Below are 144,179 nucleotides of genomic sequence, written 5' to 3'. Positions count from 1 at the left end.
AATGGATGAAGGGAAGATCAAAAATCCATGTGGATAGGACAAAGAACACAAACAGTACAGAGTAATACACAGATTGTTGGCCTACATGCCAGAGCCTAGTAAACTCGCAAGAATGAATTTCCTAGGATATATTACCCAGAAGAAATATTGCTATTTGAATGTTTCCGGAAAAGACACCATTTATACAATAGCCATCATCTAATTCATTCGCCGGCTCGATAGCCGAGGGCGTTGAGTGGTCGACCTTCGATTTCGCCTCCGAAGTTCCCGGTTCAAGTCCCAGCATGGGAATAGGTGTTCTCTGCGAGTCAGGCACGTATCCAGCAATTCCTTTCGTGAGGGGGCTAAACACCATATTTTTAAGGGGTATAGATAGAACCTCACAATTGTATGTTTAAGACCAGTGGTGGCAATTGGGTTCCAAAACGGGGGTGGGGGTGCAAGAAAAGTTCACTTTCTATTGATAGACAAGGCTTAGCATTAAGAGACCATAGTGTGAAGTAAAAAAATGGGGAGCAACTATCCCCAAAATCGTCGCCACTGTTCAAGGCTGACAAATTATTCAGAACGTGAAATCGGAACATTTTTTACCACTCAACTCCTCTGTTTCTATTCATTAACACTGTGTGCTGGAACCATCTCAGTATGTGTGTTTGTCCATTTCTTCTCATCAGGAATCAAAACATCTCTGGCGTCTTTGAGTGTTTTCACGAAGCTGTTACACACGCACGGCATGGACAATCCACTCAACAACGCGAGATTCAAACTGTGGGCTGCGAACTGGACCAAGTATTCTTTTTTTAAAAAAAGGAACGTCAAAGAGAGGAAAAGATGGTAAAATGAGGACTGACCACCAAAAATAGTATGCATAACCTTTCTCTTCTAAAATCCTGGGAAAATTTGGTCCGGGCACAACTATAACTCATCACTAGGGCTAGGATTTTGATGACCTAAAAATTCGTAAAAAATGCCCTTAAAAAGATGCATTTATGACCTAAAAATTGCCAAAAAATGACTTTAAAAATGACCTAAAAACCGTTAAAAATTCCAAAGTAAAATTTTATTTGCACTTCAAATTACAGCAACTCTAGTATGCAACTTTTGACAAATTATGAGAGGTTACTGTTCAGTTTTGAGTTGCAGTGTGTAACGAATATTTTCTGTAAATTTTCAAAAAGAAATGAATGACGATTGTCAGCTAGCACACTTTTATACATAGAAAAGCTCCTTTCAACATCAACAGAGGTAATAGGGGCATATTTAAAACATACAATGTCACTTGGTTCTAATTCGGTTTCAGAGTCTGGCAATGAAAACGTTTTCCCACACAATACGTTACGAATAGAACATATTATTGTGTATCCTGCATTTTTCCCTAGCACTTTCTGCATCTTTTCTCTCACTTGTATTCCAACAGTACCTGGAACTGCTTCCAAATTATCCTGAACTTTGTTAAGGACATTAACTTGATCAACCAATGTAGCTCCAGATGTCTCGAGTGAAGTTATGGCAGAAGGTAGGAAGCCGAAGTTGGACTTTATATAGCATAATTTTCCCTCCATTTCGGGATCAGCCAAGAGTTCCTGTGCTTGTCTTATACACAATGCTTCACTGCTGTCGAACGAGGTTACAACTTCTTTCACAACTTTATAATTTTCACAATAGTAACCACAAGCCTCTAACCATGTACCCCATCTAGTAAGAATAGGAGCTGTGGCAAAGGCACATCAGGTGCATGAGACCTAAAAGCTAACACTCGTGATGGGGACTTGAGGAAAATCTTCTTAATGTTTGCAATCAGTTGGTCTACATCAGGAAAGTGACTTCGCAGTTCTTCAGCAATACGGTGACACGCATGTGCCAGACATGTTACATGTACCATTTTCGAGTACAGACCTTTCAGAGAATTCCCTGCTTTAACCATGTACGGTGCCGCATCTGTTATGAAAAGCAACACCTAGTCATATTGAATGCCGTCGGGTCACAATAACTGCATCGTGTTATTGAAAACTTTGCTGATCGTTGAATAATTCACTTTTTCTAGACATTCACAATTTATTAGAAACACTTGAGTATACTCGGATTCCTGCATCGTACCAATCACTACATTTGCAATGTACCGTCCGAGTGAGTCGGTACTTTCGTCAATTGACACCCATATTTTTTTACCATGAATTTTCTGCCGAATTTGATCCATTGTTTGGTTGTAGCATTTCTTGACATAATTTTTCCTTAGCGTGGAAGAATCTGGTATCGATTTCCCAGTATGTTTTTCCAAAAATGCTCGAAGTTTAGGATTATTTAGTTTACTTAGAGGAATGTCAGCAGAAATAAAAGCGTCGCACAGTTCTTCAGAAATAACAGAGGATTTGGAGGAACACTCACCCATTAACAATTGCACCGTCCTCTTCTGATCTTGAATTTGCTTCTGAGCTGCCTTGTGTTTCTCGCGGTTGACATGTTGCTCCACCGTGAATTTCTTTTCCGCAGCAACTCTTACACCACAAAGCTGACAGAATAATACTGATCCGTCCGTACTGAACGTATTTTCACCATACTGGGACACAAACTGTTTTAATTTGTACTGTGTACTTTGCTTGGTTTTTGGCATCTTGTCCAATGCTTCGAAAACCTGCTCCACTGAACAGTGCACCAAAGTAAATTCTCGCAATAAACAGGAACTTCGACAATGGCCAGATCACATGTTCCATCCATTCACTTTCAAGGAACACAAAAATTGGTCTGAGCAGATTAGAAGATAAGATTAGGCAGGGCAACGACTTTCTTCTCCTGGGGCAAAATTGCGAGCTGTTTTGAACTTCTAACAATTGAATTTCATTGTAAGGAAATCGTTATATTCGTGTTGTTTATTTTCTTCTGAGACGGATGGAAGGTTTCATATATTTTAAATTGTCTAGGGAAGATATGAAAAAATAGGATATTTATTCATCTTAATCCTTTCACGTTAATGCTGCCCATGCACTCGCAGCGTACAAGTGCTCTGAAAAACTAAGAAAATAAAAAAATGACCAAAAAATGACTTAAAATGCCAAAAAATGACTTATACAACCCATAATGGCAAAAAATGCAAAAAAATGCCCCAACAAATAGTGCTTAAAAGTTTCAGCACGACATGAAACATATAAATATTAAAAGATTTGGGTTTCTTATTCACCAGAAAAAAAGATGCAATTTCATCAAAATCCTAGCCCTACTCATCACTCAAAACTTTGATTTTCAGTTGATCTGTGCAGCTTATTTCTTTTTTAATTAACCGCTCCAATACTCTTTGACCCTCGACCCGAATTAGCACTACACTGAGGCTCCGGAAATTCCGCTGTAGTTAATGTCTTCAGCTTTGGACCCGAACTGGAACTAGTAGTAGATTTCGTTACTTTACGGTATTTAGTCCTTTTTATTTTCGAATCATTAGATCTTATAAAGCCACCAATGGACCCTGACTGATCACTAGAGCCCGGAAGTTCAGGCATTTATTTTCGTTAAAATAGGCAGGCAAGAAGGCATTTATAATGTGGTAAATAGGCACTAAAAATGAAAAAAAAGGCAAAATAAACCGAAAAAAGGCACATTTAGAAGTCGCTTTCTTTTATCTATAATTTCTGGCAAAATGTTAAAATCTAAATTGGGAAGAGCATTTCAATTTTCTCCGTCTTGATTGCACATAACTACAAGGTGCTTTTTAAGTTCTAAACATTCATTGATAGTCGTCTGTCAGAGAGAATGTTTTTCATAATAGAAAATGATCTTTCTACTTCGACAGAAGTTATTGGAGCATACATATAACAAGCTAATGTAGCTGAACTCATTTTGGTAACAGCATTTTCACCTTTTAGAATATCACAAATTGTTTTCAATTGTTTCAAGTCCTCATTTGCACTCACTACCCGTTATCACTTTTCCGCAACAGCTCACCCCTTTTCTCCTGGCACTTCCATCATCTGCTGCATAGATTCCTCGAAGATTTTCATGGATGCTATAATTGTAATTGTCTCTGGCAATGCACCATAATGTGCAAAAGTAAACTTGAATAGCACAGGAGTTTTTTCACTTCACGAATTGAAGCCGCTTCATTTTCTGGAAGAGCATCGATCACCTCACTGATTTTTTGAAGGTTGTTAGCATAATATATAGCTGCTGATATCCAGGTTCCCTATCTCGTCAAGACTGGTTGCTGAGGTAAACTAAGCTCAATCGCAACTTCCTGAAATTTTCGGATTCGAGAGGGAGATTTCAGAAATATTTTCTTTGTGTTCGAAATCAACCTGTCCACTTCAGCAGTCAATCATGCACAAGAAATGTTAACCGAAAGGCAATATCCTGACTCAGCATGAAATACTTTTTTCTCGCACTTTTCTCAATCAGCAATGTTGAAACATGCATGAGTTCAATATTACTTAAATAAGGCGAAAATTATTCACATAATAAACGGAAGAAAAATAAATGCCAACAACGTTTTTTGGGAGAAAAATAATATATATACACATTTTTTTAAAAAAAATGTCAAATTTTATTGAAAAAGGCAAAAAAAAGGCATTATAATTAAAAATAGGCAGTGGGGTCCCAAATAGGCAAAATAGGCAAAATGAAAAGGCTGAAACAACATAAGAAACGTATATCCGGAAAAATTTTATCAATATATGCAGTAGATAAAAAGAGGCATTTTGCCAAACTTTCGGGCTCTACTGATCACTAATCGACTGTATGAACTGTGACACTTACCTTTGAATTCTCATTAACCGATTCTGTTGTACAGATCAACCTGGAAATTGAAGCCGCGTATTTTAACCTCATTAGATTCTAGAACGTTCCGCAGATAAACGATTCGTTAATGTTGCCAGTAGTTCGACTCCTCTTATTCAAGAACGTTCCCTCTCGCACTTTCCAGAGATTAAAAAATTACAATGAATCGTCCTACGTGTGGCGCTACGTTTGCAGCTTCCAATGCTGACAAGTCTTTGCATAGTGCTGCGACAACACCGAAAGCGCAAGAAAAGTTTTAATGCAATATTATCAACAACAGGTAAGTGTAAGTATTTCTCTCCTTATATTATCGGCACACCATTCAAGAAAACAAAAACCTAATTTTATGTAGTGTAAACTGAAAAATTTTAAGGGGGGCCCAGCCCCCTGATCCTACCTTGGATACGCGCTATTAACAATAACAGGGTTATAGAACATTCTGTCTTGCCTCGATAATTATTTCTCTCAAATTATCATCACATTATTCAAGAAGCCATGAACCTAATTTTATGTAGCGTAATTTCCTGAAGGAGATGCTGGAGCCCCCTGATTCCCACCTTGGATACGTGCTTGACTCAATAATTATTTCCCTCCTTAAATTATCGTCACATTATTTTATTTCACACCACAAGAAACCAAAAACCTCATTTTATCTCTATAAAACCGAAAAATTTCGGGGGGGGGCTCGAGTCCCCTAAGCCCCCTTGGATACGTGCCTGCTCCGAGTGTCCCTTCATCAATTTAAAGTAATCATTACTCATCCTGTTCTTCGCGATTAGCCAAAAGTGGAAGAAGACGCTAAATAACATAAACAAATTTATCCTCATCGTGGCGATCAACTGGAGAATCTGAAACTTAACGTAAAAGTATTAATGGGAAACTCCAGGACATTCAGTAAAAATTCATATCAGAATATGCCCGGACAAGAACTTTCCTTAGAATTAGACTTTTAAAATAAATGCAATAGGTTAGTTGGAAAGAAAAGCCGGCAGTGGACTACAGCCTACAGGGACAAGATATCACGCATAATAATGTCTCAAAAATAAACTATGCATTGTTTTGGAATAAGTGTATTCTTCTATCGCGTATTTGATCTCTTGTTGTCAAATTAAATTAACAGCTTTGGTGTATAATATCAAAAGATGCATAAAAACACAGCGTTTCATGGGCCATCTGCTATATTCTACGCATAGCTTTCTTCCGCTCGTGTCCTCTTGGTGACGTCACAAGCTCTAGCCAATAACGTGCAAGTCGCGGAGTGGCCCCCTCTGAGCGCGGATACCAAGAATCAACTCCCTTTAGCAATGAAATTTCGACGTATTTATACCCGTTTTCTGTACTCTCGAACCCGTGACTAGCAAGTTAAGAAGACAAAATATTTTTTTTTAAATTACAGAAAAATGTGCAGATTATACATATTGGATTTGATAAATTATCCAAAAGATTTTGATACATCTATTTCAGTTAACAAATACTTGTACAGTCATGGAAAAAAGTTCTTCCCCATAAGGCTTTAATAGGAGCAAGTAATGCAGGAGGGTAGGCAACACATATTGCACCCTTCGATGATCGGGTGATTTTGCCTGTCTTAACACCGAGAAATGTGTTCCACGCGAAGGTCAACATGACAGGAAAGCAAACAGGGTCACGTGACTATTGGCTACGTGGAGTGTTGTGCTTCTCCACGTCCCCAGTTCTTAATCCACATTGCAGAAAAAGTAGAGCTGCATACAATATATGAAAATAGGTTGTTTTCAACTACACGCTTAATTATGATTTTCCCAATTGTAAATCTATCAGACGTGTCTCCCGATTTAGTCGGGACAGTCTTTTACTTTGAATTCCTGTTTGTCATAGGCGTAACTTGACGGGAGCAGAAAGGGCATTTGTAACCCCCCCCCCCAAATCAGGTTTCTTAAAGCTGCTAAAACAGGAATTAAATACTATGATTTGACGCGTCCAAAAAAAGTATTATATTGAAAGATTTTTCCCAAATACGTAGATATCAATTTAATACTTTGAAAGTGTCTCAGATTTGTTTATTGTCACATCTTAGTGTGGCACAGGTCTACTACAAAAGTGGAATTTCGTAACAGAAATATGAACCCACTCCTTTTATTTCGTAGCCGATTTCATCTTGAAACTGAAATTAAGAATATTAGTTAACAATGTCATTGGTAAACAATAAAAAAATGTGTTAGACCCAATTCTTTAATACCTTATCATAATCTTTATCGCAAATTTAAATTTTGTTGTAAGTCCACTTTATGCAAAAAAAAAAAAAATAATAATAAAGTTCTTACCTGTGCTTGGCGCTACGCCATGAAGGCGTATAGGGGGTGTGGGGGTAACGCCCCACACTTTCTTGATTCGTTCGTGAGTGGGGGTGATGTGATCAGCATCACGCCGCCCCACACTTTCTTGATTCGTTCTTGAGTGGGGGTGATGTGATCAGCATCACGCCCCTGACCGCTTTTACCCCCCAGGGTTTCCCCCAGGTACCCATGTCATTCGACGCTGGGTGGGCGCTGGGGCCGCTTCCAACGTTAGAAAAGTTCCCGGGCTTGAACCGGCCGGGAATCGAACCCGGGGCCTATAGCATGGTAGTCAGACGCGTTACCGACTGAGTCACCGGCACAGATAGACTAATCTGAAGTGCATACAGTTTAAAGTGGGATCCGAACCACTATGTGCGATCACCTGGTATCGTACCCCAGACCCCTTGATTACAAGGCCTTACCACTACGCCATCAGTGAGGCGCACACAATCTTTGTATTTCGACCTTTTTAAACCTATATGTATCATATAAGAGGTTGTTTAACGTTGCTATGCCTCTATGGATTATATTTAGCAAGTATTCGAGCACATAGCGTCAGGTTTCATAGAATATAAGCTTCTCTTCCATGTTTATGGTTTCCTGTCTGCAGTAGAAAAACTGGCAGGTTCCCATAGCTTTTCTTTCAATAGTCTTCCAATGGTTGCATATCATATCACTCAAATTTGATTCATTCGTTTCGAACACAATCCCCGATGGCGCAGTGGGATCGTGGGCGCCTTGTAATTTAGGGATCCCGGGTTCGATACTCGGTGGAGGAACATAGTGGTTCGGATCCCCCTTTAAACTGTAGGTCCATTCACGATTAGCTTAACAGGACATAAAGTGGACTTAAGACACCAAATCAAGCAACCAACCCAATCCCGTTATTGTCCAGATTATCGAATCCAGAACCTTCGTCGCGAATAACATAAGGAGGAAGACAACATGAAATAACCGAACAGAAACAGAACCTAAAACCCACATCGGATAGATTGGATTAAGTCGACGATACAGCACGGGTTCTGAAATGAAAAAGAATACGAAAGTTGAAGGACCTCTATACGCACCCACTTTTCCTCCACTCAATGGGGAAGATATCCTTCTAGCTGAGAAGCCTTTACGTAGGAGTGCCCTGAGGGAACTTCAAGGCCACGACGAATAAGTGTTCTGCGTGCAATGACGGGACCAAAACATACGTCAGATAGCTGTGTTCCTCCTTATTTCGTACGCCATTGATAACTGGAACACGTGACCTCGTCTTTGGTAAAGCAGAAGCCTGCTTGCTTGCCACCACCCTTTGGTTCAGTGACCTTCGCCCGTAGTCAGCAAGAGTGAATGACTCACCATATACTTGTTGTCTGTGAGGCTACACAAGAATAGATATTTCGTTAGTGGCTGTAAGTATTGTTTCATCTGCAGTTATATCAGTTAACATTTCAATAGTTTCCTTCCTAATGGTTACGTTAGTGATAAACATGTAAATTAGTTCTCGATAGTGAACGTTTTATCTATTTGAACGGGGGATTTTTATACAGCCTGCATGTATTATTTTTTCCTGAAACAAGAAGAAATTCGAAGACGCAAAAAGAGTTGTATAAGAGTAGTTAACAAAAGGAAAAAAGAAGAAGAAAACGAAAATGTAAATGCTGAAATAAATTATGGTAGAGATCGAGTGAATAACATTTTGTCATGGGTCCTCCTCGATGGCGTAGTGATAACGTCGTCGCCTTGTAATCAGTGGATCCCGGGTTTGATACACGGTGGATGCACATAGTGGTTAGTATCCCACTTTAAACTAAAGGTCGAGTCCAGATTAGCATATCTGTGCACCAAACCAAAACTAAGAAAGAAATTGTCACAGTGCAAGAAAATTTCATGTTCAACCAGATACGAAACAAAAGGGAATAATATATTGCAGGTTGGAGTTCACATCTGTAGCATCTAACCAGCACAACTATGAATCGCAACATATCGTATCAGATCCATTTTTATTATACATGTATGATAATATAAGAGAAGTAGAGGAAAGAGAAAACCAAGCGAAACACGGACGCCTTCTCCAGAATTTCAAATCTCGTTACATAAGGTTCTGGGTTGGAGTCTAGAACAGGCATGACTTTCTTGTTCTTGCCCTTTTATCTGCTTCATTTCATCATAATTCATCGTTATGGTTTACCTGCAGGGGAAGAATAATGACAATAATTGTCAATACAAAGCCAATGACAAACAGAACAACTCGATTACGGAGGTGCCAAGAAGAAACGAGACTTTACAGTTTCTCCGTCTCTCGGTTTGTCGAATTGAAAATTGCTCTCCCGTTCTCGGTCTCGATTAGTTAAATTTAGAAATCGAAAATGTATGTGAATGAATATACATGTATTTTATATATTCCGGTTTTGTAGGAGATTTCGTGAGAGATGAAATAAGTACTCTTCCATCGTATTTATTTTTATAATTTTTATTCCCTGTTCGATGATCGCGACGATAAGGACGAGTGACCATTACATGAAATTGATGACAAAATAATCAAATACCCCCTACAAGGACGGTACTCAAACCCGGGAACTTTTGCGACGATATCGAATGTCAATCACTTAATGAGCTTGACCACCGAGCCTGCTTAATGTTGTTTCTGTCAGGTAATTCGTAATAATATCCCACATTCACTATCATTTGCTTCATAATTTATCTTATTGTTGTGATTAACCTGAATTCAAAGAATTAGTTGAAAGGCAAAAATGCAACATTGAATGTCTCTGATGTTACTTCGTGCCGAATAATATGACGTGGTATTATTATATGAATTTATTAATCATATAATTTGCCTATTCATTCCATTGATTGATCCCAATTGAGCACACAAAATATGCTATAATGTCCACTCCATGGAGGAGTGGTTAGCACAGCGCGCTACGATGCCATGGGTCCCTGGTTAGAATCTCGACTTGGGCGTGGGTGTCCTTGGTAAGTGTCCCTTCATCAATTTCATCATAGCATCACTCATCTTCATCGTCGCTATTTGCCAAAAGTGAAAGAATAGCAAATCTAAATAACAAACATCCAATCAAATCGAACATCTCTACCGATTTAATTCTATACGGTACCGAATTCCCACTTTATTACTGCATCTTAAGTCATTTTACAGCATCTCAATTGTTTTCCGATTCGAAAACATTTGGAATGTTGTTTTGTGCAGTTGATTGTGCATTGTTTCGTTGTTTGGATTGTTTAATTAACGTCGCATTAATTAGTTTTAGACCAATCGTGACGGGGGAAGCAAGAGCACAAAGAAAGCGAAACAAGGAAGAGACCACGGCTTTCTTTAAAGATAGCATCCCGTGAATACAACTCAAGTGACTGCAGAATATTATGAATAAAATTTATTTCGCTTTTTCCTTTTATTTCTGTTTCAGTTATTTTACTTCGCTTTTCTTCTACAACTCGCGTTACTTGTGTCGGTGAGGAAGAATTATAAACTCGTGAAATGGACGATGGTACAAAAAAATATATGCCTCTCCCACGGTTCGAAGCTGTCAGTACAAAATATTGTCTTATTTTTAAAATTTACGGGCAAATATGGTTTGTCACGTAGCAATTTTCGCTTATCTATTTCTCAAGGGGTTCCATTGCCTCTCTGATGTCGTAGTGGTAACGTCTTCGCCATGTAATGAAAGGCTTCCGAATTCAATACCAAATAGAGAGGCATTTGGTTCGGATCCCATTTTAATCTGTAGGTCCAGTGCGTGAACTGGACTTAAACAATTAACGTGTGGCATGTGGTCTGTGGTGAGAACCATCATTTCAGCGAACCTTCTTGACGATGACTCTAATATCACTTGAAAGAATAGTATTTCCTTACGAGTAGCTCTTGTCAAGAAACCAGTTCCTGAAATTTTCTTCTGGAGGCATCGTAGCACCCAGCTGTTTGTTGTGGCTGGGACACGAGTCATGTGACTCATGCTATCAAAGCTCAATCCTTCCCGAAAACTCAGAATCACCAGGCAAACTTAAGCGAATATTTTGTTATTTGGGTTGCATAAACAACAGGCTTTAAGACGTTACGAAATTCTACGTCCCGTGGCCCAGGTATTTTTTTCTAAGACTGTACATCAATAAGTATAAAATTAAAAACTTCCGCCATTAGTTTCTAACATAAAGGTTAGTACAGCAGCGTCTTTTTAAATTTTAATTGGCGTTTAGTCGATTACGTCATAATATTTAGTTTATCGGAACAATCAACTACACTCCTTTTTGTCATAACATATCCTTTAGTTTCCAACTTTTAACTTTGCACCTTATACATTTTTCTTTCTTTCTTTATAAATGATTTAACAAATTTATCAAATTAAGCAAGGCGTAACAAACGGCTCTTTTCGAAAAATTCCAAAACATTTGCCCTCAAGTTGAACAGGGAGCGTTTTAATTCTTCGTAAGAAATACATCGGTGTCGAAACATTCAAGAATGTGCCCTTTCGGTGTGTAAGGACGTTTTTAGATCGAAGCGACACGTGTCATTAGGAAACTAGTTTTCAGATATAAATGCAATCTTTCACACCGAAGCGACACTTTCCGCTTCTTGCTTGCGTTTCGCTCGGACTGTCCCATTTTGTCAATATCGTGCATATGCAAAACTCCTTGTCGCCTGTCACTTATCACTTCGTCGGAAAGCTCCATTGAACATTATTTCCTAGTTTTCGCCTATAACATCTTAGAAAAACCTCCGGAATAATTTTCAGTAAGGATTTGAACCTGAGACCTCTCATATGACTTTTTCTTTTTGCATTCCTCTAACGCATAGAAAAGCAATTTTGTTAAGTAGAGAAAACGGTACGTTCTAGATCACCCCCCCCCCCCAAATCTAACCATTTTATAGTGATCTCTTCAAGTGTAATTTCATCAAAAATAAAAAAATTAGGTGTTTTTCTAAGTGTAAAAAGTGTAAATTTGATTTTTGCAAAAGTACAACATTCACTTTTTATAGAGTAAAATTGCAAGATTTAGATAATTCCCCCTTATTTTTTTAAAAAATTACTTTTTTTCAAATTCTAGGTGTAAATAAATAACTATTTTTTTTAAAAAAATGTTATTTATTTGTTTTGAATAGGGTTGAATTTCAAAATCCAGATGTTTCTAATTTAAGAAAACTTTTTCTTAAGCAGCAACTTCAACCAAATTAAATATTAACACAAATGTTGCAAGAATTCTCATGTAACCTAGTTTTTACTCAGACAAATCAATAGTCTTGCATTCCAAACATTCCCGAGTGTGTGTGCGCGTGCGTGTAGAGATTGATGCACATTGACCTGTTAAGAATGTCATATCAATAATACTGGCTCGGGAATGTCATGACCTTCTCTCTTTTTACAAAGGGAGAGGGTCATGTGACTTGTGCTGTTTGGTTGGTTAAGGGGAATTTCCCGATTAATAGTTTTGTCAAGAGATTTTTTTTTGCATTCCAAACATACCTGAGTGTGTGTGTAGAGATTGATGCACTTACGAGTGTGTGAACATTGTGCCATTGACCTGTTAAGAATGTCACGGTGACCCCTGCTGACTAGTTGCCTATGAGTATAAATAGAAGGTTGCTGTCTATTATTCTCAACTTTGCTGGATTGGCAAGGGAACGCACTTGTGGGCGATAGAACCTGAACAGACTTCACCAGAGCATCGGAGACTTAAAGCAGATGATCTGGTGAATGAATCTAAGTAGGGTCATAGGTGTTTATGCAATGTGTAAAAAATATTTTTTTAATTTTTATGTTAACAGATTTTATTTTCATAATTTTTTTCAGGTTTTTATGTTATAGATATAAAACATGTACATGCTTGAATGTTACAGAGAGAGACAGTCTGGTGTTTCTTGCATGAACTAGCTATGCAAACAATGTTAATCATGCAATGTATTGCAATATTTGTATATCCCTATTGATTCTTTTCCTCGAGAACCAAGTAACATAGAAAGGTGTTCTCTATCATTTGATACCAAACTCGATAATAAAATAACAAGAAGAAAGAAATAATGCCCATGAATGTGTTCGGTTTTAAGAAACATAATCACCAAATAGAGTGAATTCCAGTAAACATGGATATCATTAGGGATGTTCATCGTAAACTAAGAAGTCTGGTTATTATTCATCTAAATAGTATGTGATATCAAGTGGATGAAGATACAGGTAAACAATTACATGTATTCAACAATAATTTATGGTCTCATAAAGTTCCCGTCACAGGGACAATTCAAATAAGTATCTCTCCATCTACTGCAGCAGTTCTACACATAGGTCGAAATTTGTACAGGATTAAACACAATAATATGATTCCTAACACAACATACGAGGTGGAAGCAGGTGATTTCCTCTATGCTGAAATAATTGGGGAGTATGATAAATTATTTCCTCTCTTCATCGAAATAAGAATAATCTATCCTCTCATGAATATATAAAAATACCAAAAACAAAACAACAAAAAAATAAAACAATGGATATATTTGGAAATAGAAGGCGACAAGAGATACCAGATAATTCCAGTGACATTGCCAGATTAGACGAGCTCTTAAGAAACTTAAATCAGATTTATTAATTTTACAAAATTCACTAAATTTAAATATACAAGCTGAGATTACAAATCTCCAAACTGAATTAATTAATCCCATAGTGAAAATTGATGGCGAACTTAAATCCCTACTCCAGAAATATACTAATTTAGCCTCAATAGACAATGTTCAAAATTTAGAAGAGAGCATGGCCAAGTCGAAAAATGAACTTAATAAATTCTCAAAACGCAAGAGCAATACGAATAGGTTAATGCTAGTATTCTCGAATTACGAGAGCAATTTCTATCTTTCGAAATTCCTACACTAGAAAATATTAAAACTGAATTAGAAACAGATAAGTTACACAGGGCCATAACAGAAGTTCAAGCCAAACTACAAACGTTGGAAGATTTTATCAATAATTTACCTTCATCTTCCGAATTAAATGCCATCGCACGCAGTGTTGTCAGTATCAAATTACAGTTGGAGACTTATGAAGATTTCGGGAAGATACAGGGTACCATAGCTCATATTGAAGACACTTTGACAACCATGAGAAATGAATTGACAAATGTACAGGAAACTCTGGAACATAATTCAACGACAGATTACCAAATTAGAAAACCTCAATACCGAATCTGAACTATCCTATTTTCATCATCTCATAGATGATATTCAAAAACAATTACAAATATTACAACAATCTACGCCTACACAAGATGACATACAACAACTTAAAGATGCTTTGAGCAATGTTGCAGATGCTACAGAGTTGGATGCTGTCAAACAAGCTTTGACCACACTTCAAAATACTGTAGCTAATTTACCCACTTCCCAGGAGTTAAGATCTGTAAAAAGAGCAGTAAATCGAATACTCAAGTAAGAGGACATCAAGAACATTCAAGCGGAAATTGCTGTAATTCAAGATACCATCACTACTTTGCCTACCAACCAGATAGTCAACGAACTTCATGCATTGTTTGAAGAAATTAGAAGTCAGGTACACGATCTTGCAAGCCAGAGTACTAAATTGAAACTTGTAGAAAGTTTACAGGAGATTATTTCTAACATTAAGCTACAAATTAGTACCCTCGAAACAAGTCAAGAATATGCTTTATCAAGTTTTACCTCACAACTTCATGATCTCAAAGAACAATTTAAACAATTAAATTTTGATGTGAAAATCAAACCCAGCTATGACCACCATAAACGAATATCAAGAATCAGTATTAACCAGATTAGAGGATCTTGAATTACGTCAATTTTTCACTGTTAAGATAGTTAGACTTGAGAGTGTAGCAAATGTACGAGGGCACTGGACTTATGTTAATGCAGGTAATGTTTACAAATTGTATCCCTAGAGTCAGTCTCATTTTTTCTTGATGATAATATCAGGTTTTTAAAATTTGGCAATGTAAAGAAGGGTAAACATGTGGAAGTACCAAATTACACCATACAGAGAAAATATGGTGTGTACAGAGCACTTCAGATACCTATTGCATATTGGGATGAATCTGCAAAGAAATATAAAATACATGAGGATGAACAATTATCTGGTTTTCATGTGGAAGCTGATGACCAATTATTATTTGAAGTGAAACAATTATAGTCCGAAAATAATCCATCTTATGTCATATTTTGTTATAGCACCCGATGTCAAGACAAGATATAGTTAATGAATTACATAAAGCAGCTCGTCGTAACTACAAACGATTGAGTGTGGTAACAAAAGGTGTAGACGATTTGTTTCAAGCTGATCTGATAGAAATGACCACAGGAACTTTAAAAAATTTACATAATATAAATCATGGTTACAAATATATGCTCACAGTTATTGATACATTCAGTAAATATGCGTGGGCTCTTCCTCTAAAATCCAAGACATGTACTTGTGTTACCGAGGCTTTAAAGTCGATATTCAGTGAGGGTAGGATATCAAAATATTTACAGACAGAGAGAGGAAAGTCCGGATTTTCCCGGACATGTCCTACATTTTAGCCTTATGTCCGGCGTCCGGGAGGAATTTGAAAAATATCACAAATGTCCTACATTTTGAGGTTCACATAATATTAATTAGGAAAATATGTAACAGAAAAAAGTCATGCAAATTACAAGTCTATGAACTCCGCTTCCAAACTCAATAGTGAAATTTATTTTGATTCAGTCATTGCACAAAAATAATGAAGTTTGTCTTGCTATTAAACAAACAGGAAAACGGAAGCAATTAATGAACAAAGTCTTGGGACCACTTTCTGATAACGTCACTGTTCAATGCCTGAGCAGAATTTCTTGCCTTAGGGTTTATACTGATGGAACAAGGTGTTGCTCATTATTCTTATTCAATATTCAATATAATTTGATTGTAAAGCATGGGTATAGAGAACAAAGTTATTCAGGTGTCTGACAGTCAAGAAAAAGTAAAAAATCAACAAGTAGGTCAAGAAGTTACTAAAAAGGCAATAAATTATTCTTGTGGTCAAGAAGTTTTGCTATTGATTGGTTGATTTAGTTTATTTTACTTCACTTTTTCCTATCCCATTGGCTAATCGCGAAGATTAGGATGAATGATGGTAATATAAGATGGATGAATGGATAGTAATAAACATATAGGGACAACCGACACAAACCCCACATAAGATTATACTGGCTGCGAGTCTAGACGCCAAAGCCTCGCTTGTCTGCCAAACACAGTTCAGGATGCATTAACACGAAATAGCAGATATAATTCTCTTCTTAAATTCAGCTTCAGTTTTCATCTTAACTGGCCCTTTGGTAGGGATTTTCATTAAATAAATATTTATTTTTTTAATTACTAATTTCCAACTTTACCTAAGTAGGATGTAGAAAAGTCCAGAAAAAGTCAAGATTTCTGGATGTATTACTTTGGTAGACACCATGTTATTGAACTAAAAACTACCCAAGATGAAACCATTTTAAATTCCAGTAATTATTTTTCATAAACTCTGTAAAATGTTTGGTATTGGTCCCTATAATTTCAACGAGTTTGACTGTCCACTTTAACATCAATATATAGTTTGACTAAACCTGAAATTTTGATAAAAATTGTCTCCTCCTCCTACAAGTAGTAAGAGGTGCATTGATTAGTATCATTGCAAGTTGAAATTTTGTATTTAAACATTCGTTGGGAAATATTTTTTTTTAAAAAAACTGAAAAGTGTTAATTTTCAACTACTTCCTAACGTGTTCTAAGAAATATGTATTATTTATTGAGAATGTGTTGCGTCCTACATTTTGACTTAATGTCCTACATTTTGGGACATGTCCTACATTTCTCTTACAGCGATCTGGTAACCCTAGATAGAAATGAGCACAGGAACTTTAAAAAATTTACATAAGATAAATCATGGTTACAAATATATGCTCACAGTTATTGATACATTCAGTAAATATGTGTGGGCTCTTCCTCTAAAATCCAAGACAGGTACTTGTGTTACCGAGGCTTTAAAGTCGATATTCAGTGAGGGTAGGATAACAAAATATTTACAGACAGACAGAGGAAAATAATTTTACAATTGCACATTTACCAAGTAAATGCAACAATATAATATTAAACATTATTCCACATACAGTAATTTGAAAGCTAGTATAGTGGAACGATTCAACAGAACATTAAAAAAATGCATGTGGAGGCAATTTTTTCTACAGGGTAACTATAAATGGGTACAAATTTTACCCGAGCTAGTTCATAATTATAATAATTCAGTACACAGAACTATTCACATGAAACCTGCTGAGGTAACCAAGTATGATGAGTCTAGGTTGATCTCTACTGTTTATTGTCAAAAATATAAATACACTACCAAGAAACCAAAATACAAAATAGGAGAACAGGTGAGAATTAGTAAATTTAAACATTTATTTGAATAGGGATTCACCAAAAATTGGAGTACAGAGTTATTCACTGTAGTTCAAGTTTTACCAGGGAATAGAAATACATATATCATAAAAGATAATTATAATAAAATATTGAAGCGGAGATTCTATGAAGAGGAACTTAGTAAAACCAAATATCCAGATACATATTTAATTGAGAAAATATTACGTAAGAAAAATAATGAATTGTATGTTAAATGGCTAGGACTGCCAGAAAGAAGTTGGATAGAGGCAAAGCAGGTGATTCTTTGACACCAACATGGAATGTGGCACAGCGTTTACCAGATTTAGTAGAAACTAGTGAAAAAAATGGGAAGTTGTTACCTGATAATATAAGATGCCTCATTGTAGGTTCCTCTGGTTGTGGAAAAACCACTCTGCTGGTAGATAATTTCCTGCTTGCCCCTAATTGGTTAGATTGGGAAAATAGACACCTGTATGTATTCTCTAAAAGTTTAGAACAACCGAAATATCAACAACTCATGAAGCTGTACGAGGGACTAACATAGTTACATTTGCATCAAAAATAAAACCTCTCAATGACTGTTCGAAAAATTCTGTTGTAGTTTTTGATGATGTCATTCTAGAAAATCAAAACGAAATCTGAAATTTTTTTACACAGGGTCGTCACAAAGAAATAGACTGCTTTTATTTAGCTCAAACTTATTCCAAGATTCCCAAACAGTTACTACGAGATAATACAAACCTAATTTGTACATACTAATTTGAAACATGTATGTGATGATTACGGGGGGGGGGACTTAATTATAACCAATTTTCAAAATTCTGTTCATTTTGTTGGAACAGCGATGATTTTGGATTAGTTACCATCGACATGACTAGAAAACCTAACAATGGAAAATTTAGAAATAAAATCAAAGACTTTTTGAACGTTGAAACGATATAAAATAACCTCTAATCAAAAAATAAATATGTCTATGTGATTACCTGACCAAACGATTCAAAGGTTGGAAATCTGAGAATCGAGTATTTTATGAACAACACAAACGTCAAGACCAACCAATTATCGATGCAATGAGTGGTCTTGGTAAAGAGATTAAAGGTGTCACAAAACAAAATAAAAATCTCATAAATGAATTGGTACCTCTTACTGCTAAAAATTATGCAGATTTTCCTCCTACACCATTATCTAGTATTCACACACCTCTGACCCTAACAACCACCTAAAGCAGCCTTAGAAGAACCAGAGAAAATCGAGTTATGTCCCTTGGCAAGGGATTACCTAAGTACTGGAAAATTTGAAAAAGATGAAGTGTTTGGATTGTATCCGACCATGGAGTCAAATGAGGGTGTGGTATGGGAAATTGGGAAATCTAGAGTAACATTCGAAGGGGACAACATAAAAATTAATCGAGCAGTGGGGACAAATACAAGAAACTTATTAAACCTATCTGGAACCAACTCAAAGCTGGTAGTGGTATCAAACAATACAATACTTTACCTAAAGAATTTGTGTGGGTAGATGATGTGAGAAAACTCATAGATAGATTGCTGGTTATAGCAGGGGAGGAAAATGCTCATAACAACTTTTACAACGAGAAAATGGGTATTGTAGACATAATTAGCAATAAACTAGCTCATTTTATTATAATTGATCCCAAAGGTATAGGATACTTAATTAAAATTATCAATACTCTACCCCCTAAATTCTGGAATGTATCAGAGGGTCGAGGTTTGGTAAATTATATTATTAATAAGCTCCCAATTGAGTTACACGTACCTGGTTACCAATACTGTGGTTCTGGGACAAAACTTGAGAAACGATTAAAAAGAGGGGACAGGGGGATCAGGCAGCCAGCCTGCCTGCCTGCCTGCCTTTGCCTGAAAAGATTCTGTGAGCTCTGAACTTTCGAAGTATTTGTTAACTATATGAAGTAAAAAGAATAAAATGTCAAAATAGGAATCTCTGTCCCTTATTTTCTAGATTTTATTCAATTCGATTACTGCGTATATTTATTCCCATTATAGTGCTTAAAGTAAATACTAGGCAGATCGGAAAGTAACGCACAATATTTTTTTTCTCCCCAGAAATTGCAGCTGGAATGCTGAAATTGTACGACGAGAGAGTTTGAAGTTTGCACCACAGAGGGTATTTTTTTCCCCTCTGCAGCTCTAGCGAGAGAAGCCTGAACTACGAAACAAACATGGCGCGCATGTTACTGTCGTCCACGTGTGAAGAGCAGCAAAGTGTGGTTCGATTTTTGTGAGCCAAAGACCATACACCGAGTGAAATTCACAGGGACATGCGTGGGGACGACTGTCTGGACCGTAGCAATGTCTCCAGGTGGTGTGCATTCTTTCAAGAGGGCCATGTGAACCTTAGTGATTCGCCACGCTCCGGGCGGCCGGTTACAGCTTCAACTCCGCAGAATATCCGCGCCATTGAGGCAGCAATTGTGAACGACCGGCGTGTGCACCTGCGAACCTTATCACATACGTTCAACATTTCCTATGGTGCGGTGTACCACATTGTTCATGACACGTTGAAATTTCGTAAAGTTAGTGCTCGCTGGGTGTCTAAGATCCTGACAGACCACCACAAGGGCCAGCGAATGATGACAAGCATGGATCACTTAACGCGTTACGCCGCAGAAGGGCATGACTTTCTGAAAGGAATCGTCACTCGTGATGAGTCGTGGGCGTACCACTACACGCCCGAAACCAAGCAGGCCTCTATGGAGTGGAAACATGCTGGTTCCCCAGTACGAAAAAAATTCAAAGTGACTCAATCTGCTAGGAAAGTGCTTGTGACAGTGTTCTGGGACATGTTTTGTGTGTTATTGGTGGACTTTGCTGAACACGGGACCACTGTGAATGCTGCAGTCTACATTAAAACTTTGGTTAAGTTGCGTCGTGCCCTTCGTGACAAACGCCGCAACATTCATGCTGATGGTGTCAAACTTCTTCATGAAAATGCCCGTCCTCATGTTGCTGCTCCTGTTCGTGAGAAACTCACCGAATTTGGGTGGGAGGTGCTCCAGCATCCACCATTCAGTCCGGACCTGGCACCATCGGACTTTCCTCTGTTTGGTTCCAAGAAGAAATTCCTGGCCGGCCAACACTTTGCGACAGATGCAGAAGTGAAATCAGCAGTCCGCAGATGGCTATACTCCAACCAAACGGACTTCTACGAACAGGGCATATTGAAACTGGTACCACGATGGGAGAAATGTGTTGAGAAACTTGGTGACTATGTAGAAAAGTAGGTCAAAGATGTCAGTTCATTTGTGATTTGTTTGGTTTTTGTTACATATTAAACTTTTTGCGAAAAAAAATATTGTGCGTTACTTTCCGATCTGCCCACGTATGTAGAAACAAAAGCGAAGAGTTTTAATCACAGAATAATTGAACGACGTAACTTGCCTTCATCCTTCGGATCAAACTCATAAACTGGCGTAATTTGTGTGACTATAATAATCTTGACGATTCACTGCTTCGAGCTTTGACTTTCAAAACTGTCTGTCTTGTTTTTTGAAAGGAGCCACTGAAGTAATGCAGTTCCCTGATTTCATAAAGGTCTCTGCCTGAACAACACAAACCCAAATGGCAAGAAAAGGTAAGCTTACAGACTGGCAGGTGAAACCCCCCCCCCCCCCACCCCCCCGCTGTGCTGTGAGGGGCACCTCAAATGCGAGAACCACAGTCTACAGTCTGGAAATCCTCGAACTTTCAGAACGCGAGGAAACCAAATCCTTGTATTTATTGTTATAAAATTATGTAATTTCTGTTGAAAATATTGGGTAAATGCTTGGAATTATCTATGTAAATTCACGACACTAAGATGCACAATATTGAACCTAATTGGTATAATGGTTTAAAACTCTTCAAACGTCCCATTTAAAGCTGCTTTCACATCCAATTAATGCTGCATTTCCAATTTTTTGTACACCAAACTAGAAACCCAAATTGATATTTGATTCATTACATCACTTCGTGTATTCTTCTAGAAAAGCCTTGCAGAGTATCACCGAAATTGGAAGCATATATTGGGAGTTTTTTTTTCAATAGAATAAGAAGCAGTTATCAGCTGTTGAGAGAAACATCCAGCCAAGGCTTAAGTTCCTTGAATGTAGGAACTTACGTACTTTACTGTAATATGCTTATCCTATTGTGCAACATCTTACACCATTTTTCTGAATAGTGGACACTTCTTAATAATGGACATCTATTTTTCCCCCAGGCCTGTCCGTTATTGAGAAGTTTTACTGCATTATTTTCTTTCATTGATTCAGTTTGATTTACGTAAAAGCAACAGAAGATTTCAAGTTGTGGCTTATGTGCTTTTTCCTGAACACCCTGGAATTGACTCATAGGCATTCTTCATTCCAACTGCCTTAAGCCTATAAGAATCGTTTTGTACAAGACAGTAAATCTATGTAGTGGAGCGTTTGGACTACATTGGATTTAAGCCACCAAGAGGCATAATTCAATGAGAGCCTTATGATAAATCAGGTCTCAGTTTCATATGTAATATCGTTTTTAAATATTGTATGAGAGGCATTCAAAATATTTTGCTGGGAAATTCTACTGTACACTGTACAGTCAGATGCATAAACAATAACAGGTAAATCACCTACCGCCATGCTCATTTACTTCGTTTTAAAGTTTCACCAGTACAACCATTCCTTAACCCTTTCTAGACAAGTGACAGGCATAACCCATCATACAATTTCTGTCGAATAAGAAGGTCATAGGTCTTCATTCACTATAAAATCCTATTGTGAATAAATAACTGGCTATAATTGCACTGCGTCTCTTGTGCATGTGCATCTTTCAAATTTCAACAGCTAGATGTTACTTTTCTTTGTTGCTGAATTCTATTGTACTCATGTTGAATTACATTCTGTTTTCTTTTATACTCTTGAGAATAGCATTAAATTATTTATATGCAAATTGTGTCAATGTTTTGCAAGAATTCTGCTTTGGATTTTGCAGTTCTTGACAATTTTGATTCTAATACGAAGATTTTATGTTATTTTCATTAAATAATTCTATCTAGGTATATTACCTATTGAAAATATATTTTTAGTAACTTTTATACAATGTTATATTTTCTTTTACTTTCAAAAAATGTAAAAATTCATAAATGTGAAAGATTTACATAAAATATGACTTATTATATATCTCTTGAAAGAGAATGTGTTGTAGATTTGAGAAAGAAATGTTAAATAATGATACACTTAAACATACTTTCTATGAGATTTTCTGAGAAACAGCAAAAAAAACATCCATCTCCTGGGGAAAACTCAGTATTTAAAGGCTTGTCTGGAAAGGATTAAAAACATTGGATGTAAGATAAAATAAATTAAGTGAGTAACCATTAATTTATCTGTTATAATTTATATAGTATTCCCTATAATATCAATAATATTCTTCTCAACATCAGCAGGACAGATTTTTGTATGAGACATACGTATTATGACACTGTATTATAACCTGTTACCTGAAAAGGGTCACATATAAGCTCCAGCATGGTACTGACTACATCATCACAATGTATAAATATGAAAACTACATTGATCTACTTTCAAATTCTCACAGCTTCCAAGATGAGACCCAGGAAGAAATAACTTTCCTTATTGTCGTAATGTTACAATAAACTAGCAACAAATAAAAACACAAAAACTCGGTAACAAAATTTTATTTCAGCCTTCCACTTGATGATTTTACACACATTAGAATGTGTACCAAGCAATCAAATTTTGTCACAGCAACAATATTCTACTTAATAACTTTGTACAGTTTTGTATGCATATAATTGGAATCAAACTTTGTTGTATTAACAAAATCCTACTCTAATTATTGTTTTGTTTTATTATTTTATGTACAAATAGATTCACAAAAGTGGAAATAACTTTGTACAGGGGATTTCTTGTATCACATTTTATATTAGCCAATGTCACGACTAACATTCAACCACTGGCCGCTAGACAGTGGAAATCTATTTTGGCCCCAACATTTCCTCGGGTTTCACCCATTCATTGAACTGTTCTTCAGTCAGGATACCAAGCTTAATTGCGGTTGCTTTCAGGGTGCTTCCTTCCTTATGGGCAGTCTTTGCAATCTGAGCAGCCTGTGGTAAAAATAGACAAGAGGATCACATTACAAGTTTTGCTTATATCAGGCAGTATTAAAGTTCCCCTACTCTGAAGCCTGTTCGAAGCATTGGTTTGGAGTGAAATTTGGTGTACAGGCTACGGAGACTGTGAGGAAGTAAATACCGATGACAAAAATAGTTCGAATTTTCACCACTAGGTGGAAATGTGGTGCTGAAATAACAATGACCAAAACTAGGACAAACAAAATTTTACTTTTAGCTTATGTCAGTACAAGCAGTGTTTAATATGCATGCCATCAACGTGAATGGCCTTTTGGAAGCATAAGGCTTGATTCACATCTACACTCAAGCAACACTCAGGTCACTGTTCCTCACACTCCACTCACAGTCCACACTAGCGGTCAAGCTTCGCTCCGGTCAAGGTATGATCAACAGGAGTCTGGTTTCTTCAGAGTAGACCGATTTTTCTGTATAAAAAGCCTGCCGATTGTGCTAACTACAATGTTTAAGAGATTTTCAAGGACGGACTTGTCTGTTGACATTAATTTGAAGAAAATAAAGAAGAAAAAGAATTGCGAAAATGGGGACTGATTGATTTGGTTGATTTTTTTAGTTTTTCTCTTCGGCAAACTCAAGCTTCGCCCTCTCACGCTCCACTCAAATATTCCTTCCACCTGATCGTGACCGAAGTGCAAGCTGAGTAAAGCAAACCTTGACCGGACCGCTAGGTGTGAATGCTTTTATTTAAAAATCATTCAACAATATTTGACCGCACCGTGAGTGGAGGGTGATCTGGGTGTTACTTGAGCGTAGATGTGAATTAAGCTTAAGACAGCATGATCAATGGTCCCATGAAGCTTTTCCTAAGATGTTGTTTGCTGCACCCAGATTTCAGTGCGCATTTCCAACTGGTGATGAAAATTTGAATTTTTTTATTTTTTATATCACAATTCGCTTCCCCATCGTCTCCATAGATTCTATACCAAGTTTCAATGCAATCAGATGATTCGAACGGGCAACAGAGGGCTCTGATTAGGGCAACTTTAAATATGGTCAGTGTGGGTGTAGGTGTGGGAAAAGGGGTCATTTTTGTTGACATTAGCAACATGGTATATGTTGTGTTTTCAATATTTTTGGAATGTAGGTCAAGGTTTTAACAGTGACAGATTTCCAGATGTCCACATACATTCAGTAGCAGCTAAACTTATATTAATTTTCAGTTAAAAAGGTAAAGATCTCCACAATATCAAATAATGTAGTGGACATCACAATCAGCTGTGCACTTAACAAATTCATACCCACTGTCTACGGAAAACCAAATGCAGGCAACCAGTACATACAAGCTCTCTCTAGCCATTCCCCCAAACTAAAAGCTAACGTGTGGCTGAACGTTTATCGAAGAGCCTTCTCCTACTGCTGCAGAGAAGAGGATCTACGAGAAGAGATCACTGAAATACTCCTGAAACATGGCTACACAGAAGCACAACTTTCCACTTGGTGCAGTAAAGTGGAAATACAGGTCAGGCACCCTAACCAGCCACAATCAACCTCCAACAACCAATATAAATGGTTTGCCTTCCCCTACCATACCACCACATCCAACCGCATATCCAAAGCCCTTCTCCCATATGGCATCAAAGTAGCGCACAAACCCAATGCCAAAATAGCTGATAAACTAAACAAACACAAACGGTACTTCCTCTTCCCCTTGATAATCAAGGTGTATACGATGCAGAGTGTGAGTGTAAGGCACATTACATTGGCAGATCTGTCAATGAAATAATCCAACAGCACCTATTAGATGCAAAAAAAGCCCAACCCACTACTGGTCTTGCCAAACACATCAAATACCATAGTCATAAAATTCAAAAGGTACAAGTCACACATACTGCCCACACACTCGTAGACACCAAAATCAAGGAAACGCATGCCATAATGCACTTCCCGCACGAACTGAACATCGATAACGGACAGGCACACCACACTTGGATTCCCCTACTACAACAGTTAACACCGGGAAATAGCAGCAGACGACACAGGCGAAGACATACATTTAACAACAGCGCACCTAGTGGCGGCCGGAGAACTACGAACAAAAGACGCACGCGAAGCAACAGTACAGTGAGTTCCAACGAGGATGGTGGCAGTGGTCACTGAAATTAATAGAACAAAGTAGAAAAAACAGTTTCGTGGATAAAGTGAGTACTAGTTTCTCCATATTTATATACTCCGGCGTCTCTTTTCCCAATTATGAATGAAAATGTAGTGTTGATACAATGGAACGTCGATTTTACATTTTTCATCGGATCAATTTGAAAGAACTTAAAATGCATGAAAATGTACAACCTGGGAAAAATTATAGAATTTTGCTCTATTGGGACCACGAATGTTGAATGTATAATATGGGAAAATGTAAAAAATGGGCAACGTAAAATCAGGGTTTCAATATATTTGTCAAAAACTGGAATGTGAAAATAAACCCAAGATTTTACTTTAATGGAGATTTCTAGGGCTCATTAGATATCACTTTGAATGGATACCAGTGTCAAAACTTACAAATTACTTAAATTACTTAAAAACTCATACCAACTTCTTGAAAACTATAACAATTTTATGTTGTTCACAATGTACAACCTGTGTTCAATAAATACGGTGATATTGAATGAATGATTTCATGATTTATTTGCAGGAAATGCAGTACATGTATGCACGAATACAGCTTATTGTCCTTCAAAATAATCGCCTCCAATGGTAATGCACTTCTGAGAACGCGTGTCGAGGTCTTTCATACTTTGGGCGAAGGCAGCCTGTGGGATGCAGTTGAGTTCAGCGTTGACATTGCCTTGGATGTCGGCAATGTCCGAAAACCGTTGTTCTTTTAAGTGTTTCTTCCCTTTATTTCTTCTTCCACTTTCTTTCAGGGATCTCTCTCTCTCTCACTCTCTCTCTCTTTTTCTCTTCTTCCTTCTCTCTTTCTCTTCCCTTCCTCTCTCCTCTTTCTCTCTCTAACTGAAGGAGGAGAGAAGAAGGAAGAGGAATTCCTTCTTTCTTTCTCTCTTCCTTTCTTCGAAGAGGGAGAAAGAGAAAGTGAAGAAGAAAATGAGAAAAAGAAGTTTCCTCTTCTTTTTCTTCAAGGAGAGAAAGAGAGAGAAGAAAAGAGAAACATTTCTCTCTCCCTCTCTTTCTTTCTCTCAAGCGAGGGTAAAGGAAATAATCGGCAGGGGCCAGATCTGGTGAATAAGGGGGCTGATGGAGTAAACAACCTCCTTACGTGCCAGGAACTGCTGCACGGTTATGGTGGTATGGAGGCGTGCGTTATCGTGCAGCAGATACCAGGATCCATTTTCGGTATACTGGGGGCGCACACGTCTGATTATCTTCAGGAGGCGATCCAAAATGTTCACGTATGTGGCCACATTCAATGTCGTGCCTTCTGGCAGGTATTCTTTATGAATGATCCCTCCAGCATGAAAAACGGTAATCAGCATTGTCTTGAGGCGCAACTTTTCGCACCTAACCTTTTTGGATTTCCGTGACCCTGACGGAAGCGCTTGTACCACTTGTAAACACACTTTTTCCATACACCTGGCGCAGCATGTCGTGACATTCCCTTGGCATTTTCCCAAGTTTGAAGCAGAATTTCACGTTCGTACGTTGCTCCATTTCACCCATAAGAGCATCGCTTCACTGCACCTTACTTCCACAACACACACACACAAACTACACATCTGAACAACCACACGGCTTCGCGAACGATGACTGACAGACCTAGGGGTTCACTGTCCTGACCGTCAACCAGTAGTACCAACTACATCGCACGTCAGCAATTCATTCACCATATTTATTGAACAAACAAAGGTTGTATATTCTTTTAGCCATGAATAGGCATCCTTACCCCATCCCTCTTCCTGCTGAAACCACAGTGCATGCCAAGGTTGATAAGTCGAAAGCTTTAGCACATCTTTTTCCTCTGCTCGTCAATTCTGAATTCTGAACGGGACTGGACTGGTTCTTTCGCCACCCACAGTCAAGGGAACAAGGGAAGAACGTCCACCTTCACCACCCTCCGCCGCCTGTCCTGTTTAATGGAGGGAAAGTGGCAAGAGGCTTTGCAACTCATAACTAGCCTTCCTTTGTAGGTGTGTAATACACCCATATATTTATGGTTGTGATTGATTTACGTTACCTTGCATTTCTGCCACTTTTGGCTAATTGCGATGATGAGGACGTATGGTGATAAGATTAAATGGATGAAAGGGCACTTGCAAACAAATGTGGACAACACAACATGAGCCCCAACGGAGGACTAAAATGGCCCTGAGTCCCGAATGCAGAGCCTCATTAGTCTGCAAACTGCAGTCCAGGGTGTACTACGTGCAAGGGAGGTGGCACTTTGACATCTTCAAAAAGGGTCACCCGTGGTTTTTCCTGTTGGGAGAAACAAAGGATCTTTAAAGGAGCCGAGAAGAGTGTAAGTGCTTAACACCAGATTTGAATTGCGCCATTATCTTGTTGTTGGGTTAGCAGCACTGTTCTTACATATGATTGATTGATTTGATGTTTTAAGTCCACTTTATGCACAGTAAGGCTAATCGGGACTGGACCTACAGTTCAAAGTGGGATCCGAACCACTATGTGCCTCCACCGGGTGTTCTTACAAATGCTTGTGGCCTTATTTTAATGATGTGAATACTGAACACTTGCGGTTCCAGCAGGATGCGCTACCTGCCACACGTGCCTTGCTGCACAACAAATTTCCGGGACGAGACCTGTCACACAACAGCAGCCAGAACTGGTCACTGAGGTCATGTGATCTGACACCCTGAGACTTCTTCCTTTGGGGCTATGTGAAATCTCAGGTTTATGAAAATAATCCCTGAATCCTACCAGAAGTCAAGGAGGAAATTCGACGTGCCATTGGCGAAATCAAAGAGTGCGAGTCATCAGTAATTTCATCAATAGAATGACTACATGCAGAGCAAGTTATGGGGCACATATGACAGATATGTATTTTTATACTTGCAACATGTTACCTTTGCAATGATGTAGAAATATATGCCATTTCATGAAAATAAAATAATTTTTTCACGTTATTAAATACAGCATTTTTGTTGGGACACCCTTTATAATGTATATAAGTATTCTATCCCAACTATATCACAGGTTCATATACTAAATAATAATCGTAGTAATACAGAAATTGCAATACTGAGATAGTGATACCACTTGGGACGAGCTGGATTAATACAACTAACAAAAACACATGTTGTTAGATGATACCTTAACGGACAAACTTATTACTACTACAAATTTCATTCTCCCTTACCTTATCGTAACCAATATGAGGATTCAAGGCAGTAACAAGCATAAGAGATTCATGGAGCAACTTGTCTATCCTCTCTTTATTTGGAACTATTCCAACAACGCAGTTGTCTGTAAATGCCTTGCAACTGTCGCCCAGCAACCGGATGGATCTGAAAGGTAAGGACTCTTCTCAGTGCCTACGCTGATGAGCAGGATACACAAAGTTACAGCAACCCTCGTTTAAAAACTTCGGAAAAATGGCACTATATTACTACGAGTTGTAAGTGGTATTACATACTATACCAAAAACAAAAAGTTGAGTCAATACAAATACAACTTTATAGTTATTACAAACTAATTTAAATACTTAAAACAGCTTCGTTTCTCATCAGTGGACTATTGTTAATCACTAAAAATCTGAAAATATTTCAAGCTTGGGCAACAAACTAAGGGGTAAACTGATTTCCCCTTCCTCCCTCTCCCATGTCTAGTCCAAGTCCTATGACTCAGCAGTCTCAGTCTGTAGTAACTGCAAACATTACAAACAGTTCAAATTCCTGTTTTTTATCTTACACTGAAAACGTTAAATTTTAATTGACCATGACTGGAACACAATCATTTTCAGGCAAGAAATATGAAATTATTGTTATTTTATACAATAATTCAATTTTAACCACTTGTAACAAGAATACAACTTAAAACACTGCATTTTTCTATTCCAAATTTAGCTTCAAAACACAATGCATTATCATATATGATCATTTTTGTACACTTGTACACTGTATTTACAAGTGAATACATGCAAAGAGTATTTTAGGTTAAGGACAGCCGATCTAATACTGGATTTGTTATCCGAATTGCTAAAATTTTATCCACTTAAAAATATACTTGTAAGTGACCAAACTTTGTATTTCTATTTATCCTCCCTTGTGACATAGTTACATATGAGTAGAAACAAGTGTGAGAAATGTTTAATGAATACATATGAACAGGCTCAGCATGCTACACAGAATATATATAATTTTCACAGTTTAAATTCATTTTGTTTGTTATTAATTTAATAATGTGAAAAAAGAAGACTCAAGACCTTGGATGCAAACCAAATGCCAACTGAAAAAAAAATCGGATAGTATTTTTGTACATGCATATAATTGATATGTTCAATATCAATACCTTGGCCAAATTTTTTTATTTTCATTTTGGTTATTTTATTGGCTGGTATCGATAAATAAATTCCAACCGATACTTTCCGATACAGATCCCACTGGTATATATACAGGGTGAAGCATTTTTGATTACAAAGTTTGAAAATAATATACTCAGCCTTAGAGACAATGAAACTCCAAAAATGTGATATCACCCTTTTTACTACACTTGCCCATTTGCATACATGCCACATAGACTTTACTACTGCGCTTTGTGTGCATTTGCTGCAGTTATTTGTGAAACACTATGTCTGCCAAATGAAAACTTTTTCGGACATTTTTGAAAATGGAGGGTTGGCTACACTGCGTGGACGTGTTTGCAACCAGAATGGGAAGTGTGGAAAAGCTGTAGGAACGCATCAGGGAGGAAACTGAGCACATAACCCCAGATGTCCTTGACCGTGTGATGCAAAGTGTCCGTAATCGTCTTGTGCAGTGCATTGCTAAACAGGGTGGTCATTTGGCAGACATAGGGTTTCACAAATAACTGTAGCAAATGGACAAGTGTAGTGAAAGGATGATATATTTTTGGAGTTTCATTGTCTCTAGGACTGAGTATATTATTTTCAAACTGGGTAATCAAATATGCCCTGTGCATCGGCATTGGTATCTGCTCAGCTCAAGTTATTTTACACAGCTTTTCTCTCTCTTAGGTTAATCATGATGATGGGGATGAATGGACTGATGAACAACTAAGCTAACAGACGTAGATGGAACGAATAGAATGATACTCCCATTAGGTTCATGGGTTTTGTAGCATGTCACTCTGACCACTTCAGCCATGTAGGGTAAAATCTAAGAGAACTTTTCATACCAAAGATCCAGAATGCGAAAAAAATCAGCAAAAATAGAAATTTTGACTTTTCAGTAAGGGGATAAAACATTACCAATTCTGTAAACAACTAAATGGGGCATGAAAGTGCCATAAAATTTTTTCTCTAAATTTATTATTTGTTCTTGTTTTGGGGCCTCAAAATGTCGGTTCGTGAAAATGGAATTTTCGGACTATATTTTGAATTTATTTTTAAAACTTGTAGTAATTATTTTTTCGCCAGACAATATAATTGTGCTAGGTAGACACAACTTCTCAGTAATGAACAGAAAATGAACACATATTTGAATTACAATAAAATATAATGTTTTTATTTCTAACTTGAAAATACAAAAGTTATCTTGATTGATTTAGTTTATTTTACTTCGCGTGTTGTGCCTCTTGGCTAATTTGCGAAGATGGGGATGAGTGATGAAATGATGAATGGACATTCACAAACAACCAAGCCCGAAAAGGATTCGAACCCGGGACCCTTGGCATCACAGCACAATGTGCTAACCACTCGGCCACAGGGTCTGTTCGTCCCGCGACAATTTATAAAGCAAAGGGTACTTTAAAGTATTGTGAAAATGGTACGGGAGAAAAGTTTTGCTACTTTTTGCTGTTTTTGACAAATTTAGCTTATTTGTGAACGTGTGCTCCATTGTTAATGGGTCAGCTGGCATCCCTGAATCAAGCGTGGTCACGTGTGCGCACGTTAGGGGAATAGGTTGTCTCTGATTTCGCTATCAGCTGATGCTTAATACTACTTAATATAAAAGTAGTGCAGTAAACAGAATTTTATTAAAACGTCCCCAACAACCCCTAACACCTTCCAAAACCTTCATTAACACTTTCCCAAAAATTTTCCCCAAAGACTCGGCTATGTAAAAATTACCCAGAAGCAAAATTACTTCGTAAATCCGAGTTATAATTACATTAGAGCATTTGATTATCAATATCTTTATTGGTTAAACTGATTGTATTCATCTTGAACATCTTTATTGTATTTGACAATTGATAAAAATGAGAGAAAAGATCATGTTTGAATACCAAGCTGAAACGCAGGAGTGCACGTGTGGGTGAAATTTACACAGGCGATGTTTCTACGGCCCTGTGAGGGCAACTAACGAAGCCTCATAGCTGAATCAAGGTCATGACATTAGAAAGTGTTTACAGGAAAGGTAATGAGAAGAGTCGCGTCAGGCACACTCATTGGTAAAGATGAAAGAAATATTTCAAAATCTTTTGGGTCATTTTTACCCATTCACGTGTCCTTGCAGGTTAATGGCGATTGTGTGTCATAGAAATCCACGAAACATTATTCCTTAAAAATCTGATAAAGATAGAAATTATCAGATTAATCATTTGTTTCATTCGTGTTAGATTCTATAAATTTTAAAAATATCGCTTAAGATTGTGTTAAGACCTTTAGTGTTGATGTGTCGTGGTGCTGCAGCAAAGTATTTTAAGGATATGAAACTGTTGCTGAAAAGAAGATAATTTTCTTAAAAACAATTTCAGTAGTCTTTTCAAAAAATGTGGTGTTTGTAGTTGCTTTTTATTCACTCTATGCAATCTCAAAAGCAGATTATTAGTTTTGAAGAAAGTAGCGACAGAAATAATAAGCGATAAACTGAAGAGCTTCGCTGGGAAAATACGTCTGAGGAACTCGCATTCACAACCAAAGTACATTTAAAAGAAGAAGGAAAGATATTGCAACTAGTAAATAAATATTATTTAATGCCTTAAAAGATATTAATTTATCTTGAAAGTGATTTGATAGGAAGTCTGTGTTCCTCGCTTTAAACATTTATTGCACATAAATTCATTTTAACAATACTTCTTGCATTTATTGGGTTGGTGCGAATGAAATGTCCGCTCTGATGTCTAGTGGGAAACTCACCTCAACGAAACAACACATGGATTGACTCAGGTCACGGGTCTAACGTCATAAACTCTGTATATGTCCAGCAAACAGGCTGGAGCACCCAGACAGTCAGGAGGCAGTGTGTTGCTGAACAGGGTCGTCTGAAAGTGCACCATGGAGAACACACAATTGCGAGTGATTTGTCTTTACGAATTCAAACTCGGACATTGTGCTCAGCAAGCCGCTAAAAACACTAACAGTGCATTTGGGCCAGGAATGGTAAATGAACGCGCCATTCGCCGCTGGTTTGTCAAATTTCGTTCCGGTGACACAGCATTGCAAAATGAACCCCGTGGCCATCGACCAACATCATGTTCGGATGAGCTCCTCAGGAACGCCGTGGAAGCAGATCCTCAAAAAAGTGTTCGTGCCATTGTAGACGAGTTAGGCATACACCATACCACTGTCATTCGGCGGCTCCGTGCGATCGGTAAAGTGAAAAAGTTGGACTCATGGGTACCACATGATTGACACCAGTCAACAAGACTCGCCGTCTGGAGGTGTGAAGTTCTCTGAGTGTAAGGAATAACCGGGATGAGTTTCTGCATCGGATTGTCACTTCAGATGAAAAATGGATCTGCTATGACAATCGTAAACGATCAGGACAATGGTTGGATCATGATCAACGTCCAGGGTGGTTTCCGAAACCACCTCTCCACCCACGGAAGGTTTTGTTGCTGGTATGGTGGTCGATGGTGGGTGTGATCCATCATGTCTTTCTCAGGCGAGGTGAAACCATCAATGCAGATCGTTACAGTGCTGAACTCCATGAAATGCACCGCAAACTTCGTCGCAAGCATCCAGCAATGATCCACAGACATGGTGTCCTCATGTTGCACGACAATGCTCACCCACATGTCGCGCAAACAACGGTGCAATCTCCATGAGTTGCAATATGAAACCCTTCCTCATCCAGCGTATTCTTCCGACCTCCCTCCCACTGACTACCACCCCTTGCGGCATTTCTATCACTTCCTGACAGGGAAGACATTCGCTGATGATCGGGCGGTGCAACATGCCGTTGAGGAGTTTTTTGCGTCGCAGACTCCAGACTTCTTTCGCCATGGAATCCAATTGTTGGCTGAGCGATGACAAAAGTATGTGGCTGCAGACGACGACTATTTTGATTAACCAGGTATTGTAGTTTTGATTTTTTTTGGGCCTTTGGCAATGACGCACCTGGGCCGGACATTTCATTCGCACCAACCCAATATTATTACTATTATAATTATTATTGTTATTATTTTATTACTATCATTATAACCCTTATTTTGATTATTTTTGTTATTTAATCTATTTCTGGAAATGTATTGCGGTTTCCAAGTGTATTGTTTAGTTTTACTGTGGTTTCAAGTGTGCACTGAAATAGGTCAAAAATATACTATTTGTATAAAAATCAAAATAATCAATGTCATGTGAATTCTGTGGACCGAAAGTATGAATTATTCCTTAAAATTGATAATCTTACACATTTGTATTGATTTAGGGGTCAAAAAGGGAGCTCCTGATTTCTTTTTTTTTTTCATTCCGGATCACTGTGCAAAGTGACAAGCGACACTTGTATCTTGGGGGAAAAAAAAACAACTTCAGAAATAAATGCAATCTTTCATACCGGAGTGACACGGTAAGTTGTGTAAGTCCCTTGTCACTTGCACATCACTTGGTTTGAGCAGTTTTCTCAATCGTGTGCATCGGGTTGGCTTAGTGCGTTGATCATGCATATGTAGTGAAGACTGCTTTTCTAATTCTGGAGCATGCAGTTTGTGGTCATGTCGCTTGTTACTTTGGTCTGAAAGTCCCTAAGACTTACAACCAGGGACGTGCAGGATCCTGAAAAGTCAGTACCAGGATTGGGAAAAAAATTCCCATCCAAATCCCAACATTGGGAAATGATTTCCCGAATTTTCAGGATCCCGAACAGTAAGCAATTTTGAAATGGTCATATTTAAAAGTAGATAATTCTTGATATTTTTTGCATTGTAAGTGTCTGTCACTTCTTGGAATTGTTAGTTTTCATAATAATAATAAATAAATAAAGGGGGGGGGGGGAATGAAGTGTAGTATTTGAGATTTCCAGTGTAAGGAAATTTTTAACATTTCCCATCCCAATCCCGTGCACACCAAAACTTTTCTGTCCTGCACACCCCTACTTACAACATGTAAGAGGAAGCGAGGAAGACCTAATAAATTAACCCCTAAACAGAAACATTGGTCTGTGAGACCTTTAGTGTTTTGTAGTTCTAGTGTGGCAACACTGATTGAGCTGTCTCTCCCCACTCTACAGTACCTTATTATCAACCACTTGCCTACAGTCTGCACATGTTACTGCTCAGTTTGTGACTGTTTGTTACGAGAGACTTATTATTGTTTGAAAACGTGCAGGTCTAACAGACCGGGTGTTTCACATTATGTATTCAATGCCAAGGTTGGAAGTGATTTACATAATACATTTTCTTAGTTTTGTTCCCATGTAATTTTAGTTTTCAATAAGTTTGAGTTGTTAATCATGATTTTGGTCTTTTATTGTCTAAAAAACTTTAAAAAATGTAATAATAAATATTAAAAAATAAGGTCTCTCAGACCGGATGTTTCTAATTATGAAGTAAAGACCTATGTTTCTGTTTAAGGGTTAAGATGGGTGGATGAAGTAGATGAGGATGTTCGGAAGCTCCAGTATGGAAATTATAAAGGTGTGGCACAAAGTAGAGACAAATGGAGACACATCACGGAGGAGGCCAAGGTTCACCAGTGGACAGTAGCGTCATAAGAAGAAATGACCAAATGTTGTCATGTGTGTTACTATTGTATGTGTATTATATCTTGAAAGCACCAGCCTAACTATTCCACATTACATGATCAAGGAATTATAATGTACCTCAGAACATTAGACACCATCATAGGTTTGAAGACATTCAGTTCAAAGTGACCGTTACTTCCGCCAACGGTCACAGCTACATGATTTCCCATCACCTGTGCAGCAACCATTGTGATGGCCTCGCATTGGGTTGGATTTACTTTTCCTGAAAAAAGAAAAACAAACTACAATTTATCAGTGAAGCACATCATGCACTAAATCATAAAGTTTTTGTTGACAAATATGTATCAATTCTGCATGTCTTTCCTTTGTTATTCTGGGGAGTCTTCTTACCATATGGTACCAACGGCACCTCTGAAACTTATCCCAAGAAACCATCCACTCCGTTAATCAAAAACTATCAATACCATGACACTATATAGTTTCATTTTAATGTTTTAAAAGAAGAAACATATAAGCAATAGAGTACCATTCAGAAGTTCTACGGAAAAGGTACCATTTCTATTCCCGTTTTTCTGATTGGTTAACTGTGAAGTTGTCCCGCACCGTGGCCATGTGGTCTAAGGTGCAAGTTTTGGGCTCCGGCTATGGGATGCGAACAGGTTCAAGTCACTGGGGGGCAGGGGTGCCCCCCCCCCCCAAAGGCTGTGGATGCATCCCCCCAAAGTCAATCATCAAAATACCACAAATGAATAGTTCATCATAACCCCCCTCCCTTTCCACACACAAATATAGTTAGAATAAACATGCTGTAACAGATTTTTGTCTGAATATCAAAAATTCAATTTCATATTTAAAACATTAAATTTTCGAAATACGTAAGCTGACAGTACTCTACAATTATATAGTCAGTCACATAACATGCAAACGAAACAAATCGTTCCTGATATCATCCAACACTAAAACTGAAGTCCGCAAAGAAAACACCAGACATTGTTTACTACTGGCCGAGATGCCAACAATCTAAAGGTGGATGACATTCAAAACCTTTCAATGCAGTAAGAGACTAAAGAAAGAAAAGCATGGCTCATTTTCATGTTTGCTAACATAAAACGTACAGAACTGCTCAGGCACACTGTCCCTGTCATTATTAGTGTACTGAACCTTATTCTTAACACACCCTCCCCTCCACGCACACACCTTTCAAACTGATTCTAAAGGCATAAGAGGTGGTGTCTCATTTCAACCCCATCGCCGCGATCACCCACGGATAGGTAGGAAAACTGCACATAATAACCATAACTAAAAATCAATAACAAGTAAAATGAAACAACCCCCTTCCCCCTAATTTTTGTGTGACGATAGATAGAATTAGTAGCTAAACTATAAATGTTGTCCCCCTGAAAATTACATGACACAGGCACGTCATGAATCTCCCTTGTGGGCACCCCTGTCTCAGGGGGAAGCCCAACAACTTTTCTCCTCAGATTTCAGGTGGCCACCCACCATCATGAGGAAATTGGGGAGATATGAATGAGTAGCGTGGAAGTGAGGCCAGCAGTCAGTAGGTACGCACTGGCTTCACGAGCTGTAACACCACACGTCACTTATTAATTGTGAAGTTACACTGCCTTTATTAACATAGGTTATTAACCACGAACAAGAACAACGATGCAGAAAGACACAAACTTTTCCACCCCATACTTTCAATGTGTTTCCTGCACCACATCTTGAATGCTATTCTGAAGTCTGTCAAGGAATAAAATAAAACAACACAGAACTGACATAAACATGCCAACAAGAAGTTTTTTTTTTTTGCTTTCCTTTATGTGTATCATTGATATGGAGCAACATGAACATTTGCTGATATTGATGAAGTACCAACGTAAAATTTACCAATCCTGATCATGGATATTCTACCAATCCAATATAAAACTGCAAATGTTCCATGAAGATTTGGAATGATTCATTTACCTTTTTAATTAATGTATGTATCCATGTGAATACATTACGTCTGGCCTTAGTAAAATAATGAATTTAGACATTTTCTTTACAAAACGACGTTATACAAATTATGCCCTTCACTCATAAAAATTACAAATTACAAAAACTTATGAAGAATTTATTTTGCACTAAACCCTTTTTGTGAAAATATGTGATTGGTAAAATTATTGTCAATTTTATTGCCAAACCATATACCTATATTGGTCCACACCTATACAGTAGCAATTAATCGCACCAGAGCTTTATGGAAATGCTGTATTTTAGGCACGTTTATACATAAGTAAAAATGCTACAGGGCATCTGGCACTAATAATTATTGATCATGATTGTGTCATGTTAAAAAGGTAAAGTGCTCCCCTGTGTTTAGCAACATGCCATGAAGGCATATAGGGGGTGTGGGGGTAAAGCCCCACACTTTCTTGATCCGGTCATGAGTGGGGGTGATGTGATCAGCATCATGCCCCTGACCGCCTTTACCCCCCAGGGTTTCCCCCAGGTACCCATGTCATTCGATGATGGGTGGGCACCGGGGCCGCTTCCAAAGTTAGAAAAGTTCCCAGATTTGAACCGGCCGGGGATCGAACCCGGGACCTTGAGCATGGTAGTCAGACGTGTTACCGACTGAGCCACCGTGGCCACTGTTAAATCTGTCGAAGTGTGTGCCATAACTCCACACCCCTTATACGTCTTCATGGTGTGGTGCAAAACACAGGGGAGCTCTTTACTTTTTTGCCAACATTTCCATTGCCCTTGACTGTGAAATCAGTAGGCTTGTGTTAAACATGTAGCTCTTGAGATGAAGGAGGATCACTGACATTAGAGCAGTGACGGCACAGGGGCTAGGGAGGGCTGAAGCCCCCCAAAACTGGTCTCAGCCCCCTCCCCCCTGTAGCCCCCCAAGATTTTTGTAGTATGGTAGTAGACACAATTGACTGAAAACTTAAAAAGTAGAAGTTTACATTTTCCATTAAAAAACTTCCATTGAAGCAAGTACAATGTTCAATACATTTTCTACTTTGGTTAGATCACAAGGATACTTCATTTCAATGTGTTCTAAAATCAGGTGGCGGTGGGCAGGGACAGCTGCAGATATGCCTGGATAACTTATCATTTGATATTAGGAATTGGCCAATCATGAGTCACCAAACTTTACGAAATCTGCCATCTGCCTTGTAACTGGGCATATTCAATGGTTGTGAGATTATTATTTGATTGCTGGCACACACAGCTAAATGTTACAATTACTAACCTCCGTAAATTGTATCTCTTAGATTTCAGAATAGGTCTAACAGGTGTGACAAATTATTTTTATCAGTAGGACGACGTTCAAAGTCCTAAAAAGTACCGACCATAGCATGAATGTTAGCAATATTCTCTCGTTGGTTTCATAGCTATCTATCCTTATCGCTGCAAATATTCCGAAGGGAGAAATACGATGTTAAAGAACAAGAGAACACCTACAGGGCTACTACAAAAGAAATAGAGACTTTCAATGTTTTATAAAACAAAAACTATTCGTAATATCGATATAAATTTTGCGCTGGTAGGTTGAGGAACTGGATGTTTCGATAGGACACATTTTGAAAAATCATAGTGTTCTTGAACTAGCCAAAACAAACTCCGTTACTGTCTTACAACGACATTTTCGAACACGTTTCGGAAAACCAGCAGCTACTAGATTGGTACAGAAAATTTGAAACAACAGGGTGTTTATGTAAAGGCAAAAGTCTGGGAAGACCCACCATATCAGAAGAAAAAGTGGATCGTGTCCGTGCTGTTTTCCAGCAAAGTACACAAAAGTCCATAGCAAGGGCGAGTTGGGAACTACAAATGCCACAACAAATTATTATGTGTGCTCAACATTCAGAAAACGTTTTATTTTATTCCACAACCTTCCAAAAGTGTAGACGCAGGTATCTTACACCGGGTTTGGGCTGAATTTGATTATAGTCTTGATGTGTGCCGTGTGACACAAGGAGCACATATTGAACATCTGTGAGTTCCCGAAACAAAACTTAAAGAATTACTTTATAAAACAATGAAAAGTGTTTCATCATAACATAAATAGTTTTGGATTTATAATGCATTGAAAGTGTCTATTTCTTTTGAAGTAGCCCTTTACTACCTAATTCTTAAATGCTAAGCATTGGAAAGATAAAAATTGGGCTCGCCGTCCCGATAGTCTAGCGATAAAACAGTTGCCTTGATATCAAGGGGTCCGAGGTTCGATCGCCGGTGGAGGTAACATTTCTAAGTTCTTCGGATCTTACTAGAAGCTGTAGCTTTTGTCCCGTTAGCCTCTATGCATATAGTGGACCTTAATACAAATACGATGAACTAATAATTGCACTACAGTGCGAAAATCAGCCCACTTGGCCAATTTTATTGCTCGCAGTCCGAGGCCTACATGGTAATTAATTATAATTTGTGAGGATATGTCAATATATTTGTCTCCTAGGGGAGGTGAATTTGTAGTGAAAATATTTTTGTTCCTTGAGAGTGGCACCTTCTAAGTGGATGGTATTTCTCGCATCCTCCCCATTTTTAGCCCTAAGTTCTGAATTCCAGATAAAATGATATCATTAACACACTTTCTATTGAAATATGGTATTGTTTATTTGATGTCTACTTTATTAAGTTAGTGCCACTTTTCTGAAGGACGAAAATCTTCCGCCGCTCCCTGTATCTACATGTTATGATTTGGACAACGAGACAGAAAGGAACTAAAAATAAAGACCCTTCAGCAGCTGTTTGCAAATAGTTGAAACATTCAAAATTGCCTTTTACGAACATTATAAGCTTTTGTTATTGAAATGTGCATACCTCCGTCAACGGCTGCTTGCGGCAAATCAAGTGTTACCTTCATAATCGAATTGGTAACAAGAGATTGAGTGCTCTTTCTATTCTGTTCTTTGAGAAACAGATGGCAAAATTTTTGGATTTAAACAAGGTTGTATGTGCTCATAAGAACAGACGTATCTTATCGGAATTTCATGCTGTGGTTCATTTTCTCATTTTAGCAAAGAAGTGCTCACACTCTTTACATAGAAATAGTATTATGTGTAGTATTGACACACATTTCCAGCAAATTGATAACGAGTGTAGTTTTCTTGGTGAATTTGTACTGTTCATATGAATAGTAAGTATCCGACATTATTCCACTCAATAATGGCTTAGGAAAACAAAAGTCAATAAAATTATTGCATATTATTTGACAAAAGATTTGTGCCTGAAAGTATTTTGAATATGATGGAACAAAATGCATCTTTTCATCTGAATGTAAAATATGTCACTGGCAAAATTCTACCATAAAAAGTATTAAGTAAATACGTTTTAGTCGGTATTAATTAACCCCCACAAGAATTTGACTCCAAAATCTGTAGCCCCCCATTAATTTTAGGCTGGCGCCGTCACTGCATTAGAGAAGAAAAATGAACAGTAAGGAGCATGGATTCTTGTACTGGTTGCTTCTGCTAGTCTGTGTGTTTGGAGTGTCCAAACATGGGAGAGAAAGTTCTAAGTTAAACAATGGCAACAGTAAAGCTTATTAATTGAATAAATTTAGAGGATGAGAATTAATTTGTACACTAATAACATGCTGTAATGTTCACTTTTCATGGTTTTAAAAGGTGTGTGGTACATGTTCCTATCATGCTTTATAACAAAATAATGCAAAATAAACTCTAAAACATGAAATTTGAAGTTTATTTACTGACACATTTCTTCCCGAAGCCTGAATTATCCTGCGAGTTATGGAAAACCACATAAAATTGATTAATTCTGTTGTAAATATTTGGACTCCTTTACAAAGCAATAAACTTAATACTCTGATAAAGCCGACCTTCATGGTACAGTGGTTAGCACAGCACACTTCAACGCTAGGGGATCTGAGTTCGAATCCCAACTTGGCCATGGGTGTTCTTTGTGACTGTCCCTTCATCAATGTCAATATATCATCATTCATCTTAATTGTCGCAATTAACCAAATTTGACAGAAAAGTGATGCTAAATAACAAAAATCAAATCAAATCACATCAAATACTCTGATAACTACATAAATGTTCTATTAGAAAGGAAATGTTTATTTTGTGTAATAAGTATGTATAGTTTTTTAATCAAATTTAAGATGATATTCATCTTTTTAACACCAAAATGACATTTTTCGAAACCACTTTCGATCCAAAAATTTGGCCACTTCTGGTACTGAAATCTTTATCTTTTATTCACCATAAATATATGGCTCTACTAATAACTAAGGCCTGGATTTTTATGTAGTCCAAACATACAAAACATGTTTATAAATATGTAGTATTTTGCAATTCCCTCCATTTGTTTGTTATTTTTAGATTTTAGTGAATTTATCAAGAATTACGTCAGGGACAGTATCAGAACTGCTGACCTGCCGTCACTGTTCCCAGAATCAGAATGACTATTTGCGCAATATGGCTGGAGTGAAGAATAAAGTACACACAAGCCTTGAAGTTTGCAGTGTGACTTTAACCCCTTAAGTGGGTGTTTCTATTTCATAAATTGAGTTACAAGCGGGTTACCCGAGCTGTGTTCGGGCAGGAAAGTTTATTCCAACTTCAGATCGGGTAACGTGATTTGTTCTCGCGTATTCTTGTGTACACTATGAATAACACTTTTTAATTAAAATAATAAGTTTAAGGAATAAATATATACATAAATTCCAAGATGAGATTGTATTATCCAATGCTACTATTCAAAATGTTGAATAATATTTGATGATATTTCTGTTTTGTCAATTTGCAAAATAATTAGTAAAAGGAATAAATATGTAAATAAATTCCAAAAATTCTTTCTGTTGTGTCAATTTGTAAAATAATAACTCAAAGGAATAACTATGTGCATATATTCCAATATGTAATATGAAAACTTTGAACAATATTCAATGGAAGTTCTGTTATGTCAATTTGTCAAGTAATAAATTAAAAGAACATATATATACATATATTCCTAAATGAAAATGTATTTTCCATGGTATTATTCAAAACATTGAGAGAGTGAGAGTGTGTGTGTAACTTAAACCTAAATGGGAATTGAAACTACTACACACATAATTTAAAGTGTTGAATCTTAGACCCCAGTTCAGCGAGCCCCCAGTCCGCCCCTGTCCCAGAGGGCACATGGCTCTGGAAAACATTATAACAATACATGTCTTGTAAATGAGAGAAAGGTGTATGAACACACAAACATTCAAGCAAACTGTACAAAACGAAATGTATCTATGTATGTACAACTGTATATCCATTTAAAGAAAATAATTCCCTGCTACGGGAAAATTTGACTGGATCTGAAATGCACAAAAAGCCAACAAATTCAAGGGTTAATGCCATAAAACAAAAATAAGTAAAAGTAAGGTGACGGCTTTGTAAAAATCACAAAAAAAAATATTTTGATTGACTGATTTGTTGTTTTAAGTCCACTTTATGCACAGTAAGGCTAATCGGGACTGGACCTACAGTTTAAAGTGGGATCCGAACCACTTGTGCCTCTACCAGGTATCAAACCCGGGACCCCTTGATTACAAGGCAACGACGCAACCACTGCACCATTGGGGAGGCCCCAAGAAAAATATTTACTTGTGCCACAAATACAACGAAACTAGAGAAATGATGCAAATATTACACTTTATGTAAAAATATGTCCACTAAATGGGAAAGTTTGCAACATACCTCCAAATATGCAAAAATATGTAACATGAAATGTATAGAGGAGTTCTTAACAGTGTAATTTGCCAGCAGTGGACATTTTTGTTTGACCATATACAAAGAAAAAATACATAAAAATCTGGGCCCCACTAATGACATTATATACCGGCATTGCCTTCTTTAACCTTTAGAAAGTGGGAGCCTCTCGGATGGGAACATTTCAAGCACGTGCTTTTCAAACTTGTTGTGATGTACAAAAAAATTGTAGCGCAAGAACTAATTGCTGTAGAGATATGAAATCAGTTTTGCTTTTCTTTGGAAAGACAGGGCTTTTGGTGGAGGTGAAATTTATACATTGTGCCTCCCAATAATTAGTGTTAAAGGAAGAAGAAGAAAATTGAAAAAAAATGGCATTCGGTACACTCCTGTGGCCACCATAATAAACGGAAGTAAATAAAAAATTGTAGGGTGAAGCAGTGGTACATTCCTACGACCGTTCGAAGTTTCATTGAAAACAGGCTGATACTTATGTATGTAAAAAATAATTACAATGTATAAGAGCAGCAGTGTTGCCAGTTTGCTAGACTACATAATACCTTTAGAGACATACAAATGAAAAAAAAAAGAACTGAAATATCCTGTGTAGTTTTTAAGAAATGGAGAATTAATTGGTGCCACGTGGTCAGGGTACATTTTGAAAATCGAGCCTTTGCCCCCATGTCTTCCCTGGACACTTGATCGTCACACATTGCTTAAAGTGTTGTTTTTTACACGTAAAATTTATATTTTTCAAAAAACAGCAGAGGTTTAGAAGTTATAGCAACTTTTATCTCATAACATTACAAGGGATAAAGTACTTTTTCAATCTCCGTTCGTTAATAACAGTAACAATTGATGTATTGTTTTGTAATTCGAGTATGTCATACCCTCATATGTATACTAATGAACAAAAAGACAGAACTGAAATAATGTGTGTAGTTTTCAAGATATGACGTGTCAATTTCTGCCATGTGGAGGTGGTTTCGATTGAAACCAGCCATCCCAAATGCACATAATTTGGGTGGTGTCACTCAAACCGGCCATCCGTTATAGGCTAAAGGACCCATCCCAGCATCCAGGCGAAGTGAGTGAACCTCAGCCGTGGATGGATTTCAAACACTCTTGAATATGTTCTTCAACAGAGAAAACCACTACATTGTAGCTGCATAGAAGTCAGTTGAAACGACAGCATGTGTGAATATGACCTTACCTGGCATAATGCTGCTGCCTGGCTCGTTCTCTGGCAGTATCAACTCGCCGAGTCCACAGCGGGGTCCTGAACCTAAGAACCTTATATCATTGGCTATTTTCATTATGCTACACGCCACCGTGTTGAGGGCACCTGAGATTTCAACCATAGCGTCATGTGCAGCTAAGGCTTCAAATTTATTTGGAGCTGTTACAAATGGAAGACCTGCAAAGGAATAGCATACATTTGTACGGATTTGGGTATTACATTGCTATTAAAATGACAAAACAAAAATACACAAAATTGAACATAATGATTAAATAAACTACAAGGCTCATTCAATATATAACCGGAAATATGTTGTAACAAATATTTATTACAAGTACCAAAAGAACTACAGTATGTTTCAACATAGCCCCCCCCCCCCCCCCTTTTAGTTCAATGCACCTACGCCAGGGCACTGATTTCACAGGGAAAAAAAATATTATGGACGCGTGCGTAACCACTCATGCACCACTGACTGGAATCATTCTGTCGTGATTCTGGAACCTCGATTCACTTAGTCCATCTTTCAGTATGCTAAAGGTGTGGAAATCGGGCAAATATGGAAGGTGGGGTAAGCGCTCAAACTTTAGGTCCTCAATGGTAGACAATCCGACACTGGCAGCGTGAGGTCTCACATTGTCATGGAGCAAAAGGACATCAGTGGACACCATACCACGTCGTCTCTGCACACACTTTCCTGAACCTTAGTATGTCATGACTGATATGTGGGCTGATCCTACACTTATTTCCATCTGGGAAGCAATTTCACTGACAGTAATACGGCGGTTCTTTCTCCTGTATCAAGTCCTCCACTTGAGAAATGTTGCTTTCCGTGACTGAAGTGACAGAGCAACCTGGACGCGGAGAATCTTCAACACTGGTTTGAACTTCTGAGCCCACTCGTACACTTGTGATCAACTCATACAGTTGTCACCGTTCTAAACTGTCATGTGGTGATGAATACCTATCGGCACGCCTTCACTCAACAAAAATCTCATGACACTTTGCTGTTCCAGATTGGAGCACTCCTGTAAGGGTGCTGCCATCTTGTGTAACTGTTTCCCAGCGTCTCGTGCACAAGGCAGGCGTGCCAGTCCTAGCTATGAATAGCTTACAGATGCCTTCACAAAATAACAAACATATAACAATCACGGTCGTATTTTAGATTTTTTATACTGCTCTTCCGGTTATTTATTGAATACACCTTGTAGTTTGCTACTTAACTGTAGCAGCTGCAGAACTGTAAACACATTTGCTAAGTTGATAGATAGATTAATCTGACATGCCTGCTTAATAAAGACCTATTCCATTATATTCTTTTCTGTAATGAACATGACATGATTATGAATATATACTACAGTAAACAATGACCTACAACTGAGAATGACTGTCTCTCACCTTCACCGGTAGTGATCAATTGTTTTGTTAAATACGCTGCTAAAACTCCCAATGGAATTAGCTCAGAGTAAAAAATGGCATAAAATGCCTATGGAATATTCACGGGAATACAGTGGTTGAAGTGGGGAGAATGTGAGAGAATGCTATCCCATAGTTAAGTATCTCCCAAAACTCAACCAATCATTCCCCCCTGCTAGGAATTTCCACGTCGAGAACTACTGCAATTGAATATTATTCTCGATCCTCAAACAGAACAATTCCAGATATAAAAGGGCACATTTTCCTTCACTGAGAAAAAGGAGTGTGAACTGGAGAGATTTACACAGTCTGGGGTTCAGTGGAAGCTAGAATTTTACAGGGGCACATATGGAAGTATTATTTTTCTCAGTACTCTAGGACAGTACTCTTCGTCCCAGTAAATGAGTTTTTTTTAGAAGTTGAAGCCCCGATCTCAACAATTTTACTTGTATATCTATCAATTTTTTCTTTATAGGTCAGGAGCAGCTTGAGTACTTGCAAATTCGGTAAACATCGATTCGCTAAGGACAAAAAGGTTCTTGATATAGTTAAAAGAGCAATCGCTGAAGCTAAAATATCGCCACTAGAACAAAGTCTCACCTAAGCGGGAATAACATCGAGAACTTTATAAAAGCTATGTATCAACGCCAATGCTAAGCTCTAATATTCTGAAGCTTAGAAACCCAATTAAAATCCCATCATTCTTCCAAAAAAAGATGGTCCAGTGCGGGACATACAGCACTCTATACCACATGTTTGCTTTTCATTAATAAGTAAGTACCTTTGGAATTTAATAATTATAAATAAATTATGGCATAATCAAGGAGAGTATTTGATTATGTCCAGCCTTGTTGAAAAATATAAAATTTGGTTTAAATTAGACGACAAGGACTGGATCTACTGGAATCTTTTAATTTCCTCTGCCCATATATTTATTTAATTTGGTAGTGATGATTTTCATTGGCACGTTCCATTTCAAACACCAAAAAATTCCAATTAATCTGAATATTTCCACTTCAATATATTTGTTAATGAGAATTGCTGCGCAAACTAAATTGACTGTGGTGCCTGTCCGTCAACGTCAAAATTTGGAGGCAGGAAGCAACTCACTTTCTGGTAGGGATGAGACTGATTAATCGGTATCGGCTGATATAGGCATATCGGTGTATCGGTAAAATTAGCGATTATTTTACCAATCCAATATATCGATAAATATCTTATAATTTTGTGCAAAACTCTTCTATTTTGTTGTAATTTTTATGGATAATCCCCATGTCTAACTTTCTAAAAAAAGTAAATGTCTAAATATTCAACTTCTTTTGCACTGAGTCACCTCGAAACTCACATTTATTAAGATCAATGAACCTTTCAGGTTCTTCACGGACCATATCTAATTTTATATCGGATCGGCAGAATATCGGTAAATTTTATATCTGTACTTTATCAGTATCGGCCCATCCCTACTTCCTGGTAAGATCGTTTCATCGCTTATCGCCATTGTAACAAAAGCACTTCCTTTTTTGCTGGTGAACTCCAAACAAAAACCAATGTTTCCAGGAGGTTGCCAGCTCAGGCTGCAAGTCACGCACTTCAGAAGAACCTCTTGTGGTCCAGTATAACTGGCGCTAAGACCCGATACCGGGCAGTTGCGAAACACTGTTCTAGGCACATAGAACTACCCAAAGCACATTATCAAAGATAACAAAAATTGAAGAACAAATATTTGCATTCACCGTAAGAAATACTTGGGAGTACATTTAACACATTAACTGCCACATAAGTTGCATTTAATTCATGCTAGTTTTTCACCCAGGGCCTTGTGAAACATATTTAACTCACATGTATCTTTACCTTGGGAAACTCGTTGTGCACTGGAAACACGCTACCATGCAATAACATACATGTTATGTGAAGAGTGGCTCTGTAAACAAAATTTTGCAGATGGTTCATGAAAATCTTATTTAGTGATCCTGTTATTGTTATAATTAATACAAACAATTTAAAAAGCATGGATCAAATGAATAGATGTACATTAACTTCTTTTATATATATTTTTGCCTTTAAATTTCACTTAAATCTGACAAGTAAACAAAAAAACATTTTCAGTTCTCCGAATTGTGAGTTTGGTCTTGAATTATTGCTGGTGAGCTCCTCAAATGATATTTTACAATAGTTTTCGGCAGAGTCACGTTACAAATAACAAAAGACTCAATACTCAGAAAAAAACAATAATGCTTGAAAACAAAATATGCTGCAAGTCAAACATAACTTACGTGCCGTGGCGTGGCGTGCAGCGTAATAATTGATTCTAGCGCCGCGTGAGTTGCATATGACTCACCCACATTAAATAATTAAAAATAACAATTATTTATCTAATCATCAAGAAACATATTGCTTTCAATGTTATATTCTCGTAATAAAACTTCGTGGCCCAAGGGATTTTTTTCTATTGTGGCAGTCAACATGTTGATAATAATCTTTTTAATTGATTTGAGTTTGTGTTTTAAGTCCACAGTAAGGCTAATCGGGACTGGACCTACAGTTTAAACTGGGATCCAAACCACTATATGCCTCCACCAGGAATCAATCTTTTTAATAAGCTTAATAATCATCACTATTTCTATCAGCTCAGCCATATGTACATATACAGCAGAATATTACAATCCCCCCCAGATTTTACATTTTCCTGCATTTTAAGTTTTCTCACCTGAAAAACACAAAATCGAGGTGCCTCTCTATTATGTTGCAAGCAAAATAAATATAATGAACTAACCTGTTAATTCGGCTACTTTTGCAGCCACCTTCTCTGCAAAGCCTTTCCTTGTGTTAAGACCAGTTCCAACAGCTGTCCCTCCTGCTGCCAACATGTACACTCTGGGCAATGTATCCTTTATCCTCTCAATTGCAAATTCAATCTGTTGCACGTAACCACCGAATTCTTGACCTAACGACAATGGGACAGCATCCTAAAAGAAAGAAAAATGAAACTTCAATCTGGAACATGGTATTCTTCTACTGTATTAGTATCTATTGCTAAGTTCAGACATGCATTGTACGACCGATTATAGCAGAATGCAGGTAAATCGCCACCTACTGCTCTGAAGATATGACCTGCTCTCTTAAGTTCATTTCATGCACAGACAAGTTAATTGGGACTGGACCTACAGTTTAAAGTGGATCTGATCCACTATGTACCTCCACTGGGTATCAAATCTGGGACCCTTTGATTACAAGGTGATAACATTACCACTATCTGTGAATACATGGACACATATTGTTGTTTCTGTAAAAAGAAGAGTGGAGCAGATATGATTCAGTAATATGAACTTACTTATTTCTGCTGCATATCTTCATTACACACACACATTTCTTATCTATGAAGTGCAACACATAGTGCCAATAATTAATGTGACAGAGAGAGACAAAAGAAAGATGCAGGCAGTGGAGATGAAATTTTTAATGAGTATATTGAAGAAGACTACAAGGGACAGAATAAGGAATGAGGAGATCTGACAGACAGTGGGTGTGGTGAAGCTTCAGGACAGGATAGATCAGGCACAGATGAGGTGGTTCGGATACATGAAGAGGATGGGTGCAGAAAGACTGCCAGTAAGAGATTACAATGCACAAAGAGTGGGAATAAGGCCAAAGGAGAGACGAAGATGGTGGTGGAAAGAGCAGATAGTGGAGAGTGTTAGGAGAAGAGGACAAGATTGGAATAACATGGAAAGAGAGGAGTGGTGGAAGACCAGGAAAAATGGAGAGGCTTGACTTCTATGCCGACCCAGCCAGAGGCAGGAAACCACGAAGGATGATGATTTCATATCTTATGTAGCCTTTCTGCCACTTTTGGCTAATCGTGACAATGAGGATGAGGAATGATTAGATGAATTTAATGAAGATATGCTCACAAAGGAACACCCATGACCAGGCTAGGACTCAAAACTTGGAAATTAAGAGTTGCAAGACTGTGAAAGCTTGCTACATTCACTGGAAATTTCGTATCTGATGAGAAACCCTCCTTTTTTTAACACATCTCCGCAGTCACATGCTGGCTCTGCTCTATCGTTTTACTGAAATAAACAACCTGTCTGCTCTCATCATTTTTCTTACGAATCGTTAGTTTCACCTAAAATTGAATACTGTTCTCTGATCTGGTCTATGGTATGCCCCTCAAATTTAGATAGACGTAATTCCTTCTTATCCTCCTCCGAAGCCGTGCGGACTAAGGTGCTGTGCTTTGCACTCCAACTGCGGGATGGCATGGGTTCGAGTCTGCCTGGGTTCTTGGCCTGTGTATAGGACCGGTGGCCACTCACCATCGTGAGGAAATTGGGGAGCTATGAGTGAGTAGCGTAAAGCGGTCATAAAAATCTCCTATAATGGCTGAGGGTTTGACGTGCTGACCCCACGTCACTCCATTACTGGTTGAAGAACTCCACACCTCTAGGTAGGATTGTGGGAAGGAGACTGGCAGTGGGAGATAGGCCAAGGCCTTTACAGGGCTGTCGAGCCATGGGTTATTATTTATTAATTCCTTCTTGGCCATTTTTCATCAGCGAATTCCATCTACAAAACACTTGCAAAAGCCCATCCTTCTGAAAATGTTAAATATCCATAATCCTCACACGGGATGCAAACTGGCAAGACAATTTATTCCTGGATAATAGCCAATGGGAACATCAGAAGTAACCGCCTTCGCCAGGAAATTCATTTGCGAGTGCCGCCTCGCACAATAAGAAGCACTCAAGAATATGCCTCATCCAGCATTCCTTGTACCACAGACTACCCAGCCAACATAATAATTTAATAAACCAAACAGACATTTTTCAAAATTAGGCACATCTCAGAAGGCTGTTGTGTAAAAATGTGTATCATATGTAATTTTGGTTTATATTGTTAAGGTTTGTTGTTATTTTCTGTTGTTAGTACAATAAAATGAAAAATGGCTAATGCTGTATTTGGAATCCTCTTTTAACATGTTCCCTGCCAGAGTGGTTTCACAAATTCCTTCATCCTACCCCAAAGTGGTTATTGGACTTCATTCTGCAAATTTCGCTTTCTTCCTGTAAAAAATAGAACAGCCGAAACACTTTTATGTGCATCATTGTTATACTCGTGACCAACGGCACACTAGGAGCAACGAAGTTCAAGCCACATGTTTTGATCATAATGACCAACATAGAATGCGCCAGTTTCAGTCATTATGACCGATGTGGCAGAGAATGTGTTAAATAAATAAATAAAAAGAAAACTTCATATTACCACGTCATATCTTATAGAAATGAAAAGTTGCATGCTTACTGAAATGCTACATACCTGAGTGTGAGTTCGTCCTATCTTTATGATGCACTCAAAGTCCTGTGCCTTTTTGCACAGAGCTTGTAAAAGATGCTCCAGACCTGGCAACAATGTGTGATTGACTTCCATGGCCACAGCAATGTGCATGGCTGTCGGGAAGGTGTCATTGGAACTCTGGAAAAATAAAGGAAGGCAGGCCTCGAATATACTGTGGCACCTTTACGATACACTGAGAATCGCTAAGTACAATATAGGGTTCCATTAATACACAACTTTTCAAGAGCCCTTTTTTTAAATATTCATTTCTCCTACCAGAGTCTCTCATTGAATGATTTAAATTATCTGTTAGGGAGGGAACAGATTAATTCACAGAGATTCTCAACCCTATTGGGCTTGTAACACCCTTGAAGGCGATTAAAATTCCTTAATGCCGTTGTTTAAAATTTAATATTTAATCATTTGAGTGAAATATATAAGCAGAACTAAATAAAATACACAAGTACAGTTTTACAATAATACTTTTGGATAAATATGGAGAAACTAGTAATCACTTTATCCCTTCTTTGTTCTATTAATTTCAGTGGCCACTGCCACCATCCTCGTTGGAACTTGTACGAGGATTCTGGCAGTGGCCACTGAAATTAATAGAACAAAGAATAAAAAAACAGTATTGTGGATAAAATGAGTACTAGTTTCTCCATATTTATCTACTACCACATCTCTCTTCTCCCAATTATGAATACTTTTGGAATTCAGTAAACTAACCACTGCAATATAATGTGAAATAACATGCTCTAATGTTCATTTTTTGATGTTTTTGAAGGGTGTGAAATATGTGTTGTCACGAAATGATGCAAAATGAACTGCAAAATACGAAATAAATTCAGAAACTGGAAATTTAGGGTTTATTTACAGACGCAACACTTTCTGAAGTCTGAATTATCCTGTGAGTTATGCAAATCACAGAAAATTGATTAATTCTGTTGTAAGTATTTGGTAAGTAAAAATCGACTCCTTTACACAGGAATAAACTTAATACTCTCATAACTAAATAAAAGTGTTATTAGAAGGAAAATGTTTTTTTTCTGTAATAAGTGTAGTTTTTAAATCAATTAGGGTTATATTAACCATTTTAACAACAAATTGCCATTTCATGTACTGCTTTTGATCCTGAAATGTGCCCAGTAGAGTACTGCATTTGACTCGAAAATACTCGATCGAACGTCCCACGCTCAATTGCACCACATTTGTAGTTGAATGATTGACAACGTCCCATATTTCAGAGCCTAATAAGCATCACCGTCAACCTAAAACCCATACATGGAAGGAAACCACTCTATGCGATTACAATTCTAAATAATAAATCCGTATATTATTACGTAAGGCTCAAATACAATATATATGAAAGTATGCAATATCTACAGACCGAAACGTATGGATACACATGCTGAGAGACCTGCATAAGCAATTACAAATATCATATCACAGTGCAAGAAGTACGTGTACATCATTGTTCACTTACCGAAAAGGCTAATCATATTCTGCGAAATAATAAAATGCAGTTATAACATTCAATCGAACATAATTTTAATGTGACAATAATCGTAGAAACATAAAATGTAAGCCTTGGTAGTTTCAGCCCATTATCATCTATTTCATTTTCACATATGTTGGTAAGATTATACAAAACTGCATTTTAAAATGGAGATATGACTATGTTCACTTATTTTTCAATTTCACTTCGTATTTTACTTCACAATCCATATTTGAGGACCCATTACCCATAGAAAAATGACTGAATTACGTGTACTAATAGGCTTCGTGAGTTCCAGTGTATTCCGTTCGTTCGAGCGTTTATCGCTCGAACGTAAGACCTATCAATTCTGCATGCCGCTCCACCCTGCAACACACAAAATAAATCTAAAGAAGCATCTACTGTCCAAACAATAGTGTCTGGATTTGTCTTTTCTGTAATGAATGGGAATGAGGTATTGGTTTTAGTTTTAGCTGTAATAATTGTATTCTAATTGTGGTTTTAGATTTAACTCTGCACCTTCAGTGCATTAATTGTTTACATTATAAGTATGAATGTTTTTTTTTTTTATTCGTTCTACTGCAACAATGATTTTCTAGAAGTGTAAAGTGTCAATTGTAATATGTTTTTTTAAGGGTTTGTTGTAAGAACGGGCCGCGAGGCCGAAACACGCCCTCTCAATAAAGACAACATTATTATTATTATTATTATTATTATTATCTAGCATTGCCCATGCGAACTATTTGCCGTTCGAGTGAAAAATGCTCATTGCAGCACTCTCGTGCCGAGATTTTGTACTGATAGCTTGTTCTTTTATTCACCATAAATATCTGGTACAGATTAGTGTTAATTTCTTTCTACAACTTGTTCATTTATATTGATGTCACCTCAGATATCCTATGGCTGATTGGAGACTAGAACGTTTGAAGCCTGCAAGAAGACAATGACTTGTTTAAAAGTTACCAAATATTAAGGTTCATACCTGACTCATGTTAACGTGGTCGTTTGGGTGAACGGGCTTCTTACTTCCAAGCTCTCCTCCCATCAACTGGATCGCACGGTTGCTAATTACCTCGTTAGTGTTCATGTTCGTTTGGGTGCCTGAACCGGTTTGCCAGATCACAAGAGGGAAATGGTCATTGTATAGCTGGCCACTGATAACCTAGAATAGAAAAAACATAAAATTCAACGTGTGCAAAAGGGGAAAGGAAGGGTGGATAGGAAAATTGTCTAGCCCAGCAAAAATTGCTGATGCTTAATGTTGTGATTCCACCAAACCTTCTTTGATGCACAATCTGCCATCTTAAGTGACAAATGTCACTCAAAACAATAACTAGGGGTATGAATATTTCATTTTTGATGAACGCACGAAATGTGAAATAACACATTGTAAGTCATATTTTTGAAAAGTGTGAGGTGCATTTTGCTACCCTGTTTTGTTACGAAATGTGACATTAACTGCAAAATGCGAAATAAACTCTTGAACACGAAATTTAGAGTTTATTTATCGACATGACACTATCTGAGGTCTGAATTATCCCACGAGTTATGCAAATCACGGGAAATTGATTAATTTTGCTGTAAATATTTGAGAAACATAAATTGCCTCCATTTACACAGGAGTAAAGTTAATACTCTGATTACTACATAAATGTGCTATTAGAAGTGAAATGTTAATTTTGTGAAATAAGTATAGTTTTAAAATCAAATGTAGGTTTTCATTTACCATTTTAACACCGAAATGGCATTTTATATATTGCTTTTGATCCTGAAATATGCCAAGTTTTCTTACCGAAATCTTGATATTTCATTTACATGTGGCTCTATCAATAACTAATCCACCAAACAAAAATATTTTAAGTCCACTTTATGCAGAGATATGTTAATCAAGACTGATGCAACATCCGCGTAACTGGAATGTAATGAAATAAGCTCATACAATTAGAATAAGCACGTATGTTGTTACAAGAGGCGTTGGCAAATGTTCTCCTCCTGCATCCACACATTTACAGTGTGAATTTAGCAAATTTTCACTAACACGTATTATACGGCGCACGCTTTTAGAAGGAACATGAGTTCGGCCAATACCCAGCCAGTGCTACTGCGCTGTTGCCAAACTAACTGCTAGCGCAAGGGAAGGACAAAAAATTCGCGATATGTCCATTATTTTTGATAATGCATGCACGGTATATATGAGTACAGTGAAATAATATAGTGAATATTTCTACACAAGACTATAATATCATATCACTGTAGCACATACGAGAAACCCATACCTGAAAGAAGCTTGAAGGTATTTATTTATTCATCACCGCTCTCGTCGTATTCCTCGGTCTCCGTATGGACATCCGCAGGATTTTTCCAGGGGGGGCAAACAAGGTATATTTTCCTCCGTAATAGTGTTGTTCCCTCAAAAACATTGCTTACATTTGAATATCATATTCATGCAATAATTAACACATATTATTGTGGCTGTAATGAAATGATATGTGAAAAATATATAATTATTGGTTGACTTTCATTTTCCAGGGGGGCCACGGCCCTCTTTGTCCCCCTCCCGGACGCCCATGGGTCTCCGTGTCACTGATTTCACTCATTTCCGAATCACTCTCCTGGAGGTTAATGTTTAGGTTTTGCATCCTTGGTGCCTGTACTACTGGTGCTAAGTTTTGAGAGTGACATTATTTAAAATAAAAAGAACACACGGAACACACACTATCGCACGAAAGGGATGTATTTAATATTTTCACAAACTGTTCTTTGTGGCGCACGAGTGAACGATGAGCGAATAATTTTACACCGGCCTTGCTACGAAAACGCTGAACTCAAACTGACCCAGGCTTTCAATGTTCGAGAACGCCCAGAACAATGAAGGGTCATTGTTTATATCGAGGCGAATTTAACACCCACAGTTTTCCCTAGACACAACAACTCAGCTACGTCAACAAGGTGGCAACGAAAAAAAAAAGCAGGCTGAAGGAAATGAAAGGTGTTTCCCTTGTTTCTTCAAGGAACGATAACTTGGGCTGTAGGCGACGGAAATTCATGGGACTTGGACAGTCAGGTTCAAAATGTCTTTCCCCATCTTATGATGAACCTTAAAGTGGCGAGTTTTATAAAAACGTCTTCCGCGCAAGAAAACTACAGAACACGGCTTTTAACTTCCGCGCCGCAGTCTCCTAATTGTACAACGTTGAACTCCTGCCATTGGTTGATCGCCACGCACACCCTCTGCGTGGCCCCACCCGATATCGCTTCTAAAAGCGTGCGTCGTATAGTTTCTCTTCCGTAATTGCTTCAATTTCTCTCCTGATATTTTCTTTGAATCCTTCTAATGTATGGATTCAGGTTTAAACACTTGGTAGCTCGCCACACACATGTCATGCAAATGTCTGTTTCTTGTGCAAGGTGCCGGAAGGATTCTCTAGGATTATGTTCCAATTGTGCTCCAACATCATCTAGTTTCTCCTCACTATGCACACGCCATTTCACCCTTTGCTTTTATCAAAAACAAACCCTGCTTCCCTAAATTTGTTCATCTGAACACTGTCTATATGAAACATATGAAACAGGAACATCTGGGTACAAAAGGCATTCTAACTTCCCTACAAGAATTCGTAATGATGTTAGAGTTGTAGACATAAAAATTCATTGTTTTAAATTGTACGGATCGTGTGACATTATTAGACTGCAGAAAAGCACCAGTAATACGTAAACTAAAACAAAACAATCTAAAACACTTGTTAACACCTTAACACTTCACAAACATGTGCAAACTGGACACCAGCTATCTGGATACTGAAGCACTGACACATCCAGAGCCAAGGTCAGCATACAGCTGTGGGTCTAAATGTCGGCAGACATGGTCCCACCTGCCTGGCAAATTGGCTGCCGCTCCGCGGACAACTCAACCGTGAAAGGTACTGTATTATTACTAGGGAGCAGGTTTTAAAGTGCTAAAGAACTGAATAATATTTACTTTCTATGCTCGAAAAACTGGGATATATGCGGATAAAAGTAAAATAATATTTTCATTCCAAAACTGTCAAAAAATAAATGAATACTCACAAGTGACAGCAGGACGTTTGGTTTGGTTGAGTTGGTGTTTTAAGTCCACTTTATGCACAGTACGGCTAATCGGGACTAGACCTACAGTTTAAAGTGGGATCCGAACCACTTGTGCCTCCACCGGGTATCGAACCCGGGACCCCTCGATTACAAGGCAATGACGCTACCACTGCGCCATGGGGGAGGCCCTGACAGCAGGACGTAAGATGCTTGTTGCATTCTATTTACAAGGTAACCAAAAAAAGTTCTTGCAGTTTTTGACATCCCATTAATCATGCGCTCACAGAGAGGAAACGAAATGACGCACGTGCCTGCCAAGCGATCGGGAGTAAGTGTGAGCATCGACTGTCAGTAATACAGGCATGTTGCGCACCCACAGCAGTCATAGCTCGTCCAGTGTCGAAGAAAAATGGAGGTATCGAAGCAGCTTGTTCGCGTGTGTTTGGTGTATGACTTTAAAGTGGGCCTGTCAGCTGCCGCATCAAGTCGCCACATTTGCCAGGCATTTGGGGAGAATGCCATGAACGAACGCACTGAAAGGCATTGGTTCCAGAAATTCCGTTCGAGAGATGTGAGCCTTTCGGAATAACCTCGCAGTGGACGACCACATGTGTTGGATGACGAGGCCCTGAAAGCAACCATCAAGAAGGACAGGGGTCTAACTTGTGATGAACTTGCAGAAAGGTTCCATGTTTCCGCTGAAACAGTCAGACTGCACCAGCATGGAATAAGGCAGTCATACAAGTTAAGCAAGTGGGTACCCCACACATTGTCGGCAGCCAACAAGGAACAACGAGTGACAGCCTGTTTGTCCTTGCTCACTCGGCACCTGAACACACCCATATTTGATCGCTTGCTCACTGGTGACGAAAAGTGGGTCCTCTATGACACTCCCAAGCGTACCAGACATTGATTGTTGCCACGTGACCCTGTTCCTCACACCTCAAGACCACCTCTGCACCCACGAAAGGTTATGCTCTCTGTATGGGGGAATTGTCGGCAAGTGGTGCATTACGAGCTCCTTCCACCTGGTCAGACCTTCACTGCTGACCTCTACTCTCAGCAGTTGCAAAGGGTGCACAGTGCATTGCGGCAGAAGGAGCCGGCATTGGTGAATTGCAAGGGTGTGCTGTTCCTGCACGACAATGCCAAGCCACATGTGGCAAAGAGGATCTGGAAGACCCTTCAGCAACTTGGCTGGGAGACACTGTGCCATCCACCATATTCACCAGACCTTGAACCAAGAGATTACCACCCGTTTCATTCCCTCAACAACCACTTCTGTGGGAGATCCTTCGCAAATGAGGGAGACCTGCGGAACGCACTGACGGACTTCTTTGCATCCAAGCCTGCCGAGTTTTATCACCATGGTATTGTGCAGCTGCAGGAACGTTGGCAAAAGGTGTTGGATGCTGATAGAGATTACTTCGAAACCTAAAGGTATGTACCGTCCACTGTATTGCTCTTTGTTTATCACTGCTCTAGAACGGCAAGAACTTTTTGGTTACCTTGTATAACAATGAAAAACAAACCATATTTTCAAATTATCCCTTGAAAATCCACATGTTCACTCTCAAGAATGTGAGCAATTGCACACAGATTTTGGTACTTTGTGTTTTTTTTCTAACAGATTTTGAAAATTGTCTCTAAGCACTTGCATTTGTAGCCCTGATATAGAGTTCAATTTCATTTCAACTGCACTAACGTCCTTCACTGTTCCACTAGCTCCAAGATGCACCCAGCAGCAGAACAAGAAAGCAAATGTTGCGAGGGTAGGGTTGCGAATGTAATATGATCGACCAGCTGAAGATAAAAGCTCTTAGTTCATTGAACTTTACAAAAAAGACAGCAAACCAACACCTATCCTAACCGCATTAAAAACTAAAATGAAATCGTACACAAGGCATTTTCAAACAAGTTACTACAAATATGTAAAATTATTAACTGGATACCCTTCCAGTGGCAAATTTTTGTCGTCCTTGTTAGTTCCCAAGAGGGGAGTTTGAGCAGTTCGAGTTTTGTCACAATTTCTACAAATCTAGCAGACGTCATGAAAAAACTCGGCAATCTGAATGCCATTATTGCATTGAGAACATTTGAATTACAAGAATGTTCAACTCTACAAATAGAAATGAAACAGGTTTCGACAAAACATTTTTTCTCTCTGATCACTCATAAATTGCTTTTATGAATTTTTTCTTTGTTGCGCATCAACAATTTTGTTTTTAAGGTTTTCTTTACATTATATCATATTTGTTTTAACATTGGTATTGTCATAATTTTAATGTGCTTCATGTATGTCACTTCTGACAATTTGTAACATATGTATCCTATGTTTTGGTTCATTTCAATAAGGGTTGAATTTTACTTGGTCTACTGTATTATATTACGACAGGTATGGGAGGGGAGGGGGCAAGTGATAGTCACCTGTTCCCCTGCCTGATTTAGCACCGCACGCCACTGTCTGTTACTAATGGACACAATTTTTCATTTGCGAATAACTACATAAACAACATGAATCAGACAAAAACAAAGAGCTGTGATTGAGTTCTTTCAAAGAGAGGGTTGTCATATGGAGAGGATGCAATTGGCATTAGCCATGTCAGAAGATGGATGAAGAAGTTCCAAAAGGAAGAAACCTCAGTGACGGATAAACATCAAAGTACTAGACCTGCAACCGCAGTGATGGACGATGTTCTGGGAGAGAGGGGGTGTCATCTGTACAGATTTTTTGGAACGTGGTGCAAAAATGTGCAGGCTTTAAAAAAGTTGAGGGACGCTATTTAACGAAAAAGAAAGCACATTCCACTAGACAGTGTTGTCTTGCACCACGATAATGCCTATCCTCAAGTGTCAATGGAAAATGTCACAGGCCATTGCCAAAGTGGGGTGGTCAGTAATGCCCCAACCCCTTAACACGTTCAATGCCGGTCCATTTTGCATTGCATAAGCCACAGGCCGTTGCCTGGATGTGTTGCGCACGTCAAAATCCGTTACCTTGATTTTGTTTATATCACAAGTATTTGTTATATTTTGATAATGTACAATTCATATTTGTTATTTTGGAGGAGATTTTGGAGGGCGTCACACGGTGTGCGTCACTGGCCTTTCGCATATTTTTTTTTCGTGAGAGGCCAGTGCCACACGGTGTGTGCCATGGTATTATATCACTTCTAACTGCAAAATGTCAAAAAAAGGTATCGCTAAAGATAAACAAGAAACTTTATTATTGTTACAACACATACCATACATTCAAAACTGAAAAACAATGTATCTTCTAAGAAATAAACTTGCTTTCGGAAGCACAAATTCAGACAAAACTATCTATTCTTGCACACATAAGAGTGAAGATTACTTCCAGAACAATGAACGTGAAAAACACTTCAATAAAAATAGTAACATTATGAATCTACTCACAACAGTGCACAGGCAATAACACAACTCACAACAGATTTCCAAACACAGGCCAGGTTGATTTTCAGAGTCAATTGTCTTCTGAATGTTGTTTTGGTTGCAAACTCTGCATCTTGTTCTGTGTGTTCTGTCAAGCTTAGATGGAAGATGTTCCATAAGACATTGTTGTAGGAGGTAAGGCTCTTTCTGATAATATCACCATCACTAGAATCGTTTCCAGTATCACCAACACCATCATCATCTTCACCATCTGCGTCATTCGTCATATCAGTGCATCCTAAGTTCTATGCCAAGTCTTCTAAATCATAACCAGGGGGAGGTTTCGAGGGGGCTGAAGCCCCTCTCCCCCAGAAATCCTAAAATATCAAATTTAAATAGTGTATTGTGATAGTTAATTTTACTTCATTAGATGAATCTTGAAGAATAAGTTGTAATATACTGAGAAATTCTCATGTTCAATGCTTCTATACCTCTAGTTCTTCGCCTGTAGATGGCAGCTACTGATAAGGAATGAGCCCTCCCAGCCCCAAAACAAAATCCTAGCTAGGGGCCTGGAATCAACACATTTTTCACTGGAGATGACGAATGATGCGTGGGCAATTTTATGTAACTTTGCTTCTTTTAATGTCCTCTTGTTTACCCTGTTAGTACAATGTCCTTTTGCCTTCGGCCGCCCTGCAACATATGGTTTCATAGAAACAACACAAAATGCGTAACCACGAAACCAGTCGTGTAAATCAATGCAGTAGTATGTCCCTCAAGAGGCCGGAATGAATACAACCTCCCAAGCCAATAAGCGACTCACAACTGGCGAATGCTAACTAACAATGTCAGTGACACACACCGTGTGATGTCAGCTTCTCTCGGTAAAAGCCGATGACATACGGTGTGTGTCACCGGCACTGAACGTGCTTCATCAACGACACACGGTGTGTGTCACCAGCACTGAAAGTGTTAAAGTCCTTATTTATCCCCATGAGACTTCTATTTGTTTGCTCCTCTCAAAAACAACCTTCGTTAACAGCATTTCCAGGACATGGAAGATATCGCTGTGAATCCATGGGTAAAAAAGAACCTCAAGAGTTTTTCCAGAGCAGATTTCTGCATTTGGTTGAATGGTGGCAGAAATGTATCGAAAGCAAATGACAGTATTTTGAGTAGCCTTAATAGGTACCTAATATTTGCATCTATTTTTACACAAACTTCCAAATTGTTCCTCCTTCACATAATTTTACAGCAGACGAGGCATTAATTTCGGGATGACCTTTGTAATTGAACAACTTTATTTTACTGATGTAAAGACTTTTTAAAATCCTGAAATAAGAACAACTTACCTCATCTGCTGCTTTGCAGATATGCTCAGCAACCTTTGGATCTAAACCAAACTCCTTGTTCACCATAGCCGCTGCTTTCTTTAATATGCCCATTGCTTTAATAACTGGGAGCTGAAAGGGAAAAAAATTACAACTTCAAGCTGAATAAAATGAAAGGCAAGTTCATAACAAAAGTAATTGGAAGAGGCATTCAAGCAAAACTGGGACTTTTTGGTGTACAAAATGATAAACACATTTGTTGTAGTAGAAACTATGTTTAGTGTTCCTGTACTTATGTTCTATTTTTTTATTTGCTTTATTTTACTTCGCTTTTTGTGCCACTTCAGCTAATTTGCGAAGATGGGGATGAGTGATGATATGATGAAATTGACGAATGGACACTCACAAACATCCATGCCCAGGCCAGGATTCGAACCTGGGACCCCTGGCGTGGTAGCGCAATGTGCTAAACACTCTGCAACGGGGGCCAATGTATTTATGCTCTTGTCCCAGCATTTCACTACTGTGGAAAGATTTGAGGGGTTCAGAGCACAAGTGGCGTACCTCCACTTTTCACGGCAATCGACTTACATGTATAACTGAGAATTGTGAAGTGTCAACATATCAGTGCTAGAAGTATCTCCTAAGTTTCAAATTCTTGCACATGTTTATGCTCCAATAGCTAAACATACAGAGTGCTTCAAAAAAATGTATACACACTTTAAAACATGATAAAAAATTTATATTCCCACCTGGGAGGAATATCGTTTAATATCTAAGAAACTAAAAGTTAAAATATACAAAACAGTAATTTTGCCTGTAGTATTATATGGGTGTGAAACTTGGTCCCTTACATTGAAAGAGGAACTTAAATTCAGAGTATTTGAAAATAAGATCCTTAGGAAAATATTTGGACCTAAAAGGGATGAGGAGACAGGTGAGTGGAGAAGGTTAAATAATTTAGAACTACATAATTTGTATGCATGTCCAGATATTATTAGAATAATTAAATCAATAAGACTTAGGTGGGCTGGCCATGTGGCACGAATGGGAGAGGAAAGAGGAGTTTACAGGATTCTTGTTGGGAAACCTGATGGTAAGAGACCTGTATGAAGGCCAAGACGAAGTTGGAGGGACAACGTTGAGATGGATTTAAAGGAAATTGGTATGGATGGAAAAGAGTATATAGATCTTGCTCAAGATAGGGACAGATGGAAGGCCTGTGTTGCTGCAGCCATGAACCTTCGGGTTTAAGAAGGCTAGAGAGTTAGTTAGTTAGCCTGGGAGGATGAAATAAGGTAGAAATGTAGTGTGATGTTTGCTCAATAGATGGCAGCAGGTACCATTGCTAGCGCCACTATGCGGTCAGTGGCGAGTGATTCATATCAACATGCGGAAGTACGGTTGAACTTTGAAGAGTGTAAGAATTTGTTAAAGTGGTAGTGGAAATTTGAGAATGTTGTTGAGGTTCAGAGACAATGGAGACGTGAGTATGGTACTGATCCCCCTTCACGGTTAACAATTGCTCGCATACATGAGAAATTCGAATTGCATGGAACAGTGTGTGATGTGCACAAAGGCCGATTGGGGTGACCTCGCACAGCTACAAGTGACAAGTCCTCAGCTGCGGTACTGAAACGGTTTCACAGGTCGCCACAAAAATCTACAAGGCAATGTGAGCGTAAGAGTGGTGGTGTAAGTGCTACTAGCGTACTACGCATTCTGAAAAAAGGCAAGTTTAACGTGTACATTCCCAGGCTGGTACAACAGTTAAGTGAAGACGACCCAGATCGCAGGTTACAATTTTGTAAATGGTTTCGGGACATGGTTGACAGTGATCCGGGATTTGCAGGGACCGTGGTTTGGTCGGACGAGGCACAAGTCAAGCTCAATGGAACTGTCGAGACACAATTGTGTGTACTGGGCAGAAGATAATCCCCACATCACTGTTGAAAAGGCTGTGAATATGCCTAGTGCAACTGTGTGGTGTGGATTGTCATTGAAGGGACTCATTGGATCTTTCTGTTTTGAAGGTAACGTAACTGGTGAAAGTTATCTGACAATGCTTGATGGTTCCATTTTACCTGCCATTCGTGAACTGTATGGCAATGAGAGGTTATATTACCAACAAGATGACGCACCTCCGCACTACCACAGGGATGTAAGAGCATACCTTGATCAAAATGTACCAGGCCACTGGATACGATTCAGGGGTCCGATCAAATTCCCTCCGCCCTCTCCAGATTTTACACCCCTCGATTTTTACTTATGGGGAACAGTAATGTATAAGGTGTACCGCAAGAAACTAAATAACCTGGACACACTTTGGGATGAGATTAAAACAGCGTGTGCAGAAATCCCACTGCAAACTTTGGCGAGTGTTACTGAAGCAGTATAGATCAACCACAAGGAAAAAAACCTTGGGACGAAAAGTCCCCGTGCAGCTTTCCCTTCTTCCCTCCACCTCGGGCCATAAGGAAGCATGGTCCACTCTCCCCTTCCCCTACTTGCGGGAGTACGGTGCACAGGAGTTGCGGGTCTGCGCAGGTTGTTTTGCTTGTGGTTCCACTATAGTGGTCCGTACTCAGAGATGTAATGATGCTGGAGGCCATCAGTTTGAGCATTTATTGTAAAATTGTAAGCGTATAGCCCAGAAAGTGCATTGAAATCATCAAACTGACTCGCAACCTTACTTTCAGGTAAATACACATCTTTGTATGAAGACATTTTAACATTTTTTTTCTTCTCCTGAAGTGTGTATACATTTTTTGGAAGCACTCTGTATTACTAAGCTACCTACATACACTACCTGATCATTTTGGCTCGAAATTTAGCCCCATACCCTATACATTTGGACTTACCATTGCTAAATGGAAAATTCTCAATAAAACCCTGCTTAATTTTCGTAACTTACTACCATTCTCAAGTAGCTAGTTGTGAATAAAGGCAAGTGGCACAGAACTGTTATCATTTTACACATGGTAGTGAATTTTAATCATGTTTGTAAATACTAGGGTTACCAGATCACTATAAGGGAAAAGTAGGGCTTTTAGTCAAAATGTATGACACAAATCATTCTCAGTAAATAATACACATTACTACAAGATGTTTGCAATTAACTTAAAATTAACACATTTTCAGTATTTTTAATAATGAATTTTTCATGATTCCTTACATACAAAATTCCCAAACTTGTAATCAATATTAAATGATTCACTTCTTAATACACACATTTTCATTTGTACTTTTCAGAGGAGCGAATTTTTCTCAAAATTTCAATTTGTTCTGTATATCTCTTGCTTTACACTCAAAATATTAAATAACAATAGGAAATATGTTGTAGGATTACTTCCATCGTTATAGATGCTAAAGCAAGAAATTACACTTAATTGAACAATGCAATCAAAAGAATGTGGTCCCAATACTGCGTTGATTATAGCTGCAGTCGTCATTCTAGCACAAAAATATTGCGTTTGCAACGTCTGAATCAAAAGAAATTTCTCTTTCGAGCTTTGAAGTGCAGCCCCATAGACTTATGACTTAATGATTTCTCTTTGTTCAACTGTAACACACATTTTCTTAACTCAAATTATATGACGCTAAAAATGTAGGACATTTATGATTTTTTCCTAAATTCCTCCCAGATGCCGGACATAAGGCTAAAATGTAGGATATTTATGATTTTTTTCCAAATTCCTCCCGGATACCGGACATAAGGCTAAAATGTAGGACATGTCCGGGAAAAAGAGGATACTGGTAACTCTAGTAAGTTCAAACTGTGAAAGTACTATCATTATAAAATAATATGCTACAAATGTCTCTATTTTATTTCTTTGACTTCAAGCGACATGCCACTTTAGAGTGAGCTCGCACAAATACACTGTGGCACTTTCTACTCCTATTTTAAGTTATTTTATGTATTTTTTCTACATTACTATGATAGTCACAATGATTAGATGAAAGAGATGAGAAAAATGAATGCAATGAGATGGATTGGAACCTATGGCATCTCACATTCTCCCCAAAGACAAACAAAATAAGCACCACTGGTTTGTCTAATAATTTTCAATTCATATTTACATCGCATCAAATATGGAAAAATATGGTTTGCGTTGACTGGTTAATTTTGTACTGCCTCTTTAGGCTAACTGTGATCATGAAGATGAATGATGATTAGATAATTGGTGAAGGGATAGAGCCCAGGACTCAAACCTGGAACATCAGTGATTGCGAGTTCAGCATTCAATGCACTTGTTCACAAAGGTGCCAACATGCCAATTTTAACTGATAATGTAGCAGAACAATAAGGTTAAGTATAGTTTCTAATCTGACTTACTGGCATTCTCTCTGATTCATCCCCTATTGGGAAGTTCATCACGGAGCGGAGGGTCTGAGCCCCATAGAACTTGCTCTTCGGCACCTGGAGTTCACCGAATGTATCATACTCTTTTCTGTACTCATCCTGCAAATACAAACGAGAAAACTAAGTAGACACAAATACAATTGAACAAAACTAAAATGCACATTGCTGATTCAGAAAGTAAAAACACAAAGTGAATAGCTTCTTAGGTCCTGGGTGTGTTGTCTCATGTATTCAGTCACTCTGGCACAATGAAACATGTACAAGGTAGAATCAAAAAGTAAGGTAACAAGTGCCCTGAAAATGTACAACGATATGCTAGTAACTTTTTTTTGTGTGTGTGTTGTAGGTATTGATGGATAGTATCCCTGGTGACCGCTAGAGAGCAGCACGGTGACACAGTTGCAGAGAATCGCAGTTCAAAGATGGCAGGGTTACTGGAAACATGGTCAAATGTGGACGTGCGAAGTGTGATCAGGTTTTTGCATGCGAAGGGGAAGAAACCAGCCGAGATCCATCGGGAACTTGTGGAGGTGTATGGAAACAACGTGTTATCCAGGAAACAAGTGTGGTGTTGGTGTAAGGAGTTTGAAAATGGTAGGACTAACATTAATGATGATCAGCGAAGTGGCAGACCGTCAACTTAAGCTACCCACCAGAACATTTGTCAGGTGGAGGGAATGATTAGGGAGGATAGGCGAATCACACTGTCACACATTGCAGATGCACTAAACATTTTGTATGGTTCTGTGCACAACACACTTGGCTACCGCAAAGTGTGTGCACATTGGGTACCAAGAAATCTCACTAATTATGACAAAGACAGACGAATGGGCATGAGTCTGAACCACCTGATCCGTTATCAACAAGAAGGGTCGTCATTTCTGTATCGCATCATTACGGGTGATGAGACACCTGTGCCATTGTGGACACCGGAATCTAAACATTCCTCCATGATGTGGAAACATCCATCATCACCCCCATCCAAAATGTTTAAAACAGTAACATGTGCAAGGAAAACAATGGCCATGATCTTTTGGGACCACCTTGGTTGATTCACCTGGAATTCCTTCCACGTGGTACCACTGTCAATGCTGTGACCTACTGCCAGACATTGGACAGATTGAGAGAGGCCATATGTCGGAAACGACCTGGAGCACTCAGGGAGGGTGTATTGTTGTTACACGACAACGCTCGACCTCACACAGCGCAGCTCACCCGTGACCATGTCACACGTTTCCACTGGGAGGTTTTGGAACACCCTGCATACAGCCCTGATCTTGCACCCAGCGATTTCCATCTGTTCGGACCAATGAAGAAGCATCTTCGAGGACGACGCTTCAACACAGTGCAAGAGGCACAGGATGCAGTGAAAACCTGGTTGGACAGCCTTGACACTGATTTCTTCACTCGTGGCATTGATGCATTGGTCACCCGCTGGAACACGTGCTTAGACAAATATGGTGACTATGTGGAATGTTAGTGTGCAGTGTCATGTATACCCTGTCACAGTTTAGGCAACCACGACATAAAGGTTTCTGTGGAAAAAAAACTTGTTACCTTACTTTTTGATTCTACCTTGTATGTACACTTACTTAAACTTTAATAATATGAAGAATGTAAATAACACTAAATATAATGAAGAGTTCCTCACACATTTACACGTATATGACGAGGCGTACAACACACGTACGTCGTCTCTCTACTCAACTCGGACTCACACTGCATGGCAACGCGGCCAATATGAATGACAATTCGTCCGAACACAAAGTTTACTTTCTATTTCCAGTTCTCTTCATTAATTAAGGTTTAATGGATGTCTGACAGTAGTGACAATGAGGTCCTGCGGTGTGTGGATGTGATGACTTCAGAGTTAAAAAGGACCCCTCAAAAAGTTGATTCTCTGCTTGTAAAGTGTCTGTAGCTATCATCTCCCACCATTGGCAGCTTGTGGTGAAACAAAATGGAGGGGCGATAGGTCACAAATTTGCTCTATTAGTAATGCGAGTTTAAATGACGAATTTCTTATAACAGCCAACCTGATAAGAATTTGATATATTCGTGTTTACCAAATATCATGTTTTACATGTTTACATCTATTACAATAAATTTAATACTCCCTCTGTCCCAAAATGGTAACTTTTTATTTATGTTCTTTTGGATACTTGATCGGCCAATTTGTACTGATCCTTGACTAATAATGTTGTATGACTCATTCCCGTGTTTCATTTTCTTCTTCTGCATACACCAATGTCACAGTTTGCATATCGGACACCAAACAGAAGTGTACCGGACAATAATTATGGGACAGAGGGAGTAATTATTTAACAGTAATACGAAGATCACAAAAGATGGAAGAAGAAATAGAATTCTAACAGATTTAGTTGTAATATTTTTTAACTTAATAGAGGGGAAAATTCAGAGGAAGGGAAATTAGTTTACATACAGCTTGATAAGCATAATAACGAACATTTACGTGCACTGAACATGAAAATTAGTAAGTAAAATTAAGACAGAAAATGTTTCCTGTACAACATGACTAATTGATATGGCACCAAAGTGAAATCTGCTTTACCAGAACCTCTATCAATATACTAAGTACAACTACAAACTAACCAGAAACCTTCTTCAAACACGCTTGTAGAAAAAGTTTATCCAAGACATTCTAGATTTTATTTTCTTGGAAATAGTCTTACAATCTGGTTGTTTTATTGCTTCGGGGTTGCCAGACAATTTTGCCAGATTTTCAGAAATTTGTAGTTCACGGGTTCCTGCAGCAGCTTCTGGTGAGCCAATTGCGGGTGAGTTTAGATGATGAATTTCTAATTTATTTAACAGCCAGCGTGAAAAGAAATTGTGATATTCGTTTTTATCGAATATAATGTTTTAGGTTAGCATCTATTATTTAATAGTAAAACTGAGATCATGAAAAATGAGAGATGAATTAAATGCTAACAGATTTAGTTGTAATATCTTCTTACCTAACAGAAGTAAAAAAATACAGAAGGGAAGCTGCCAGACAACTTTGCCACAATATCAGGAATTTTTTGAAACATGCTAATCAAAACATGTATTTCAATCTACATGATGTAGACTACATCATTGTAATCCAAATGTGCTTTCCACTAAACACATAGCAAAAGTACAACGCATATATACAAAAACTTTGCAAGTAACAAGAATCTGTAGCCGACTTCCATGGCTAACATACTGCAGGGTCCCGGGTTTGAATCCCAGCCTGGCCATGGATGTTCTTCGTGGGTGTCCCTCTATCAAATTTATTATATCATCACTCATCCTCATTGTCGTGATTAACCAAAAGTAGAACAAAGCGACGCTAAATTAAAAAAATCAAACAAGAGTCTGCATATTTTCAGTTCCTCACTGGAAATTACGATATGTATTGTTCTATGCTTATGTCATACGTGAATATACAATGACTTTTTTCCAACAGTTGGTAATTTTCTTTCTGATGTTAACACCCTTGTTTCTGCCAACTCTTCATTGTTTACAGTTCTCTGGAGAGAGCGGCCAGCTTCGGCTAGGTGGTTGGGTTTTGTACGACGAAAGCCATCATCCACCCATGCACAGCTCCCGTGCATGTTGTTCTACCCATTTGCCTCGCCTCTTCCCTCACCCAGCCTTCCCTAACAATGCTCGCAGAAACGTAAAGTGGGAGGACGGCGCTCCGCAATATTTCTCCCGCATGGTGGCGTGCAAACTTCACTGTCATGGAAGAATAAATACAAAACTGACTAACCAACGATCTGTAAGCAACAAAATATTTGCAATTCAGACAATATGAAAGCTATAATATATAAATGTTAATGTAATGTTCGTTCGCTTGTGATTATACACAGATATCCCTATGCGTGGCCACCCCATTTCCCACATCTATCTAGATAGCATGATGCCATATTAATTCTACAGAGAACATGCATTTGTGTGACAAGTGTTTGTCGTTTTCATCCATTTTTATTATTAAATCCTTCTGGTTTCTTTCTTTTCTTCTTTTATGATGTGTGTGTGTTTGTGTGTAGATAAAATCAAGGAGTTCCTATGTGTTGAGTGAGAAACAATTTTTTTAACCAATAAAAAATTAACACAATACAAACAATACCTTGCAGATTGAATCACATGCAGTAACTATGCTATTTTGTTCCACAATGTCCAAATATCACAAGTCAATTTTTAAATTTCTGCCTTGCTATTTCCACAGTAATCATCATACTGTATGTAAGACATATTTTATTAAATTTCCTTTAAGATATTTTAGCAGGTAAAATGAAGTGGCATGATACCCTATATAATGGAAACTACACAAAAACATAATGAAATTTGATTTATATAGGCCACTCCACAGTTCTCTGAGGGTTGGGGGAAAGCCAGTATCGGTTTCTGAAACTCCAGAGTGGCTTACAAGAAACAGAATGTCGATTCCTGGATGCCACTTGTGCAGATTCGTATAGTTCTTGGAATATAGTACTGTCACAAAAATATTTAAATTTTATTAAAAAAATGGTTTTCTTGAAAATTCGAAAACCAGAAGTGTGAAAAAATGTCAATACTGTACTTCTAAAAATTATCTCATGGGTTATCATGAAATTGAGGATTTAGTTTGTTCCTTGTGATTCTTGATTTATCTTCTAGTTTTTTGTATTTCATTTATTTTGTCACTTTTTTACCTATTGGATTAACTGCAATGGTGAGGATGAATTATAAACTATACTGACCAATATAATTTGATTGTAAAGCAGGTATATAGAGCAAAGTTATTCAGGGTGTCTGCCAGTCAAGAAAAAGTAAAGAAATCATCAAGAACATCAATTAAAAGGCAATAAATCATTCTTGAGGTCGAGAATTTTTGCTATCATAATGAATGATTGGTTGATTTACTTTATTTTACTTCACATTTTTCTGTCCCTTTCGCTAATCGCGAAGAGGAGGATGAATGGTGCTAAGATGGATGAGGGGACAGTCACAAACATATAGGGACAACCGACACAAGCCCCACATAAGATTATACTGGCTGTGAGTCTAGACGCCAAAGCCTCGCTTGTCTGTCAAACACAGTTCAGGATGCATTAATATGAGAAAGCAGATCTAATTCTCTTCTTAAATTCAGCTTCAGTTTTTATCTTAAGTAGCCCTTTGGTAGGGGTTTTCGTTAAATAAATATTTATTTTCTTAATTACTAATTTCCAACTTTACCTAAGTAGGGGTCGAATAAATAAACGTTACGAAAAACTGAAAAAAAGGTTTTAGAAAAGTCCAGAAAAAGTGAAGATTTCTGGATGTTATTTTGGTAGACACGCTGTTTTTGAACTAAAAACTACCCAAGATGAAACTTCTGGAACCATTTTAAATTGCGGTAAATCTTGAATATTTGTTTGCCATTACAGGTCATAATTCAAATGTTGAGACAGTACTTTCATTACCATCAGCACAACAGACTCACGAGAGAAATTATTTTTTCATAATGTCTGTAAAATGTTTGGTACTGGTCCCTATAATTTCAAAGAGTTTGACTGTCCACTCTAACATAAATAATAACAGTTGGGCTGAAAAGTTCATAGGCTGACTCATAGATGGCGTTACTAGAATTAAATCCATGTGATTTTTACTTAGTACTAACCTTCAAAAGATACGTGTATAAATTTCACAGCTGCCGGATAATTAGTTCGTGAGATATAGCATTGTGAGTGAAGCAGCTTTTGTTATTGTGAAAAAATGGATAAAAAAGAATTTCGTGTGTTAATAAAGCATTGCTTTTTGGCGAAAAAAAATACTGTTGAAGCCAAGGCTTGGCTTGATAAACATTATTCGGACTGTAACGTTTTTAATATTCAATATTATAAACTCTACAAAAAGTGAAAATTGACGTAAAATATAGTACAATTTTCAGCCATCAGAGGCCTCTGTCCTCGATTGCTCGACCGGTGCTGCCTCTCGCGGAGCACTCGGTATATACGGGCTGGACGTAAAACCGCACACAGTGCAACAGAGGAGCTGATACTGACTGGAACGGAACTCGACCACTCCCCCTTTGGTCGCGAGAAGCCAGCGAGAGACGTACCTAGCCTGAGGCCTGCGAAGACGGAAGCCCTCATTGCTCGCCACTCGTAAAATGGACTGCATCTAAGGGAATAATTACGGTGATTGGAGTGCGGCATTGCAGGACCTTTTTGAGGCTGAACTTTTATGTTACATAGGTACGTAAACTCTCTGCTGTGCTACAAGAACTTTATAATTGTGCAACGTTCCAGATCATTTCCCCCCCCCCCCCACTTTTATCAAAAGTAAAGTCTATACTAATCTTTTTACATTAGTCCTCCTACGTGAAATAAGGACAAGAATTGTTCGCCAAAATTGTCGAAGAGTGAATGGGGTGATTTATTAATTTGAATTTTGATTCACATCTTATTCCCGTCGCCCAAAGACTTATTGCGTTCGAAAAATTGAACTTTTGACCTGCGCGCGTTTACTTCCTTGAATCTACGAACGTAACAATTGCATTTTTGGTCGACGTGGTAATGTAATCGTTCCGCCCATTCGACGTTCCGATTTTACGAACTAAGACTTTGGTTAAATTTTCTTGCATACGAACAAAAGAAATCTAAGTGTCCTCTGCAACGTATATCACCTTATCCGGGACGCATGTTCCTTCCCTCCTTTACCCCTTTCTCGGTAGCATTTAAATCGGGAGAATTGAGTTAAGGTTAATGAATGGCAAAAATAATGCCGTAAGGCAAATCAGGGTAAAATCTAAATGAAGACTTGCAACGCAATTAACTTACATGGGAAATAATTGGGAAGTATTTGTTGATTGTCTAATGTGGATTGTTTAATTGAATTTAAGTAATATATACATATGCATTTTGTTACGCATGATTGAATGATGCTCGTTAACTGTTGTAAATTAATTGTACACGCAGGACGTGTATGTAAATTTGACGTGCTCTCGCGTCGTTCATGTGAATAGTGTTTTGGCTTACGCTGATTGTTCTGTTTTGATTATTTTACTAGCTTTTTGGTGTTCATGAAATACATATAGTAATTGATTAACGTAGTTGTCTTGTTGATGATTCACAAATACAAATTGACCTTTTGCCTTACTTGAAAATGGTAGTACACAAACGAATGTGTGCATAAAACACAAGACACAAGTCCAAAGGATGATTGAAATCCAGGTTCCATTTTGACAATTGTAGACACGTTAGACAAATGGAGTTAGTGTTATACAAATTTGTAAGGACAAATTAACGCAACGGAGAAAGCACGGTGTGTCATTCGTTGGTGGACCCTTTTGACCTTATGCATACGCTTATATATACATATCTAGTTTGTGTGAATATTGCATTACAGGGCTTTGTCTTGCGTTTCTCGCCGGCATTGCTCGTAGACTCTTGCACTGCCGATCGAGAAGGGCGACACAAATCGTAACTTGTAATATATAGTGTGAGGCTTCAAACATCGTTTAAAGTTGCGATTGCCACGCAGCCGCTTTCCAGTTTAAATATCGCGAGTAATCACAACTAACCCCCACTATAACATTACAGGACTCTGCACCAGGAAAATCAACCGTTGAGAAGTGGTTTGCTAAATTTAAACGAGGCGAAATGAGCATCGAAGACGATGCACGCAGTGGACGCCCCAAAGAGGCTGTTACCGACGAAAACATAAAAAAAGTCCACAAAATAATTTTAAATGATCGTAAAGTGAAGTTGATCGAGATAGCTGAGATTATTACATAGCGTTGTTGGAGCGTTTAAAGGATGAAATCACGAAAAAACGGCCCCATTTGAAGAAGAAAAAAGTGCTGTTTCATCAAGACAATGCACCGTGTCACAAATCAATGAAAACGATGGCAAAATTATATGAATTAGACTACGAATTGCTTCCCTATCCACCATATTCTCCAGATCTGACCCCCAGTGACTTTTTCCTGTTTGCAGACCTTAAAAGAATGCTCGCTGGAAAGAAATTTAGCACTGATGAAGAGGTAATCGCCGAAACTGAGGCCTATTTTGAGGCTAAAGAGAAATCGTACTATAAAAATGGCATCGAAAAATTGTATGACCGCTATAATCGTTGTATCGTCCTCGAAGGCAACTATATTGAATAATAAAATCGAATTTTGTCAAAAAAATATTTTTTACTATGTTAGCCTACGAACTTTTCAGCCCAACTGTTAAATATAGTTTGACTAAACCTGAAATGTTGATAAGAATTGTCTTCTCTGGGAAGTACCACTTAAATCATGTAGTAAGAGGTGCATTGATTAGTATGATTACAAGTTTAGAAATTTTACATTTAAAAATTCATTAAGAATTCATTATTTTGAAACAGAAAAGTGTCATTTTTCAACTACTTTCTAACGTGTTCTATAAAATATGTATTAGTTATTGAGAATGTTTTGTGTCCTACATTTTGGAAGGTCAAGTAAAGCAGACATTTATGTTGTAATATTCCTCCATTCAATCATTCCAATTTCTACCCAAAACAAGTTCAATGAGCATTCTGAGTGGGATGCAAAGATAAACCTTATCTAACTGAATGACAAAAAGCATTGACACTGCATATTCAAATAATACAAAGGTCAAACGGCCACGCAAACAGCCATGTCTTTTAAATTTGTTCTGTGTGTGCTATCCAACACATTCATCTTTCGTAGGAGGTCACGGCAATTACACAACATCCTGGTCACAAGTCAAGCCAATGCCATATCAGCTCATATTTTGAAATGTAGATAAGCCACTTCCTTCAACTTGGACGAAGAAATACGATGACCTTTGGCATTCCCGTCACAACATGGGAATTATCCTGTTGGCACTACAAACACCATTCCTTGCTATTATGAAATAACATGCATGTAAAATAACGCAATTAGTTTGTTTTTGAAATAGAAACCGAATCCACAATAACTTTGACTTTTCTGTTTAGATACATTTTTGAAGTGCGGAACAATGTATTTGCAGATTTGTAGTGTTTGGAAGATATTCTGACAAGTAAGGCGAAATGTTTTCTTTCCATATTTTTTGGCCACATATACCTATAGGGTGATGCTATATAATTCAGACAATCATTTACAACACGTAACGGGCAGTGGCATGCCCAGGATTTTCGAAAGGGAGGAGTTATGTACATTTTTTCTGGTAGTCAGCCTTCATTTTGCCATCTTTTCCTACCTTTGACGTTCCTTTTCTTTAGGAATACTGGGCCAAAGGGAAGGGGGGTTTTAACCTCCATCCCACCCACCCTTGGGCACGCCACTGGTAACGGGCATCAAGGTGAAAAATGATTCTTAACACTGCAGTGGTCACATGGATCATAGTAGTGATCCACATGTTTATGGCCGCGGTGGCTCAGTCGGTAACGCGTCTGACTACCATGCTAAAGGTCCCGGGTTCGATCCCCAGCCGGTTCAAATCCGGGAACTTTTCTAATGATGGAAGCAGCCCAGGCGCCCACCCAGCGTCGAATAACATGGGTACCTGGGGGAAACCCTGGGGGGTAAAGGCGGTCAGGGGCATGATGCTGATCACATCACCCCCATTCACGACCGGATCAAGAAAGTGTGGGGCATTACCCCCACACCCCCTATACGCCTTCATGGCATGGTGCTATGCACAGGGGAGCACTTTACCTTTTTTTAATGTTTATGTTCACATTCTACTGCTGCTTGGCAACACTGGTGACCTTGGGTCCCAGTATACCTTTCTGGAACAGTGCAGGAATTCTGTTTGATACCCTGTTATTTGAAAATGACCCATTGTTGACTTGTTATAGATCTCACATTTCAGTGGAGCACAATACTGTTTGTGACTATTGCTGGCAGCATTTTCAGACATTCGGTATTTTCATATATAAGGTATGCCCAAATGAAAAGGAGACTATGGTTATATCTAAAAAATATTATATTACAGAATATTTGCATTACATAATATGTGAATGACAGTTAATGTCACATACACATAATTGCCATTGATATTGATGCACTGATCCCAGCATGTAGGAAGGAAGTGGATGGCTTCAGTGTAGAAACTCCTGGGTTGCTTACGGATCCAGTTTTCAATGGTGTTCTGCACTTCTGCATGCTCGTTTTCTGTGCGAAGAAATTGGATTACAGCGCTCTGATCTGGAGGAATTCATAAATCAGGGTATCTACTAAATGTCTGTTTTTAAATTCCAGGTTTGTCCAGGTCTATTTATATTATTTTCCAGGTCTATTTTTTTTAAACAAAGAAAAGTTGTTATTGTTAATAACCACTACCAAAAGGTCAGTTGAAAAAAATTTGCAGTAACTAACAAAAGCAAGCTGAGTTCTCACCTTTAACTGCTGAAAGCATATACTGAACAAAATATTAAGTAATCGCTAAAGAGATAAATTGAAATTGAACCATGTAAAAAATTGCATTCGTAGGGTGATGAAATCACAATAAAACAAAGGGAACTTGGGCCTATTTTTTTTCTATCACAATGATTTATTGACTTAGTTTATTTACTTCACTTTTTTCCCCTTTTGGCTAATCGTGAAGATAAGGATAATGGTGGTAAGATAAAATGGATGAAGGGACGATCAAAAATATATAGGGACGATAATGCAAGCCCCCACATAAGATTATACTAGCTGTGATTCCAGACACCAGAGACTCGCTAGTCTGCCAAATGCAGTCCAGAATGCATTAATAGATAAAGCAAGTGTAATTCTCTTGTTAAATACCCTTCAGTTCTCATCTTAACTGTATTTTTTATGTAAATATTTTCTTAATTGCTAATTTCCAACTTTACCTAAGTCGGGGTCAAGTAAGTAAATTTTAAGAAAAACTAAAAAAGACTAACTAACTAACTCTCTAGCCTTCTTAAACCCGAAGGTTCATGGCTGCAGCAACACAGGCCTTCCATCTTTCCCTATCTTGAGCAAGATCTATATACTCTTTTCCATCCCTACCGATTTCCCTTAGGTCCATCTCAACGTTGTCCCTCCATCGTCGTCTTGGCCTTCCTACAGGTCTCTTACCATCAGGTTTCCCAACAAGAATCCTGTAAACTCCTCTTTCCTCTCCCATTCGTGCCACATGGCCTGCCCACCTAAGTCTTCTTGATTTAATTATTCTCATAATATCTGGACATGAATACAAATTATGGTCAAGAATTTTTTATTTGTTATTTTGGTAAACACCCCGTTGTTCGGCATATATCCAAACGACTTTGTGATGCCACTGCCATCTGTGAGATAGAGCTGCAGTTATGGTTCAGCTGTTCTTTCAGTCATGGTTCACATCTTGCACGTGCAGGTGATGTGTGTAGCTGTCAAGTGGCACCAAATTGAACCGTTATTGGGAAGAGTAAGTCGTGACTCTTTTCCATGCACATTTCTCATATGGCCAAATAGTATGGTTTGACCGTCAGGAAAATCACTGTGAAAGAGACACTATCTCAGTGTACACAACAAGGGTACGTTGGTAAACATTCGCACACAAAGGGGACCCCAGAAGAGGACACCAGTGAAAGTAACGCCTATTGTTCTCCAAGAGATTTGGTGAATGGCCAGGAAAATCAACCAACGCAACGTGAGATGGCTAGGAGGGTGCATATGGCTCCTTCCATTGTCAACATGACCATCCATAACCATCTCGGACTAAGGTATGTTTGTGAAGCCTGCATGCACCTTCTCCTCCCATGCCACAATGCCCAATGCAGTATCAACTGCAGAAAACTGTGAAAGACATTGGGGTACATATCGAAGACTGTGGCCACAATGGGCAAAGCGTACATGTACCTCACTGGCAGTGGTCATGTTTAGTCAATCACTTACCTACTGCTGCACTGATGGCTACTGCCAGGACATTTTTCGAAGAGGCTTTATGGTTGTCACCAGATTCAGTTATGCCGGAAAGTTGCCGATACATAAGGTGGACAGAAATGTGAAGGCGAATGCTGCTGCCTACTATTATTCATCAATTATTACGCCCATCTTCTGTACATGTAGGTTCTTCTTAAAGGTTCACATAACCACTTTTTATAGATAGAAAATAATATATACAAAGGCTGTCCCAGAGAAGGTGAGACAGATTTTTTCCTGGCTTGGCAACACTGCCTATGGTTTCGCCACTAGTCTCATCCTATAGGATGACTCATTCTGTTTCCGTAGCAAGTTGTCAGATGTTGCGAAACCACATTAGTGAGCAGCTGTGTTGATTTACGTGGAACGTGTTTCGTTTACCCCTCCAGGTTTTTGTGCATAACATTGCTTTTCACGATGAGTATTCAAGATGAACAGCGATATACCATAAAATTTTGTTGGCGTTTAAGGACAAGTGCTGCGGAAACATATGCAATGTTTCAACAGACATATGCCGATCAAGACAAACTGAGTAGAGCCACAGTGTACCAATGGCACAAGTTGTTCAAAGTTGGGCGCGAATCAGGCGTATCCTGGACAAAGACTGTCTGTGATTAACGAGACGCTAGTGAATACGGTTGCATACCGTGAGGGCTTTTCAGGATTACGCGACGAAGAGAAAATTAATTCTCCGACGGACAATAGCGTTTGGCACGTACACCTTCAAACATCATCACACATCGTTATTGTGTTTTGTTCATGTTCATTGGGTATCCAGTGTTTCGAACTGTCTGTGTTTGCAACGAAAGTTAGAAACATGACGTGTTGTGGATGCGTGGTGAAATTCGTACCGGGTGTGGAAGATCCAGTGGATTCTTTAATTTAATTGAACACGGGATCATGAAGAAAGGAAAGGAATGTAAAAATGTGGCAGTGAATGTAATCTACTCGTTAAAAGGAATGGGCTGTGGGTATATGCCTAATATGACGTGTAGTGGATGTGTGGTGAGGTAAGTTTTTCGTGTCCTGGAAACGGATTTCTTCAAATTTAAAAGTTTGGGCTCATTTGGGGGCAGGTGACTCTGGCCAATTTCTAACATGCCTTTAACAGGGACTCTATAGAGAAAGCTGGATTCCAAGATGATGTAACATGGTGTCTACCAGTGAAGAAAGACATGAACATAAAGAAATCAACAACTAGGTCAAGATGTCAATAAAAAGTCCAAAAATTATACTTGTAAAAATTGGCAACGGTTCCGATTGTTTTATGATCTTTTTCAAATTCTCCTAGGAGAAAGACTGATTATCTTAGAATTTTGGAAATCATGGTCACACGAAACTTGAACCTTCCTTTGAAAAAAAGTTATTTATGTTGAAAGAAACAACTTAAAAATTACCTCACGCAAGCATGCACGCTTCCCATGCACAATGTATTTTCCGTTGACAAACGAAAAAAGTAAATCAGAACCTTAGTAGAACGCATTTAGGGACATATGGCAGATTTCAAGATGACGGCCGTCATCGTCATATGCCCTATAACATTTCCCCCACCCCTATTACAAACCTGCAATGTTAGTTTCTTGAAATATAATGCCATTCAATTTTTATTCAGGTGTTTCCACACTTTTGGACCACCCTGTACCCAGTGGTGCCATAAGTTCTGTCCCCCATTCCAATAGGTGTAAATAACACAAAATGTTGTAGTACACTAAATCCTTTATTGCCAAGTGTACATTAGGGACACAGGAATGAAACAAAACATAGTCTATTCAAAGTGGCCTCCTTTGGCCAGCACACTCATCTTCAATCGTTGAGGCCACGCGTCAATCACGGCACACACCACATCTTGGGGTATGGAAGCGGCTGCTTTCACTAAATCAGCCTTAAGCGACTCAATATTGCGGTGAGATTTCTTGCAGGCCTTCTCCTCTAAGTAGTCCCAAAGGCGGTAGTCCAGTGGGTTGAGATCCGGGCTTCCAGAGGGCCAATCCTCTGCGGCTATGAAGTTGGGAACATTGTTGGCCAACCACTGCTGGTTCATCTTCGCCATGTTTGTCGGCACGGAGTCTTGCTGGAATGTCCAATCTTCACCAGAAAAGAGTGTGATTCAATGGTTTAACTACCTTCTCCAAAACATCGTTCTGGTAATTTGCAGCTTAGGTCTTGACTCCCTGTTCGCAAAAGTGCAGCTGGGTGACACCGTCGTACGACACGCCCCACCAAACCATGACTGAAGCTGGATGGTGGCCTCGTTGGACCCTAGGAAGTTTGTCGGCAGCTTGCCGAGAACTGTGGGCATAAATCCTGTCATTTTGCAGGTTGAATTTTTCTTGTACGGTGAAATTTTTTTTATCGGTGAAAAGGATTCACCTGTGTTTCCCGTCCGTGTACCGCTGGAGTAACCTCTTGGCTCTTGTGGTTCGTATCTTCTTCAGAGCAGGTGTCAGCAGTTGTCCTGTGGTTCTTCTGTAAGCCCCAAGTTTAAGGTCCTCTTTGATGATGCCGGACATCGTTCTCTTCGGTATATTCATCTCCCATGCCATAAGTTTCTGTTTTCGAAGAGGATTTCGACGAATTCGAGCAGCTACGGCTTTCACACCTGCTGGCATCTGTGAAGTGCGCGGACGGCCACTTCTAGCTCGGTCATCGATAGAGGAGATGTCGTTGAACCGGTTGATGCACCGATACACAAATTTTTGCGTAATTTGTAATGGCTTTAGAAGATTGAAAATCTCCACCGGTGACTTGTTGCACTTATGCAACGCAATCACAGCGATCCGATTCTCCTTGCTGCCCCACTCCATGTTAACTGGACAAGTGAACGCCACAAACTAGGGACTGGTTTACGCTACAGGATGCGCACGACCTATTGTAAACACAGCTGGTCGCGGACGTCAGTCGAATGGGCCGTGTGGAGCTCATGCACTTAGGGACAGAACTTATGGCACAACTAGGTATATTGGACAAATTATGCTTCACTGCTAGTTAGGCATTTCATATCAATTCCATACTTCTGTTATCAATTGAAACAATGTCTCTCTGAGTTTGATCCCTCCATTTTTTTCAATAGCTCTGCTGATATGCCATCTATTCCTCGAGCTTTATTGTTTCTTGGGGCTTTTAATACTTTTTCAAATTCTTGCCTTGTAGGGGGTTCACTGCTTCTTCATTTTTCTAGCAAATCTTTTCCTGCTACTTTCTTTGCGGGCATTCACTGACTGTGTTGAATTTAGTAGTCTAGAGAAATACTCTTTCCATCTATATTTGACTGTTTCCTTATCTCTCAGAAGTAGCCCATCCTTATCTTTACAACAGTTTGTTCTGGTTTTAAATCCTTCTTTGATTTATCTTACTTCGTTATATGCCATATAAGTATTGTTGGACTTAAATTGTTATCCAATATGAATTATTTTCTCTGTTATATACTTTCTGTTCTTTTTCTGGCATATTGTGTGTACCTCTTTATTGCATCTATCTAGTAATCCACCTATGTCAACAGAACAAACTCATTCATGAAAGGGCTCAAGTTCCTTTTGCTTTATTACGATTTCATCATGGTACAAATGCAATATTAACATGGTTTGATTTCGATTTACTTCTGTTAACACATACTGCAGAGTTCTGGCGATTCAAGATTTTGTTGAATATGTGCTTTCGTAGTTAGGTTAGCCAGGTCAGGTTTGGTTCCCTTAGCATTAAAACAAAGTCCCTAAACATTCTACTACGGTTGTGATTTACTTCTACATTAATTCCCACGATACTTACAGTGGCAGCGATTTGGTTCCAAAACTCAGGGGGAGGTGGGGGGCAAAGCCAGTATATTTCCTCTTGTAGATAAGGTTTAGCATAGTGCAGGGGGGGGGGGAGAACTGTCCCCCCTAATCGCCGCTACTGCTTACAGTCGCTTGTCATCGGGAAATACATCATCTATGGGAAGCATGCATGCTTGCGTAAGGTAATTTTTTAAGTTGTTTATTTCAACATAAATAACTTTTTCGAAATCCAAACAGTGCTCATTACTTTACGGAAGGTTGAAATTTTGTGTGCCAATGATTGCCAAAATTCTATGATAATTAGTCTTCCTACTAGGAGATTTTGAAAAAAAAATAATCATAAAGCAATCGGAACCATTACTCACGGAAGCCATCAGCGGTAACAGTTCGTTATATTGGAGACACATTTCTTCATTTTTACAGAAGAAACTACTTACGGTAATGAGTTTCCCTTAGGTTTCTAACGTTCGTTGAGGTATTTTTTTTCATTGTGGAATCTATTTGACCGGGAAATCATGTATTTTGCAAGAGAAATATCTCACCGACACACAATTGCCATTGCTTTCCTACGTGAAGCAGATGTTTAGTGTTTCCAACTCCTTTTTTTTTTTTTTTAACTATGCTTACCTAACCTAAAGAAACCTTATCGGAAATGGTTCGTGGGGCTATCCGTCAGCTGCCCATGCATAATGTGCAATTTGCACACGTGACGAACACAATAGTAGGTATTTTTCGGTGAATAAGGTTGGAAACACTGCATACCAACAACGGCAGTCAACGTGTGCCTGCCATATTGTGTGTTAGGGAAGCGAAAAAAGGAATAACAAAAACTACTCTCTATGTGAAAAATTGTGTTTGTTTTCGTGTAAAAAGCATAATGGCACCTTGAACTATGTTCCGCAATACACAATTCGTAAGTACGAACCATGAGAAACACAAAATATCCGATTTTAATGTGTCTCCGATATAATGAACTGTTACCGCAATCAGCAAACGAAAATTGAGCCCTGATAAAGTTGTCCTTACATATAAACGAGAGGCTTACATTTACCAGCTGCTTTTGAGTGTGTGCGGGCAAAAGAGAGAGAGAGAGGTAGGATACCTTGGCCAACCTAACTTGTATTTGCAGTACGCAAATGCAAGGGGCAATTTGATTTTCAAGTTATTATTATTTTCAATTTGCCACAGGTATTCTATGATCGATTGATTGATTAATTTAGTTTATTTTACTTCACGTTTTGTGCCTCTTGGCTAATTTGCGAAGATGGGGGGGGGGGAGTAATGAAATTGATTAATGGACATTCGGTAAATATGAGATATCGCCCGAACGGATTTCTTCAAATTTACAGGAGAAACTACTTACTGAAATCAGTTTCTGTAGCATTGGCGAAGTTCTTCGAGGTATTTTCTTTCGCGAAAACTGAAAACTTGATCATAGAATGCTGCAGAACAAGAAATAATAACTTTTTATGTAAGGAACTTGCATTTTCTGTAAAGCGACAACATTATGCCGTTGTTTCCATTATGTACCTGCAGATGGAGCGAGCGTCGAAAGTCACGCGGTCTCGCCAGTGTTTCCAAACATGCCTTTGTTTACGAGATTTTTTTTTAACTATGCTTACCTAACCTAACCCAACCTTGCCGGAAATGGTCCGTGGGGCTATCATGAATGGTTTGTGGGGCTATTGTGAATGTTTTTTTGGGGCTATCCGTCAATGGTTTGTGATGACAATGAACACGAAAGTAGGTATTTTTCGGTTCAGAAGGTTGAAACACTGCATACTCACTCCAAATCGACAAAACACAAGCACGACGCGCGATGATACATGACGAGTGCATGCCACATTGTCTATTACCCAAGCGGAACAAGAAAGACAAATAAGACAAACAATGACTCGTAATATGAAAAGTTGACACTATTTTATGGAAAAAGGCATAACTTCACCTTAAAGAATCTTCCGCAATGCAGAATAGGTAAGTATCAATCCTAAAATTAACGAAATAAACGAGTGAGAGGTGTTCGGGCGATATCGCATAATTACCAGACATTCACAAACAACCAAGCCCGAGCGGGATTCGAACCCGGGACCCTTAGCGTCGTAGCGCGATGTGCTAACCGCTCGGAACGTATTCTCTGGGACCTGTAATGTGTTGTTTATTGATAGCTGACTATACAAACAACCAAGAGGTGAGACATCTGCTGTGTTAACCCAAATTAAATCAGTATATCCAATTGATGCTCTGGAATTTATACGTGGAATTGCATGTATGGAACCTAAAACCAGATATATTCTAGTATACTAAGAATCAAATAATTTAGCAAAGATCTTAATACACTAGTAAAAAAAAATGTAATACATTTAGTTTTGTGCAAAATAATTATTGACAATTTCTTTGTCTTGTATGGAAATCATCATAAATTACAAATGAAATACAAATGTTCTGAAAAGTTAACAGAAACTTCATGCACTTTAGCTTCATCTAATATACTAGTTCGATTTGTTACATTAATACGAACCATTCTCGAATGACTTGTGCTGAAGTTCACATGTATGCACCCCGACACGTACTTTACTTGCCGTAATTGACGTGCAAGGCATGTACTTAGTCGAGGTGACATAATTTTCGTAAACATTGTTGATATACTCTTTGACCTCCGGCAATATGGAAACAGGCGTTGATTTTTTTTATGCAAAGTTATTGGTGTTGCTAAGGTTTATTTTTAACACAGCGTGAACGATCGGTAGACCCTTGTGAACATTACACAAGAGACAATCTACAGATGGCAGCACTTGTCACGCAAGCAGACCATATTATTAATGTTGCTTGCTGTTAAAGCAAAAGAAAAGTAAAATAACATTGTAAGAAATATCTTTTCAAGTGTTTTCCCTTATGGCTTTGTTTAGCTAAAACAAACGATATAACCTAATGATGTCACTATCTTGCAGCTGATTAAAGGTAAGAACCATCCTGATATGTATATGTGATTATGTAGTCTCTTGTCAAAATGATACATCTCAGAAAAAGCGTTGATATTACATTGTATATATTAATGTTATTGTTTACTATTTATTCATGCTCCATTTATTTGACTTATATTTGCAGTATAAATAGTTTTACATGTTACTCTTCTTGGTAAAACCGGCTTAACTTTAGAACATACTACAGAATAAATGGACGTGAACATTACTGATGAAGGTATAAGGTGCATTCGACATATAAAAAAAGTTACGTAATTCCTGACGGGGCTTGGTTCGATCTAACTAGGCCTACTTGCCTGAAATCTTAATTGCAGTATGTTGAAATTTTGATAAGGTGAACAAATACAGCATGGTAATTATATTTTGAGTCAAGACACTTGTTTATTTTCTTGTTCCTAGACTTTTTTAAAATATGTAATGCCTTGCCATTAATGTGTTCGTTTATTAGTAAATATCGTGTGAATCGTGATGTTCTTGCCTAATTTATGATGAAACACTTATTCACTTTCACTGCGTTAGGGATGGAAAGGTACGTATGTACAATTAGCAGAAATGAATTCAGATTAGTTAACAGTAGTAACTTTCCAGGTAAAGCTACACGTTAGAGATTACACATTTCCTGTTAAAATTCACTTCGAAGAAACCGTGAATTTAAACAGTAAAATTCACTAGATTGTGCTAATTTGAATGGCTTCTAATTAGACACTATTTTATGTACAAAGTAAATGTTCCCATTTGGGACTGACAGCACAAGTAGCCTATTAGGCTGAGGATACCTTTTTATGTTAATGGTGTGCCATTAATTGTGTATTATTGTTGCATATGGAATTTGTTTTACTGAAAAATATATGTTAATTACTAGTATATTGAATTATTACAATTACTGCCCAGTATTATTTTTCCTTGATGAATTCTAGAGATATTTTAACACAAAATTATGAATAACAGAAATAGTCGGGAAAATATGAGCCAGTTTTTTAAAAATCACAATTCACATCTGATATACCTATTATGAAAATAATGGATGTGCTAGACCAAGAAAATGCTAATTGTACTCTAGTTATTTAAGCAGTTCTGTCCTTTTTTACATTGATACTTTGGGCTTGAATACTTAAAAGCAATTCTCTGAAAAGTGAAATCTAAGTATCAGATTCTCTAAAACATTTAATTCAGTCATGTTATGTATGACAGACATTATGCTGTTTGAAGTAAGTCTTGAAGCTTTCCTGGTGATGAATGATGAAAAGATTCTCTCGGGCTATCGACCAGATGAGTTGTGGAAAAGATTCCAAGCTTTTGAGAGCTAACGTCAGCCACTTTCAGAGCTTGTAATCTTTTCCAAAACTCAACTGGTTGATAACTTGAGAGAATCTTTTCATCACATATGCTGTTTGTCTGAAACTCAGAAATATATTTGTACATTTATTTTACTGTAGTGGTGATTATGTCGGTTTAAAAATTGTGTCTGAAACATTTAATTATACGTGGTCTGTTAGGAAAGTAATGAGACTGATTTTCTGTAAACGATGAATTTTATTATTTTTACAAATCAAGGTTATCCCCTTCCAAATAGTTCCCTTGAGCAGCTACACAGCGATGTAGGCGTTGTTTCCATTGTTCGTAGCAGTGCTGGAAGGCTTCTGCTGGAATACCTTGTAGCTCGTCGGTTACGCTCTTCTGGATATTATCCAAAGTATCAAAATGGCGTCCTTTCAAGTGGTTTTTCAGCAAGGGAATAAAGAAAAAGTCACAGTGACTGAGATGATTTATGATTCATCACCTGTGATCACGCAACTGAAGAATTCTGGCTCCTTGTCAAGGCGGTCCAGAAGATCAAGACACACATCCCTCCGATGGGTTTTCTGCTCACGCGTGAGGCTCTTTGGAACAATCTTGGGGCACACTTTTCTCATGTCCAAATCTTGTGTTAAAATTCCATGGACGGTACACACATTCAAATTTAACTCACTACTGATCATTCTCACCATTAATCGACGATCTGACCTCACAAGAGACCTCACTCTTTCCACATTGTCATCCGTTTTTGAAGTTGAAGGTCTTCCCGCACGAGGTTCTTCTTCCACTTGTTCTCGGCCTTCTAAAAAGGACTTGTGCCATCACAACACTTGTGTCCTAGATAGTGCATGTTCTCCATAAGCCCTTTGGAACTTTTCATAAGTCACAGTAGCGGATTCACTAAGCTTAACACAAAATTTGATGGCGCAACGTTGATCAAACTTTTGCCAGTTCATTTTCGTAATGCACCTCACAAACACAACTTCACGTCAGACGCTCTCAACAATCGTGTAGCAACTGTAGCAAGTTGAAACTTGTACTGAGTCAACGGCAAGCGTTCACCTACCTGCCGTGTGAAGATGGAGGCAGCAGCGTTGCCTGCATGTGCACAGTGTTGCCAGTCTCATTACTTTCCTAACAGACCACGTATTGTTATTTGGAAATCAGTTCATTATTATTACTCGTCACTTTATGGAAGAATGACTTTTTATCATTATTTGTCTCTTTATCGTCCAGAAATATGACTGTTATTATGTCAACATGTTATGTCTCTGAGTACACTTTTATCAATTTATAATGACAAATTAAAGTTTAATATTCCAAAATATAAGTGTGTGTGTAAAGTACATGCCAATGAACGTTTTCTCATTATTAGCAGGTTATTCCACACCAGCTCAATACTCTGTTTTAGGTTGTAATGAAATTTACAATGATCCAAAAGCTATTTTTTAAAAGTAATAACCAAGTTACAGTAACAGTTACTGGTAATTGAAAGTAACTAAGTTACTTCTATAGTTCGTTTTTCAATTGCAGACCCTTAAACTTGACAAGTTTTACCAAAGAGCAAGTAAATTACATTTAATACTCAAACAGATCTTAATTTCTGTGTTTGAAAGTAACAGTTACTTTTTGTCAGTGACTGCGATTAGGGGGCGAGGTGGGCAGTTGCAAATTTTGCCCCCACACTATGCTAAACGTTATATACGAGGGAAAGAAAACTGTCTCCCCCCTGTTTTTGCACCCCCCCCCCCCCCCCGCAGTTTTGGAACCCAATCGCTGCCACTGCTTTTTGTTGTAGAAGTGATATTGTCAACAGTTACTTTCAACGTTTAACTTGAAAATTTGTAACATGGGTCAGAGCTAAATGTGACACTTCTATTTTAAATTATGTATCTGCTCTGGATACTAAGGTGAATGAATTTTCATGTTAAATTTAGAACGTGCAGGATTCATAGCAATTCGTCATTTTAAATTGCAGGCGAAGACTTGAGTGTTTTGGGTGGATTACTGTGATTCATTTGTAACTTGATAGTGGAGCTAGGAACAAGTCATAAGAGAGTGGATCTTGTTTTTAATAGAATCAAAGAGCAAAAAACAGGTGCAAGTGAAATTGCCTAAATGATGATAATCACATACAAAGAACCATAACCAATATACAAATAAATTTTCAAATTTTAATCAGGGACCATTGGGTCATTGTACCCCCTCGAGAATTACCTTGATTTTTTTTTAAAATCAGCTTCAATGACATCGTGATCGATGATTTACGTAATATAAAATTAGTTGTAGTGCTCAGAAAATGCAAATAACTGAGATATTTGATTCCAAAGTATGGCCCACATAAGTAAAAACCAGTTGTATGCACACTCAAATAGTTAAAGAACATGTCCAGAAGATCACCTTGTCAAACTTTGCACTCCTCACTTAAAAAAATTAATAAAGCATAAAAAATTGTAATCAATTCCAAACCTAACACTCCTAATGATATCACCTCTGTTTTGGTTTGGTAAGTTTTCAGTCCTTCATGTATGATTTACTTTTATTTTATAATACATTTATAAAATTGTAGATAAAGTCCCACCTGCTATTGTTGTGGATTGTCATGTTGTATACTATATTCATTTGGGTACTAGTTTACTATCCTTCGGACAGATTTCTTCATTTCTACAGAAGAATCTACTTACCGTAATAAGTTCCTGTAGCATTGTCTAACATCTGGAAGGTGTTTTGTGTGATGTGGGAATGTTTCATAGCAGAAATTCAACCATTGACGCATAGCCCCACGAACCATTTCCGGTAAGGTTAGGTTAGGTAGGGTCACAATAGGTTACAATAGTTAAAAATTGGTTTCGAAAAAAATATGCGTAGCCCCACACACCATTCTCGTATAGCCCCACAAATCATTTGTGGAAACGTACGTTCTTCAGTTACAAAAACACTTTTTTTTAAAAAAAAATTGATCAAAAAAACGTGAATACACATTAAAAAATGATCCGCGAAGCAGATAGGTAAGTACAAATGTCAAAAATTGACGACACTCAGAAGTTATAGGTGTCCGAAGGATAGTAAACATTTACCTTCATTTGTGCAAAGCCTTTAGGTGGTTCTGCTTCACGCTAAGGTAACAGGCATACTTTACTTAACAATAACACATCTCTGTAAGCTAAAAAACTATCTGAAAATGTTCATAAACAACATTACCTTCATAAATCATGCAAAATATTTCATTTTTCCGGGGGGGTACAGATGCTCTAGTAAAGCGGACCCCTGAATCCATCATTTCTCTGTTGTAATAACATCAGTAAAACACATGCAAGCCTTCATATATTTGTAATTTGCAAGAAAATTGCCAGCATAACGTAACAGTAAAAGTATCTCATGGTTACTTTTCAAATGCCAGTAACTGATACTCAGTTACTTTTAATGTCTAACCTTCTGTACACTTCTCAAATTGAAATTCTTTCCAAGGAACCTTGTTACTTGATCACTAGTTTCAATGTGGGCCAGTAGCGGTATTGTGTGCTACATGAGTTTTGAATGTTGTGTTGGAAGTTGCATTACATCTGTAATCTAAATGTCTGTATTGAAGAACTTGAGAAAATATTCCACAAAAGCTGGTCCTGAAAAATGCTCATCAAAATGAACTAAATGGAGACTATCTTGAAACTGAACACACTTAAATGAACAAATAAGACATAGCAAGATTCTAAATGTCTTTAAGGACTTTCATGTTAATTTAATATAGGCTATAATATTAATAACATTAAAAATGATGGTTGTTTTTTCTCTTTGTGTATAGTAGCTGCCCTCATGATGGCTAAGAGACCTCCCAGTTAAATGGCCAGTTATTTGAAATTTAAGGAGAAGCTTCTATGATAAGTTCCTGCTGTAACCAGAACTGAACAGCAGCTGATCATGGACCACTATAAGTAAGTAAGAACTTTGTAGAAATGGCAGGATGTCAAAGACACAATTTTCAAAAAGCTATACTCTGTGTTTTGTGTTTGAATTTAATGGTTGTAAGTCATGAAATGTGACTAGCTAACTTGCTGTCTTATAGGGAATATAACATTGCTAATTTGGGTAAACACAAATTCTTTATGTTCGAGAATGTGTTGAGGAAATGTACAAAATAATTATGATCATTCCAATTTATGAATATGCAATTATTGTTTCCCGATGGGAAACCAAAACGAATAGTTATTATCCAAATAACCAACCTTAAACAATTGATAATAACTACTATTTTAATTAGTATATCACTATTAACCTTATATTATTACTTACGAACCTCACTAACAGCAATATTAATAAATTACATAACCAATATATGAATTATTAATAATAAATCCCTAAATCTTGTATTTGTTTCCTTCTTATTAACCAATCAGTTCATTTCCTTGCTTTGTGAAAGATTCTTCTATTTCTAAAGTGATTTAATATTTCTCAAAAATTCTACAAATGTTGTTATGGTTCTAAGGAAGATCAACCAGCACTTCCAGTCTGGCAAGTAGCAGGGTGTTCATTCAATCTAAATAAGGGATGTTTATTTTTTATATATTGTTATTGCTGAAATTGAGTTAGAACAGTTGGAAATGTAACGTAGAAATATTTCGTAGATGTGTGTTTTTACATTTCGGTAGTTTAATATCATTTTTCTGCCAATTTGGCTAATCGCGATGATAAGGATGATTAGATGAACATGATGAAGTGACACTGCCCAGGTCTGGATTCGAACCCAGGAACTTTAGTGGCAAGGTCAAACATTGTTAATATGCTCAATCACTGAGTTGGTAGATATATTAATACAGTGCAATCCCAATATTATATTCCTGGATTTTACATTTTACATGCTTGGATTTAATACGCATTATAACCCTTTGTGGATGAGCAACGGTCATAGCCTGTCGTTCACTAGAAAATTCGACTGTGAATGAATGAGAGTCTATAATCGCATCAAGTCTTGTGCATGTGTGTTGTAACATCTGTCTCAAATTCCAACTGCTAGATGTCGTAATTTCTTCGTTGCTGAATTTTACTTGTACTTGTGTCGAATTACACTGTGCTTTTGTTTATACTCATGAGAATAGTGTTGAATGATTTACTTGCAGATTTTGGAACTTTTTAAAAGGATTCCACTTCTGATTTCACAGTAAGTGATGATTTCAGTCCCAGGAAGAAGTTTTTTGGTTATTTTTCATTAATTGTTTTCTATATTATATGTTGATAATATGTTTTCAGTAACAATGTTTAATTTTTTTACTTTGAAAAAATTGTTACAGAAGAAATTCATAAATGTGAGAAACTTTATATAAAATGTAACATATTATATATCTCTGGAAAGAGGACATGTAGAATTCAGAAAAAAATGTTAAATAATAAACACACTTAGCAACATATTTTCTATGATTTTCTGAAAAACAGAAAAAAAAAAACTGTTTGCTGGGAAAAACCTTGGCCTTTCTGGAAGGGGTTAAAATAGGCACGAAAAGGTTCTACGAGCTGAAAAATTCTTTGTGTTTTTTGCATTATGAACACTCATACCAATATCATAATAAGCTAGCTCAGTATACAATTGATAGGTCAAATATTGTTTAGTAACCTTGAAATTTTCAATAGTCCATATTCCTGCATTAAAGGTTACATGAAAATAGTTGCTCAGCCAGTCTTTGGATTCTATTTTGAGTGCTCTATCGCTGAGCTACTAGGTCAGCCACTGATGTCATCACAATTACTACGACTCTGGTCTGTGTAAGGGTTCCACACATTCACAATCTTGGCCATTTGTGGAGGTGATGTGTTCAGCACTATGCTTTGCACAACTTTACTCCCAGTTACTTATTTAGTTCAGTCTTGGTGAACCCCACATCTGCTCCATGTGTGGACATTGCTAAAAAAAACCTTCACCTGAAATCACACACCCTGTGAATTGAACTTGGGTCTCCCACATGGCAGACACCTCACCGACTGTACTATTGCAGCTCTCTTTGAAATTATTGTGGTTGAAAATTTTGCTCATGAATGACATGGTGTGTTGCTTTAAGGTGAAGAGTGACAGTTTCGTGTGTTGCTTTAAGGCGAAGAGTGACAGTTTCATGTGTTGCTTTAGGGCAAAGAGTGACAGTTTCGTGTGTTGCTTTAAGGTGAAGAGTGACAGTTTCATGTGTTGCTTTAAGCCAAAGAGTGACAGTTTCATGTGTTGCTTTAAGCCAAAGAGTGACAGTTTCATGTGTTGCTTTAAGCCAAAGAGTGACAGTTTCGTGTGTTGCTTTAAGGCAAAGAGTGACAGTTTCATGTGTTGCTTTAAGGTGAAGAGTAACAGTTTTGCACAAGGCGTGCATTTATTTCAATGTCGTCTGAAGGGGCACTGCTACTAAAAAGAAACCAACTATACAAGAGAGCATGAATGTCTCATGTTTCAAGTCAAAGCAATACTTTTCTTTTGTTCGATACCTGGTGGAGGCGCATAGTGGTTAGGATCCCACTTTAAAGTGTAGGTCCAGTCCCGATTAGCCTTTCTGTGCATAAACTGGGCTTAAAACAACAATTCAACCAACCATAGCAATTTTTTTATTATTGAAAAATATGATAAATAAAACGTTTCAAATTCCCATTCATTTTTTAAGGAGAAAAAATGCAACAACTTCAATTTTAAGTTACAGCTAATCATGTGAGAGTTTTCGACATTTTCCTACAACAAATCAAATCTTCAACATGTCCTCGTTCCATTCATGTGTTCTACACTATCGGAAGTGTGGCATTCCCAAAAGAACAAGTAAAATAAAACCCCAATAAGCATAAGTTTTCTTCTCCTCCTACGACCACCCAGCATATAGACCTCTCTTCTCCAGCTCGCTATGGGGAAATGTCAGTCTGGGAGGAGCAGTTCAGGGTCCTCGTGTCTGGCTGGATACACACTGTTCCTCTTGCCCTTACTATCCAATTAATTTGATGCCCACTTTCAGGCAATTCCTAGTTTAGCAAGGGGTTTGGAACCCACATGTTCTTAGCTGCATTACTGATTTTGTAATATTTCCTTGTCTTCTTTCCAGGCTTGCATTCCTATGCAAATGTCTCATACGGGTAATACTTGTGATTGTAAACAATATGTACTGCATCCCTACATACGTTGTCTGGATGATGATGTTTCTACCACTTAAAAAATGCCATCCGGACCTTTACTGGAGGATCGAAGGCTACTTCTTTCATTGGTTGCTAGCGATGGTCAGCATGTGGAGTTGGTCAGCTGGTTACGATAGTAAGTGCCTAGCTTGTTAATATTGGTATTGCTACAGTAGGTACAATCCAAATGTGTTCTAGTATGGCTCATTAAGTCACTTTAGTATTGAAAATCTTGTGTTGAATACGTTTGTTACTTAGATATTTTCTGTAGAATGCATATATTTGGATCTAACGTACTGCACATGTGAATAACAACAGATTATATTTGCTGTCAAACTACAGTTTGTACCTAAAGTCATGGTGAAGTGGCAGAGGTTTTTATTCCTATAACCAGGGCTCGAAAAATCCCGGTCGCCATGGCGACTAAAAATTTCAGCCTGGCAACTGATGTTTTGCTGCAATATTGCCATTTTTCAAGTTTCCATGTACGAAATTCTGAAAACTCCAAGTTAAAATTGCAGTACAGCATAAGTTAGCAAATGATTTTTTTTATCAACATTGTGAACATTTCATAGAATAAATAACAATTTCTTACTCTTTGTCCCCCAGACCCCCCCCCCCCACATTTCTCACTTTCTCACATGATTTAACGATGTTTTGAATACAGTGATGCTGAGCTTCTTATAGATTGATTGATTTTTGATTGATTTGCTTTATTTTACTTTGCTTTCTTTTTTGCCACTTTTGACTTATTTGTCAAGATTGGGGTGAGTGATGATATGATGAATGAACACTCACAAACATCCATGCTCAGGCCGGGATTCAAACTTGGGGCCCCTGGCATCGTAGCGCGATGTGCTAACCACTCTGCCACTAGGGGCGGTTCACCTTCTTATAGTATGCACGATTGCTAGTAGGTGGTTTCCTGGTGCCTGATTTTTCGAGCACTGCCTATAACTACCTTATGCACAGTAGCGGCGATTGGGTGCCTAAACTGTGGGGGGGGGGGGCAAGGGTAGTTTACGTTTTCTTGGTAGACAAGGCTTAGCATTAAGAGACCATAGCGCGGGGGCAACTCCCCCTGGTGACCACACTGTAAAGAAGGACTTGCCTAATCCAATTTCCAATGTGTGAAAAGCACACGAAAATGGCACGTTGGAACTTGTATTAATCCCAACATTCAATTTTGTTCTTATCATAATTTTTATTATAGTGCACGGATGGACATAGTTTTGGCAAAGTTTAATGCAGTGCTGTGTTGTATTGTTCTCTGGAAGGAGGTACACAGATGTGGTTTTAAAGATCTCTTGGTAAAAAAACATTAAAAAATACTGGAAAAGTCAGTGAAATTATATGCATATTTTGAGCATGTCAGAAATGTTATCCTTTTTTCCATAGTTTCAACAATGTTGTTATTTGTTTGATTAACTGCAATACTAGAGACATAACACTTATTTATTAGATGTTAAATTATTACAGAGTGGACTGGACAGTTACTTAAAAGTACCTGGAAAGCTCAAAGAAATTTGGTTTTGCAAAATGAGTGTGAACCATGCCTAAGGATATTTTAACACACATACATAGTTTTTATGCCATATTTACATTCAATAATTATTATATCAGATTTAGTTAAATATCCATTAGAATCAGACAAAAAATAAATAAATAAAAAATCTGCTGACTACATCTGAATCTGTAAATTTCCTGTTGTGTCACGTCACTAATAAACATCTTGAATATTCATTAACACTTCGACCCCTGGTAAGATGTACTTCTTGGCATAATGTCCTGATCAATTTTGACCATTTTTTTTTCTTTAAATTATACTTCCTCAATGATGAACCCCCAGCTGTTGTTGTAGGTTTCCATGACAGGGTTATGCTAGTCATTTGCAGCTCCCCAATTTCCTCACAATGGTGGGCAGCCACCAGTCCCATACACAGGCCGAAATCTCAGGAGAGAAGTTGTTAGCTTCCCCCAGGAGACTCGAACCTTCGTGTGTCTCATAGTCTGCGCCCAAAGCATGATGGCTTACACCACATGGCTACGGTGCGGTAATTTTACTTCAATTGCTTGCATTTGTTGTTTTATATACAGTGCTAAAATTCAGAATAAAATCATAAAATATACATTTTTTTGTTTTTATGTTACATATTTTATGCATTCTATGGTTGATTTGTAGTGAATATGATTTCTAAGAAATTCAAAGAAAATAATTGTGTGTTTATTCATGACAAAAAGATATGAAAACTTTCATGTGTTCAATGAAGTTACACATTACAAATTTTTGCCAGGGGTATAAAAAGTATGGAGTAATCTCCATAATATTCAGGTTTCCTGATTGTACTAGGGAGGGTAGTAATTTAAAATTAAAAAATCTCGCATAACATACACTGAATTTTCAGAATACTGTATGTAAGCATGAGGTGGCTAATTTTTTCAAATTGCAAAAATTAGCATTTTTAAGTGCCAGCTCTTTTTTATTGTACGGAAGTGGGTGAAACTTTAGTAGTTTTATTATGATACAGGATCTTCATTTTTTATTAATGGCAATTAGGGGTCCAATGTTACCTGCTTTTTTTTTTTTTTTTGCTTTTTATGGGCTTTTTTCCCCCTAAATTTGAGGATGTTGGTGATTTGTCGAAAAGTGGTGTTTCGTTGGATTACCTGCATATTTGAAGCAATTTTCATCAATTGAGCTGATGTTACAACCATCCCCACTAATATTGATACACTGCTTCTTTTTAGGAGCATTATACACTTCCATTATTTTTTATCTCAATAAATTTTTAACCATTTTTAACATGACTTTGCATGGTCGGAGGAACATTATGGTACTACATACTATACTATTTTCATTCACTGCATTTTTTATGTGGCCTGATTGACATGCAAATTTTTTTTGTAAAATATCCAACTTCTACTTTTTATTATTTTCATTATGAATAAAATGCAGGGTGGGTGAGAAGTAACTGGACATTGAAAATGTGCTGTAGTTTTTGTAATATTTAAGCAATCTTAATGAAATTTTCTGTACATATACATTATGGAATAGGATTACATATGTGCATACGAATTTCACAATATGATAGGAGATAGGGTCATAGGTTGACTCTCACCTATTGGCTTATGTCTAAATTGTCCTAAGTTTACTAACTTTCCTCAATCGGACTTCTCATAATTTTTTTTACAAGGCAAGGATCCACAACAACTTAAGTTACACAAACTCCTATGCATGCAGGAAAAACAGATGGTATTTCTTTCACAAATAACACACTAAAACATAATTTCAATATTTACCTTCTATTTGGAAAAATGTACATGATATTAAGTTTGATGAACGTTAATAACTTTGAACACTGAAAGAATAATTAACATGGAACTTACAAATTGTTACATCTATGTCAATGTCATTCTAAAACCAACTTTCTAGATTTTTTTATTTAGATCTATCATGTCAAGGGTTCCACACACAGGTTGGTCGTCAACCACAGTTTAACAGAAATGCATCATCACTGACATGGCCATTAGAAGGTCCATATTTTGTGCATGACATCTTGACAATGTTTGGCTCATCGTATCTCACTGGAAAACATTGGTTAGCTTGTTTTCATGGAAGACTTATGTGCTGTCACAATTTGCACTTACCGTTCGGGCCTGGTTGGACCACAATTTTCCATGATGTTGGCTGGGACGACATTGGGCATCTCACGAATGGCCTGCCAGACCTCACAGCCTCTGACTTTTTCCTGTGAGGCTGGGCAAAGGAGGAAGTGTGCAAGACAAAACCTCTCACTGTGGATCAATTGGAGGTTCGGATTTGGGATGTTCCGAAGTAAGACCATGGATTCCACCCCGTTCGTTGGAGGAACTGATGAATTCCTCTGGTGCCTACATTGAATTTTGAGTTGGCACATATTCCATAATGTATATGTACATAAAGCTTCATTTAGATTGCTTAAATATTACAAAAACTACAGGACAAATTCAATATCCACTTACTTCCCACCCACCCTGCACACTTCCATTGAGAGGAATGTCATTCAGCACAGATAAAACTGACTTCAGCTCTCTGTGATAATTAGTTCTGCTAGGATCTTTTTTGTACATCCCGACCATTTAAAATGCATATGCCTTGAAACCCAGTCCACAAGAGGATAACAGACACAAGAGGCTCGATTCACTAGGTCAATGCAGTTGTTATAGAGCGACCACAAGAAAAAGAACCTTTGGTGAAAAGTCTCCACGCACCTTCCCACCCACCTGTTCAACTAGAGCCATAAGAAAGTCTGTTCCACGTGGGAGTATGGTGCACAGGAGTCACGAGTCTGCACAGGCTCTTTCGCCTGTGGTTCCACTATACATTCCAACAATGTAATTATAGCTTACATGTCAAAACGAGGGATGAGCCAGTACTGATGCAGATATATCGATATCAGAAGGTTTCAGTTCCGATGAAATTGTGGTATTCTCAAAAATGCCACACAACACTTCTGCAGAAACAAATAAATACATAGTGGATAAAAGGATGGAGGGCCACATGTGCTAAATAAAAAGTAAAAAGGGGAACACCAGACACTAGAAAAACTCAATTTTTTGCAAACATGACGGCTCTTTCCACCGACATCTTGGTCTCCCCCTTGGCCTTATTCCCACTCCTTGTGCATTGTAAGCTCTTACTGGTAGTCTTTCTGCATCCATCCTCATGTGTCGGAACCATCTCATCTGTGCCTGTATCACGACCTTTTTACCTCGGATTTGAAAACAACACGGTCGAGATCGAATTCACATTTTAAGAAAATTAAATTAAATTGTTTTATATTTCACATTATCAGCTACCTAAAATTCAATTCAAATTTTCACATAAATGAAAATTATCACATATCAAGTATAAAAGACTTATGTATTTTGAGAAAAATTTTAACAAAGTTGAAGCACATACTCTTACATATCATTCAGTAAACATGCAGAGAAAAATAAGCATTAACTTGTAAAACATTTCATTTCTACACATTTCAGGTTTTTCTTCACGTTTGTTAAGATGTCAAGTCAAATTATTATCATTTGTAATTACTTGCGATCTTGCGAAGATTTTTGCGAGATAATTTTCACATAACGCTTGGAAATAACGAAGCACAATTCAAGACGAATTTTATTTATAAACGCTTATATGAGTTTAAGAAACTCTCCAAATTCAGATTAAACACTTTTGTAAGTTAACATTCTAGGCCTTTCATTTGTAGCTACATATCATTTTCCACAATACTTATCTGTTAATTCAGTTGCGAGAGAAAATGGCTGCCATTATTACAACTTTGTAACCGTTCACTATTTTCATATTCTTTCACTTTTTTAAAGTTCTTCACGGAGTTTCCGAAGATCAAAACCGCTACTGCTCTTTATGTGACAAAATAATCATATTTATCGGACGAATCTTGTTCTTTTAAGAATATTAGATCCCATTTATGTCCTTGTCAAATTTTTCGACTCCATTCTGGTCCCAGGCGATCTTTAAGATGAAGCAGTGTATCCGAACTCACACTGTTACAACTTTTTTCACAGAATACAAACTTGCGAATACTTTTCAAGTGACAAATTTAGAATTGTACAGTAATTATACATTAAAATACTTGTAAAATAGATTAGATACAATAAAATAAATTTTACAATATTTCCTTACATGTTTACGTATTTTATTTTCATCTTTTACCGTTATTTTAAGTTTTACAATTTTGGTGGGAAAAAGGTTATTTACGCACAACTTAGATTTTTCCCTTTCTGTGAGTTGGCTATGCTTGCAAGTTTAGGATTACTTCACAACTTTTGGATTACTCTACAAGGCGCTTCTTTACAGCAAATCGTAAGTTTAATGTCTAAAATCAACCAAAATTATATTAAATGGTTTGTACATGTTAGTAATATGTTTTAAATACATGTTCGTGCCCAAATACTTATGAAAGAGCAAATAAAAGCTATTGAGACCAAACATATGTGCAATTATGCATAAATTGGCAATTTTCGGTAAGCATATTCTTGATATTTCACTAATCAAATTACATCGCTGATATACATAAAATATTTTAAATACGTGCAGTTTACATATGTACTTCCATTAAAACAAAGCCAAAGCGATGCAAATTAATTTTCCACAAATATTAACTACCAAATACGACCTCAAATCGTAAATTTCAACTATAAAAATTATTTTATTTTTCATGTTATGATGGTAGTCATTATGATACCGTCATACCTGATCTATCCTGTCCTGAAGCTTCACCACCCCCACTGTCTGTTCCTTATTCCATCTCTTCTAATCTTCCCCAATAAACTCCTTAAAAATTTCATCTCCCTGCCTGCTTCTTTCTTTTGTCTCTCTCTGTAATCGTCCAAGTCTCTGCTCCCTATGTAATTATTGGCACATAGTAGTAGGTGTTATATATTAGCTTCTTGCATTTCATAGGTACATCCCTGTTCCATATTAATCTTCAAACGCTTTGATATAGTCCACCACCCATTTGTCCTCTTCTGTTTACCTCCTCAGCTATTCTTCCACTTCTATCAATTATCACTGGTCAACAAGATATTGCGTATCATTGTTTTGTCGTGAATTCTTATAGATTTCGACCCACTAAACATGAATCCAGCAACGATTTTGTCGAAATGTCAACATTTTGAAAGATATTTGCATGTTTTTTCTCTCTCGCACTGCTGGCTTAGCCACAGCAATATGGGTGCATTTACTCTTACAGTCGCTAGATGGAAGCACAGTTGTTGAGTTTCGAAACTCCCTTCATGTCTACCTCGTCTGTGTGGTTTATCTATACTGAACGCAACTCCAACTGGTGGCTGTGAAACATCGAATCAACGATCAGTTGAATTTTCTTCGACTGAGATCAGGCATTTTCGAGTCACAAGGTACCGAACGTTGTGGGTGGCATTTTTACAGGACCACAGATTCGTTTCATGCTAAATAGTAATGAACTTAAACAAAATATGACCGAGCTGGAAAGCTTGGGAGGTCTTCCACAACCTGGTGAAGGGATTTCTTGTCCACAACAGAAGTGAAGCTATTGACGATCAAGTTAAGACACTAATTGATAGATATAGAGCACTGGGTTGTAGAATGTCTGTAAAATTGCACATGCTTCATTCACATCTTGATTTATTTTGGCAGAATTTGGGAGAGAGAAGCGAAGAACACAGCGAACGCTTTCATAAGGACATTAAATTCATGGAAAGCAGATACCAGGGAAGATGGGACTGTGCCATGATGGGTGATTACATTTGGGGATTAGTTCGTGACGAAGGGGAAGGGAGTGTTTTCCACAAAAGACAACGAACAACAAATATTCATTTTTGAGCATGTTGTCACGTAAGATGAACTAAATTAAGGGACTGATGTGTAATACTAATGTATTCTGTTCATTTCATTGTATTGCTTTAGCTATTTTTCATTGTTATACTGTTCATTATATATGTAATTTACTGGGTACTGACTGTACTGTGTTTGTAGTTTTATGTTTGTCTACATAAATACATATGGCATATAGGCTACACATTGCAATTTGAATAAAAAATAATAAACGACCCATATCATCCTAAAAACTGACATTACAGCAAAACCAATGTCATATTCATGTTCAGCGGGTCAAAATTATGAAAGTAAGACTGAAAAATAAACATAAGGAGAAAGTTCCTGAAAATTTGTAGACCAGTGTTATGCTTCCTAGATATTTGAAGCTATCCACTACCCTCAACTCTTCCGTGTCTATCTTTATTCTTGGTTCATTTCTGGCTCTGTAAGAAAAAAGGCAAAAATGGAAGTTTTGAGATCTGCAGTGTCAAGAGGTCTGGATTGAAGATGTAGAAGCACGGAAAAGTAAAAATGTTCTTTCACCAGGGTTGTCAAAAACTGTGAGTGGTGGGATGAGGACATGGGAAGGGTGGGTGGTAGTGGTAAGCGAGAGGATTAGAGTTATGTTTGTTTGGGGGACTTACTGGCTGCCCTTGTTCAGGTCAGCGGGTGTGATTGCACTCATGGCTGATATGTAGACCCTCTTCCATCTTTTGCATACTGAGGTGTTGGCAGATTGGGGTAAGAGGTGGATGATCGCTACCCGGAAACAGTAATTGAAAGGGATATTGTGGTGGTTGGTATGGACGGTAACAGTGAAGCCCAGGAGGGGTGGTTGTTTATCGTAATGTTGAGGGCTGTGGATGTTTCCGACAGGTAGAAGCCACCACAGATGTTGCAGGTGAGGACCTGGATTAGGTTGGATGTGTGGCAGATCCCTGTGGGGTGGAGGGTAAATTTGCTGGGCACTGTGTGAATCAGGAAGGTGCAAGAAGCGATGAGAAAGGGGCAGGTTTTGCACCTTATGGTTGCATTTGTGAGCAGGAGGATGTTGGTTATTTTGTGAAGGGGTGTTGTGGATGTCCAGATCCCTGGACTCCAGATAACAATATTTTCCAGATTAATTTCGAAGTGATACTACATCGACATGGACCTAGTTAACTGCATTAACTCAAATTATTTCTTTTCATTACAGTTGTTGAAATGGGTGACGACATTACATTTTGTCTAGAAGAAAGAACGCTTGTTATTGCCAATCATCAATCAACAGCAGATGTTCCTCTTTTAATGGCATCGTTTAATGCGAAGAAGAATGTTCTTCCCAATCTGATGTGGATTATGGACAGGATTTTCAAGTTCACCAACTTCGGAATTGTTTCTGTACTGCATCAAGACTTTTTCATTGTGTCTGTAAGTCTGTGAATTGTTAATTTTTCTAGTGTACACCAACTTTTTTGCATTATTATTTAACTACTGTTCATGCAAACGTGATTGATTTGGTTTATTTTACTTCCCTTCTTGTGCCACTTTTGGCTAATTTGTGAAGATTGGGATGAGTGATGATATGATGAAATTGATGATTGGACACTCACAAATATCCATGCCCAGGCTGGGATTCGAACTCGGTACCCCTGGCGTCGTAGTGCGATGTGCTAACCACTCTCCCACAGGGGTCGGCTGTTCATGCAAACACTCACAGTGTGGTTTTTCTATTGTGTTTGTTTTATTTTATTATCATTAATCATCAGTGATGCAATTAACCCAAAGGTAATCAGGTTTGCAGATGAAGTAAGTACTTGTTTATACGGTATATTGATGTACGAGGGACAGACTAATGAAAATGTTTATCTAGTATATTTCTACATGTAGATTTACAATAGTTTGCTACATTTTAGTATATATCCATTACTGATCCACATACAGGGTGGCTCAATAAGTCACTTAACACCCTCAGTACAAGGCCACTGCAGCGCGCAACATGGAAATGGTGATGACCAATCGTTATCTGGCCAAGGGGGAAACACATTGACACCACTCACACGGTCGGCAGCCATCTTGATGTCCGCCATCTTGAATTAAACTTCAGAATTTTAAATGGGAAGGGGGTCGTGCGACATATCAAAATGGGCTAGAATTTCACAAGAAATGCAATGGTGAAGGTTTTTTCGACGTATCTTTAACCAGTAAAAAGTTATGACTGAATTCTTGTACCAATTTGCTCCTTTTCGAGGTGTTAGAAAAATGCCTTAAAATTTGTTTAGCACTTCGGTAATGCATCGAGATTAAAGTGACGTCTATGGAGAGACGTTCGCATGCCATTGCACATTATTTTAATCGGATACATCCATGAAGAGCTGTGCATTATGAATGGTTGTCGCGAACAATTTACAGTGTGACGCTTCCATTGAATTAAAAGTCCTTCACAGTGACAAGGCTAATGTTTATGTTCATAAGGAAGTTCATAAACAGAATATTCGATGATTTTTATCTGATAACCCATTTTCGACAGATCAAAGCTGAATGGTTAGTGTTGGTAAGTTAATGGTGTGGCGTGCTTTGTGGAACACGATTGGTTAGTCAATTTTCCATCAACGGAACCTTAAATGCTTAGGGCTACTTGGATTTGTTAAATAAACAGTTTTTTCATCCTTGCTTATGGAAGAAGGTACTTTTTACAGAGTTTTTTCAATAGTGAAGAACACCAGAACACTTATGGGAACGTTATGAACCAGTTTTTGTCCAAAGTTAGTTATCAGATGACAAGGGTCACATATTCTGTTTATGAACTTCCTTATGAACATAAACATTAGCCTTGTCACTGTGAAGGACTTTTAATTCAATGGAAGCGTCACACTGTAAATTGTTCGCGACAACCATTCATAATGCACAGCTCTTCATGGATGTATCCGATTAAAATAATGTGCAATGGCATGCGAACGTCTCTCCATAGACGTCACTTTAATCTCGATGCATTACCGAAGCGCTAAACAAATTTTAAGGCATTTTTCTAACACCTCGAAAAGGAGCAAATTGGTACAAGAATTCAGTCAACTTTTTACTGGTTAAAGATACGTCGAAAAAACCTTCACCATTGCATTTCTCGTGAAATTCTAGCCCATTTTGATACGTCGCACGACCCCCTTCCCATTTAAAATTCTGAAGTTTAATTCAAGATGGCGTACATCAAGATGGCCGCCGACCATGTGGGTGGCATCAATGTGGTTCCCCCTTGGCCAGACAACGATTGGTCATCGCCAATTTCAAATTCCATGCCGCAGTGGCCTTGTACTGAGGGTGTTAAGTGACTTATTGAGCCACCCTGTATATAAGTCTTGAGTTAGTGCCTGTATATCTCAGGAAGGTGAATCTTTGGGATGCACTTGCAGTCACTTATAACCCATTGCGAAAGTCTTTCCAGCCATCTGCCTGCGAACTAAAGCCATTGTCGTACTCCCTCCATTCGTAAACTTGCTGGTATGGTAATCATGCACATGAATTTTCATTTGACAGAGAATTTCTACAAGTTTTAGGCTTCCAGATGGCAAGGAACCACTGCTCTTCACTGCCGCAAGTGTGTGAAGGAGGCACCATCTTTAAAAATGATGAAAATGGTGCTGTGAAGCTCAGTTGATCAGTGTTGTATCCTTGAGGTCATTTTGTAAATAACAGTTGATACCTGATGTGAATTTGATCTGTATACAGTATGTCATATCAAAAATTAGCCTCAAGAAGTTCATTAGTTCAGAATTTGATCTCTCCTGAAATCATCTTTAATGATGCATGTTTATGTTAATTGAGCGGCTTGGGAGTAAAACTTTATAACCCACACTCCATTCAAAATTGAGTTAACATTGGATTCAATTGTTGCAGTCGAAAGTTGCTGTTCAATACTGAATGAAGTTTTATCTGTAGCTGCTGATTGCTAGACCACAAGGCACCATCTGGGTAACCCATAAGCCACAATGCAATGGATGAACTTCACTTGCATTTTTCTCGGTTTCATTCTGTTGTGGTTTATCAAGTTTTACTCCCTAGCTACTGAATTCGAATTTTGGAAAATTCAAACTTTTTTCTTGTCCCTGGGAGTTTGAATTAAAAATAAGTCCACTGTAATTAATTTCCCAAGATTCCTTGATGAAGGTTCTGGAGTGAGGTCTGAAATGTTGGATAGAAGAATTGAAAACTAGCTGCTCAGAAATACAACTTTTTTTCTTGTTTTTTTAGACATCTTTTTGTATTACTTATATTCAGTGGTTTTGTGAACATTCAAGGAAGTTTTCAATAATCAGGTAATATTGGTAAAGGATCTATGAGGGTCATACGGAAAGTAGTACCCGTTTGTGCCGTGTGGAGTGATGCGAGTAGCTGCCGCTCAAGGTCAAAACGACTTCAGTTGACTGTCTGCTCAGTGTGTGCGAAGTTTTGTAGCGCTGTCATTGTAGTTATTGTTAATATGAGTGTTTACAATATTCAAAAGAATTTAAAATGCCGCCACTTTTGAAGTTAGGGTTTTGATCAGATTTCTCAACGCCATTAATATCCGACCATCTGATATTCAACGTCAATTAAAGGAGGTTTATGGAGACAATGTTATTGATGAGTCGTCTGTTCGGTGCTGGTGTCGAAACTTTAACTCGGGGGGGGGAGAACGTCCATGATGACAAAGGTTCCCGTCTTGTCATTATGGACGAACTGCTCAATGCAGTTGACGAATTGATCAAGAACGATGGATGATTTAAAAAATGTTCAACCATCCACACTACATCTGGCTACTTCAGATTTTCATCTCTTCACAAAACTAAAGGACTTTTTGGGAGGAGAGACATTTCACAGTGATGAGGAACTGTAAGAAGGGGTGACTACTTTTGTCAATGGACTGGCGGCACAGGAATATGAAGCTGGGTTACAAAAACTCATCACACATTATGACAAATGCTTAAATGTACATGTTGACTATGTAGAGAAGTAGCTTAAAGTTTGTTGTTAACAATTAGAAACTTTTGTCATTTTTTTTTTTTAAATTAAAAAACTGATACTACTTTCCAGATGCCCCTCGTATATCGCTATCAGATTAAAGGGCTATAGACTAGTGTTGTCGTCCAAACAATATATTGCGATATTGAAGAAATATCAAGTAGACGATATATGGTCATGATATTTTGGAGATATATATCGTGTTGGCAATAGATTGTCACGATATTTTGGTGATATGTTTCATGTTGGTGATATATCGTCATGATATTTTAGTGATACTGTATGTATTGTGTCAGCAGTATATCATCATGATATTTGGTGATATATATCGTGGAGACGATATATATCAATATATATATGGAAAAAGTATCATATCATCTGTGACTATATTTTCTTAACAATATATCACAATATCAAATTTCCGATATCGTCCATCCCTAGTATAGACTCAGATTTAAGCAGAATATTTATATTTTTAAGAAAATAGATGATGTCTATGATGCAATACTAGTAATTGTATGTACTCGTAATGCCTATAAATCTTCCATAGTTTTTGCAGTTGAATTATTTGCAGATTATGATTGCTTTTGTTTCCAGGGGAGGGATAAGAGGGAAGCTTCTCTACAAGAACTTGTTAAACATTTGAACGATGTATATATACCTCTTCGACGCTATTGGATGGTTTTATTTCCTGAAGGAGGCTTTCTAAGGAAACGTCGAGATACAAGTCAAAGGTATTTTACCTTCTTTATAAAAGTATGAATAACTTTAATTTGTAATAGTTTGAGTTTTTGTTTTAAGTCCAGTTTATACACAGAAGGCTAATCAGGACTGAACCTACAGTTTAAAGTAAGATACGAACCAGTATGTGCTTCTACTCGATATTGAACTTGGGACCCCTTGATTACAAGGCAATGATGTTACCACTACACCATCATTGAGGCCTGTGAATCTGTATAATCACTGCCATATTCTTATCGCTCTTCATAAGGATTTTTTGAAGGAATAATAGTGACAGAATCAACAGTGGCATTACTCACCATAAATAGCTGAAGTATAAATGTTCTTAAACAATAATTCTTCCCGTATTTGTATTGTGATATTATATATATATATGGTCAATAATAACCACTTATCACTGTTTAGATAAGGTAGTGCACTAAATTACTGTCCTTATTTATGGTTAAATACTTAACTTGTGTGAAGTGTTTCCCCAGAGGTGTTTGTAAATACCATAACAGACCAACTTGTCTAACTGGTTCTTTCCCTTGACACGAGGCCGGCAATATTACATAGCAAGAGATGTTAGACCATGTGAACTGTGTATATGGTCAAGGTGTTTATCTTAATATAACATTTAGCTATGAAAGATAACTCCCACCCTCTTTCTCCAAAGAAATACACAGAATACAACATAACATAACACTTTTTACAGCTGTATGAAGTGTACAAAGTATCAATTTTTTGCCATGATCTGTCTGTAGTGTTGTATACACATATAGTAGTTCTATGTCAAACTTATTCCAGCATATCTCCTGAAATACACAATGATAAGAAACATTATCTTTGTACAACTTATACACACACACACATCATGTATTGATATACATAAATACATAAGAACCCATTATCATCTTACAATCTGTTGTGAACTAGTTTCCTTTTTCAGCAAACAATTTTAAATAGGAACTAGTTTCCAAGGGCAAGTAGCTTATCAGGTACAAAACTGGTTTACTCCAAACACATGATTACAAAAAGTAAACAAACATCACATTGAACAAGGAAAGACAGGAATTTATACAAACATGAGATAAGACAAGGTCGCCGGTCAAGACTAGCTAAGCATACAAACTATGAATTTAGCCAAGGAAGGTATCGTTTGAGAAGGCTTACATGTGATCTTTGCAAGTTCTTTTCATTCTTACAATCCTCAAGTGTTTCCACCTAAAAATCTTTTTAGTAAATATGGTCCCTGATATTTCAAACACAAGGTAGAAATTTCTTGAGATTGTACAAGAACTTCAAGAGAAAATTTAAGATCAGAATATTTGTTCTTATACAGTGCTTCAGACTTTCCACATTTTCACCATATTTCCAATAGTAGTTTCCCATTTTGAAGCAAGATCTTTTACATTCAATTCTTTCTTAGACTGCGAAAGTTTCTATTTTAAGATTTTCATAGGATAAGGATTAGCTACAAGGTTTACACTCTCAACTTCACACATTTGAGTACATACCAGTTCCAGTCAACATGTGAATTGTGATTGGATAGTAACATGAGTTTTAACAGTTTTTATATGAGTTTTAAGGGATTTTAAAATGTGGGAATAGTCCTGTTTTAGTCATTTGTTATCCTAGCATTCAACCTGTCCACGTAAAAACCTATATCCTTTCTAAATGACGAAGCTTTGTGGGGCAGTTGCCACCGAAACGTTGTCTTTGACAAGTATATACTCACTGTACGTAAGTAAATAACAAATTTTGATTTTATGCTTATAAGGTTTACAATACCCATGCCAAAGAAATCTGTCGCCTGTGCATTCAGCCATGAAAAAACAACTCATGGCAACTGTGTTTTGGAACGAGGCACAACAGTCAATGCCCCAAGTGTATTGTGAAACCTTGAAGAAATTGCGACGAGCAATTCAAAACAGGCAACGTGGCATGTTGAGTTCTGGCATTGTTCTTGTGCATGATAACGCTCACCCGCATACTACTGCTCGAACCAAGGACCTTCTCCAACACTTTCAGTGGGAATTGTTTGACCACCCTCCTTACAGCCCAGATTTGGCCCCTAGTGATTATGACCTCTTTCCACAAATGAAGAAGTGGCTAGGGGCACAGCGCTTCAACAATGACCAGGAGCTCAAGGACAGTGTTACTGCATGGGTGAATGCACAGGCAGCAGATTTCTTTGACATGGTATTGTAAACCTTGTTCGCCGATATGATAAGTGTCTCAACAGAAATGGTCCTTATGTAGAAAAATAGCTTAGAGTTGTCTCTTTCAGTTGTATATAATAAAAACTCCCACAATGTTCTGGTGTTTCTTTTATACCCAAACGGAAGTTACTTTCCGAATGGCCCTCGTAATTCTCCTCCAAACATGCTGCATTGAGATATTGATTTCTTTGTTGTGCAGCAGATGCTCTGTTCTGTTTCCGACATTAACCTTTTTCCGCCCAAGCAACTCGAACGAGATACCCAAATGTAACCCTCACTGTCCCAAGCATCTCGATCGAGACGCTGTGTCAAGGTCGTAGTTTTTACGTTATAACTTTTCTATTTTTGGCTAGAATTTCGATTTTATTTTTTTATATTGTTCCTAATACATGTATTTAACAGAAATAGTTTTTTGCTTTATTTTGTCTTCATGAAAATGGAGGGGAAAAGGCGGGAAAAGGTACTTCTCTTTTGCGGCTCTTTTCAACGTCAATTTTTTTCCGACAAGGGAAGACCGGCTTCGTTGTTCTAAAGCAATGCTTTTCACTCCCTCCTGCTAAGTGCATTCGAATAAAGCTTGTTTATCAGTATCCAATGTCAAAATGAAAGTTTTCCGTGAGGGTGCATGCAGGGGGTGGGGGAGGGGGAAGACTGGTTGTTGAATCTGCATTGTGAGAATGGAATTTCGAAGCGTACTGAAGGAAACCTTTGTTTTTTTTAGCACAAGTGTCCACAAGTGGCAACAGGGGTTACCCAGCATTGTCTAAAAATAGAATTTCAAGCAGCTGCAAGAATTGTCGCTCATTTTTCATTATGTTCTAGCCTTTCGTCCGTGAATGTTGTGTGTAGGTGTTGTTTTTTGCCCAAGTGCAAGGACATTTTTTGGGTGAAGTGACAATTTTTTAAAACAATTTTTGGGGTTTTTCTCCCTTCCCCTCCATATATACGCCAAATTTGCATAAATTTTGCATAAATTTTTCATTTTGACATTTTTTTCGGGGGCCGGGGGAAACACCATTTTTTTAAAGAAAAGTATTTTTCAGGGGATTTCCCCCCTTTCCCCCTCCATATGTACGTCAAATGTGCATAAATTATATATCGTCTGAATCTGTGATTCATTCTGCGTACAACGGTATATCTTTCATATATCTAGGGCATTTAGTTTCTGAGCTATAGTCATTTCAATGTAACTCTGCATTTTGAAGCTTGAATCAGTGGTGTGGCGACCATTCCTTTTGGGGGTACAACTCAAGTTACATTTGTCATATGATAATAATGCAAATATTTTTTATGTTCCTTACGTGTCAGCGATAATTTCTATGTGCATTTTGAACTTTTCATATCCTTTTTTTTGGGGGGGGGGGAGAAACCCCATTTTTTAAAAAAAAAGTATTTTCAGGGGATTTACCCCCTTTCCCCCTCCATATATACGCCGAATGAGCAAAAATTATATATCTTCTGAATCTGTGATTCATTCTGCGTACAACGGTATATCGTTCATATCTCCAGGGCAAATAGTCTCTGAGCTAAAGTCATTTCAAGGTACTGCTGCATTTTGAAGCTTGAATCAGTGGCGTGCCGACTATTCCTTTTGGGGGTACAACTGAAGTTACATTGGTCATATGATAATAATGCAAATATTTTTGTGTTCCTTACATGTCAGTGATAATTTCTATGTGCATTTTGAACTTTTCATATCCTTTTTTACAGGGAGCGGGAGGGAGACACCCCATTTTTTAAAAAAAAAAAATTCAGAGGATTTCCCCCTTTCCCCCTCCATATGTGCACCGAATGTGCATAAATTATATATCGTCTGAATCTGTGATTCATTCTACGTACAACGGTATATCGTTCATATCTCCAGGGCAAATAGTCTCTGAGCTAAAGTCATTTCAATGTAACTCTGCATTTTGAAGCTTGAATCAGTGGCGTGACGACAATTCCTTTTGGGAGCATAATTCAAGTTACATTGGTCATATGATAATAATGCAAATATTTTTGTGTTCCTTACATGTTAGTGATCATTTCCATGTGCATGTCGACACTGTCATGTACTTTTTGCTTGAGGGGAGGGTGGGAGAACAAAATTTTTTTCCCAGAAATTTTGGAATTTTGAGGGTTAGCCCCCTCCCCCCTGCCACATATACGCCGAATTTGCAGAAATTTCATATAGTCTGAATCTCTGGTACATTCCGCGTACAACGGTATATCACTCATCTCTCTAGGGCAATTAGCCTCCGATCTACACTCATTTAATTGAAACTCTGCATTTTGCTCAAAATCGGCTTGGGACAGTGAGGCTTACATGTGAAAAAGGCCTTGGGCGGCAAAAGGTTAACCTTGACTACCTGCAGTGGGGCGCTGAAATCTCGTTGGAGCATTACCAGGTTTTTAAAAAGTTGATATTTCGTAATATAATATCGTTACCAATTCTTGTGCAAATGATCTGAAAATTTAACAGTATGTGTATAAATACTTCAAAAGTCAATATGTAATGTTTTATGAAGACAACTTTGATACATGTCTTGTTTTTAGTGATGAAACCACATTCCACACGAATGGCTAACTTAATAAGCATAATGCTCGCATTTGGGGCGAAGAAAATTCCCATGCCACTCTGGTGCAACTGAGAGACACACCAAAAGTGGCTGTCTTCTGTGTTATCTTCATGTCCCATTTTTCTTTGCACGAAATGTGACCGGCGATGATTATATCTGCTAATGCTTCAGACCTAGCTCATGAATATACTCATTGCAAATGAACATGAACACTTCATTTTGCAACAGGATGAGACACCACCTCACCGAAAGCTCACTGTGTAGTTGTATCTCAATGAGACACTGCCAGGGCGATGGATCGGTGATGAAGATAATGTGCTTTTGAAATGGCTTCGATGTTCACCAGACCTGACCCTTTCTAATTTTTCTCTGGGACTATGTGAAGGGCCTCTTCTATGTCCCACCTCTTCCTACAAGCCTAGAGGAACTCCAGCAGAGAATCACCGCCAGTTTGACAGGAGCTGGACTACCGACTTGGCGTGTGCCTTGTCACACACGTATTGAACACTTGTGAACAATCATTTGTGACATCCACATACCTTTGAATTTCTTATTGACATTTTTGTGCATACATCTTATTGAGTGTAGTATTACACCGATGTAGTTTCCTTTCCCTTGAATGTAGTTACTGAGATATTTACATCTGTAATGATATCAATTTTTTTGAAACACACTGTACTTCCTTGTCGAGACTAATGAAGTTCTTGAGAGCTGGGACTTGCTATGGGAAAAATCCTAAAAAATGTCACTATTCCACACAATTGATACACTAATTTTCTTGGCATTTGTATTCTCTGTTAGTGTCCGTTCATCAATTTCATCATATCGTTACTCATCTTCATTGTCACGATTAGCCAAAAGTGGATGAAATGTGACTTTAAGTAACAAAAATTCAAATAAGTTTACATGTGACATCCCCTTCACCATATTGCCCCAAAATTACATTTAACATTTGATTTGTATAAATAGATAAGATCTCCATAAAATGCACTTTCTCATGTTTGTTGCTATTGCACACTATCTTATTCAATGTTTATATTATTACTTGGAAACATAATCTGAGGGGTTACTTTTCTTTAGATGACAAAACTTTGAAACTGACGATTGATGTTAACACACACATCAATTAACTATTTTTGAGTTTTAGATGACTTAGGTGAACTGATTGCTTAATTTGGATGTCAAGTAGTAGTTATCAATCATTATTTACTCTACGTAAATTATTAATTCTCAACATCTTGACAGGATCCTTAAAAGGATCTTATTCATAAATGTTTAGTGTAAGATGTTAATTTAAATTAAGTTTTATTATAACAATTGTCCTGATTTTTTTTGCCTTGAATAGGCCTCCCATATGATGTAGTGGTAACGACATAACCTTGTAATCAGAGTCCCGGGTTTGATACCTGGTGGAGACACATGGTGATTCGGGTCTCTCTTTAAACTGTAGGTCCAGTCCCGATGAGCCTTTCTGTGTATAAAATGGACTAAAAAAACAAAACTCAACTTTCCCTTGAATTTTTATCTTGAAAACCTGGTATTATATTTGAAATTTTTGTGGGTCAAAGACCATCCACGTCAAAATAACTTCTGGAAATGGTCTTGTAACATTAGAAATGTTAATTTAATGTTAGCAGACTGGTTAAAGCATATTGTGCAGCTATGAAACTGATAAGAACATCTGAATAGTGTTTGTACTCATGTAATATTGTCACTTGCTAGGTTTGCCATAAAGAACAATCTGCCAGTGCTACAACATGTGTCATTGCCTCGTGTTGGTGCATTCAAGACCATCATCGACATTACAGGAGGACCTGGAAAAGAATTGCACCGTGCAACTAAAACAGCAAATGAGGTTCAGAGGGGCGTGGGATTTCAAGAAATCCTCAATTCGACTGTGAACAACATCCGATGTGAAGGTGAATGCTCAGGTATCTATCCGTTTTTACTGTTGATATTTAATTTTTGGACTTATTATTTATACATATTATTGAGTTTATTAAGAGTTTATCAGTGGCGTGGCGTGGAATTTTTAAAAGTGTTACCGGTTATCAGGAGGACATTTAAGGGAGACTTGGGTGCCTCCCCACCTCATGCCCCCCCCCCCCCCCCCAACATCTTCCAAGTAGTTTATATAATATTAATCTGCTACGTCTGCAATTCAATACTAGATTTTGGTAAATTTATTAATCAGGAAAAAAAATGTTGACATAAGGACTGAAGTGAAATCGCAAACATTGGTTGTTTACACAATAATACGTAAAATTTGATACTTACGGAACCATCAAAGGCTACTTATACAGCAGATCAATCCGACAACTCTTTTTTGAAAATAGTTATATGATTCTGGGGTCCCAGGTTCAACTCCTGGCTTGGGCATGGACGTTTGTGATGTCTATTCATCAATTTCATCATATCATCACTCATCCCCATCTTCGCAAATTAGCCAAAAGTGGCACAAGCGAAGCAAAATCAATCAAATCAAATCAAAAAAGTTCTATGATGCTGTCATAAAGTGAAGTTTTTCATTTGAATTTGAATTTTTGGGTGCGTCATGGTCATGGTCCATGTTATCCACATCTGAATTCCACACATTTTTTTTCACCCGAAAATAGAGTACATGGCCAACAAAAGAGTTTCGACTACTGCGCACATCCATATAACCACAGATAGTCATTATACCACGAAACATTGAAATGTTGGTCATATCCAGCAAATGACTTGGTTTTTAAATCGTTCAAAATAGGCTTTGGCCTCCCTTTTGCCACAATTTCGCTTTTTTCTGCAAAAGAACGAACCGAAAGATTGCTTCAAAATATCTTCTATCACACGAATACACACACTGTTCAGATAGGATGAACCCGCCACCTCGGAACTCGGAGCAAGCTCCATTAATTAATTGACAATGCCCGAAAACAACATAAAGACGAAAAACACCACTCACCAGTGGCGTATGCTGGGTTCAAAACCTGGGCTATCTCTTCTTATCATAATGTGCAAATGAGAGGCTCTTTTTCGTTCAATTTCTTGGATTTTAAGGTGATGTGACATTGCAATTAAAATACATACATTACAGTTTACTAGTAATTATAAATATATCACTGTTTCATTAATATAGAAACAATAAGGAAAATATTTCAAATATTTCATGGTTATTTATAAAATATAGAGGCCCATATTGTGAAATATTTAGGTAGGCCTACGTGCGAGAATAAAATATACGCGTATAATAAACTTCTTACCTTGAATATTTAATTTGAACAGGAACTCTGTTCTTCTCTTGGCAACCTCTGTGGTAAAATGGTTATTAGCACAGTGCACTACGATGCCAGGGGACCCAGGTTCAAATCCAGGCATGGACATGGATATTCTTTGAGAACGTCCCTTCATGAATTTCATCGTATCTTCACTCATCCTCATCGTCGTGATTGGCAGAAAAGCAACGCAAAATAACAAATCAAATCCATTCTTCTCTTCTTTGCGATGCCAGAGGCCTGCATATCTTCACGATTTGAAGTTTATCCTAATGCAAAATCCGAGTAAATGGTTTCGTCAATAGTTCGTTAATTATGTCACAAATTTTCGTTCACTATACGACGCAGCACAGATCATTCAAAACATATATATGTAATTCAATACACTTAAGAAAATCCACGCAGTAAGAGACCTAATTTTCTTAAACTTCCTTCAACGCGATTTCCACTCGCAAAATGCCCTTTGTCATCTCCGGCCAGCCAGTCTACCCCAGCCAGTCATAAACAAAGCAGCAGAGGGGTTGAAAACATCGTAAAGCGTTGTTGGTTAAAGGTCAGCGGTCTGCTAGTTCTGAATGTGTTCAATGGGACAGTGTTGTTTTGGCCTAGAGGACAAATTCCCATTCACGTGCCAGCCACTCTTTTCCCGTTCCTGTAATAGTAGTTTAGTTTCAAAATTTCCCTTACCTGGGAAAAATCCCATGCTGGTTAGCGCATTGGCATCGCTGTAAGGTTTTACCGCCGTTGTAAAACGAAGAGTTCCCTGTCTAAGAAGCCACTACAAATACGTCACCGATCGCCTCCAGGCGCTGGTCGGGGAAGAATTTAACCGCTGAAGTCTGGTGTTAGTTTTAAAAGAAAGGAGTCCATCCCCATCTATAGAGCGAGCACAAGGAAAACAAACCTTGGACGAAAAGTCCCTACGCAGCCTTGTCTTCCGCTCAGCTCGGGCCATAAGGAAGCATGGTCCACTCTCCCCCTCCTCTCGTCGCTGGAGTACGGTGCACAGGAGTCGCGGGTTTTATAGTATCATTTTTTCCCCGCGGTCGTTGTTTGAGAGTGAAGCATCAGTCACCTTTGCTAGTCGATTATTTCCTGTATTTAATCTGGGCTTCAGCGATAGCCTTGGTAGCCTAGAATATACCCGCCTGCCACTCGCAAAACTCGCACTGCACAGTCCCTCCCACAAACCATTGTTTACTTTTGTAACAGGTGAAGCACCCTCCTTGCCCCCTCCCTTCTCAGCATATGCGCTTCCCAATATTTTCTTCGGAACCTGCAAAAAGTCCAGTTCTACTACTGTTGCCATCTTAGTTCTTTTGAAACCAGATGTGCCCAAATCGCGAAACTTTTAGTTTCAAATAAGACATATGTAGAGTAGATGTAGTCTTCATCTGTTTCGTAACTACTCCCACTCCCACGTTTCGCTAAATCCACTGAAATCTCATTTCTGACACCACTACTATTTCATATATGGTACTTCCTTTGCTACCTTTAAGGCTTTCGCTTTATAGGATAATCGTGACGATGAGGATGCATGGTGAATTATTGAAATAAAATTATTATTTCTTTGTGTATGTAATTATTAATTTTTATAATTATGTAAATAAAATAATAACAACGAACATTGAAATAACCATTTCTTGCTGAGGATTCGAACCTGCGACACCTGACACTTCAGAGCATGCTAAGATAACAATCGGGAAATTATGCTTGTAAGTAATGTTTTCACCCAAAAACAGTTCTACCTCCTCAAAAACATTGCTTCAATCCGAAATTATTGCATTCCTGCGACAACGCATGTCAATCTCAATCGGCCGTTTCAACAATTATCACAAATTCGTGTAACAGAAATAATATTATATGTGTGAAATATAGAATTTTAGGTTGACATTTTTAGAAGGACAGCAGATCCCTTGATCATACCCATCCCTCTCCTCTCCTTCTCGCCCATGATGTTGAAGGAGGACAAAGAGGACTTTTGTAATCGCTGATATTTAGAGTAAATACAAAATATCACTTGGTAGTTTGCTTTTCCCCCAGTGTGATTTGATTTTTAAAATTTTGATTTGGCAATTTAAGTCCACTTCATGCACAGTAATGCTAATCGGGACAGTTTAAAGTTGGATCCGAACCACTTGTGCCTCCACCGGGTATAGGACCCGGGATCCCTTGATTATAAGTCGGCGACGCTACCACTGCGCCATCGTTCCCCAGTGTGACTGGACACCTTCAGAGTAAGATAGACCCGATTAGGCGACTTAGCTCTTTTCTGTCAATTGAATATGGCAACACTGGTCTGTATCCGGTAAGGATCACCGGCAACTGCACCAACTAAACAGGCATGCCAAAAACACGCCTCCTCCTCCCGCGGTCAGTCATTGGCGCAACGCAAGTCTTCCTTGCATGGGCTCAGGGCCCTTTCCTCATGTTGCCTGAGGAGGGTACCGGATCAGTCCTCCTCTTCGCTTTTGCCGGTGTCAGAGAAAATGTCAGTCTGCAATGTTTACTTTACGACAATATTACCAGTTTATGTACGTAATAATATTTTAAGACGGGTTCTTAAATTCTTTATATTTTGGTGTTACCTGCGGTAACAGCGGCTACATGCAGGTACTCTGGAGTTTATTGAGAAATTTTCACACCGAAAGTACCCCTGAGGGGCATTGGTGCATGTACATTAAAAAATACAACATGATGACATCGCACATAATATATATCTGTACATCAATTGGGCAGTATGTTTTTTACAATAGTATAACATAATATATTAGTAAAATCATACAATGACAAATTATATCTTTAAGTGGACTAGTGCTGTAAAAGTACAATATTATATAGTGTATATAATATACATTTATTTTATAAAGTTATTTAATTCCTGAAATTCTTTAACTGAATATAATGTATATTGCAATAGCAATTTTTTCACCTTACTTTCAAAGACCGTGGTTCTTTTGAAATTTTTGTAACTATTTAGTAACATATTGTATAACTGGATGCCTGTGTAAAAAGATCCTGTTTGGTAAGCAGTTAGCTGCACTTGGGGAATGTGGAAGTTATTTTTTCTTTGTCTGATATTGTAATTGTGAGTGTATATGTTCTTTGGATAGTTCAATTTTGTTTTGTGTATCAAAGTAAGTGTTTGAAGTTAATATGCAAATTTTTTTAAAAAAGTTTACATGTATCAGTATTGTGTGCATTTGCTAAAATGCGCAATGCTCTTTTTTGAATTTTAAAAATCCTCTGCGATTGTGCAGAGTTCCCCAAAATGGGATACCATATCTCAAGATACTTTCGAAGTTTGGGAAATAGATATTTAGCATATATACCATATTGAAACTATTTTTTAGAGTTCTTAATTGATAACATACAGTGTTAGCCTCTTGCATAAATTATCTATGTGAACTTTCCAGTTCAGACACTCTTCTATAAATATTCCAAGAAATTTTGTATTGCAAGTAGCTGTTATAACGGCATGCCCTGCTCTGAAATTATCTTGCTCAATAGAAGAGTTTTTGGCTCTAGATACAACAAATTTTATTATATTAGTTTTTTTCATTGTTTATAGAAAGTTTGTTTGCTGAAAACCATCTTTGTAGTTCAGTAAGAGCTTTTTCCGTGTATTGAATTAAGGTTACATCGTTAACAGAATCTACTAAAGCCATTGTATCATCAGCGAAAAGAGTAACTTTGGCGGTATCAACATTTGCTGGAAGGTCATTTATGGACAATAAAAACAAGAGGTCCTAGTATCGATCCTTGGGGGATTCCAATAACCACATATTTCAATTCCGAGTAATATGTTGTTTGTGTCCCATTATTGGATAAGCTATTTATTGCTGCACTCTGTTTTCTATTCGTTAAATAGGATTCTATTAATTTGTTTGATAGCCTGCAGATTCCGTAGTATTTTAATATCTCTAGTAGTATGTGATGATTCACACAGTCGAACGCTTTTGATAAATCACAAAAAATTCCAACAACAGAATACATTTTGTTTATATCAGTATTATCGATTACATCAAATATGGCATTTTTTGTTGTTTTCAATTTCACAAACCCATTTTGTTGCTTTATGAGTATCCTTTTATCTTCTACATACTTTTTTATTATCCTTTTATAAATTATTTTTTTTGAAATTTTTGAAAAAATTGACAATAAGGAAATTGGTCTATAGTTTTCAATTTTTGTTTTATTTCCTTTTTTATATAAGGGTACTACTTTTGATATTTTTAGACAGTCTGGAAAGCTACCATTTTCCATACACTTGTTAATTAATTTAGTCAAAGGCTCGTTAATGTATGTGCAAATCTCTTTGATCACGTTAATCAACATTGAATCTAGTCTCGTTGACTTTTTGTTTTTCATATTACGAATTATGTTGGAAATTTCCTCGTCTGTAGTAGAGGTCATATATAAAGAATGTGTCAAAGATATTTTAACGTTATTTAACTTTTTTATGTATGTGTCAGTTACGCTGATGCTTCGTTGCAGATTTAGTTCTACATTATCAAAATAGTTATTAAAAGTATTAGCTATTTTTTGCTGATCTGTCTCTATTACATTACTTGATTCTAATATAATATTTTGATTCGGATCCAGTGTTTTCCCTGTTATATGATTAACTATTTTCCAGAGTTCTGCAGTTTTATTTTCTGCACTCTTTAACTTTTTATCTATTTACGACTGTTTGCAATGTTTTAGTGTTTTCTTGTAATTTTTGTTGAACTGTTTAATGATCTTTAAGAGTAGGGCTATTTCCATATTTACACTGTTTAAACTATGATCATGTTAATTTGCTAAGACTTTCAATTTCCATGAATATCCGTAGGCAATTGGCTTTGTTGTGAACTCGTGCTTTTTTAATGGGAAAACATTTATTAAAGTGGTATCCTGCAGTATCAAGAAATTTTTCGTTTACGTGTACAGCCATATTGTTTATAAAATCCCATGTTTCTGATTTTAGAGCATTTCCAAATTTTGAAATATTCTTATCATTGTTTGTGGGTCTAACGAATTGAATTTTACGCGTGGTTTATGTTTTCGGTTGTCTTCTATTACATTTACCTTAATCAGCTGAGAATCATGGTCAGAAAAACCTATGCAAGTTTCTACTGAATATTTATTAACATTTATATTGGGGAGAATATTGTCTATTGTACTTTTTGTTTTGTTGGTGATTCTAGTTGGAGTTGTGATTGTATGAAACAGACCAAAAGAGTTCATTACATCTAGAAAGCTATTTTTTTTCTGCTGTGTCTTTGAATACATCAGTGTTAAAATCTCTACAAACAATATTCTTTTTGGAGCTTTTTGTTACGAGATCTAGTACTAATGTTAACTTGTTTAAGAAGACATCCATATTTCCATTAGGCATTCTATATATTGATATTATGCCTAAGTTGTAATTAGCTATTTCAATCGCTGCGCATTCAAAGTCTTGTTCTACAGACAACCCGGCAGCTTGCTTTATTTCAACTATGTTACGTTTAAGTTTATTCTGACTGAAAATTAAAGACCCGCCTCTTATTACAGAGGTTGATACATTTATATTGAGCCGAATTCGAATGTGCCACCTACCTAGGAAATGCAGTGTTTCCACCACTGGTTGTGTTCGATCTGCAGGCCACCACCACTGACAATCGCCCGGCATCAGAGTTTCCATTGCATTAGACTGCGTTTCAGCTGGACCATGGGTATTGCATCCCACTCCTCGTTTCCACAGGCAGGAGACGGTGCGGACTCGACGATGGGACAGGTGCCGCTTGAGGAGTCCGAAAGCACAATAGTCCATTGCACTGGCATCTGGACACTTGACAGGGATGTCAGAGAAGGGAATTGCAGAAATTCCATTTTTTCTGTTCCACTTCCACCGATCATCCACTAGATGACGTTCAGTTCCTTTTTTGCTCAGCCACATGACATGGTTTCAGGGCAATCACACTGCTCTTGCGAACGACCTTGAGGCGTAAATCCCTGTGAATGGCGTGGTTGATTGTCGCCTGCGATGTGCGACATTTGCTGGCCATCGCACGCTGTGTGGGGGATTTTCGGAGGTCGCCATATGCCGAACAACATGCAATAGCGGCGGGGTCCTCTTCACGGGAAGCCTGTTTCTAGCTGCTCGCGTCGGTGTGGTGGGCCCAGGACTCTGTGCCACATATTTCCGTATAATACGAATCTCAGTGGCACAACCTACACGAAAATTACGCACTTTACACATTTCTACGATGCGCGACGCCATGAACTTGCCGTCTGAAAGGGCAACAAAGTACCCCTCCCAGAATCTGTTGTGTTTCGCCGGCATCAAACTATGCTCGACCACACTGCTCTACTGCGTGACTAACGAGATACTGTTGCTTGCCTCGGGGCAATCTCACGGCGATGCATTGCGCATGAGCAGTACAGTCTCACATTGAATTCGGCTCAATATAAATGAATCAACCTCTGTATATTTGACCTACTGTAACTGGATGCAATGAATAATTTATCAATATAACTAAACTTTGATTCATCTTTTACTAACCAGTGTTCAGTGCAACAAGAAAATACTAATTTCATTTTTGTTTTCTTTTTGTTCCTCGAAAAATATATCTATCTCTGATGCTTTTGATATCAACCCTTGAAAGTTGCTATGGAATATAGTGATTGTTTCTAATGCAGGGTCACTGCTCAAGGGATTCTTACTTCCCCTTGGTCCTAATCTCCCACTCCAGAGAACTCACTTGTTTCTGTTCCTCAGGTGCATCCTGGAATCCTCTGAGTTCGATAGCCAGGGGTGACGTGGGGTGGGGGTAGCAGACACTCGTGATTCACTCTCGACACTAACATTTTCATTCACAAGTTTATTTCTTGGAATTTCCTGCATTGCCATATTTCTTTACGTGGAACGCGATCTTGCATATTCTTCGCACTGTTGCAAGGAATAACACACACCGTTAACAACGAATGAACACACTGTCACCGCACTTCCTGGCTTCTGCAAGATGAGGTTTTAGTTTGTTTCTAATCTGACGCAGACAATCAGAGTAATGCTTCGAAACCGCTACACCACACCATTTGAAACTTTTGGCTTTCATCAATATTTTTGTCCTGTCTTTGAACGAGAGAAACTTGCCCACAATTGGATGGCAGCCTCTTCTTGAGCCAAAGCAATGGATCCTCTCGAACGAATGTCCTTCTAGCGCGATGCTTGTATTCTTCTCTATCACTTGGTGTAGTACTTCCTCCATCCTCTCCCACATTTCCCGTTCTTCTTCCTGGACGTTGTAAAAAACGAGGTTGTTCCTCTTAGATTGGGACCCGAAGTAGCATACTTCATCATTTAATCGAGTGTTCTCATCTTTTATGAAGTCCATTTCTTGCTTAATGGCCTTTACATCTTTCTTGAGAGACGACAGTTCTTCCCGGAAACACAGCACATTGTTATTTATCTCATTCATTTGGAACGATAACTGGTTCTGACCTTCCTTCAGTAACTTGTAAAGATCTCGATGGTCATCTTCTCGGAGTCTGGACCCGGGTTTTGCTCTATTCCTCCAATGATGAGCAGTGTGCAGAGAACTTCAAGACACAAAACACTTTGGGCAAGCCATTGCCCTTTCCCAGCCCCTTTTCCTGTAGTTTTCTTCCATTTAGAACAATGGAAAAGTCCTATGCAGGCTCTGTAGGATTCCACGCTTATCCCCATGGTGAAAGTAGGTCACCCAGGAGTGTCTTCGAAACAGGTCTGTGCACGTCAACTGAAACTGACGTGATGATGCAGGAAGTTTATTGATTCCTATGTACTCACTTTAATTTTTGTGAACTAACTCGGATACCAGTTTTCTAACCAATTGTAATAAATATGTTTTCAGTATGGCAAACTTCTGTTCTCAAAATGTAAATATTGGCAGAGGAATTTACAGTATTCTGTTTGATAAAATTCAAGATGTCATGGATTTGATTCCCTGTGGAACATATATTGCACAGTGGTTTGGATTTTTAACTGTATGCCCATTCGCCTCTTCTAAGATTAAACTGCTTAAAATAATCTTTACCTCATTCAAAAATTGAATAAGTTATATGAAATTAATTTTATTACAAGAAAACATAGAGGCCCAAAGGCAATCCATAGTTGGGTATTTCTCTAAAGAAATGGCATGGGAATCGAATCCAGTTGTCCTGCATGGCAGTCAAATGCAGCATCAGTATTAGGGGGAGGTGCTGGAGTTGCAAAAACATGGACTTCAAGTTTCAAATCTATAAATCTGGCTTTACACTCAATATTTCTTCTGGAAGGTCACTTTGTCTTGAAGAAAGAATAGCAACCATTGTTTTGTCTCTCTGCCTGTCTTTCTTTATGTACCTTCCACATTATCAGTGATCATGTGCATACGCAACAGTGGCATACACTGGGTTAAAAACCTGGGCTATTTCACCATATCATAGTGTTCAAATGGACAAAAATGTGCTGGTTGGGAGAGGGGTGCTCTTTTAGTTGAAATGAAGTGATATTGTGATTAAAAATACATACCTCATAAATAAAATATGAAAATGTACACTACAGAAAAACAGTAAGGAAAGGATTTCTTTCTTATTGCCATAAAAGAGAGGCCCATATTGTGAAATATTTATGTATGTATTTAAAAATAAACTGCTACCTACCTATTTTCACGATTTGAAGTTCGAGGTCTGCTCGTTGGCATAGTGGTAACGTCGTTGCCTTGAAACTAAAGGGCTCTGATTTGATACATAGTGGTTGGGATACCACTTAAACTGTAGGTCCAATCCTGATTAACCTGTCTGTGCATAAAGTGGACATAAAACAAAAATCCACAACGATTTGGAGCTTATTCTCATAGATAAGCCGAGTAAACAGCTCTTTAATTATGTCACGTATTTTAGTTCACTGCCCAACACACCACATATCATTCACAAAAATGCAATTCACTGACTACTTTATTTACACATTGCCCGTAAATAATTTCCACACACAAAGGAACCCTTAAACAACCCTCGACGAGATCTAAACTAGAACTGGTCTTTGTGGTTTTGGTTATCTTTAGATGCACTCATAAGCCATCCCCGGTCAGCCAACAATTTTCCCCACCCCCCACTGTAACGCATTTACTCTAGTTGTTTTAAGGTCAGCGGCCTCTTCTTCAACTCGCCTGCAAGTGTTCAATGATGTTCTGGGTCCAGAAGGTAATTTCCCAGTCATATGCCACCTTTGCTCCGATAATTTGGCTTGAAAATTCCCCATTTCTGGGAAAATTACATGCTGGGAACAATGGGTTTGCAACATTGATCCAGATTACTGAGAAGTTCAGAGGGCAATTTCTCCATCATGTGCAACCCTTATCGCTCTCCTGTAACAATTTGGCTCCACGATTCCCCATTCGTGGGGGAAATTATATGCTGGGAATTGGCATAGTTCTCTCACATTTCAGCCGTGTGGCCCCTTACTGCCTCGCCTTGCAGGCAAGGTTTCCAACTCCTAAGAAATCAAGATGCAAACTCCTAAGAAATCAGGTTCATCTTCTTATAGAAATGAACAATTTTATGCACATTTTCTGATATATTGTTTTTTCTGTATTTCGATTGCTGAGTCTTGGCTTCGCGGACAGCCAAGATAGCCCTGAATGAATATGCTCTTGAGCAGACACATATTTAGAAATACGTTTCTTGGGGGGGGGGGGGGTCCGAACCAAGTGTCTCAAAAATAATAATAATATTATTAAAAATAATTATGTATGAATTAAAGTAATTGCATTAAATCAAATTAATACTAATTATAATATATATATTAATATTGTATTAATTACATGGATAGGTAAAAATACCATACAAGAATAAAGATATAACAGCACACATTTCATTATGTAGCTTACCTGTAGTGAATATCAGAATAATTTATGTAAAAATAAGTGCTCTGGCAATGAAATTAATGTCAAATACATGAAGAATTGAATATTTATTGAATAACGAAAACAATGTTAGATGCAGTTGGAGAAAAGTAAAGTTTCTGATTAATATTTTATGCATGTTATTATTAGTAGTAGTGTGTATTAATCTATCATTCAAAGCTGTATGATCCCAATATAATCCTTGACTTTCAATACGTTCATAGGAAATTAATAGGGACACTGAAATTTCGCGAATGCTTTAAACGCGAAATTATTTTAAAGTGTGTATAATTTTGTTTCGAGACAAGTGGATGAGAGTTATGACCATTTTCGTCTCCAATTTATTCACGAAGTTCCGCGAAATACAAATCAAAATGCGAAATGGAACGAAAAGTGTCGAAGTTCACCAAATAACACCGAAATTCAGTTGTCAAAACAAAAAAAAACCACATTAATTTACCTTCTTTCATAACATTGGAATGTTATTTTTGCTCGTGAAAGTTCAACATTTCATTACAGGTGACAATGACTGCGTAAAGTCGTTTTACATCATCAGAAGCGCAAAGCCGCACAGTGCAAACGGTGTCAGTGATAAGTATTTAGCCTCTTTCTTCTCTGTTCGTTCATTTCTCCATTCCTGCAACTCAGGCTATCTCGCTCCAACGTAATGCGTAAATACGTTGCTGTCATGCAGAATATACGGAAATTAGTTTTCTACTGTTAATGTTATGTTTTTGTAGCTAAAATGCAAATTTTTTAGTAGGACAATTTTTTTTCAGCCAAAGTTTGTGGTCCAAAAAGTTTCAATCAGAGGCCTACAGAAGATCATGTGTAGTCTGTGTCTCCATTACGCGCCACACAAAAATACGAGTTCCAAGGATTTTCGTGTCCGTGCTTCTTGTGCGCTTGCTCATAGTTTCTTTGGCGAATTACAATGCCCAAAGTTATTTCAGTATTTGAATGTGCTAGAGAGTTTGAGGCAACAAGGCTTGTATAAAATTAAATGATTTGCTCCGCGAAGATCCAGGAAATACATTTTTTGAAAACGTTAATGTTATATTATCAATGAAGACTTGTACGACTTTTGCAAGAATGTGCCTATTCTAAAAGCATGTTCACAATTAGATTTTTTGAGAGGGTACAAAGCTTTTCAGTATATGGTAAAGAGTGATGTGAAAGTGTCAGGTCATTTTTGAATTTAATTAATATGCTGCTAGCACTTAAAGATCACGAAAGCTTTGTGTCACTAGCTGTGCAAGTGTTGTGGTTTCCTGTTAGTAATGTTGACTGTGAGCATGCTTTTTCAGCTTATGGTAATATAATGACCAACCAGAGATGTAATTTAAAACCATGCAATGCAGAGGTTATGTTAAGTGTACACTTTAACTTATAAAAGGTAGGTGCAGACTACTTAACTTTGACTTTTATTTACCGCTTTTCCAATGAAATGATCTTTTTTCACCGCTTTTATATACCGAAATTGTAACTTTTTAAATGCGAAATTCATGAATTTTATTTACCATAAATCATTGTCCCTAGAACCATCGGATATACAACAAATGTTAAATGAGCATATTTTCATTATTTAATTGTAGTACTTGGTATGCCTTCTGGGGGGGGCGGGAGTCCGGGCCCCCTAAATGTAACATATGGGCTTTACAGTGATAAAACAATGATATGTTTTGGCAACATTAGTGATGTCATCGTAGGATCATGTTGACTTACATGTAGGGTAAGCTGCATATGCAGCATCGAATAAATAGCCTAAATTCTGGATAAAGTGTGTATTATTACTAATTTATACACACGTTAAAGTACGAAACATGGTGTCAGGCTCAGCGTTTGATGGTTAATGTAAGTGGATACATTGAAATACATAAGTAGAAACTTGATATTATCGTCGAAAACATGGAGACGTTTAACACGCCAGCTGTCATGTAGTTTTCTGGAAACGTTGGTGAAAACTGGCAGAAGTTGAGAAATAAGTTGAACAATTATTTTATAGCGTCGGAGAAAAATGAGAAACCGGATGAGATAAAAGTCTCAGTATTATTAAATCTCATAGGAGATGGGGGATTTGAAGTGTTTAATACATTCAAATTTGAACATGAAGAAGACAAAGACGATTTTGAAGTTGTAGTAAAGAAATTCAACGAATACTGTCAACCACGTAAAAATGTAGTATTTGAACGCTACAAATTCTTCTCATGCAGCCAAAAAGTTGACCAATCTTTTGACAGTTACCTAACGACAATAAAAATGTTAGCAGCCATATGTGAATTTAGAGACCAAGAAAGCAGTCTAATTCGTGACAGAATAGTGCTAGGTCTACGAGATGCTGTTCTACAAGGAAGGTTACTGAGGGAGCCGACCTTGACAATCGAGAAAGCAGCAGACTACGTCCGAGCAGCTGAAGCAAGTAAGCAGCAGTTCAGAACCGTGCGGAGTAATGGAGATGTTCCAGTAAGTGTAGACTTTGTTGGAAGAAAGAACCGAAGCACAGGTGAGAAGAAAGGAAGAAAGAAGACAGTGCTCCGTATGAGTGTAAAAAGTGTGCACACACTTACGCTAGATCAGGTAGACTTATAAAGGAACCAAAATTCTTGAAAGACTATGTAACTGATGTATAATTAATTATCATGTTTGTAAAAGGAGGTAGATGTAACATATGGGCTTTACAGTGATAAAACAATGATATGTTCTGGCAACATTAGTGATGTCATCGTAGGATGACCTTACATGTAGAGTAAGCTGCATATGCAGGGTCGAATAAATAGCCTAAATTCTGGATAAAGTGTGTATTATTACTAATTTATACACACGTTAAAGTACGAAACACTACATATGTCTTTTCTGTCCTTCAAAGACATATGATCCCAATACAATACTTACCTTTCAATAAGCTCAGAGGAAATTAACAACCATCGATTATACAAGTGCCAAACAAGCATATTTTCATTATTTATTTTTAGTACTTGGTAAGCCTTGTTGGGGGGTTGATATGTATGAACTGATACAGTTAAAAGTACAAGAAATCAGTAGCAACCCTAATAAAATGGATCATACACATTATTTTGTATTGAACGTTGCATATTTGGTTAGTGTTCCAGAATATTTGTACTTCTTGGAACTGTTGGTTGGTATTTCAGTATTATGCAGAATGAGTAACTTCCAGAAAAAGTATCAGATTACGGTATTGGTAATTCAATTCAACTCATACTTTCCTATAGCAGTTTCAGTTATCAGTACAAGCTCACCTGTTACGTTATATGTTTATATGGGTAAACCTTAAGAATTATAATGTGCATTTACATATTCTTTCTTTTCCCAAAGGCTGTACAAAACCTGAATACTTCTACAAGCTCAAGTGGGTAGTTGACATCACCATAGCTTACCCTGAAGGGAAGCCTTTGGATTTGCAGTCCATTGTGACAGGGTCCAGAGAACCTTGCAAGACTTTCTTCATTTATCGAGTTTATTCATGTCAAGATGTAAGTATTTGCCTCATGACTTCAGTTGCTAATTCTAACTTAAAATATTGTGATACTTTGTTTTGTCTAAAGCCTGAACCATACGGATCTGGATTTCCAGTTGGAATGCCCTAGTTGGCACTGGACTGGCTACCCATTTGCTAGTTTTCGCCTCACACGATACTTGTTGCCGTACTTGTCGATAGACTTTTGTTCCCATAAGACATTGCGCAGAGCAGACAATCTTTGTAAAGATGGACGAGGAATTTGAAGAATGTTCTAGGAGAATTACTGCTTTCTGCTTTTATTAAAAATTAAAAAGAAAAGTATGGACTAGAGATTGGCTCAAAAATGTGGTAATCAATGCGTACCGAACAAGCTTTTTAATTAACTCTGGTATGCATATTCAATATTCATGCATGAGACTTGCAGGATTCATTCACAAATTCTAAAATATCAAACATTTAATTTAATACACTAATAAGGATTTTCATTTTCGGCTAATTTTATTTGTTATGTACACATCTCATCGCCTTGCATAAATACCTAAATATTAATGAACTGAACACGAATGCACTGTACGTCATCTAGCTGCTTTTTTTTTATCGAGAAACTAACAAAAACTGCCAACACTTGGAAACTACAAACAAAAACTCCTCTTTACAAACTCGCAGATTATCTTCACTTGCCCAAACTTTGCTCTGATTGTCTGTTCCACAGAATCCAGTCAAGGATAGCCAGTAGCAATTAGAAGTAGAACAATGTCCTATTCCTCCAAACCAGCCAGGCAGACATCACATCCGGGCAGATAGCCAGTTCAGCGCCAACTAACTGGGTATCCAGTTCCGTGTGATTCGGCCTTAAATGCAACCTTTTCATACTACTTAAAGTAACATCACTTGAGTGCTTTTAGGAATCTTTCACCTTCTGAAATAAATGCAGCTTTTCATACCAGAGTTGTAACCACCTTAAAACAAAACAAAGATAGATACAAATGGTAACTACACTAGATAGCAAAGTATGGCAGTGGACCCATGAATATTTTACCAGATGTCTTGTTGTTTCTTGAATTAAAACATGTATTTAATTTTGGATTATCTGCTTGTTTATTACAAATATGATTAAATAATTGCGCCACATTTTGATTTACATTCCTTATGTATCATCATAATTTAACACAACTCAACGTATTCAATTACCTATAGACAAATAAAGTACAACCCATATAGAGTGAAATTATCACTTCCGCATCACTCAAAATAGGCTGTTTTCTTAATACAGTGCATGCACTGTGTTGCCTCAGTCTGGTAGTCGTGCATTCACTGTGCGTCCGTTTATACATACTGGAAGAGCCCATCACTCTTGTTACTTCGGCCGGAAAACTACCTTACACTTCCTGTCCTAGCATGTTAAACAAACAACTCACAATCTCGTCAATAAAGGTTCTGAGTTGGAGTCAAGCCCTGAGCATGGATATTTCTATGTGAGACCCCCATTTCAGTTTCATCCAATTACTGTTCATCCTCATTATCCAAGATCAGCCAAAAGTGGCAGAAAAAAACATGTATCCAATTTCAAATATATTTTCAATACACCATCCAAATCAACACAATGTAACCCATCCATCTATTAATAAGCTGCACCTTGACCTGAAATATATTACAAAAGAAAAAAAGAAAATATATATTTAAATCCTCAAATTACGGTGGTATACAAACTGATAAGTTACAATAATAGGTCAAATAAAACATGCAATATCAATTACGGAACAGGGTCCTCTAAATAGAATAAAGGACTGCCAAATTCTTTTGAGTTTCAAGATTATAACTAATACTACTCAAGCTAAATTTACAATGATTATAATAGGGTATCTAATCCTAGTCTAAATATATCACCTTTATAGAATTAATAAAAATAAAGATCAAATTATGTTAAAAGTTTCACCCAACAAATAAAATATAAACTACCAAAAATTAATTATATTACTACAATTAAGCCAACAACTCTCCATTTATCCCCCCACGTTTAACCGCGGCAGCTGGCACGAATTAAAATTGAAATCCTGTAATCTAAATTATAGTAAACTAAACAATTCCACGCACTGCGAACCACCAAACTTCTCTGCAACAGTCCAACCCACCAGAAATCGGCGGAATAGCCTTTCCTTTCTTTAGTAAATACATATGTGAAATTTAATTAAGGAGATTTAAGCCAGAATAAAACTTTAATTTAAATTATAAAGAGAGGTTCTTGTTATTACATAAAATGAATTATATTAAATTAGATTATAGTTAGAAACTATCTCATGAAAATTTACCCCCTATTAATATAATGAATAATGAACTATTAAATAATAAGCAACTAAATCTAAAAGAACAAGTATATTTCAGTAATCACAATTTTTATATCAATTTATGGAATCCCACTAGTTCAACCAATTTATGTCTTTCTAAGGTCTTAAGTTAATTTTAAACTAATGACCTTCAAAGTCATAAATAAAGGGCACTCTGTAGGCCTTAATACATTGTATGTATTATCTTGAAATTGCAGTCCTAAAGCCAAAATTAATGAGAGAGTTTAAAACTCATAAATAAATTTACAGTTTATCACCTATAATTCAGTCACCCCATTCTTGCAACGATGATTATTTTCTACTAACCACAAAGACATTGGTACAATATATTTAATTTTCGGAGTATGATCAGGAATGATTGGAACATCATTAAGTATTCTTAATTCGTATACATTTAGGTCAGCCGGAGATGATCAAATTTATAATGTAATTGTAACCGCACACACATTTATTATAATTTTCTTTATGGTTATACCTATTATAATTGGAGGGTTTGGAAATTGATTAGTACCCCTAATACTTGGAGCCCCGACATAGCCTTCCCACAACTAAATAATATAAGATTCTGACTACTACCCCCGTCACTAACTTTTCTATTACCAGGAAGAGTAGTAGAAAGTGGTGCAGGAACTGGCTGAACAGTATATCCTCCCCTATCCGCAGGAATTGCACATGCCAGAGCCTCCGTCGACCTATCAATTTTTTCATTACATTTAGCAGGAGTTTCCTCTATCTTAGGGGCAGTAAACTTTATTACAACAGTAATTAATATACGAACCATAGGAATGTCCGTGAAACGAGTACCACTATTCGTATGATCAGAAATTATTACTCCGGTTCTACTATTACTGTCACTACTAGTTCTAGGAGGAGCAATCACTATATTATTAACAGATCGAAATCTAAATACCTCATTTTTTAACCCATGTGGAGGAGGGTACCCGATTTTATATCAACACTTATTCTGATTCTTTGGACACCCAGAAGTCTACATCCTAATTTTACCGGGATTTGGTATAATTTCACACATCGTAACCCAAGAAAGAGGTAAAAAAGAAACCTTCGGAGTGTTAGGAATAATCTATGCAATAATAGCAATTGGTTTCCTAGGATTTATTGTATGAACACATCATATATCTACTGTAGGAATAGACGTAGATACACGAGCATACTTTACTGCAGCTACAATAATTATTGTCGTACCAACAGGAATTAAAGTATTAGATGAATTGCCACACTACACGGGACACAAATCAACTACTCCCCATCAATATTATGAGCCTTAGGATTTATTTTTCTATTTACAATAGGAGGATTAACAGGAGTAGTATTAGCAAATTCATCATTAGATATTGTATTACATGACTAAAAAACAAACACCATACTAATATATCAAATAAAATAATTTATATTAACGTTAATATAATTAAATATATCATATATAAACCTTCTACCTTATAATTTAATATAAAAACGCCAACTAAAAGAGGCAAAGAAGCAAGTAGTGTATAAAAAAGTAAATATACTCCTGCTTGTACTTGCTCTGGTTGATAACCCCACCCTAAAATAAAAATAAAGTAGGGACCAAAGACTCCTCAAAAAACAAATAAAACAAAAAAAAAATATTTTTATAAAAGTTAATATCAATAATAACAACAAAATTATTAATAAAAATATAAATCTACAGGGATAAAAATAATTAGCCACTATTATTAAAAAAATAATTCAAATACTAAGTAAAATTAAAGAATATGAAATTACGTCCAGCCCAATATATTATAATCCCAATAATTAATCCCCCACACCCCGATACCAACTCACACTATTAATAAAAACAAAAAACCAACCAAAAATAATAGAAACTTGAACCACTATCCATAAAGAACCATTAATCTTAAAAGGATTAAAAACATAAAATAAAAAATATACTTTAACACCTCAATAGCACAAAAGAATTAAAATAATCATTACTATGAGTATGTGTAACTGATACTATAATAGACAAACCAAGGGCTTCCTCACATACACAAAATGAAAGAAATAGTAAGCAAAAATGGGATTCTTCTTGATTACTAATAAATCAGTAAGTTATATATAAATTTAAAGACAACACAGTAAACTCAAGTCTTAGTAGAGTTACTAATAAATGCCTCCACTGAGAAATAAAGCATAAAAATCTAATAAACAAAATAATTAATATAAGTAATACTCTTAGCATAAGTTTTTTATAGTTTAATAAAAATAGTGGTCTTGTAAATCACCAATGAATTAATAATTCTAAAAACCTGAAGGAGGATATAATTACATCACCAATAACTCCCAAAGCTAACATTCTAATTAAACTACCCCTTGATATTAAAATTCAATTAATATTAATTACTATTATATTACTAATAGCACTAATAATATTACAAATAAACCATCCACTATCTATAGGAATTATACTAATTATACAAACTATCACTGCCTGTCTGACAATATCAACATTTTTGAAATCCGCATGGCTTTCCTATGTATTATTTCTAGTATTTCTAGGAGGAATACTAGTTCCCTTTATTTACACAACAAGACTCTCACCAAACGAAATATTCAAATTAAGAATAAAAATATTAACAGTAAATATAATCCCAATATTATGCCTATTTCTATTAATAGTAACAGACCCATTAATGGCCCCTCCACACTACATATGCAATATGAAGTAATACAACCCCATTACTAGGAATAAAATTATATAATGAATCCATTATATTAATAACTATTATAACAGTAGTATACTTATTTATTACATTAATTGCAATTGTAAAAATTACTAGACTTTCACAGGGACCTCTAAAAATAATGAAATAATTACAAATGACAAAGCCAACACGAGTTTATCACCCCATACTTAAATTAGCAAACAATGCACTAGTAGACTTACCAGCTCCATTAAATATTTCTTATTGATAAAATTTGGTTCACTTATGGGCATATGTCTCTCAATTCAAATTTTAACAGGTCTTTTCCTAGCAATTCATTATATTTCAAGAACAAATTTAGCCTTTACTAGAGTAATATACATTTGTCGGGATGTAAATTATGGATGAATATTATGAACTATTCATGCTAACTAAGCCTCCTTAATCTTTATTTGTATATATATATATATATATATATATAAAAATCAAAGAAGGTAAAAGGAAACACTCAACGGACAGTAGAAAAATTCAAAATTTTCGCTAATTTCATAGCATCATCGGTGTGAGGAGAAATAGACGGAACCGGAAGTTCTGGTTCCGTCTATTTCTCCTCACCGATGATGCTATGAAATTAGCGAAAATTTTGAATTTTTCTACTGTCCGGTGAGTGTTTCCTTTCACCTTCTTTGATTTTTACTTAGCCCTTTTGGCCCTCCTTGCTTTTATCCAATATATATATATATATATATATATATATATATGTTGGGTGAGGTATATACTATGGATCGTATCTATATATTCATACATGGTCAGTTGGAGTTGTAATTATAATAACAATAGCAACAGCATTTGTTGGGTATGTATTACCATGAGGTCAAATATCATTTTTTGGGGTGCAACAGTAATTACTAATTTACTTTCAGCTGTCCCATATTTAAGAACCACATTAGTTCAATGAATTTTGGGGGTGGGGTGTGGGGGTTGCAGTAGATAACACACCTTAACCCGATTCTTTGCCTTTCACTTCTTACTACCATTTATTTTAAGAGGAATATCAATAGTTCATCTACTTTTCTTACATCAAACCGGATCTAATAACCCACTTTCTATTAACAGCAATATGGATAAGATGCTATTCCATCCATATTTTTCTATAAGAAATATATTAGGGCTTATAATTACAATATTAATGCTAATACAGTTCGCATTAATATTTCCCACAATCCTAGGAGACCCAAAAAACTTTACTCCAACAAATCCACGGGCCTCCCCGATGGCGCAGTGCTAGCGTCGTCTCCTTGTAATCAAGGGGTCCCGGGTTCTATACCCGGTGGAGGCACAAGTGGTTCGGATCCCACTTTAAACTGTAGGTCCAGTCCTGATTAGCCTTACTGTGCATAAAGTGGACTTAAAACCCTAAATCAACCAACCAAATCCAGCAAATCCACTAGTAACACCAGTGCATATCCAACCAACTAACTAACTAACTCTCTAGCCTTCTTAAACCCGAAGGTTCATGGCCGCAGCAACATAGGCCTATCTTGAGCAAGATCTATATACTCTTTGCCATCCCTACCGATTTCCTTTAGGTCCATCCCAACGTTGTCCCTCCATCTTCATCTTGGCCTTCCTACAGGTCTCTTACCATCAGGTTTCCCAACAAGAATCCTGTGAACTCCTCTTTCCTCTCCGATTCGTGCCACATGGCCTGCCCACCTAAGTCCTCTTGATTTAATTATTCTAATAATATCTGGACATGAGTACAAATTATGTAGTTCAAAATTATGTAACCTTCTCCACTCACCTGTCTCCTCATCCCTTTTAGGTCCAAAGATTTTCCTAAGGACCTTATTTTCAAATACTCTCAATTTATGTTCCTCTTTCAATGTAAGGGACCAAGTTTCACACCCATATAATACTACAGGCAAAATTACTGTTTTGTATATTTTAACTTTTAGTTTCTTAGATATTAAACGAGAAGACAAAAGTTTATGAAGAGAAGTAACATGCATTTCCTGAATTAAGCCTACTTTTTATTTCTGCTTTAATATAATTTTCACTTGTTAATATTACTCCTAAGTATTTGAATTTGGAAACTGGTTCAAACGAGTTGTTATCAATAATTATATTTTGATTATTACCTAACACTTGGTTTCGGCCTGTAAGCATATATTTAGTTTTCTCTTTGTTAACTTCCAAACCTATCTCTTTAGCAGTTTTGAAAAATATTTTAGCATTATTCTTAATTGTATTTATATCATCCCCTAATAAGTCTACATCATCTGCATATGCTAACAGGGCCTCCCCGATGGCGCAGTGGTAGCATCGTCGCCTTGTAATCAAGGGGTCCCGGGTTCGATACCCGGTGGAGGCACAAGTGGTTCGGATCCCACTTTAAACTGTAGGTCCAGTCCCAATTAGCCTTACTGTGCATAAAGTGGACTTAAAACAACAAATCAACCAGCATATGCTAACAACTGAGTCACACCATTTAATTTCAGTCCTTCTTTAGTTTCTTTTACCTTCCTAACAGCATATTATAAGGCAAAATTAAAGAGCAATGGAGATAATGCATCTCCTTGTTTTAACCCATCATGAATTGTAAATTTGTCAGACGCATTAATACCCACACGAATTTTACTTACTGGTGCATACTTTTATCATGCTAACAAGCTTCTTAGGTATTCCAAACTCTACTAATATATTATATAATTTATCTATTTTGACCGAATCATATGCTTTTTTGAAATCAATGAATAGCTGATGGATATTTTGATTATATTCCCACTTTTTTTCAAGTGTCTGTCTGATGTGAAAAATTTGATCTGTAGTTGATCTGTTACTTTTAAATCCACATTGATAATCACCTATAATTGTGCATATCCAACCAGAATGATATTTTCTACTTGCATATGCAATTCTACGATCAATCCCAAATAAATTAGGTGGGGTACTAGCACTAGTATTATCTATTATAATTCTACTAATTATACCAATACATCATAAAAGAAAATTCCGACGTTTACAATTCTACCCAATAAACCAAATATTATTCTGAATAATGCTAGCAACCAATATCCTATTAACTTGGATTGGAGCCCGACCGGTAGAAAACCCATACATCACTACCGGACAAGTATTAACAATTATATATTTTATATACTTCATCATATCTCCAGCAACATTACTAATATTAGATAAAATATTTAAAAAATGGCTTCTTGGCCGAAATTTAAGCATGTCTTGAAAACATAAAAGTCTATACATTCTAACTATTATGCAATTAAACATACATTGATATAATTAACCCCCTAAAACCAACAAAGAAAACAACAAATAATTCAAAGAAATTGGAAGAAATCTCCTCCAAGCTAAATATATTAATTTATCATAGCGAAATCGTAGTAAAATCCCCCCGAACCCAAATATAAATAAATCCCCCCCAAAAAACAACCCTTAAATAAAATAAATAAGAAAAGGTATACCCCCAATAATAAAATTCTAAATAAAACAGTCATAAATAAGATACTAGCATATTCGGATATAAAAAGGGCCTTCCCCATGGTGCAGTAATAGTGTCATTGCCTTGTAATCAAGGGGTCCCGGGTTCGATACCCAGTGGAGGCACAAGTGGTTCGGGTTCCACTTCAAACTGTAGGTCCAGTCCCGATTAGCCTTACTGTGCATAAAGTGGACTTAAAACAGCAAACTCAAAGCAACTCGGATATAAAAATTAGGGCAAACCCACCAGCAATATATTCAACATTAAACTCAGAAACAAGTTCAGACTCTCCCTCAGCAAAATCAAAGGGAGTTTGATTAGTTTCAGCTAAACAAGAACTTAATCAAGCTAAAGCCAATGGAAAAGCAATAAAAATAAATCACAGATAATATTGAAAAATATTAAATAAAATTAAGTTATAGCCACCAATTTAAAAAATAAAATGTAATAAAATCAAAACTAAACTCACCTCGTAAGAGATAGTCTGGGCAACTGCTCGAAGACCCCCAAGCAACTTATAATTAGAGTTAGACGATCACCCAGCAGACATTACTGTGTATACACCCATTCTTATACAACATAAAAAGAAAAAGGCCCCAAATAAAAATTATATAATATAATATGGTAAGGAAAAACAACCCAAACAAATAAAGACAAAAATAAACTAAAAACTGGAGATATATAATAAGGATAATAATTTCTCAAAATAGGTAATGTCTGTTCCCTAGTAAACAACGTAATTGCATCAGCAAAAGGCTGAAAAACACTACAACTCCTACCCTATTAGGGCCCCTACGAATTTGAATATATCCTAAAATCCTGTGCTCAAACAAAGTAAAAAAAGCAACTCTAACCAAAACACATACAACTAAAATAGTAAAAGAAATAATCCCAATAAATAAATCCAATATCATTTACTATAAAAAGGTAATTATCTTCATTCCTGAATCCTAAATTCTATGCACTTTCTGCCATTATAGTAATTATTATTAATCAATATTTTATATATAATATAAATATTTGGTCCTTTCGTACTAAAACATTTAAAACATTAAGAGATAGAAACCAACCTGGCTCACGCCGCTTTGAACTCAATTCATGTAAGAAATTAAAGGTCGAACAGACCATCAAATTTGAAATGCTACACCCAAATGATATCTAATCCAACATCGAGGTCGCAACCCCTCCTGTCAATATGATCTCTGAAGAAAGATTAAGCTGTTATCCCTAAGGTAACTTATTCTTTCAATCATTAATAATGGATCCAAATAACAAAAATTATTGAATATTAAATAAAAACAGTTAATTACGAGGCTTGTCTGGAAAGTAAAGATACAAACCAAAAATAAGATATAAAATAAATGTATGGCTCGCAACTAAAGTTACACTTGATACACTGATACAGAGGCTATTTCTCCACATAAGTGCCACCATTATCCAAACATTTGTTCAGATGCGGAACAAGTTTTTGTATCCCTGAATCGTAGAAATCCGCCGCCTGCATCTGGAACCAAGTTGTGACTTCTCCCCTGACTTCATCGTCTACGGCAAAGTGTTTTCCACCAAGATTTTTCTTGAGGTACAGGAACAGGTGGTAGTCGCTGGGTGCAAGGTCGGGGCTGTGTGGTGGATGGTGAAGGACCTCCCATTTAAACTGTGCAAGCAGATCCTTGGTGACATTCGCTGCATGGGGGCAGGCGTTGTCATGATTAAAGCGGATTCCACTTGACAACATGCCTCTCAGTTTGTTTTGAATTGCACGTCGAAGATGTTTCAAAGTCGGGCAGTAGGTTTCAGCATTAATCGTTCTTCCAGGTGGCATGAATTCCACCAGCAGGATGCCATGGCGATCCTAGAAAGTGGTTGCCATCAGCTTGCGGGTTGAAATTGATGTTTTGAATTTTTTGGCTTTCGGAGAATGGGTATGGCGCCACTGCAGTGACTGTTGTTTGGATTCAGGCATATGGTGGAACACCCATGTTTCATCACCTGTCACAATGGAGTTCTGGAATGCATCTCCCTCTTCTCCATAGCGAGTAAGAAAGTCCAGTGCATATCCCAGTCGTTTGGTTTTGTGTTCGTCAGTCAAATGTTTTGGGACCCAGCGTGCACACAACTTCATGAATAGTGGTTTTCAAACTGTCAGGAAACATCACATACAATTCTCGAATTGTCACCCACCTATTCGCACGCACCTCTGCCTCAATACGATTGTGAAGGTTGTCAGTGATCACGGACGGCCTTCTACTTCTCTCTCCATCATGAACATCATGTCGACCTTCTGTGAAGGCACGGCACCATTTCGCCACATTTTGACGATTCAATACGTTCCCTTACACAGTCACAATTTCTTGGTGGATCTCCGATGGATGCTTTCCTTGAGCCGGCAAAAACCTGATCACGGCGCCCACTTTGCAATCTAGCCCCCAATTAAAGACTAATGATTATGCTAGCTTCGCATGGTTAAAATACTTTTCTAAAACAAAATTACAATTAAATCCAATTTCAAATATATTTTCAATACACCATCCAAATCAACACAATGTAACCAGTGTTGCCACATGAAGGGAAATTTCCCTTTTGCAGGGAAATTCGGATCGAAATTTTAGCCAAAAGGGAAAAGGGAATTTCGATAAAAAAAATACCACAATTTCAGGAAAATTTTAAGACATCTGACTATATTATTACAGTATATGTTAAGTTCCAGTTTCATATTCACATTTTCATTTTTTCTGTTCTTTTTTCTGCTCCCTTGAATATAGTCTGTATCTATTTATATTTCTGTTAAGTATCGCTTTTCTGCACCTTCGGTAAATAGTAACGATGAGGATTAATGATTAAATGGATTCCTTACCAGGATCCAAACCTGAGACATCTGGTCAGGAAGCGATGAAAGTGACATGTATGTGAAAAATTTTAACATTTTTATTCACAAGGACATGGACCAACGGAAATACTACTACTACAACTGCTGCTTCCACCACCACCACTAATAATAATAATAATTACAGCTATTGCTACTACCACTACGAATACTTATTATTATTATTTGCTTAGGTGAAGGGAAAAATTTGTTCAAAATGAAAAATTTTGCCCCTTGGAAAGGTAAATTGTGCCCTCATATTGTGGCAACACTGAATGTAACACATCTCCATCTATTAATAAGCTGCAGCTTGACCTGAAATATATTACAAAAGAAAATATATATTTGGTTAAACAATACTGTAGTGTATTATCAGTTTATTTATGTATGTTCTTTACATGTTCTATTTGTGATTATAGGTCCCTAGGGATGACAAGGAAATGACAAATTGGTTGTACGAACGATTCATAGAGAAGGAGAGAATCCTGGACACTTACTACAAAACTGGCCACTTACCTGTGAACGATTACTGTACATCCCCTGTCCCCTCCCAGGTAGTTCAGCAAGATTGTCTGCGGTTCGTCATACTCCATCTCTTCTTTCTAACCTCAACATACTTTCATTTCCAACTCCTGTGTTACGTGTTTTCGTTTCTGTGGTAGCTACGGCACTACAACTAGCTCAATGCCTTCTCCCTCCACAGATAAAAACGGAACACAATATCCACCGAATGCCGGAAGTTTTGAACTGGAAGACTGAGCTTTCCCGGCGTTTGGCTATCATAGTAGAACATGAGCTAAGCTAGTCATGAGGACTGCCTAAGTAGGTTTTCTCACAAAAAAAGAAAGATACCTCCAACCACCATGAGTCCATTTCACACCATAAATCGAGAATTGTCCCCTAAGGTAGTGATAGAGCCATTTTGGGGGATTTCCCGGAAGTTTTATTAAGGGTGATCTAAAAATTGGAGAGTGTGTTTTTTTTTATTGTGTCGTGTAAATAATCAATAATGCAAGATGAATGCAATATGGTACCATAAGGCAAGGATAAATAATTTTTATTTGTATTGGCTTTACATTTTTAACTTGTTGCCGTGACGCTATACATTCCACTACCATTGTTTCTTATTTTTATCTCTAATCAGACAAACATGAATCACATTTTAACACACAGTATTTGTAAAAAAGGAAAAATATTTCGTTCAAAATTGATGTTTATACTTAGCATTTTAATGTGATGAAGCATTAAGGATTATCAGTAAGTTTTAAGGTGACAAATGTATTATTTAGTGATTGTAGATGAAAAACTTTTGCTAAAATTTACTCATAGTGCACTGTGTTTTGTGCAGTGGAACATTCAGAAGTATCACATTACTAGTAGTTACAGTGCCATACATCACAATAATCACTTCATGAAGCATATAGTGATGTATTTTGAGTGACTTTCACATTCTGTTCAAGTTTTAGGGTGGAAGTAATGAAATGTTAAGGTTTTGCATAAGCTAGGTCTACTTTTGAGTGCAATTTTATGTAGTGCAAACGAATAGCATGAGTATAGAGCATAAGTAGGAAGTTTTCTTCACAAAGAAAAGTGTGACTAAGTTAGAAACTAAAAGAAAAAATACATGAGGTTGGTCATTGTATATATGCATGCGTGTGCAAGAGAGGGAGAGTATTATTTATATATACATATATATATTTTTACAATGTAAGTGACGTTACTTGGTTGTCGAAGTGTTTCCTGCATTTTCTTTTAATATTAATAGCATGTCATCGAATTTTGTTCGGTAGTTCCTGTATATAAAAATACTGTACATACATATTATGTGGCATTAATTTGGTTGTTACGAAAACCACTAATATAGGATACAGTGCATGTTTTCTTCACATTCAAAAGAGTAGCATAATAGCATAGTTGCAGAGGGGATTAATTTTCATTTTGGCATATATAAATGCAGGGGTACAATAATATCGTGAAATGCCTATTTCTGGAACTGTGAAAAATGTCGTATTAGTTTTGTGTGTGACTGCATTTTTATTTATGTATACCAGGAACTTTTTTTTTGTTTTGGAGATAAAAATTTACTTTTAAGTAATGAAGAATATTATTATGTTTTTATTCGTGGAAAAAGTTAAATATTACCAGCATAGTAAAAGATTTTCATATGTGTCATTTTCATACAAATGTTATTGTATTGTTTTTCTGTGAAGCAAAGGGGTTGCAACCGTGGTATAGTGATTGTAAAGACTTCTTAAGTTAAGAATTACCATTGTGTTATGCATGCCTTTATAATCATTATATAGTTAAAAGATTCCTGTTTTTTGTAATAACTTTTCCTTTTATGAACATGGAAGTAAATTGGAATTAATATAGTTGCCAGTTTCGTATTTTAAAAAAGTGCAACGAGTTTAAATGATTTTGCAGTTACAATAACACATGATTTTTTTATATTTTTGTTGATTTTGCTATAGCTTTGTGATAATTTAAATTTGACCAATGAAAAAATGCATTATGCTGCTAGGAATAGGAAAAGAATATTTGTCTTTGCGTAAAAGGTAAAATGTCTTAGATTACATGCCACGTTAGCCCCTCATTGTAAAACTATGTATCATAAATTGTTACTACACTGTGTAACAATACTTTGCAGCACATCTGTGATTATAGTTGTGTGTTTTCTTTGAGGTGATATAAATATCTCTTGTATATAGAGGATAATGTGTAATATTTATACATATATATATTTTGTTTGATATATTCTTCACTGTCACTTATTGTTTTCATGTAATATGTATGTAAATACTTGACAATGTCTAGTGGTAATCGTGTGCAATGAAATATTACCAGATCATAAACAGATGGATTTTTCACTGCCAGCTTTTCGTGCTACTTTCTACCACAAATTTCATCAAGCAATTGCATAATAATCACAGGTGATTTTGTAATTTTAGAAGTTACAAAATGGTTCATGTGTTTTTATAAAACCCTGAGTAAAGCATTGCAGTTCTGGACACTCGTTTTATTTATTCTGTAGAAGTTATAAAAGAGTGATGACAAAATTCATAACTAGGCCTGGTACCACTGTGAACTGATGCCAATACTCTTGCCATAAATTTTAATACATACATTTTCCATTGCAACTATATCATAGCGTTTACCAAAATTTTGATTTTAAATATTCACAATTTTACATAAAGTAATCTTTTCATCATAAAAGTGTTTCACCAGTGTTGTTGCTAAAATAAAGAAAATTGTTATTTTTGCATAATTGCCAGAATATTTAGATGCTGTGAAAGTTTTGTGTGACATTTTTGCAGACTCCGAGAGACACTCTGACTCTTAAAATTATCGCCATTATTAGTGATTAAACTTTAACCAATCATCCATCCATCTGTGTCCATATCAACTTAGCCTTATTCATAACTTCATCATGAATTAGCATAATTGAAATTCCTTATTCATGCATATTAAATAACATGATATATTTTACTTTTAATCCTCTGGTTTTAACAGGTGATGTTCCACGCAGATTACAAAATGTTAAATTCTTTTTAAGAATTTTATTTATTTATTTGCTTGCAATCCTGAACACAGAGTAAGAAAGACCTAAATTTTTACACTTCCTTGCACAATAGATTTAATATTCGTGGTTGCGATACATGCATACCAAAAAAAGTAAATAAAATTGAATATCTTCCCCAGTTTCAACATTTTGTCATGTTTTCAGTTTTCAACTCGTACACCTGAAAAACCGTTACTGAGAGTCCACCTACCAAATATAAAATTGCAAAGATTTTTTGAATGTTCAATTAACTTTCCATATCAGCGAATATGACCTTAATCGATGTTTTTTTATATTAGAAAAAGAAACTGCGTATTTAGAAATTTAGAAACTAAAATGAATTACATGAATTAGGCTTAGTATTCTTAAGAACTATTCAGCTGATATCTTTATATCTGGTTGAGAAAGAGTCATTTAGGGTATATAAAAAACTGTTAAAATTGAAGTCAGTATAATTTGAACCTGTGTTGTCAAGCAAACCTCTAATTTGCACTCACTTGATGGAATTTGTGGACATTAATTTTCAAATTCAACGTATTGTAAGTAGGAAAAAAACAACCTTTTTTTGTGAAAGAAAAAGCATTTTTTCAAATGACCAAATAATTCTTGATCTCGATATCTGATACACATGTTTTGTGATCAGATTATACATATTCTTTTGTCACATTAATAACTTTTCATCACTGCAGGTTAAATAACGCAATTCTTTCTGGTAATATATAATTTCTCTTTACTGGGCTGTGATTTCAAGCTAGTGAAACTTTAGTTTCAAAAAGAAATTGTGTTACTTAATAAGAAGAGGTAAAAAATACATATTTAGTTCTTACTATTTCATACTTATGTTTAATAATTTAAGCAAGTGGTCACAACCTAACCAATACATATTATTTAGCTTTATTTAGTTTTATTTGACAAAGTGTGCTTCACTATGTTACCGCTGTTGCTAGTTACCATATACACTTGATATGTCAATTTGCAGGAAATTTTGTTTGAACAGGTAATCCCAAGGTGACATTTGGAAAGAAATTGTAGAAATCACATGATTTTGTGGCAGTAGTTGTAGACTTTCTACAATAGTTACAATTGTTAATGTCCTGCATGCATTTGTAGTCCTTTATTGTATATTTATGCTTAGTTGTGTTACTCTTCATTGCTACAGTTCGTACATTATGCCATCATTTACACTAATTTTTTCATTATTATTATTATTAATTGTAATAATTATATATTATTGCAATAGGCTGTCAGTTTACATTAGATCTTGCCTAATGTTACAGAAAATAACTCCTTGATAAATATAGAGAAACTAGTACTCACTCAATCCGCGAAACTGTTTCTTTGTCCTATTAATTTCAGTGGCCACTGCCACCATCCTCGTTGGAACTGTTGTTGAATTAATAGAACAAAGAAGAAATAAAAAACAGTTTCGCGGATAAAGTATTTATCTACTACCGCGTCCCTCTTCTCCTAATTATGAATAGCTCCTTGGTTGTAAATTTTTGCTTCAATGACAGGTAAGGCATATTTGTACGATCTGTTCAAACAAGAGTTGTATAAATGTTGACAGTTGTGATATTTTGTAGTATGTAGTCTGTTTTATGGTGTGAAAAAATCACCAGTGTGCTTTTAAGTATCCTTGTTGTGCATAATTTTTTTAAATTGCAAAGAACATTCAATATGTTGACAGAACTCTAATACATGATATGTAGAACTCTTAGGTTGCAAGTGGTTGTGTGTGTGTGTGTGTGAGTTAAAAGCATTTCCAAGGTATTAAATCCATTGTCTGCAACAATATTTTTTTTCCATGTATAATGTATA

General features: G+C 37.3%; 2 protein-coding genes across 5 annotated transcripts; one reads left to right on the top strand and one right to left on the bottom strand.

Annotated features, from left to right (window-relative positions):
* Positions 1–23,151: 23,151 nt before the first annotated feature.
* LOC145980951 (fumarate hydratase, mitochondrial-like) lies at positions 23,152–84,338 on the bottom strand. Its single transcript, XM_083114033.1, has 10 exons — positions 84,081–84,338; positions 65,921–66,046; positions 61,606–61,716; positions 53,772–53,951; positions 51,274–51,429; positions 48,728–48,920; positions 44,515–44,718; positions 35,710–35,854; positions 28,911–29,058; positions 23,152–23,599 (listed from the first exon to the last, which is right to left on the bottom strand). The coding sequence occupies exons 1-10, from the start codon at positions 84,195–84,197 to the stop codon at positions 23,468–23,470; spliced, it is 1,512 nt and encodes a 503-aa protein (XP_082970159.1). The 5' UTR covers positions 84,198–84,338; the 3' UTR covers positions 23,152–23,467.
* Positions 84,330–139,655, top strand: LOC145980952 (acyl-CoA:lysophosphatidylglycerol acyltransferase 1-like). 4 transcript variants are annotated; one of them, XM_083114037.1, is made up of 8 exons: positions 84,330–84,520; positions 89,639–89,768; positions 92,892–93,097; positions 101,511–101,725; positions 105,887–106,023; positions 112,512–112,708; positions 127,267–127,424; positions 139,222–139,655. In XM_083114037.1, the coding sequence occupies exons 2-8, from the start codon at positions 89,755–89,757 to the stop codon at positions 139,462–139,464; spliced, it is 1,170 nt and encodes a 389-aa protein (XP_082970163.1). In that variant the 5' UTR covers positions 84,330–84,520; positions 89,639–89,754; the 3' UTR covers positions 139,465–139,655. The 4 variants fall into 4 exon arrangements, with proteins under 4 accessions (XP_082970163.1, XP_082970162.1, XP_082970160.1 ...); XM_083114036.1 differs by having other exon boundaries at positions 84,332–84,520; positions 89,642–89,768; positions 112,512–112,720; XM_083114034.1 differs by having other exon boundaries at positions 84,332–84,520; positions 112,512–112,720.
* The last annotated feature ends 4,524 nt before the right edge of the window (positions 139,656–144,179 follow it).

Source organism: Lepisma saccharinum, chromosome 28 (genome assembly GCF_977018435.1).
Source record: "Lepisma saccharinum chromosome 28, izLepSacc3.1, whole genome shotgun sequence".
In the NCBI taxonomy this organism is placed as follows: domain Eukaryota; kingdom Metazoa; phylum Arthropoda; class Insecta; order Zygentoma; family Lepismatidae; genus Lepisma; species Lepisma saccharinum.
This window is presented reverse-complemented; position numbering and strand designations above follow the sequence as displayed.

Excerpts from the sequence above, each read along its gene's own strand:
- LOC145980951 (XM_083114033.1), bottom strand. The coding sequence starts at position 84,197 with ATGTTTACGAAAATTATGTCACCTCGACTAAGTACATGCCTTGCACGT. Across the intron at positions 66,047-84,080 it reads GCACAAGTCATTCGAGAATG|GATGAGTACAGAAAAGAGTA; the intron begins GTTCGTATTAAT and ends TTGTATTTGCAG. Across the intron at positions 48,921-51,273 it reads TAGGACGAACTCACACTCAG|GATGCTGTCCCATTGTCGTT; the intron begins GTATGTAGCATT and ends TCTTTCTTTTAG.
- LOC145980952 (XM_083114036.1), top strand. Across the intron at positions 93,098-101,510 it reads TTGGTCAGCTGGTTACGATA|TTGTTGAAATGGGTGACGAC; the intron begins GTAAGTGCCTAG and ends TTTTCATTACAG. Across the intron at positions 112,721-127,266 it reads ATGTGAAGGTGAATGCTCAG|GCTGTACAAAACCTGAATAC; the intron begins GTATCTATCCGT and ends CTTTTCCCAAAG.